This window comes from Rhyacophila brunnea, unplaced genomic scaffold, assembly GCF_057557595.1.
Source record: "Rhyacophila brunnea isolate RB1 unplaced genomic scaffold, BYU_Rbru_1.0 scaffold_2, whole genome shotgun sequence".
In the NCBI taxonomy this organism is placed as follows: Eukaryota; Metazoa; Arthropoda; class Insecta; order Trichoptera; family Rhyacophilidae; genus Rhyacophila; species Rhyacophila brunnea.
Genome location: NW_028232859.1, coordinates 33,743,576 through 33,887,754, shown reverse-complemented (window position 1 = coordinate 33,887,754; position 144,179 = coordinate 33,743,576). Strand labels below are relative to the sequence as shown.

Here is a 144,179-nt window from a genome sequence, read left to right as displayed (position 1 = left end):
AGGCACCGCCAACCGAGCCCCGGGACAACTGGGCGCCGAGACAAGTGTGTGCAACACATGTGAATGAAATTGATCTACGTAACGGTTTAATACAGAAAGTAGACAAATACGTTTAATAGTAGTTGTAATATATTTTACGTTTGACATATTTTTATTATGCCTGGCGCTATTTATAAAAATAAAGGAACCTTTTCTTTTGCAATTTAAAGATAAACATATAACTAAATCATTATTTTCGTGCTTGTAGAACCAATCTTAAAATTGAATGTTTTCTAATGAAAATAATAATCTTTTAGCGTTTTCTCGGCATAATAAAATAAAAAGTGTATTCAAATACAATAAAAGCTATATTAAGATATTATGATATTACAAAAATATCAATAATCTAATTTAGCATAATACTTTGAAGTGTGAAGCATAATAATTCTCAATCCGACATACGTCCATTTCTTTGCATATTTCATTAATATGAACAGCCCGCAGTTATATCGGCGCTCTTTCAGCGTCGCTGAATCGTCTCCTCAAACACCATCCGAGGAGCGCAAGATTTTAAGTTTTTTAATGGACTCATTCCTGTGCAATAAACATGGGATCCAACAATCTTCTTAAATATTTTACTGTAGGTACTCAATACTCGTAATACTTAATTTTGTATGTTTTAAATTGGCCCTACACACCTATGTGGATTTGGGTCACCTCACAAAGACCAGATTTTTGTTTTACAAGAAATGTATGTTAGTCACCTGCTCAACCTATTGGGTCCAATCTCTGGGCCGAAACACTGATCGAAAAACAATATATGAATTATTGTTGTCAGACACGAGATTTGAACCCGGGGCACACAACATTATAAGTGTAATCGCTTGGCCATCATGTGCGTGTATTTGTATTATTATAATAAAAATAAATTTTCACACGAAAAACATATACAAATCTATTTGGGTATATGAGAAGTGGTATTTTTGTAAATGCTTCAAACATGACTGAATAAACTGTGCAAATATTATTAATGACAGTCCTTTATTTTTTTAATAGTTATACTACATACATAATATTCTATGTAATAATATGTAATTCTACTATATAAACGATATCTGAATAATTATGAATGTATATAATAACTTTACATAATATAAAGTTATACAACACACATTAAATTTGATATTAGCGAATTTTAGAGACGAAAAAAATGTAATTAACTACGTGAACACTATTAACATTTTATTTTTTCTAACTCAATTGGCTATAAATTAATAGTTTCTGAAAATTTTTAACGTCAGTATATGATGTATAATAAAACATGGATTTTTTTTTAAATTAGCGACTATTGAGTCTATGATACACACGCTGACACCTGACAAGCCTCGAATAAAATCCATTACGTCAAGGTACATTATTTTTCATCACATGCAGTGTTTATCAGGTGCGTAGGAACAATTATTATTGATTCCACTGAGAAGGTATTGTTAGAGATATAGCAATATAACCAAGCAAAAATTGTTATATATCAATCATTAATGATTTAAGTATATTATGCGTTTTCAAACTCATTAACGTAAACGAAATTGCGGAAGGTGAACAGCAACTTACTATTTATAGTGAGTTTATAATTAACTAACTTACGATATCTTAATGCATTTTCATGGGTTACTTACTCCTTTTGTGTAGTTAAGTACTTTGTTACTAAAAAATGACAAAAAATAAGAAAGCTTTCAAATCTTGAATTGATGATTGGCTAACTTAAGCTCCGAGAAGTTTTTTAGAATGAAATTATATAATATTACAAAATAACTTAAATATGTGTTTTATTTATTTATACTACTATATAATATGCCTATAACAGTTTTATAATTCAAAGCATTTTTGAAATCTATTACTTTCTAAACCTCAGATATATATTAAGGAAGAATCTTAAAAAAAACTATGAACCAAGTGAGGTTTGAATACACGCCTTTCGTTTGCTGGAAGAAAGTTTCAACTACTAAGATACCTACCCAAACAAAGTATAAAAAAATGTTATGGTCAGGGCGCATCACAAAACTATGAATTGAGACAGCTTAAATTGATTGATTGAAATGAACGAATGATTGATTAAAATGAACGAGATATGAAATCTTAAATTTTCATTTACTGCGATTAGGTCACCGCATTAATTTGAAGTTAATAAAATATAACTAAAACTATAAACGCAACACGAAATCTAGTGTCTTGTTGTAACTATAAAATAGCCTCGGGCAAAAGTATCATTCGTGCTAATATTTCTTAATATTTAATAATAACTAAAGATATTTTAAAATTCTGCAACAAAAGTCTAGTGAAGGCTAATAGTGTTCATTTTATTATTTTTATTCAAGACTTATGGTTACAGAAGATTTTTAAAATACAAAGCAATTTTTATTTAAATCTTGTTTAAATTGTAAATAGCTCAGAAATAGACCAATAAGAAAATAGCTTTGAGGAAACTTTAAACGGAGTGGGCTTGAAACAGACGGCAAGAGAAAGACACGAAACTCACCCGTTTTTAGGTTTTTACTATTAGTTAAATATGTTTCTAAAGTTTTTCCGAGTTATTTATTAGATGAAATAACATCCAAGATGGCGTCTCTCGTGATAAATACGGTGCTTTGTAGTCTTGTCAATCCTAGGAAGCGCTTAACAAGAATACATAATAAATCTTAGGGTCAGATCTACGCCACTGGTCTTTTGTGTATGTTTTGAGCACCACAACAAGGGCGGCGCTGTATTTTATTTTTATTTTTTTAAATTTAACTCGCGTCACTCCGAGTGAGAATACGTGTTGGGTGTGTTACTGTGTGACTGCGGTACATGATTTACTTCGCGCGGGAAGCGGATTCGTGTCACGTCCTCGCCAAACACGAATTGTATTAACTTTCCTCTACTTATGTATTTTTCTTTATTCGCGTCTTTTTTTACCTGTGCGAGCGGCGCCCCTTATTCGGAAATATTAGACGGTAGCGCTTTGAAATATGTCGTTTTTCCCTTAACAACTCGCACAAGCTTGAATTTAAGTGTATTGTTAGCTGTTATCGTTACTATTTCAAGTAGGTAATGAAAAAAAAATATAGAAATACTTTAAACAAGTTATTTACCAAATAATGTTATGGTGGATCTTGTAATACAGATATAAGTATATGAAGATTATAGAACCAATCAAAGTATATAATTGAAGTAACCATGGTCACTTTGAGCTTAAAAAATATTATAAGAAAGATGTTGTAAAGTACAGATCGTTTAATCTAAGATCATTTATGGTAACAATAATATTGCTAAAACATTTTTTTTAAATCCAACGTTAAAACATCCTGAAGCGACAGAATGGTATCATAAAAATGTTCTAAATAAATCGCTAAACTAGTAGAATTGGGCCAGTTACATCAATATAAATTATGGCCAGTGCTGTAATTGATTATAGAACTGAGGCCTCTAATTAGATAATATCGAATTATTAGTAGACTCTTATAAAGTAGATGGATGATATCAGATGAGCCGTCCGGAGGGGCTGACTAGATTTGGAAGACAGAAGACAGGATGCAATGAAGACAAATAGCATGTTTCCATCAGTAGATGACTGTTAGTTGTAGATTGGTTAAAGAAAAGGATATAATTATATAATACAAACTCATTTAATAAAGTAACTAACATAAATTTTATAATAAATAAACCGAAATTAGATAATAATATCGAAGTTAATATATTAATTATACGTTAAATTATCTATATATGACATAAAATTATGTAATAAGCAAGTGTTTTGAGTACTTTTTGGGTAGCAAAAGAATCAGACATTAATGGTATTTATTTTAGTGAAAGTTCCAGTTTACAATATTTTTTCAACGTGAGTAAGTATATTATATATTTTTCATGAATTATTACATCCACTTGTCTCCCTCATGGTATGATTTTCGTAGACGCTCTACGACGTGCGGATCCTGATGACCGGCGTAGAGGCTCTCAACCCCGCGGCATAGAGTCCCGCGGGGGTCCTACACATCTAACGCAAGCGATTGGATCTCTACAAGACAGAAACTTTCAATTTTTCAGTGTTAATGCTGCGGTTTAAATTTTCGGAAAGGGTAAAAATTGGCCAATTTAAAAATAATATAACAACCGAAATTTCATTTGTCTTTCTTGTTACACATTTTTAATATTTATTTGTCATTAATAATATTGTAGTGTAACGTATGTGGTCTTTATAATTATTATAAAAAACTGAAGAAGATTTGGCTCTCTCTCGGCTTATTGATTTTTATAGTAGAAGATGCAACAACGTATTAAAAGATCCATACTATTGATAACAGTTATGCCATTGAAAGTTTCATTCTTGCATTGCTATATTACCAAAATTAACAAAATCTACTCGAGTAAATACTGTCCAATATTATAAATGTAGTGATTTTATTTACTGGCATTATTGAAAATGTTATTTTCAAATCTGTAGTTTAATTATTCTAATGCCACTATTTTATAGAAATAGTCAGTCAATTAATTACTCATAGTTCATAGTAGGTATATTGTCATAGTGTAACAATAATCTCTGACACAGTGGCAAGAATAACATTTTATTGGGTCAACATAAGGGTTATCGTTTAATATTTTATTTAGATACCTAGTAAAATACAAGTTAAATACGTGTTCCAAATATGTTTATATTTTTTTAAGTTATTGGTTTTTCATTATTCTTTCTATATATGTCTCAATTTTTCTTCAAATATTCGTTATTATTTACAATATTTTATTGCAAGTTCTATATAGTAGATATTCCTTTGTACTATAAAGATTAAAATCATTAGATAGTTAATATTGTCTTGATTGTTATATTACAATGTAAAATAACACTATGTTGTAGTTGTCTTTCTACCAATCTGTCAAAATTGAACGGTAAGTTGGTCATATTATTAATGAAAACCATCATTCATATTCTACTATAGATTAAATTCAATACAATTTATAATTATCTTATTTAAGTAATTTAAAATATAAATTAATTTCTCTAATATTGGCGATTAAATTTAAATTGTTGCTATCGTTTAATGTTTGTGGAACGCGGTAGCATCTTTTGTATCCCTGCTTTAGAAGTCAGAATTGCGCGACATCACGTTTTACCTTCCCTTGTGATGTGAGACTTGATATTACTCTATCTCGAATAACGTTAAGGCAAATCCCATTTTTCACGAATCAAACGATCAAAGTTTGACTACAATCACTGACACCCCGAGCATGAATTGAATACAGGTACGAAATTATTTTTTTCGTTTTTCCATGAACTATCGAGAATTCCATTGAAATAGGAGAATAAAAAAACACTACATGCAAATATTTTAAGAAAAAAACTTATTTAATGCAAAAACATTTTTTTTAACATATCCACAAAACTATTCTTTAGTTAGAGGCGGTATCTGAAATCATAGATTGAGGATTTGATCTCGCTTCATGATAATCTTGTGTGTTTAATACAGTGCAAGAACCTAATATGTTGGTCGAATACATAACAATTTTTATCCATTAAGGGGGGACATGCTCGGTGTAGGTCAAAATGGACCTTTTATTGCATTTACAACCATGATCCTAGACATTCCTTAAACGTGGTAGATAATCTATTTATATAATTTTGAAGCCTTATTATCCTTTATATTTATTTTAAACATTTTATGACTTCATAAAGTATTTTTATTACATAAAATAGTATCCTTTTAAACCTCTCGCTCTAATGTTTTAGAATATAGTCATATTTCGGTACATGAATGTGCAGTGGTGTTAAGATTTTTTACATTTAATAATTTTTAAACGCGTTTATAAAACCATTAGTATAATTTATGACGAGATAATTTCAGTAAAATATTCACGATAAAAAATTATATTGATAATCTCTGTGATCCCAAATTTGACAAGAATTAGGCATTTTATTATTCAAAAAATCGCCAAAATAACACATTTGAAGATAATACTAAAGATACTAATTATAAGCTATGTTTTTGACCATTCAAGTTTGATAAACATCCTACGAATATTGATTGCTTTATAATAATTATTGACTTAAGAATAAGGTAGTGTTTTTTTGAAATACGCCATTTCTTTTGGCATTCCCCAGTGGTTAAGCTGCAACATACGGACGTAGCCATAAATTGACAAACTATAATTAAAGTACGTAAAAAATTTAACACCACTGCACATTCATGTACCAAAATATGACTATATTCTAAAACATTAGAGCGAGAGGTTTAAAAGAATACTATTTTATGTAATAAAAATACTTTATGCAGTCATCAAATGTTTAAAATAAATATAAAAGATAATAAGGCTTCAAAATTATATAAATAGATTATCTACAGCGTTTAAGGAATGTCCAGGATCATGGTTTGAAAATACAATAAAAACTCAATTTTGACCTACGCTGAGCATGTGGGCCGTTAATAGTTAATAAATCTTCTCTAGATGTCCATTTGTTCCATTTTTGTATGAACATACATAATATCTATAAAAAGTTTGAATATTGATATTGATAGACACGCTTTATTAGGTCAATTAAAGTGAATATTTTAAAATTGAAGCGTTTAATATACTAATTTACATAATATTAGATATTAAATTAACAAGACGATGATGGATAATTTATTTGTTATTTTAAACCCCAAAATACCAAGTTGATTTAAAGACAAAGATAATATTTAAAACAAATATATTTCGATAAAAGGGGCAAAGATTAATAGTATATTAGAATATTTATTCTAATGTTCTAATCTATAATTATTGTCATCATTGGTAATTATTCAGTACGTTGTAAACATAAATTTTAATACAATTAACATATTTTGAAACATTTAGTAGATATTATTATTAAAAAATGTTCATTTTTTGACAATATATACTTAAGTATTATTAATACTAGCTGCTAAAAATCAGAAACTGGAAAAGACGTGCGGAGGACCGTACCGGCTGGAGGATGGCGGTGGAGGAGGCCAGGGCTTGACTTGAGCTGTAGCGCCATCGAAGAAGAAGAAGAATTAGTTTTAATAAAATCAAAATAATTGTTCTTATACATATTGAGAAGAATATGAATAAGATCGATAAAACTAATAGATAATATTCATCGATTGCGACAAATGTATTTTTATTCGAAATATAAACCAGTGTGGAAAAACTATAATTTTTATGAACTGTTTACTAAAGTTTAGTCTCGATGAAAATATTATCATTTTATAATCGTATTTGTTTGAATTCAGAAAACTTTAATAAGGTTTTTTTCACTGGTACTTTTCCATTTGGTACTTTTATACTTTTTCCCAGATTTCAATAAAATGATGATTATGGAAGTTAAAGTTAGCCAATTTTAATATATAAATTTTATTCAAATAAACATCTTCAGTCAGTTTATTGTATTATTTATGATATGAATTTATAAATTTATTGTAGGCAATTATATGCAATAAATTTCATTTTAGAATGTTAAAATAATGTTTATCTTCCACATCCGCTTCTCAGTTATGGCATGTATAAAACACGCGATATCTTCAAAGATCACTATTAGTCACCAGTCTTATTACTTTTTTCGACATTATGCCAGTATATAGTAGTCGTGCTTATATATAATGTTATTTGGCGACCTTTAAGGACGTCCATCTTCACCTTGAATGTGAGAAATACTTCCACGAAAGGTCCACTCCCGTATCTCCTCCCTACTCATAATACCATTGCATATCGAATATCCACCGTGAGCACCTTCTTTTATATTATGAGCATGGCCCCCATATCCTGAAGCGGGCCCCCAGGCCAGGATCTTTGCCGAGCCCTCTACCTATCGCTAAGGTTAAAGGCAGTCTGACGCTCTACAGTAGCTTTTTCCAAATGGTGTTCGAGGTTAAATAAAATTCAGTGTATTTTTAGCGATTTTTTAACGCATCTAATTATGAAGTTGTCGAGTATCAACATACATCAACCAAAAATTGCATCGCACAATCATTTTTTTTAAGGTAATAACCTCGAAGTAAAATAGCGCCGCAGTCGACTTTTTTTACTATTATAGTAAATTTAAGATGTGTGTTGATCTCATTTATCTGTTTGTCCGGTCACGCCGGGCCCCCTCTGACTCCGGGCCCCTAGACTAGAGCTCTGTTAGCCCTACCCTTGTGGGGGGCATGATTATGAGTATAATATGCATTTTGTAAAATGCCATAAATCAGCACCATCAGAATGAAAGTAATGAAAATGCGGGATTTGTTTTTAACCGAATTAAACTGTTAGTCCTAGATATTGCACAACAAAATATGTATATATATATATATATATATATATATATATATATATATATATATCTCCAGCAATATCCATTCGTATGTTGTGATCGTAGTACGTAATAAATTTTATAATCATATCTATATATAATAAGTATTATTAAGTATATATTTAAGATTTTATAAAAATATTTTATAAGTAGGTACCTTACTATGTTTTCCTTTGTAGCACTATATACTTAAAATTGTAAAAACTATTTAATAATAATAAAAATATATTACAGTAACCGTTAAAAGGGTTAACCAAACTTCTTCGGTATAAAACTCTTTTAATTTTGTAAACTCAAGTATCGTAAAAGGGATCAAAATTTCAGAATTTATCTTTATATATTTAGATGGGGATCCGATACTAAATAGGCACCCTTTGCGAGCCAACCGGGTCGGAAACTTGCGAAGGAAAAGTACTCACACGCTCAAACATTATTGGAAAAGACGGCCCATAAACTATCAGGCTTGAAAACTTTTACATATTAAACTTTTGTATAAGAGAATTTTTGAATAAAGCCATCTCGCTCTTACATATTGTGCTACGCGCGACAAGAGAACAATGAAAAGTTGCAAGCCTGCGAAGAAAAAGGTAACTTTTAAATTATTTTATTACGTAAGAATGGAAGAAAAGTGCCGGCAAATTTTGTTTAGAATACAAGTTGCTGTTGCACATGTAATATTTTTAACAGAGTTTTTTTGCCAGTGCTGTGTATTTTTACACTGTCAATTTTTGAAAGACGAGATAGTTTACCCATATAAGTATACAAGAATAACACAAAATGTATTAAATAAAAATAAGAATAAACGATTAAAATCACTAGCATAATATCGTCGGTGTTTTGTAAAAAGGGCGAATCAACCATTTTGGCGAAATCGAGATTTTAATGAAAATACAATATGTACCCTACTAGCTTTGTTGTGTATAAACGGCGAATTTTTATCTCTACAGCAAAGTACTTAAAAACGATAATCGACTAAAATTAAATTAATTAAAATTACAAAATATAAAGCAAATTTGACTTATTAGGCCTTTTAAAATATTATATAATAATACCTATTATAATGATAGTATTCTTTCTATGCTTTATTATAAACTTGTTAGATATTTATAATCATCTACAGGTAAAAAACAAATAAATGTCAAAAGTTATAAATCCTCCTCCTGTAAAGTAGCATTTTGGTTAATTCGCCTTTTTTACAAAACACCGACGATATGCTCATGATTTTACATAATATTTTTAATAGAATCTTCAAATAACGATTAATTCAATGTATTTGAAATGTAAGAGAATCGTATCTAAATAATCTTTTTTTTTATATCCATTGCCAGTATCATATTGATATCCAACTATTCAGCTGAATAGTATTTAGCTTGTTTAGCAGTCTTTCAGGCACATTAATCCTAAATTATCTCTCTTCAATAAGTCACACTTAGCCTCTTCGAGCCTCTCTAAAAATTATCCGCCCATCACCTTCAGATATGTTCCTACCGGAGTCTCTTTATTAACCGTATGAATAACTATAGATCCATTGTTCAAAATGTTTAGCATCTACACAAACGCGCCAATTACGGGGTTTTTTAACCGATTCTAGTATTCTTAGAAAAAAAATATTTTTGAATATTTGAATAGTTTTTTTAAGCTTTGTTTTTTTATTAGGCTCCATATTTTATGCCAATAAGTAATAATTATAGTCTTTGGAGTCTCGTTATATATCCGGACGTTTGACCCGGAACAACTATTCAGTGCGAAGAACGACAAAATTTTCGTACCCTCAAATTTTGCTAAACATAAATTAATCCATAACTACCTTGTTATTCTTTCAAATATGAAAGTGAAAATTATTCGTTTCATTAAGTTTTTTTCTGAAAATAAATGGTATACTGACAAATTCTAATTAAATTTAAAGTTGTTCAGATGAAAATATTTATCCCAAGTGAAAATATTGTATTTTTTCTTTATGTGCCATTTATTTTATTAATTTTAGTTGTATATTAAAATATTTTAGCAGTTCTCATAGAATCTTTCTTTGATATCACAATCTAACCAATGCTTTTGACTTTTGACCCAATGTCCATTGAGCACATTTCTTATCAAGATAACTTAATAAATACATGATTTGCAAGCTAACTAGAGTACAATATATTTTTGGTTGACATTCAAACATTTTGTAAATGCTTCAAAACGTCTTAAGTACGCAGAACAGTAAATAAATATATTATCTAAAATTAATTAAATAGCAAGAACGTATTAGGATATAATTAATACACTATGTAACCTAAACTATTTCTTTTATTTAAGGAATAATTCACAAGATTTAAAAATGTAACATTATATTGAACATACATAATTTGGAATTATCGTATGCATATTATATATAATATACTCACTAGAAAAAATCTTATTTTGGAAAAAAAATACGACACCCGGAGGGAAAAACCTGCAACCGCTGATTTCGCGCCAGTGTGATTTCTCAATAATGAAGCTACGGGCACCCTACCTAATTACGACGATTTTAACTAGTAGTTATTATATGAAATTGCGTTACAATATTGGTTTACAATATCAGTTTTTCTATGTTAAATCAAGGTAGGTATCAATTAAATTCCTCATTACATTGGACGCTAAAGACCATAGTTATTAGTTACCTACACGAAATGCTTATCATTTTTTTCAAAAAATATTTTTTTTACCTTCCTTGGTTCTAAGGGTTACATGTAAGTTGTACGTATTCAGTTCACCGCAGGACACTTTTTCGTGCGTCGCAGTACGTGAAACATGAGTTCGTGTAAGATTTAATCAAATGACGAGTTCTTCGTTAAACATTTCACCGTGGAGTAAATTTGTACGTATGCTGCAACATGGGGAGATGTCTTTACTAGGTTAGGTTAAGTTATGGTTAATCTAATTGGAACAGTACTATTTGCAAAATATCACCGTATTTTTTTAAGATACGTACAAATGTATTACACTGTGAAATGTTCAACGAAGAACTCGTCATTTGATAAAATGTTATACAAACTCATATTTCACGTACTGCGGCGCACGAATAAGTATCCCACAATGCACTGCGTACGTACAACTTACATGTAACCCTTAGAACTAAGGTAGGTAAAAGAAATCTTTTTTGAAAAAAATGACAAGCATTTCGTGTAGGTAACTAATAACTACTAGTTAATTGCGTCGTAAATAGATAGGATGTCCGTAGCATAATTGGTAAAGTACATTATGGAAAATCTATTGAATGCAGTTTGAGTCACGGAGAGCGTCGTATTATATTCAAAAAAAAATCTAGTAGGAATATATCTGAGGTATTTTTAAATTAATAATGTTCAAGCAATACATTAATTTTAATTGATTTTTAATATTTAAATAAGCCGAGAGGTCAAAATTCTTTTGATTTGTTAGCTCGTAAAGTAGTTATGTGGAATTATTGTATTAAAAAATTGTCGCTCTCACCGTAGCATCTACGTCATAATAGGCAGCGCGTTTGGATGTTAACCCAAAACTTAGTAGGTCCAACTTAATCAAGAGGGTAATTTTCTTCAGTTTTTGTGTTAAATAATACCTATATAAAGACGTCTAATAAGATATATTTTCTACAATCTATGTCTGGCTATTTATGCAAAAAAAGGTGATGAAAACAGAGATATTTTGAGCCCATCGATCAAAGAATCTATCATAATAGTTTTTTTGTAAAACATCAGCTACACTCACTCTACAGACAAATCTTCACTATCACGCAAAACTTTTAAGAAGAAAAAAATACTTTTTGTACTTATTAGGGCATTTTTATCTCAGTGAGGCTTTGGCAAAAATAATATATAGGTGCATGTGCTAAACTTGCTATAAATGTATCATGTTATTAACCTTTTCAGCGTCACTTATACGTTTAAAAACGCCTCTGCATCGAATCAAGTTTTACTTCTACTTATTTGAAACTACCAATATTTTATAATAACTACATCACATATTCAAGTTGAAGTCACGTTTACACGGTTCACGTTTGACGATCATCGCGGAAAACACATTCATCATTCATCCTCGAACCATTTAAAGTGATCATCCGGAATCCAAATCGAATAAAGTTAAACATGTTCTACTTTTCGATCATTGCGGATGATTGCAAAAGTGGCGCGCGTGCACACCACGCTTTGCCCATGCCACGCATGTGTAATGCCCCCTTGACTACTGTCATCATATTATTTACATAAGTACGTAAATTGTCATTCTGAATTGAAAACAAACCGGTTGCATAAATACTCTCATGATATTACGTCGCATTACCCATGGTTTTATCCACCAACGACTCATTTTCCTATTCCTACTTCTCTCTATGAAATTTTTGCATTCATACAACAAATATTCACTAATTGTTTGAATTCCAGCCTACACTGTTATTTCAGTTGGCGCCATTTTGAAATGATTTGAGTATTACACTTTCGTTGACACGTGTAAACAAGCAGTATGCAATTCCCTACGGATGATCATCCGCGATGATAATGTGTAAACTCGCCATTATCTTTTAATATATCCACTGTAAACCTGGATATAAAAATATTAAGCTATTCTATCATGTAAAATGAAGATTATTAAATGGTTTATCATTATTCACTTTTGAATAAATACAAGTTGATGATAAATATTAATTAAACTGTTTCTCTTTGATAGGATCGCACTAAAAAGTTTTAAATTATAAAGTTCAATTGAAAAACTAATAAGTATCTCAGTATAGCAAAAATATTATTTAAAAATGTTTTTTTACTATAAAAAATAAATAAATGAACATAAATAAAGTTAATATTAAATTTATAGTCTTGATTAATAAATTGAAAATATACAACAACACAATATGATTTTTTGTGTATTCGAAACCACGACCCAAAAATTTGGAGATTGTCGTCCGTTTTTCGTATCAATAGTCTTTTAATATAACATGTGCTCTATCATGCAGCATAAATGACACTTCATCTTGTGTTACCTTATAATATGTATACGGAATAAAAAAAATGTAAACTTAATAAAAAGTATTTATGAAATTATTAATGTACATTATAATAATTATTACATCATAGTCTTATCTAGAAAATAAAATTAAGTAAAATGTCAGGTTTCTGTGCAACTAATATAATATTGTGTAAACTGTGGAATGAAGCAGTGTGCTACGGTTCTATTTTAAACTTCGTATTAAAACAGTCCCAAGTGAATATCTGAAAAGATATTATTTGCAAATGAATTTTCCGGAGGGTTCGCTTCTTAGATTCTTGGACCGCCAAGAGATGGCAGATAAGTACAGTGGCTGGTTACTTCGTAGTCTTTATATAATAATATGATAGGTAGATATAAAATACAAGTTTACTCTCCTTTGATAATCTTAGCTTGCGAGATAAATTTGAAGCTAGCGAGAGGAGAATATATTTGTATAGTACAATATATGAATGAATTTATTAACAGTATTATATGATTTATGACAGATTATATTTATTTGTTATTATTTATAACTTATCAAAAATAAATTTAAAATAAAAAATAGTACTTCAATTAAATATCTTACAAAACTATTTTATGTTTACAAAAAATTAGGCAAACTTAGCACGGGTAGATGTATAATTTATATTTTATTGTATCTCCCACCCCTTATCTTGTTGAATCTGGATGTAGCCAGGTTATTATTTATCTGCTCTCATAAGCTTGTAACCGTCTTCATGTCATGAATAGAGACGATTTTCGTTTGTCGATAACAATATTGCAACCAGATATTAAAAAACTTATTGGCATGCATCAGTTCAGGGACTATACTAAAAATGACTTTTTTATATATTTAATGAATGAAAAATAAAAATATTGTTTTAATTTTTAACTATAAGGTACATTTTTTATGTTTTTTCCCTAATAACTATGGTGGGTATTTACTTAAAAAATATTAGACTGAAAATAGGGCCAAAGGCCAAAAAATCTTGAGATACACTGGTCCATATACATATAATATTTATATGAGAAATTTGTTTCCTAAAATTATTCTTGTATTGATAAATTGATAAGATGAACTTTTAATATCTTCAATAAAATTCTATAAGTGATTAAAACGTCCCTCGATATGTTTATCGAAGGCTTTTATTTTTAATCTAAAAGCAGAAAATGCAAGAAATGGAGATGGCCAGTGAAATCCTTATAAACATTTATTTGAGATAAAGGGCGCATAGGTCTCGAAAGAGCAGACTCGTGGGGTAGTTAAAGCAAACATAGAAAGACTAAAAGATTTATTTGTATGGCTTATCTATTTCCATTATCCAGCACTTTGGCTTAAGTCAAAGATAGAATTTTATTCAACATAAAAATTATTATTCTGATGAATATATTTAAGGTATAATGAGAATAATAGTAAAATTAAATCAATATTGAAATTTTATATGAAACCTTTAACATTTTTCAATTTTTTTGTCCATACTTTTAAATAGATACTGTGAATAAGGATACAAATATAATGTATAAGCTTACTAATCTAGGATATTTTAAATAGGAAAGCAAGCAGTAAGACGATTGCAAAAATAGTGTACTTGATTTCAAATACACGTCAAAATGTTGACACACTACTAGATGAAAGACTCTTCTAGCTCCAATGAACCAAAATATTGTTTATTTTGAGATATTTAGAGATTTTTTTCTTCTATAAAAAGCTGAGACACCATATACGGGACCCAACACATATCTTGCTACTGAGTAACCTACATAGGTACCCCTAGCAATGATAATATCTTTACTATATTATAGTATGTATCTTACAGTATCAAAGACACCTAACTAACTGAATATGTATTACTTATCTTAATAAATAAATTACCTAAGTACTTAACGAAATAATAATAATGAAAGTATAGTAGTGGAGATTATTATATACATTTATTATATTGCAAATCACCATAATAATAGGTACTTATGACATCTATTTATAAGTAATATTTTAACAAACAGTATTTCTGGGTGTAATTTCAAAAAATATATAAAATAGGGTAAGAAAATAGGCTTGATGGCAAAAATAATGCTAGTATTTATCAAAATAAAAAAATGGCCAAAAAAATGCTAACTTGACAACGCTGATAATAATATAATAGTTATAGCGCTATATAATATATATATTTAATAACACCAATACAACTTTGTTTTAAAATACGTCGGTGATAATTCTACTTTAGTTATACAGTATTGATAGCACATTTACTATAAAATTCTTAATCCATGTACTTTTATTCCACATCAGTCAGTTGAAAATTTATTGTCTACGTGGACATAACAAAAATTCGAATAATCAAAAAAAATATATATCTATATGCAATCAATCACTAGTATCAAGTGGTGATTTTGCTTATATTTTATAAAGTTTGATGATCGCAAAACAAGTAGGTGCATTTTTTTTCAACGCGGTAACACGCATAAGTAAAAGCACTACCATTTAAATGTACACATTCAATACAGTGGCGATGTTTGTCTGTATACGTCAAATCAGAATAATATATAAATCATATTATGACAATAATTTTGTAATATTTTTGAATCGATTTAGTTAATAAATAAAATGATATAAATAATTGGTGCATTCTAAAGAACATAAAAAAAATAATGCCATCGGCTTTTACTGTAGATGTATTTTTTTTATTTACCGTAAACCAACCGTATTGAATTAAATTTGCTTTGCAGTCGACTTTTGAGTTTGAAAGGAAAATAATCCTTACCAAAAATACGTAAAATATAAATTACTTTTGATTTTAGAATGTAGAAATATTTTTAACGTAGGTACAATGTTTTTTATCGAAAACACATAAAAAATTAATCTTTAATTTTTTTGACGAAGACATCTGAAACCATAAACGGTCGGTATTTCGCCATTTTGGAATAGAGCTAAAAGACCGAGTCGAGTAAAGTTTAAGAGGGGAAAGAAAACAAAATAATTAGTTTGATAACAATAAAAAAGCTTTAGCCAACTTTGAAAATAAAATTACTTCTGAACCATATTATTTTTTTACTCTAATAACTTAATTTCGTATTTTTTTATGAAACATATATTTTATACTATTTATTACGTTAAATTCTCTAGGCAGTTTTTATACTGTGAACAAAAAAATGGCTGTTACTTCAAAAGATTTTATGTTTATATTGGCCTGATTTCGCTTATTTCAATACAAATTACCAAAACACTGAATTCACTCATCGTAACGGAACGCTAATAATACATTCGCAGTAAATTTCGACTTGCAGAGACGGCAGGATACCAGAACCGTTAGCGAACAATGACATTTTGAGAGAGCAAAAACTCACAATAAATAAAACCCAATTCAATTGTTAAGTTAATACCTTGCTCGATTGTAGAGAACAAACTACATTGTTTCCTGTTCACTTATCGGCCGGCACGCAATTGACCTCCGACTGTATCATTGTGCCGGTTGTATGTGACTCTTCGACCCTAACGGCATCCGGGACGGCTTCCACAGCCTTCCGATCTACCCACCCCCAGATTCAGTGGCTTGCTGTGAATAACGATATTAGACATACCTACTACTTATAAAAAAACAAAATTCTTTCTATATATTGAACTAAATTTATAAAGAATTTTAAAGGTTTAAATGAAATATATATGTATTCATTGAGAATATAATAATATATTCTCATTCTCATATTATTTACGATGTTCTCTTCTTCCAAAATCACTGCATCTAAAACCGTGTCTTCTATTGTTTGCATGCAGAAAAATCTTGACATAAAATATATTTTTTAAATTAATATATTTTTTTACAATATTGACTGCTTAATCTTCAAACCGGCTAACTCCATTTGGGTAAATTGTTAAGGAAGAAGAAAAAACCTAATATTTTAACTATCGAGCGGAATTTAAAAATTACAAATAAGCCACACTATGAATTGTTACACTATTTTAGCTTCCCTTTAAAAAAATATAAAAAGAGCGGAGTTATTCCATTTATTATATTTATAATTTATTTATAAATTTAAGAATTTTAAATTTGAAATTTTGTGTGAGCATAATATAAAATATGTTTTATAGCAAAATTCCATCAAAATCTCATGTTAGGTCAAAAGTACAGTTAGCTGGTTTGCAGATGAAGCAGTTGATATGTATTATTTTAGTGGTTTGCTGTGCTAAGAACACTTATAATTATTTTAAAACCTAAATCTCAAATCACACATACAATTACAATTTTAGAAAAAGTTAAATAAAAAAATAATGATAACCAAAAAAAAAACATCATTATAAATAAGATTTGATGTCGATGATAATGACAATGACAATATACTGACATTCGGAAAGACGGAAGTCAAACGAATACCAGTTTGACATAGTACAATACGAAGAAAGGGATAGTGTCGAGTTGTCGAGACTCTGGGCATCCTAAACTGATGACAAGCTGATCTCGACTAATCTGGATAAAGGCAAATGCTGGAGGAAGCCAATAGCCACAAGTGAGTTACAACAAAAATCTTGGACTGACCCGTGACGTCGGTTAGTAATTAAAGTATTACCTACTTTGATTTAAAATACAAAAGCCGATCGCCAATAGTAGCTCAATTTAGAAAACGCTCCAGACAGCATTAAAGGCTACTAGTTAAAATTTGTCGCAATTGAGTATGATGCCTTTAGCATAGTGGTCTATGTGCATGGGCGCGATACCCGAGAGATGCAGGTTCGATTCCTGCGGGCTGTCTTACTTTTTTCAAAAAGATTTTTTCTATTGGTTATATTATATTTTCTCAGAAGTATTTTCAAATTTAATATCTACTGAGACAGGGTGCGTTAAGTATATAAATCCAGGACATGGACTTATGGTGTTATGTTTTCTCATTATTCATTGTTACTACGTCTCCGATACGAGTTGGTAGAATTGCTAAATTTTAACCCCCCACATCTCTATATATATAAAAATCTCGTGTCACGATGTTTGTGGTCAAACTCCTCCGAAATGGCTCGACCGATTTTTATGAATTTTTTTACGTATATTTTTTCGGTATGAGAATAGGTCAACAAGTATATTTCATACCGCTAGGTGATTAGGGTATCTCTATCCAGAAAATTTTTCTTTTATTTTTTTGACAATTTTTTTTTTGTATTTTTTTTATTATTTGGCATAAAAAAATACTTATAACCCCAAATTTTCACCCTCCTACCCCCACCCTCCCATTTTTTAATCGCGATTTTATTATTTTTGTATGAACAAATTTAACCGTCGTTCGTATTTCAAACAGAACGAAATTATTTATGTTGTTGAATGACAGATGGCGCTACGTCCGAGAAGAATTCAAGAGAAGCGTCGCGTTATTTTGACATTTCATTCGACATATCACAACGCAGTGCGTGCAAAATTTTGTACGATTTAAGACGAATTTAAAACGAATAAAGCAACAAACATGCAAAATAGTAGAGCAGAAAGAACAGACGAACAAATCCAACAAGATAACAAAAACGTGCGTGTAAGCATGTCGCAATTGCGTACATCTCAATCACAAGAGACACGAGCTGAACAAAATCAACAACGACAATTGGAACGGAGCCAAGCGCGCCGGTTTGTAGTTAACACACGCACAGCAAATGACCGACAACGCCAACAAGTACATCGAACATTTACATCGCTTCGTTCCTTCGTCTCGCATTCGAGTACGAGCCAGATTTGAATATTCCGCTCATCCAAAAGTGCTGATTGGTGCTATGGACAAAGAATGTCGCCATTGTCATGCGCTCAAATTCAAACATGAGTCAGCCGGGATGTGTTGCGCATCAGGAAAAGTGCAACTACCAGAAATTCAGATACCACTAGAACCATTGAACGGCTTGCTCATCGGCACGGTTCCAGATTCAAACCTGTTTCTGAAGTCCATTCGCACATTCAATTCATGCTTCCAAATGACTTCGTCCGGAGCAACAGAAATAGTTCACAATACTGCGGCAAATGGTCAACAATTCCATTCTACGTTAAAAATCAAAGGTCAAGTATACCACAAAGTAGGCTCATTGCTGCCAATGCCAAACGAACCACATATATTTTTACAAATCTACTTCATGGGCGCGGCGGTGAGGACATCAATCATGTGGATGCACGTTGCGGCTACAATAGCCTCGATTCGCCTAATGCCAGGCGCATCGTCGGCGAACTGGACGCCCTGTTGAATGAGCACAATGAATTATTGAAATTCTTCAAAGCACACATGCACGAATTGCAAAGTGACAATCACGCTATTGTCATCAATCCTGATAAAACACCAGCTGGAGAGCACGTACGTCGATTAAATGCGACTGTTGTTGACGACATTGCTGGAATCATGGTTGGCGACCGCACATCGACGCGAGAAATCGTGATTCGAAGAAGAAACAATAATCTGGAGTTCATCGCTGACACACACCGTTCATACGACGCTCTCCAATATCCGCTAATTTTCTGGAAGGGACAAGACGGATATTGCATAAATAGTAAACAACGAGATCCTGTCACAGGTAATTCATTCATTATGAACATCATTACTCATTTTGAATTGAGAAAATGAATGGTTGATGGTTTTTTGTTTTTATCGGCGGTCATCGTCTACAGCGCTCTATTCCTCTTTCTGTCATAGATCCCATCCCCACACACTTACGATACATTCGTTATTTTTTATTTAACAACCAAAATATTCACTAGAAATAATTTATATGGCAGAACAACGTTTGCCGGGTCAGCTAGTCTCTATATATATAAAAATCTCGTGTCACGATGTTTGTGGTCGAACTCCTCCGAAATGGCTCGACCGATTTTTATGAATTTTTTAATGTATATTTTTTAGGTATGAGAATAGGTCAACAAGTATATTTCATACCGCTATGTGATTAGGGTATCTCTATCCAGAAAAAAATTTTCTTTTATTTTTTTGAAAATTTCTTTTTATATTTTTTTTATTATTTTGCATTAAAAAATACCTATAACCCCAAATTTTCACCCTCCTATCCCCACCCTCCCATTTTTTAATCGCGATTTTATTATTTTTGTATGAACAAATTTAACCGTCGTTCGTATTTCAAACAGAACGAAATTATTTATGTTGTTGAATAACAGCTGATAGCGCTACGTCCGAGAAGAATTCAAGAGAAGCGTCGCGTCATTTTGACACTTCATTCGGCATATCACAACGCAGTGCGTGCAAAATTTTGTACGTTTTATTTTAATTTATCTATTTTTATGTGCGTGTATTACAGTGCACAATGCCAGCAAGACGCAAGGGGGGCCATTTGGGCCGTCGAACGAATAAAGCAACAAACATGTGAAATAGTAGAGCAGAAAGAACAGACGAACAAATCCAACAAGATAACAAAAACGTGCGTGTAAGCATGTCGCAATTGCGTGCATCCCAATCACAAGAGGCACGAGCTGAACGAAATCAACAACGACAAATGGAACGGAGCCAAGCGCGCCGGTTCGTAGTTAACACACGCAGAGCAAATGACCGACAACGCCAACAAGTACATGGAACATTTACATCCGCTTCGTTTCTTCGTCTCGCATTCGAGTACGAGCCAGATATTGAATATTCCGCTCATCCGAAAGTGCTATGGACAAAAAATGTCCCCATTGTCATGCGCTCAAATTCAAACATGAGTCAGCCGGGATGTGTTGCGCATCAGGAAAAGTGCAACTACCAGAAATTGAGATACCACCAGAACCATTGAACGGCTTGCTCATCGGCAAGGTTCCAGATTCAAACCTGTTCCTGAAGTCCATTCGCACATTCAATTCATGCTTCCAAATGACTTCGTTCGGAGCAACAGAAATAGTTCACAATACTGCGGCAAATGGTCAACAATTCCATTCTACGTTCAAAATCAAAGGCCAAGTATACCACAAAGTAGGCTCATGTAGGCGCATATTGCAAAGTGACAATCACGCTATTGTCATCAATCCTGATAAAACACCAGCTGGAGAGCACGTGCGTCGATTCAATGCGCCTGTTGTTGACGACATTGCTGGAATCATGGTTGGCGACCGCACATCGACGCGAGAAATCGTGATTCGAAGAAGAAACAATAATCTGGAGTTCATCGCTGATACACACCGTTCATACGACGCTCTACAATATCCGCTAATTTTCTGGAAGGGACAAGACGGATATTGCATAAACATTAAACAACGAGATCCTGTCACAGGTCATTCATTCATTATGAACATCATTACTCATTTTGAATTGAGAAAATGAATGGTTGATGTTTTTTTGTTTTTATTGGCGGTCATCGTCTACAGCGCTCTATTCCTCTTTCTGTCATATATCCCATGCCCACACACTTACGATACATTTGTTATTTTTTATTTAACAACCAAAATATTCACTAGAAATAATTTATATGGCAGAACAACGTTTGCCGGATCAGCTAGTATATATATAAGATATACCATGTATATATCATAGATAGGTATATAAATACTGAACTAAAAACCTACAATATGTGATTATGTGGTATTGTTATACTAATTTTCAATTACTATCTTTCTTCGGTTAATCGATGTCTTCTTTTTAATAATATTATATATTTGCTATATTAGTATATTTGAAGTATTTTTTATGTAATATTTATTACCCACATATATGTTTTTATTATTTTTACACTGCCTATGAATAATTTAAGAGGCTCTATTTTTGGCTGAGTAGAATGCACGCCATAGTTCCGAGAAGCTCCTTTCCGCCCCGTTGAAGCAGCCTAACCCAACCCCTGACCCTCGGCCTCAAGGGATACGGCATTTAAATGTCGACATACATTCAAACTCAACACAATAATATACTGACGTTACAAACCTGTCAAATTTAAACGAACTCACTCACTTTTTTAATTACTGTCAGATAAAAATTTTAAACAAAAATAATATGGAAGATGTCTTTTCTCATTATTATGCGAATTACACTCGACAAATTGCTATCAAAACTTATAGATAAATTACAATTCATCACAATAAAAGCCTCAAAAACATACCGATAGAATCATCCTAAAAAAATCTTTGACTGATTGGGATCCGAACACTCGTGTTTCGCTTGACAATGCTATCTGCGAGTATTTGCAAATTACATAATATCCATGATAATGAATAATGCTACATTCATAAATACTATGTATATTCAGGCTATAGTAAAACATAATAAATTTTTATTCAAATTAGTACTTACTCTTATTACATTGATTACCAATAAAAGCGTAATAGCCATTTTAGGTATGATTACTGAGAGTTTGAATTATGTACACTCAATGAAAAATTCTACATTTATATTCTATTTATAAATATTCAGTTATATTATATTTTCATTTAATTAATTTTCATTCAAAATTAATTTACAATATAATTTTATATTACTTTCTGATAGATAAGCGTTACTATCTTCAAAAATAGACCCGAATATATCAAATATTTAATGCCTATTAATAATAATTATGTGCCTATTGAAAAAATAACAATTCAAGACAGATTAATATTTGTAAATTTTTAACTATTTTACATTGTAATAATTATTATATAATCGTAGAAATAAGGAAATATAGTCGTTAAATGCCCTTCATTATTGGAAAATCATAATTATTTGTCCATCTCTACTTTATTTTTATTCTTTTTCTTCTACTTATGGTGTTGCTTATATCACAGGTTAAACTTCATTTATCTTCATTTTGTTTATTTTTTAAGACTGAATCAATACCAGGTTTTAAAGAAGTTTTTCAGTTACTGACTATATCTCTTTCGAAAATCATTTTCTAAACTTGGCACGTATAGTTTTCTTAGGATGCTCCCGAGGTATATTCTCAATTTTCTTGTCTACTATTTTAAGATCTGATTATATATCTTATATTTCTGTAACTGTAATACTACGGTATATCCACGCTTTAGAAGCGTTGTTTTTTTCATTTGTATCCTTTTGACCGTGCATATTTTCAAACCATTTGTAGCATCTCTATTTTTTTTTTATTTTAATTTACAAAATGAGCTTTCTAGTGCAGAACATAATTTTCACTTTCAAAAAGGTGTAAAAATGAGAAAAACTTGGATAGTATAAATATTTCGAATGTAAACCGGTATTACTAAAATAGGAGATAACTAATACAAAAATTGATGTGGGAAAAATATAAACTTACTAAAATACTAAATACTAAAAAAACTGGTATGAAATAAACTCAAAAAAGACAATTAAAAAATATTAAAAGGGTGTAAAAATTAATGGTAGGTGGATAAATAGTCTTCGTTAAACCGACAACCTTCAATATGAATTGTAAATAGCATAAAAAGGATATAATATGACCATAGTATAAATCTGCAATAAATCATTTTTATGGTCATCGGCAAACAAAATGTCGGAAATATCTAACTGCACATTGAGAACGTATTTGTAAAGAGGAAGATCTTTTGTTACCATCATATTATCGATTGTTTAGAGCATTTAAAATATTTCCATTTAAGGGAGAGGCTTCTACTTACCAGAGGCACCTAGTGGAAAAATACGAAGCTTGCAATTTGAGACATTTTTTTGATAACTTACAATTTCAACTGTAGTAATTAATAAATATGTATCGAAAACACATGTAACATTAAAAAGTCAAAGATAAACTTACAATAAATTGTAAAAAATGTGTTGTTACATATTTACTTACACAGTTACGTTATTATTACAATATATTTTATTTTCATATTTATTATTAAAATTTAGTTTATAAAGTTTTCAATTTTTTCTCTTACAGATTTTTCAATAATTCATAGTTTTAATATTTTAAAAAACATCGATTTTTATAAAAATATAAATGTGAATAACCTGAAATCCTTTAAAGCCCTAACCTTGTGATCAAGATCTGGATTGAAATTCCAAGAATAACTTTTGAAAAAATGAAATATTTCTTCTAAAATCTATATACTTTAATAGGGGTACTTTTTATCACCCACAAATTGTATGTACTATATATTGAAATGTATTTCCTACTATGCCTTTTATATCATTTCATCATACGGGTGAATAAATCAATCGCATGACAAAAAATATACATACTCAAATAATAGTTAACATTATACAGTGCATAATTACGTTTTTTGTACGTGAATCTTCATTATGTAAATCTTCGTAATATACCCAGATGCAAATATGTATGTACCTACGTTCTGACTGTGGGAGGTAAATTGTTGTATGTAGTGTCAGTGTGTTGTCCATTGTTTACAATTTCCGTCACGCTGTAGTAGAATAATTTATGCGAGAGATATCCAACCAATCGATCGCCTTCAGGAGATGTTAAATCTAATATTTAACATTTTCTCTAGCTACATACTAAAACGATAATATAATATATTTTTACAACTCTTATACAAATAATACTAAGCTTTAAATTACCACTGGTTATTTTTATTGGTCTCTAATATAATATTATGGTATTGTTTATATTATATCGATACATGATATTAATTATAGTATAACACAATATCAGGTGTACATTCTATATAATTTATTAATACTCAGAATTGGTTTTGTTTATTTCAATAGGACTGATATAAACAAGTATTATTTTATTATCAGTAATCATTATTCTTTCCAATAATATTACTCGTATTTAATATTTTTTTATTTTCATTTTTTTTTAAATAGGTACACATTACGCATTTATTTTAAATACATGTTGGTACCTACGATATGTATTACACAATAATATGGCTTTTATATGACCCCATCTTTTATTATTTATAATAATTACTATTATTGTATTTAAACTCACGAATAAAATATGGTTTATTAATTTATAATCTTTATTGTGTTAGCAAAATACTTGTCTTCTTAAATAATTGCTATATAACTACATATGGTGAATGAAAAATTTACATGAATCTTGGCTCATAATTATCTATTTAATATTATAATTAACAATGATATAGACATTTATTGTCAATTAAAATAATAGCATATATTCGTCATTGAGTTTTATTATGAGTGGGTGTGTTATACTATTTTTTATAGCCACAAAGATATTTCCATTATAATAATTGTTAAACTGAGTTTTATTTAATTTTTCTGATCTAAAAATAACAATAAGGTATCCGTTATACAAAAAATCCAATGTGTTACGCGACACATACTAAATCAACAACGCCCGATGTATATTGTAGTGACGCTTTGTGATAGATTGCTAGTCCCACATACGCAAGACGAGTTTTTCCGACACGTACCGTAATATCCGACCGCACATTTGGTATATAAGCCGCCACAAACATATAGAATCAAAGACGAAAAACCATTCACCAAACAAAACTGCTAAGACAGCTTCCGAGGTAGGCGTGTCTGGGAATTCTCTAGCTCCGCCTACCGAGCCGATATTAGACTCGGAACTATTCGGAAAACTTCGACCAACATCGGATAAGGCTTTGCTTTGGAAAACTCTTGCAAAATCATCAGTTGCATGCGGGCATATGCCGAGAAGTGTGAGAGCGCTCGCTGTTTTTTGCTCGTAGACCCTCTACGGACGATCGTAGCACAAACCGGATAAACTTTTAATAGATTCAACGAGTAATTTACATCTGTAATCTAATCAAGTAATTATTTATTCAATTAAATAATAAATTTTCAAATGTGATGTCGAAGTTATATTACAAAGTTATGAAGTTATAAACACTTTTCAACTACTTTTCCAAAAAGTTTCATAATTTTTTTTATGGTTCAATAAAAAAAACTTTATTTTGTTGGTGTTATATAAATAAAAACATCATTCTGAAATCTATAACATTTAGTGACAATATATAAATATGTGAACATCACTCATAGTTTAACAAGCAACATATTTATTACCACAAATGAAGGTAAGGAAAATACAAAATCGATAAGATATTTTTATTTATTTATTCTATACATAATTAATTCCTATATTACTCAACATATGTTATAAGTAGGTAGGTAAAATACTCAATTAATTCTATTGAAAACGGATAACATTTTTACATTTATTTTGTTTTAATAATCATATATGAAACACATTTACGTATTATAAACAAACACAGATATGCATTTTTATAGCAAAACAATTGGAATATAATATGTCTAAATATTATGTGAATAGTAGGTAGGTATAATTAAAATATTTGAATGAAATATATTTTTTCGATTAGGTACTACCTAAGATTTTTTTATCTAATTTAAATATTTAATTCGGAAAAGCCTATTTCATTTTTAAAGTAATATATAAATAAATAAAAACTAAATCTTTCGTGATTGGCACTTTATTTGATATATAATATTTTTTTTAAATACCTAAAATATACTTAAAAAAACAGAGTAAGGAATAAAGTATATATATTTTGATAAATATAAATGAAATTTTATAATTTAATGAATCATTATTTATTTTAATTGAAATAGGTATTGTTTTCATGATCAATTTGATTTCTAAATTAAAAAATATATGTGTATTCCTAATCAAAAGTCATTGTATTGTATTGTCATTTTTTTTTTAATTTAAACAAAAAAAATACATCGATTTTTGGAAAATCTGACTTTTCTTCCATTTAATCGATAAAAACATTCTTTTACCAGCATTAACTATTTTTTTCAAATAATAAAGACTTATAGTATATTCTTCTAATAATAAAATTCTTTTTTTGAATTATTTAAAAACTAGCGAAATAGTTATCTCAATAAATAATTTTTTCGCAATTTAAATTTTATTTGTATATAATTTACACTTAAATTATAATATTATATTCTACTATAATCATTAAAAATACATACAAATAAACCATGTAAAACTTAAACGCTATTTTGAATTCCGCCGGGTAGGTATTACATTTAAAAAAATGTATATCCACAATCAATTTAATTGTGTCAACTGTCTATTATTGGTGTAACGTACCAAAAATTAAAATAGACTAAAATAAACAGTACTTAATTCACGTGATTTAATTATAATCAAGATCAGTTTTGCCGGCTCGGAAAAAAAATATTTGCAACTTAATATTTCAAAGAAAATAAAAATAAACCAAAATAATATCGGTACAGTTCGGTTATGAGGAATACAGCGGAAAACGCATTTTGAAAATACCCGATATACTGGATTATTTGTTCGTTTGGGTTAGTTTAGCTTCGGTTAGGTTGGGTTAGGTTAGGTTAGGTTAGGTTAGATTAGGTTAGGTTTGGTTAGGTTAACCTAACAAATAATCCAGTATATCGGCTATTTTCAAAATGCGTTTGCTGCTGTATTCCTCATAACCGAACTGTACCTTGTTGTAAAGAATATAAATATTATCAATATAACGTAAGTTATAATTATTTTCAAAAACCTAGTATGGCACTTAAATGAAAATAAAAATACATTTTAATTACCATTTATTAAAAATTTAGTTCATATTTTTTAAGAATTAATCAACGATTTTTAAAGTGACTTAATAAGAAACTTACGTATATGAGGTATGCAGTTTTTTATGTTAACTGTTAAATTTGCCAATTAACCTTTACAAAAAAAGCAGTAAAACTTTACGGTTGATTTTTTTGATTTATGATAACATAGATAATTTATAAAAAAGTGTGGGCTTCTAAAATTTTCGGTTTTATATTAAAATTATTATGATCAACCATTCAAAACTTTTCGATTCATGATAATGTAAAAATTGATATAAAAGAGATAATGTGTGGACCTTTTCAAAAAAATGCCTTTCCTAAACGATAAAAAATATAACATGATATTGGAAAAGGTTCTAACCCCATAACTCAAATAAGTAGGAAAATGGTCGTTTATGGGAGAAAATGTCTTTTCACAAGATTTTTATGGTAAAATGAAGCTTAAAATTTTAAATCGTTATGGCTTTGGTTATCAAAATTTGTATTCATGGAAGAATGCGAAATATTTTAAATGCATTTTCCAACGCTAAAATAGTTACGTATTTTAGAATAAATGTGTAAGAAACGGATTAAAGAATTAAAAATGATCACATTTCGATGGGATATTTTCGAATACTTACAAGACCACGATTCCCAGGGGATAAGAGAGAAAAATTTCTATCGGATATACCTAATTTGTTTTTATTTAAAAACGATAGTTATTCAAGTAGAACATTATTAATAGCTCCAGTTTTATTTCATTACAATATTGTTTGTGGAATATTTTTTTGCTTGTTTGCTTTTATATAATATCCTGAACTCGATGATCAAAACTAATGTTGCAGTTTTAACTTATAAAAACCTCACCTATATTGCTATATCAACATCGTCGATGAACGCAATCTCTACTTGTTGAAATAATTGTTAAAATGTCAATTGACAAGACGTTATTCATACTCAAATAGTTTATTCAACTTAACATAAAATAGATCAATGGATTATTTACTAGGCAATTTTATTTCACCGAATATGTCATTTATATTTTATCAATGTTGACTGTATCTAACTGATAATTTTTTTATACTAACCAATTATATGTTAGAGTCTAGTATAAATATGATAATGGCAACGTGAAAACAACCTCAGATTCAAAATTAATTCTAAGTCCCTCGATTAGTCTCACATCAAGTACATGGCTTGAAATAGTGGTCGGTTTTCATAATGGTCGCATTAAAATGATAACTTTTTTATGTCTGTCAAAATGGAGTCGCTCATATTATTACCGCGCTTCAAGTTTTATTAGGAAGGTGAAGGGGATGGTGGATGAGGCTCGCCACCTACCCGTGTAATGGTTTTCATGATAACCCCGCGTTAGTTAATAGTCGCGACTGGGAAACAGTTGAAAATAATTAACGGCCTCCCGCACACGTCGTAAATCCACTGGTGTTATCTCTCGCCATCTATGCACGGACTATTATATAAACACACAAATACACGCGCAATGCACGTATCATCCATGAAAACTGAACGCTTACTGTTTATCTGTAGTAACGAATCAATTTATTATAAGTGCAAAACTGATATTTTTCATTTAAATTGTTTGAGGTCCGAAACACAACTGCAATTGTAAATTTTGTAAAACTGGATTAATGAAACAAAAAATCTCATAAAACTATACCCACCATCATCATATCATTATTTAGATCAAAAACCGCAAATCTGTATTATAATCCATCAGGTGTTATAAAAAAATACGGCAAACCTTTTCATGTTATTTGTTAGCTATAACGTAATAAATTTTCCTTCATGAAACTACATTACATACACTTCAAAATGTACGCTATTAAAAAAAATATATAAAACTCGCGCCGGTACTAATAAATTTAAAAAATAGAAAATAAAAAAATAGCACAATATAATAATTAGGATTAGGACTAATAAATATACAAATTTCTTTTATTACCTACGTATTGATGATTTATTATTGTTAAACTTTAAGTCGTCGTAAATATAAATATAAATGAAATTTTAAAAAATATACCTATAATATATAAAAATTGTTAATTTTAAGTTATATCATACAAAAATACAAAACTTCTTTACTTTTAATCATTCAATTTGCTAATTGTTTTTTTGATATTAAGTGTCACTATTCTTTAATATTATATTATATTCAAATGATACAGAAAATCAACACTAAATTCCTGCTTTTAGTCTTTGGTATGTTAAATTTAAGATTAAAATGAAAATAACAAATGTAAAAAGATTTTTTCAGCAAAAATTGGATTCATTCAAAAGCCTGCAGGTTCCCCACGCCTAGATTTTGTATTATTTCGTATGACTTTAAAATCTTGATTTTAAACATTTAAAAGCTCTATGCATATCACCCATACAACATCTCTACAACTAACAGCTCTCTGCATATGCATACAACAGCTAGTAAAGATTAAAATTATATACTAAATAAAATAAAATACATCAAAATAATCATCTATAAACAATAGCATACGTTATCTATGTATGAAACAGTTTCATATAATATATTATATACTTACTAAATGTTTGATAATATTGAGTGAAAAAATCCCGATCGCTAAAACCGACGGCTGTGAAATACCGTTATAAGTTATTTACTGTGAAATATTATTAAAATATTCCATTAGTTCTGAATATACCCAACAAAAGTAGGTATAGTCTAATACTGCACATCTTCTGTGGGAAGTCATAGACTTATAAAGTGTGCATAGCGTTGTTTGTATTTAGCATACTAATTAAAACATTAGGAGAATTAAAACTTATATTTTAGGAAGCTTAAATAAAAATGTCTGATTAAATTATTTGGTATATTATGCTATCTATTCAAAATATAGCCAAGAAATTTAATTAAATAAATTTTAGAGAATCAATCAATACCTACATAATTGACATTATAAGTGAATAGTATTATTAATATTTTGTGTCATTATTTATTTGTTAAATTATTTAATCATTCAATCATTATTAATTTGTTATTTTATGTATATATTTATGTAGTAGCAAAATGTTTGTGGCCTTTGTCGGTTTTACAATGAAGTCTTGTGATCGGTCATCTTTTGTATTCTGTATTTTGACGCTTGCATGCATAAATACACATACATTTAAACTTGATAGTATATATTTATGTAAATACAATACATACACATATACATGTTGAATAGAGTAATTTTCTCAGAAACTTCTAAAATAAAATTTTGTAGTGTCTCGGAAATAATAGCTTCTCGGTAAAATTTAATTCCATCACTAATTTTTATTCTCAAATGCCTGACATGTCTAATAATACACATAAAAAATGTTAGTCCTGTAAAGGCTAACAGTAATTAATTCGAATAAATTAGTATTTTAAACTGGATATAAGCTATCTAATACTGCTTCTTATGGAGGTTAATGTGGTTTTTGGCTGTTTTGTGGTTACTTTATTACTGAAAAAGGCTTAATATTGTTAAAATAATAATATATTACTATTAATAACAAATCTCTAAATAATTAATAACATTTTAATAAAATTTAGCATGCTCGCTTGACATGCAAAAAATGATAGCAAATGCTACAGTTGTTTATTTCAAATCTCCTCTGTTATCGATTTTTAAATAGAAATAATGTACTTCAAAATTGGAATATCAGACGTGGTAAAAAAATATACAAACATATAAAATAAAATGTTAATCTGATAAGTATATCAAAGTGGCGCTTATTTTTTTAATATGTTGGAGTTTTTTCGATTCCTGTATCATACATACTGCATATAAGATGTTTAAATATTATATTCGGTCATTTGGCATCTAGTGATAGGTTTTATTACACATATCAAATAACCATATAAACGTGTTAATCGTATTTTTCTTCAACAATATAATACATTATATTATGTACATTTCCGATTTTTTTAAATGTAGTTGACAGTCTAATTTGTGTATGTTGTTTATTTGGATAATTTTAGGTTTACCTGTAGAATTCGTTCTAATATAATTCTTTAAGTGATATTATGAAACGGTTTTACATAGTGGTAATAAAAAACAATGATGTTTAGGACGTTTAGGTGTCATGTAAGAAATAAAATAAAATTACCCTAATAGATGACGCTGCCCTTAAACAACTGAGTCTAATAAAGACTGCTCTTACAAATTTAAAAGATTTTTTGTATTTATTATAATATAATTAAGTGTTTTTTACAATATGTAGGTATGTTCAATAATTAGAATGGTACATTCTTAAATCTTGCTAATTATTCGTTGAATAAAAGAAATAGTTAATTAAAAATTATTCGCAAGTTCGAGTAAGTTACATCATAAAAATATTGGAGAGATCCGTAACGTCGGTTAGTAATTAAAGTAGTAGGTACCTACTTTGATTTAATAAACAAAAATTGATTGCCAATAGTAGCTTGATTTGGAAAAGCGCTGATGAGCAGGTATTAAGGGCCAATAGTTAAAATTTGTCGTAATTAGTAAGTCACCTTGTAGCATAGTGGACAATGCGCAAGGGGCGTAAACTCAAGAGATGCAGGTTCAATTCTTGCAGGGTGTCTTACTTTTTGTTTAAATGTCTATTGGTTACAATATAATTTCTCAGAAGTATTTTTCAAAATTATTTATGTTCAAATTTTTAAAATTTTGAATTTTAAAAAATTCTGGCTATATATGTATTGCATTTTTACACTTTTATTCTGTCGAGCCATCTACTATTGTCTGAAAAAATAAAATATTGTTAAAATATATTTAATATAGTGTAGATAGTAAAAAATAACTCTGCCTACAGTATAATAAGTGTGATTGTTGCAAATTGTTCTCAGATATTTTTGATCTAGTCTGCAATATAATATATACATGACCATCTATTCAGTCCATAACAATGCATACAACGCTATAAAATTCTTTTTCAACTAACATGACAAAGTCACAATATAACAGTTCAATAAATACAGAATACAGAAACATTATGAGTTAGGCATTCTGTCGATCTAGTCTAATCAAGTCAACCAATTTTCTTCATTTCTAATTTATCTTTTTATCACTACAGTGTACGGTTATTGCATCAGTCCATGCAGTATGTATTCAATCAGAGAAGTGAGGCATTAAGATCACATCACATACATAGCGGGTGTAAATAAAATAACATAATATTAAACTCGTTATTACAATATTTTCCCATGCGTACCCCAGTAAATACATGTTGCAACAGTGCTCACTGTAAAACAAAATTTAATTGGGACATCATTTTTTATTATATTACTAATACTATCGACCGAAGGTCCTTGATGCTATTCGGATTTAAATTCTAATGGATTTAAGGTTTGTACTATTCCATTTGCGTCGTTTTTTGCGACCCGAGTTTTGTACAGGTAAATACACACTGACAATGAATACAATTTATTCATTCTAACTTATATAATAAATTAATACAATAAAGTAGGTAAAACATCACACATCTATTAAGTCAACTTTTATTTTTGCGATCGGGGTTTCGTCTTTCGGCATCTTCGGGCATCCACCAAGAGCAAATACATATTGATATAATAGAGCAAATATATATTGATATAAATAATTTTCGTTTAAATAACTAATTAATAAAATAATATAACTTGAAAACTTTATTACCAAGTGAATAAACAAATATAAAAACTAGTGTGTGAAAATTTAAGTATCTGAAAATAATGTAGTTTTTATATTAGACACATAATGTAATACACTCAGTAGCCATTGAAATTTCATTTCAATCACAATATCGCAAACAAATATTTAAATTGAATATTACAAAATTAAAACAATTTAAATTCAAATTCAAATACCGCGAAGTACCCTCAGTCGGTAGAGTTATTTTTAGCATTTTGTGCTTTAGTACCGATTAGTTTGAAATATGTCTTTCAAAAGTTGGGCTTATAGACAGAAATAAACGTCAACATCAAAATCAAAAATAGTAGGATTATAGAAATAGTAGAATAAAGTATAATATCGAGGGTATACTTGCAGAACGCATTAAGTGAGTTTTTGCTGTTTTTCTGTTTTAAATGCCAAAATTCTTAGAATTTTACGCTCTACGTTCTGGTAAAACGCACTTAGTCATAGGATATACTGGTAAGAAAATAGAAACTGCATTAAGTCATATTGTTATTTTTTTATACTGACAGAAAGCATTATATGACCTATAATGCGTTCTGTGTGTACAAAATACAGGATTTGTAACATGGCATATGCATTAAGTATGACATAATGCATTCTGTCAGTACAAATTTTGTCAATTGATTTCACTATAGGGCATAGCCCATACCTTTGCAATTTTAATTCATCTGTCTTTAGTGATTAGTGAAACAATACATTGAACCATTTGAAGAATTTATTAGAATGGCTTCGTCTCAAAGAGCAAAACATAATATATTAAAGATGTGTTGGAGTTGTTCTTATGATCGCAAAAAAGATTACATTCTAAAAAATGTTGAGATTAAAATTCCCGTTGATAGAAAACCAAGGAATGAAAAAAGGAAATCCAGACAAAACTAAAGAGTTATTTCTTTTTCAAGAGTGGACAAAAAGTCAGAGTGTGAAAATTTTTTTTAGAGTACTTTACACATTTTAAATAGATCAGTAATTCACGCATTTAAAGGACAAGAAGACGTGGGAGTACAGTTTACGTTACACGATCGTAGAGGTAAACATCCCCCTATTCACAAAACAAGCAATGAGAATTTAATCCATATAAAGTCTCACATAGAATCCTTCCCGTTTATGGAGAGTCACTACACGAGAAAGGACATATATATATATATATAAGGTAATATTTAGACAGTAAATTAACAATTTGCAAAATGTATAGCCTGTGTAAAGACTATTGCACAGAAAAAGGCGTATTACCAGTGACACAGATAACCTATCGTAGAGTGTTCGTTTTTCAAACCAAAAAAGGACCAGTGCACATTTTGTAATAAATACAAAGTAAGTTGGCCCGAAGACAACATCATAATGGAAGAGGATTTTCAGAGTCATTTGAATAGGAAAAATGAATGTCATTCTGAAATAGAAAAGGATAAGGATATGTCCAATAATGATTCCTTATTCATGACTGTAACATACGATCTTCAGAGTGTGTTACATATACCATCCACAGAGGTTTCACTGCTCTATTATAAAAGAAAATTAAATATGTTTAACTTAACTATTTACGAAGGTCCAATGCCGAATAAAGGATTTTGTTTGGCTTGGACCGAAATAAATGGAAAGCAAGGGAGTTGCAAAATAGGAAGTTGTCTCATGTGGTATCTCAAGCAGCTTCCATCGAGTGTAACTGAAATATCTTTCTTCTCCGATACATGCGGAGGCCATAATAGAAATTTGCAAGTATCTGCTCTTTTCTTGAATCTATGGAATGCGATTCTATGCATAGTGCCATAGAAAACAGGCAAAAGTTTGCGTCGATTTATTGTGCCAATGACTGGTTAAATGATGTTTGAATGTCTCGTTTCATTTCGAAAAAGAAACCATACAAAGCAAGCGAGCTAAAATATACTGACTTTTATAACCTCAAATTTTTATCGAATCAGTTAGGTAATAAAAAATAAAAACTTGGCGTAAATTGGCTAAAAATGAAATGTCTTAAATATAAAAAGGAAAAACCATTTACCATTCAATATAAATATGATTTTAGTGATGTGTACGAAACAATAAACGTTTTAAAAATTAGAAATGCTTCGCGTATCAACCAAATTTGTTTTGTAGAAATCGAAAACATTCCACAATTATAATATAAAAATCCATTAAAAATAAGTTGTGCCAAAAAAAAGGATTTGTGTGAAAAAAGTGTAATACCGGACATTTTTCATTGGTGGTTTCAATAGTTATCTGCCGAGAATAACAGCCATCCAGACTTACTTCCGGAGCCCGATATAAATGATTCCAATGCCGAAAACGATGCATAATAATCAACATTTTTTTTTTAAATATTAATACTGATACTAATCTAATTGTTTTCATGTATGGGTGTAAAGTGCAAGGAAATGCAAATAATGTCAATCAGAATTAAGACTAGTCGTAATATGTGACATACTATCTAATCTGCATACCCTTCAGAGAAATGTTATTGTAGTTTACAGTGAATAAATTAATTTCAAAAAAATCTGTTTAAAAATTATTGTGATTTATTATTATTTTCATTGTATTTTTTCTATATTTTTCTAATTTTAAATAAACAATGTTTAACATAAATGATATTATTTTCATTCAAAGTATTATTTTAATTTATATTATACCAATCTAATCATTGCATTGTTATCATTTATCTAATAATACGTCGAAGTTAGCGAATAGTTACTGACAGAATGCATTATGTCAGCGGTCACATTACAATTACATTTTTAAAAAAATATCCATACAACTTATCAACATCAAATCTTTTGTTTTGTATGCCAAAAAGGTTATTCTTTATAATGTAGAAAAAAAAATATATAAATCATAAAACATTCTACGCGGGAGAAAGCTTTGAAAAAAAATTTTAGGTCTTAATGCGATTATCTCAGAACTTGTTTTAATGACTTAATGCGTTCTGTCAGTATACCCTCGATATTATCATACATTTTTTTTTATATTAACTATAAAGCTTTTTAAAATATTTTTAGTAAAGTGAGTTGCAAAGAAGTTTTTCTAATAAGCAAATCGGTAGTAATATTTTTTGATATAAAACAAATTGTTCGCCAAAAACAAAAGTGAAAGCATATGCCAATTACAGCAATAACATAAGTATTTTGATTTTTGCCGATATTTTGAAAAAAAATCATTTAATTTTTTATTCTAAAAAATATTGAATTGTCTTATAATGTTATGATTACCAATCCAATAGTAATTATTTACATTTTCACAAATGTTTTAAATATTGAATGTTATATGGATCCATCAAAAACTTATAAATATGGAAATTTGAAAATAACAATATTTCATTATAAATTAGGATTTTTTGATTTTAACCAATAATTACTAGTTCTTCCTTTTATCGAAGTGTTCAATCGCAATATAAAATGTTAAACGTCCAGAATGACTGGAAACGATAGCCTCAAGCTTTTGTTGGCAGGTATCTGTCGCAGACGGGCGCCTGGAAGTTAGCAGTAAAACTTTTTGACGAGTAACAGCTACCATTAACAAGTTGCTAGCTACATGTGTTGCTAGGAGATGCTAGATGATGTTAGCTGTACTCTTGAATTCGCTATTCCTGCTGAGAACTAGAGCTGCTAATAAAACTTGACAGACGGAGGTAGAGTGCTCTCAGCAACTATCAAATTTGAAACCAGATGTATTTCGTTGTGAACATACACCGCGAAGCTTTCGATTCAATAATGTCCGCAGTGTATTCAGGAATTTAGTTTGCTCGTTGTATACAGAGAAAATATTAATACTTTATCTAAAGACGTTCTTCAATAAGTTATATAGTTATTGATGCTTTTATAGGAAAAGGATAAATATAACTTAAATAATCACAATAACCTGCTCTTTTCATGTTAATCTGTATTTGGCAACAGCAATATTCCTTGCTCTCTATCACGATGTAAACACGTAACTGTTGTAGTCACTTGTTGTAGTCAAAATCATTATCGAGTAATGGTAGCATAATTAGTGTATTCTTAATAATGTTACTGTGACATCTTGGTGAAAAGACATTGTATTAATTTAAATAATACAGAATATAATATATTACTTATTCAACTTTAATTGGAGTTTGCATTAAATATTTATGAAGTATGATAATATAATTAATGTACCTATATTATTCAAAAATAATTATACACTCACTTGGCTAAAATAGTATAAAATACTTGCTTCAAATATTTAGTAGGGTATAATAATACTAGAACATGCAATTCAGTATAACAAACTTTCATATTGAGGTTTAGTAATTGAATAGAAAGTTGTGTTGGTTTTACGTTTGCAAAATTCCAACGATTACAACATTTCAACCAACTGTTACATTGGTGTACTTAATACATATATATTATGTTTAAATTAAATGCTGTACACATAATAATTTAACCAGTATTGATAATAAATAACATTTTGTTGTGCGACTGTCTTTCTTTAGAAACGTAATTAATTTTCTAAAAAGTTTATTTTGCATCCATAGTAAAACAGAAATATTTGCTTGTATTAAATTATTTCATCAAATTCTTCATAACATTTACATACCGACTTGTTTTATGAATATTTTATATGTATTTAATTCCAGGATATTCATTTTTGGGTATTCGTCGAATTTTTTTCCTTCTTTATTCCTTTTTCCTAAACTCTTCTGGTTCATTCCTGAAGCCATTTTTCCAAAAGATTTTTGTGTTGGGTATATGAAAGCAAACGTTGCTCTAAGTATCTATATCCAAAATGTTAAGATAATACGTAGGTAACGGTGCTCAGAGTAAAAAGAGGGTGTTAATAATATACAGTGTCAGTTGCGATGGCCAGAGATACCAAAATAGGGTATCCGATTTTGAAATACCGGATCCTTTGACATATTGCCATTTTAATCGACTATTTTAATATTATAATAAATTCTCGTAAAAATCTGTTAATTATCTTTAGTTTTCTGTTATGGAATCGAATTGCGATGAAGATATAGAATTATTCTGTTGTTTCCTTTTTTGATAATATATTTGGGAATGCATTAAGTCTAACCGTTTTCATGATCAGTTTGAAGTCAACTGCTATATAAATACCTCAGTTTGTTTAATAAATGTGTCACTCATTTCCATGAAACTTATCTATCGTATTGATTATGCTTCAACTATATATAATAAAAATATGTCTAAGTTTTGGACGTTTTTACTTCATGGGTATCATTAAACTAAATGACAAATTTTGTCCATATATTTTGTATTCTTTAACCTGTGTATCTTAGCCACTTCCATTTTCAATAAAATTAAATTATATACGTTGGCTCTATTGCTAAAATATATGTTACTTACATTTTTCAATCAAATTTAAATTTTAGAAAGACATTAAAAATTTATAACTAATAATTGCTTATGAATTTACATAATATAACAAAGGTCTTATCGATTATACATAACCTTCTAGCTTTTTTAAAAAATATATTCATAATAAAAAAAGAGTGTGAAAAAATCGACTTATTTTACGTAAGCTCCGTGTTTGTTTACATTTAACTTCCCATTACCAAGAAGCTGTTGTAAAACACTCAAGTAATCTAAAAAGACAGTCTTATATACGTACCGACTCCTATAATCTTGTAAAACAATGTAGAGTTTTACTATGGGAAACAATAAATTATGTGAGATTGTATCTAAACAGCAGCGTACAGCGCGTTAGTTACCAATTACATGGCTAGGTTTTCCTTTTTCTGTGATTTATAAGAAATAAAAGAAATCGACGATTAAATGAAGAATACTCGAGCTTGTTTCGAAATTTAGTTAAAAGAGACTTTTTAATAAAAACCACAAACAATTTATTTTTACTCAATGGCATTTATTAGTGGTAATTATTTTAATGTATATGTATAAATAAATATATCACGCACTTCGTTGCCGAGCGAGTAATAAATGTCGTCCTATAATGTCGTGGATCCCGTATTCAAATCCTGGTCTTTCAAAAATCACGTTGAACGAGTGGCTAAAATTCGTTTATCGTGAAAATAAAAATCTTTTAATATAATAAATGATCCTCTTAAAATATATGTACCTTTATAAGTAATTATATAAAATCTATTGAAAATAATTATATAATTTTTAAAAATCTCACTAGAAAATAATTTTGAATTGAGTAGGATTTTAACTGTCATCTATCACTGTCCGGGTGAATGCCAAAATGAAAATTATGAATTTAAAGAGGAATATGAATTATTTTATGCTATATCTATATGATTTTTGTTTTGGTGGATATCAAGTCAGCTTGATCAAATGGACTCGTATGTGGACAGATCCCGAAAAATAGTTTTGTTCATTGAATCAGTGGGCAGTTCCTGAAAGACGTGTTCAGTGATATAATGAACGTGTCCACATGTGCATTCTGGCCCATATTATATCACACAAAAATCATGTAGCTTACCCGCGAAGTCCCTATAGCCGGTCAGGAATTAGTCTTAATTATCTCAACTGAAGCCTGCAGGACACTTTTCGAGAAAAAATACAAACACTATTGTTGTGAATGCCACCTTGTCTGTCATGTCTCGAGTACTGTCTAGTAAGCTAACGTGCTCGCAGTCTGCTTGTACGGTATTTACTTCCTCGGATTTCGCAATGGGCGACAAATAGATGTTCCTATTAGTAGTGTTGACCAACGTTCCTTATAATTTTTCTATTATGTGTGCAGATCGTCAACACATCTAAGCAGTGTCACTAGTCACCCCCCCCCCACCCACAAACACACACTTACAATTTTTCATTAAAACTTAAAAATTAAGGTATTTAAAAAATTCGTAATTAACGTACAAAATTAGCATTATTTTCACAAAATGATATATCCGTACTTTCATCAACAATTAATGTATGAAACCGAGACTTCCGTAATTTGTCAAAAAACTCTTTTTTAATGACTGAATTAATGCATTCGACAAATTCGAACGCATAATTTTTTACTTCGCCAGCTTTCGGCGTAGTGTACTTTTTGGCTTAAATGCATTTTTAAAAAATACAACCTCCACTCAATCCACTTCTTTCCAGTCGTGAATTCTCCTTACATATTTGCTGCGGAGCATATATATGATGCATTTGACCCAATCATCTGTTTCCGAATGTACAAATATATCACCAATTATTTCTTTTTGCGAATGCATTGAAGATGGCATTCCTGTTTCGACAATTTCAAAGAGCCATTCCAATTTAAATTAATCGCCTGGTTTTTTCTTAATGATCACATTTGAAAGATCACATCCACTCCTTTTTGACACTTTTAGGTGATAAGTTTTCTACAATAATTATTTCTATATTAATAATGTTCACTTGAATTGTTTGTTACGTTCACTGAACACACCTGTAGACTGGCAAATAAAACTTTCGTTTACAATATTTTTGTGTGAGGATTGTGCGGGGGATGAAAACATGTGTGCGGATAAATTTTGGAAGGTGTGCGTGCTTATTCAGTTTGACCCACTCGCGTATTCTATCCAATACGTCTGTATCTATGCGCTTGTAGACCGTTCACAAGGAAGAGCACATTATCGGCACCATCGGGCTCCTCTTTCACATCTTTTGGGCATTGAGGTTGCTAGTTGATTTTCCATTAAATGTAAATAATGTCATGGCATAATACACGCTTCTATCTCGCACCAGATTTGGCAGCCTAACAATGCTTCTGTTAAGCGTGCTTTTTACTGATGCTACGACTATTCCGATTAAGACGCCTACTAAGCGGTGTACGTATGTTTAACTCTAATCATACAAACTCTAGAGATACGCACTTTTAGTGCCGCCGACAAGATCGCTAGCTTCATAGTAGTTATGGTTACTGGGGATTCAATGCCTGCCTCGGTAAGAATCAAGAAAACATCAAACATGGCCATGGATGGGAAAGGGATATGACCCATGCAAAATAACTCTTATATTAACTATGTATATAATACGCTAATGTAGATCTTTCTCATTTTGCCAAGAAAAGGCAAGATGCTTTATGATTACATCAAGTTAATGATTATTAGGATGATTTATAGATAGTTTCAGATGTTAGCCAAATATATTTATGTTATTTTAGTGGGTAGTGAGAAAAATCTAGGAATAAACCATTTGATTTATAAAATTTACATTTGAGTTTGTATATTTTGCAATAATAACAAACATAGTAGAAATAAGAATACTGAAAACCAAATAATATAAAAGTATACTTTCATCTCCGAAGGGTGAGGGGTAGTTCGGTTGTACCTCGCTGATAATCAAATCAAATTTATTTATTACAACGTTTTTATTAGCTCGTGTTCTTGTATGTCTAGTGGTTGTTTGTCCAGTACATATCTTGCAATTGATTTGTAACTAACTTTCAGACTAGCTAGACATTTGAAACTTTTAGAATATATCAGAACACGATGCCAATGCATTCTTTTAATACTTTTAGCCATCTTTAAGCAGAATTGAATTCATTTTCAGTTAATTCTGTTTTGTATGGAAATTTATTTCAGAAAAATCCGTAAAAAGTAAAAGACTATTATTGGTTGCTAAGGGGGTGGTCCTATTAACTAAATTATTAATATATACGTGCGTTACTATGGAAATCAAAATGAAATGTCAAAATGACATTTCAGTATTCTGTATTTGTTTGTTTGCTTTTTTATTTACTTCATATTATCAAGTACAAGTTTGAGCATAATAATTCAACAGAAAATTTAAAAACGTTGTATATAAAAAGTTCTTTTTATCTTGTAATTATTTGACATATAATGAACATAACAAATTATAAATTCAAAGCGTTCACGACATAACATAAAATAAGTGTTAACAACGAGTTAATAATAAGTACTGGCTGATATCGTATGATGGCTTCTTCTTCAGTGACATATTTAATAACAACGGGTATGTAGAGAGAACGGTTTTTTTTTATTTTTCAAGATACATACTTAAGGTACAGGCTACTGCGCATGCAATAATCAACATTTACATAATTGCAATTTTACAGAAACCCGCCAGGAAGCAGTATACGTGCTGAAAGGCTGAAAACCAAATGAATTCTCGATCTGGATAGATCAAAACTTAGAGAAAAAAATTAAACACTTAGAGTTTATGAGAATCTATAATATCGTCTCTATATTATAACTGCTGTCTGGGATTGCCTCATCTTTTCTCACTATGGGTTCACAACTCTCGGGTTACATCCTCTTTTACTCCGTGTAGCGGGTCTTCTACCTTCCGGTTGGCTTCATGCCATTTCTCCATCAACTGAAGAATTATTTGCTATGCGGTATAATTATTCTAAAATCTACAACTAAACATAACATATTTATTATAAAATCTTTATACTATTATACTGATCATATTACTGATCGAAATATGTTGAAGGCTGATAATTAAAAGTGATGATTTAAGCTGATGCTTGCTTTAAATTAATAACCAATCATTTGGTTTTTATTGACTTCAAAATCACTGCTCGGTTTTCTGCTGATAGACTTTATAAATTATAAAATATAACTTATAATGATCAGGTTTGCTTCTAGATTTAATGTATGAAAAAATGCGAGAATTTATAAATATATTGTTAGTAAATAATGCCTAAACGATTCTAATAAACTTTTATGTAAAACATTGTCAAAGGGTGACTATAAAAGTATCTTATGAACTATAAATTGCTGCTTCGTTGTCAACCCTGGTCATATTTCTATGAGTCATCCCGATAATATTCACCGGCTCTTTATGGTTCTATAAAGTTTAATCCTTAGGGGATGACATCTTTTAGTGGTGTTAATACCTATACAAGTGTAATGCAAATAGTAAAAAAAATACATAGATCATAAAAAATATCTACGTCCGTACGTAGTGCAATAATCAGTAATTGATTAACAATAATTATAATAATATAATGAAGAAATTATGTAAAAAATAATATATTTTATAAATTAAAAATCGATTATGTTAATATAATGTGAAAATTGTCGGCTCATTCGATTAAAGAATAAGCGATATGGTTTTTGGAAATTATAACAAGATGAAACTCATAATCCCAGGGGATGTGAAAAAAAGGGAAAAGTTCAACTCGTGGCTATAGTTATATTAAGAGACTGTAATATTATCTTAAGCGCGAACCAAGTAAAATTGCGGTAATGTTCATCATTTTCTGTCTCTGTTGTTTTCATTCATGATTCTCATCCTGTCTCTATCTTTTTTACCAGTGGCATACAAAGAAGTTATGGCATAACTCTAAATAATGTTTTACCAGACACTTTACCAAATATCCTGAATAGTATAGTAAAGATGTATACAATATCTAAAAATTAACTATTTGCCAGCAATCATTACAGTAAACTATAAAACTAGCAAACTATAGTTTTGGTGCTGAATATTGGCCGAAATAAAGTTAAATAAGCTATATTTTATCCAGTTTATATATCGCACATCCAGTAAAATACTGTTAGAAGTTTGAAAGAGTTGTTATGGAGTAAGCTGTATGGTTGGATTAACCTTTTCGTATTTTATTAAAATATTTAAGTATGTATGTCAAACTGAAATCACCTTACAATCGTTAATAAAAGATTTTTGTCAATAAGTTACGCCCCCAAGACCTAATTATCTACCTATATACTAAAATACAATATTTCGTAAATATAAGTAAGTACTAATTTATACATTCAAACCCACACCAGTATTTACAGAGAAAATTTTAAATAATTGATGCTTGAAATAGCTCTCCTACCTATTGGAATTTTTAATTTACTACAGTATTTTACTGGGAGTGAGATAATATTTAAAATCATTTTTGCTTCTTTCCTGCTTCATCTGAAAATACGTTCATCAAACGACTGACTACTAACCGTTGTAAAAAATGTGGCGCAGTTATTTTACGTCATGGTGTTTATATAACATTCATTCTTTTGCGGCCTTTACTAAATTCGCCAGAGCGTACGGGGGGCGGGACACTCTCGACTCCCCTTGCGACTCTTCAAATTAAAGTCACTCTGATAGTTGCCATATAAATTAACATCATGCATTCGCACTTTGGTGCAAGGTTGCATCACCAGTCCCGTGCGGCTCTGCTCGCGACAAAATGAGGGCTTAAATTCTTTGATCTGGCACACGTAAGGGTTATGTTAGCCGGCCGCGTATGACGTGGCTGCATATACATAACGGGAGCGGAGGTGGGAATTTTATACACCATACCATTCATTCATTCAGCAGACTTGAGAGTGCGTCTATTGTTTGGGTACCGCATCAGTTGAAGTATGGCCTTATGGTGGAGAGGGTACAGAAGAAATTTTTGAGACTTCTTTACTTGAGGTTATATGGATACTACCCGTGGCTTTATCCAACTGACTTTCTCTCAGGCATGCTTACATACTTCAGTCTGCAATTTAGAAGAAATCTTTATTTAGCTACGTATTTTTTTCGACTTATACGAGGTATAAATGAGAACTCTGCCATTCTGGGCAGTATTGACCTGTATGTCCCTGATAACTATCTTATAAATAGAGACCATCAGTTGTTTATTCTCCAAAGGTGCAGAACCAACCTGCAACTGGTAATGCCAATTCGAGTGCTTAAAGTTAAACAACGTTATCTACAAAAAAAGTGTTGTTTTTTTTTGAGATAACGTTATTTGACATTGCCGGCTACATAATAGTCAAACAACGTTATGTTAATCTTTTCTAATTTCTTCTTAAATTGATAGTAAAGTTTAACGCTAACTACATAAAGTTACCCTTGTTTCCATATTTTTTTTAAACTATTCCTATAAATTTTAACATCATCGTAAGCAAGATAAATGTACAATACATAAAATATATAAAATATGAACATTAGGTTTTAAATAAACATTTCCCTTGTTGAGTTACAAGAATCTAAAATAACGATTTTTGGCTGTACTGTAAAGTTGCACTTTTGTAGATAGTGTTGTTTGACATTAAGTCCTCGAATTGGGAGAGCGATAACTATGTTCAACGAAATTGCTTTGGGTGTTGATATATTCCACCTACGTGAGAATGAGTTTAGGTGGACGTTGTTTTATAAATTCTTAAAATAGAGTCTGCTTAACTCATCCGGTGTACTTCCTTGTACCTATATAATTTATCTACTGATTTATCTCTTTTTTTATGTAATACTGTTTTATATATCTTTGTTTCTAAATGTCATATTGTGAACGCCTTAAACTTATAATTTTATTGTCCACAATATGTTAAAAAATAAATAGATTGAAAATTGAAATAAATTGAAATATGTTTTGTATCATATCCAAAAAACAATAAATTTATTTTTAGGTACCATGCAGACCCGAGAAGTGCTGCTAACATCATTATATATTTCAATTTATATAAAGGTATTTAGTTAATCTTGATAGTGGTTCCTTGAAACTGGTTATTAACTTAATTAAGTTAATATTAAATGAAAGATTTCTTATGTGCATAAAATTAAATACCCACCTAGTTTAAGTTTAATGAATAATAATATAAATAAATAAATTACAAAAATTCCCCACTACTGTGTACCTACAGGGTATGGGTAAGAACTGAGTATTAATATACTACGCAGCCTCTTTTTGACATAATTTGTGGCTCATCAAGTGCATTATTTGTTTTTATAACTGAATTGTTCTGAGGATGACTGTATAGTCAGAAATAGCTATGAACATCACTAGAATATTTAAGAATTTAAAAAGCTTTGTTTTAAAACCTTAAAATTTCAAATAAAACTTATGGTTTGTCGGCAATTTTAGAAACTATTTTAATATTTAATTATTGTGTAAATAACGTCGTTCTCAATATTGAAATTTATGCATATATTTACTGCATAAAACAGAAGGTAAATTTCCTGAGTGAAATCATATTTTGTTCACGAAATATAATTCAATTATTGGTAAAATTCAATTTGATACGCCAATGATATTCACCCTTTCTTTATCCACTTAGCATTCAGCTTTTATTGTCGTCAATTAAATGTTATATCCTTTATCTCGTTGTTTGAAGCTTCGCAGTGTTTTCAGTTTCAGTTGCGATTCGGTCGAGTTTTATTCTTTTTTAAACCCTTTTCGGTATTTATTGCCCGAAGGTTCAATTGGCTGCCATATCACCACACGACGATAATCGATAAAAATGAGAATATATCGATAAACCCATTTTGTTAGACATGGAACATGTATTTTCAATTAGCTATCTGTTTATATAAATATAAGCTGTATGCCGAACGATATTGATATGTATTATTTTTTACTATCTGCATATTTATATTTATATATTTAAATGTCCTGTTCATTGTCTATCATTTCAAAATTTTAGATATTTATAATCTAGTTTTATAGTACACTCAACTTGGAGTTTCTATGTGTTATTATCTGTCTCTGTTAAATTGTCTATATATTTATTTATTTCAAATGTTAGAAGTTATATATTAATTTATTTTCAATTGATGTATGAAATACTATTTTTTTAATTAAAAATATCTTATTATCGTAACACAACAGAATGAGTGACTGTTTCATTTTATGAAATATTCATATTATATAATAATTCACGTAGGTTTGTACCAAATTTCTTTTTAGAAATTTTTAGATAGTATATTATATAATGGAAGATTGTAAACTATTAAAACTCCTCTATTATAGTTGATTCAAACTAATTATATTGTTATTCCATCATAACTATAATTTATTGAATTAATAATAATAAGTTTATAAAGTTTAGACATACGTCTATGTAAATTTAAATGAATTTTTGAACTCGTATATCTTATAAATTTAGTTGTTTATTGTTCAATAAATAATTGTGCCTTTTAAAAAGTGCGAGTATAAATTTATCTGTATTATTGTATATTCTATATCGGTTGACAATGTCTCTTTGAAGCAGCAAAAATCAGTCCTGTTGTGGAATTAGTACTATAATGTTTTATTTTGTATAATTATATGCACACCGTTAAATAATAGTCATTGAATTAGAAAGTGTGTATATATATTCATTACTTCCTCTGATATATGCTAATTGAAAACATTGTATATTTCAATATCGAAGTCTAATGTCATATTTACTCACATAACATGGCATAACTATTCAAAGGGACGCTATCCCTGGCAAGTGAGACCAAAATAAGTATCTCAAAACGGAAAAGCAATGTCACATTAATTATCAAGCCTCGATTAAAGCAACGTTGAAGCAAAAGCTTTTGGTTAAATTAAAAAGCGTAGAAGGATTTTGTGTTTCCAGTTTCATGATTTTAATTTATCTTAATGTGCATTTTAGAAAATAAATGTATATTATTATAAAATGGAATGAGATTTTGTAAATTATTGTACATAGTCGTTGCAATGAAGGCTAACGTGATAATGATATTTTTGTAATGTGTGAATTTTTTTATTACCGATTTATTGTTTAAACTTGGTCGTAAAATCCTTCACTAAACAAAGCATTTTTTATAAAAATTAGTTAGCGATGAATTCAAATTGTATTCAAAATTTATATTAATACACTGTTATGGTTTAATTATAGGACTAATTAAAAATTACATACAATAAAAATATAATGTATAAATGAGTATCAAATAAAAATTGATTAACAATGATTTGAAATATATTAACTACGTAAATTTTTATATTATTAGCCACAATAATAAAATATAGCTTAATTTTCTGATACACAATTTTTGAAACCTAGAAAGAAGTTGGCTAGAATGAGATTCAAACTCATATCCTTTACTATCCGGGTAAGTCCCACTCCTTCACGGTCTAACTATTTTTACGTCTTGGAAGTTAAAATAAAAATAAATATCTATAACGTCTTTGACCGCATTCTGAATGGACTTTCGTATACATATTCTGCAAGATGCAGTATAATTTGTGATTCGTCTACATGACAATAGTATACACAAAAATTCACGGTGTCGTGACTCCCACCCTTCCCTCCATAATTTGGTACTTGATAAAAACCGCACACGTATCTCGGATTTTTCTGCATAATATAACAGACGCAGTTTTTTACTTATATAATTTCATAAGTTTTATTAATGCATAAAAAATATTATAATATATAACATGAACAGTGCAACATGATAAAGAGAAGATTTATTTTAATATGTCTATTATTTGGTCTAATTGAGCACATATTATGTCCTTCGTGATGTAGAATTATCTTTATGACGATATATTTTATTAAAATAATTGATAATGCTTTTAGTCGTTTATTGAGGCATATACTATTATATTGAAGATAACACATTACAGACATATGACATAAACTAATATTAGTTATTGAAAAACTGAAAATATAAAACTACGCTTAAGCTCAAATTGTAACTGTGTATCAAATACTAAAGGTTTAATATCATATTATATCATTACCAATTAGTATTCACAGATAAAAAGCAAAACGTCTTAAGTGATTTAAAAGAAATAGTAATTTAATCCGGAGTAAATGGAAAAGGTTCCACTAAAATCATTTAAAAATATATCTTTCCAAATTATTTTAGTCACAATCATTTTCAATTCAACCGTGAATTTATTCATTCCTACATTCAAATATCTGATATTATGTAGCTCGATTTTGTAACAAGATATTTCAATCAATATTTTTTTTTAAATATAGGTACCTACTACATATTCTTTTTTAATAACAAAAACATTTTTATTCATAATAAAAATGTCTTAGTGGGATTCAAAATGACATTTTTCACTTTCAGAGTGAGCACTGAGCAATATCTTTTTTTTATGGATATGTTTCTAAAGTTTAAGTGTTAAGTTTAAGTGTTTTTAATATAAATTATTTTCCAATATTAACTCTTGTATTATATTCAGTATGAAATTAAAAATAACGTCATAAAGAATAAAGTAATTATCTTTTCACAAGTGAATGCATAATTATTATTATAAGACATCTGCTTTCACATTGAAGTGCATTCACGAATACGGTTCATATATTCATAGATTTTTCGAAAGAACAATAAAAGTCATTATTATTGTGTTTATCACAGATGTGCAATAAAGAAAGCTTGCAAGTTAGAATAATCACTCGCAGGGTGTTTTATTTTTATCCGTTTATTAATTATCCGTTCCGGGGCCGTTGTGTTCCGGACGCGTCTATTCCGGAAACAGATACTATCTCGAAGCGAACTGGCTTTGTGGGGCTGCGAGTTAAAGGGTGTCTTAACTCTTTAAACTCCAAATATTTAAAGGCTTCAATGAAATGGATTAGTATATATTTTAAATTTATATTCCAGCTATAGCATGAACGTATACTACAAAATAACATATATTAAAAATGTCTACAATAACAAATTATAATACATACAATAAATAAAAAATATTAAATACAACGTGATTAAAAAAATGTACAAAAATGTATATCGAGCAAGTTAGTTATCCTAAAAATAAAGAAAGGCAGCGATCACTTAAACGAAACAAGGATGATATTAATATCCAAAATAATTTAGTTGAACACAGTTATCTCTTGAAATAAATGTAAAAATTGACAAATTAGTTTAATAAATTAGGTTAAGAAACAACTGATAATGTTGATATCCTAGATTGTAATCAAGGGCACACATTGATACTAGCAAAACTTGATCGACTCAAATCTCCTTTTTTGACTTTTTTGTTTTAAGAACTTAAGTGAGTTCTGACGCCACTCGTCAACCTAGAATTAATACATAACGCATTATGAGTAAAAATTGCGTAATTCTCATTTATACCACATATAAATCATAAAATTAAGTAGGTATGATAAATAAAAATCTCTTAAAAAAATTTTAATATTGTAATAAGAATTGCCAGTGATAGATAAAAACAATAACATTATCCTTACAATCTCAATTTAAAAAGTTTCAAATATTTTCTGTTCCATCCTCTCCATCACAAGCCTGTACTTCAACTGGAACGGGCCTCGACCAATTGACCGACTGCATTTTTGTTTTAACGAGAAGAAATGGATTTTAGTCATTTGTTCAAGCTATTAAGCCTACGCTCTGGATGTAATCACGCATTGAAAAACAACATGTAAAATTTCCTGACACAGGATTTGAGACCCACGACATTGAAAACTGACACGCTATCGTTTGGCCATCGTCAGCGTATGCCTACCTAATTAATATTATTAATCAAATAAAATGGCGAACAATATAATTTTACAAATTTTGAAGGTACATATTAAAATTAAATTAATATTGGTGTTAGATAAAATATTTTTGTTTCTATTTATTACCCCACGAACAATACGAGATAATATAAAATATTTAAGAAAAATTATTCTGTCAAATTGTATAAAACAATTATTATATAAGTACGTTTCTGTATTTAATAATATTATAAATAGATCATTGACAACTATGGAATAAACTCAGAATCAACTGAAGGGAAATCTTCAGTAAATATATCGTGCTTTGCGTGTTAGAAGTGCTTAACAAAAGGACTTACTTGATCACCACCTAACACCACTTTAAAAGCGAAGACCAAGTTAATTCCGGCGGCTCATTTTACTCAGTGTCTTCAAATAACACTACCATGGAAACAGATCAAGAACACACAACTGAAATTTTCAATATTAATCCAAATTAAAGCCAAGCAGATAGTAAAAAATATTATTCTGCAATTTTTCTATTTTTGCTCTACTTTTAATTTATAACAATTGACCAAAACTTTTTTGGTGTATTTCAACATCTTCAAAACCAATGAAATTAGTTTGTTAAAAATAAAAATTGGGAAACCGAAATAATGTATTGTTATTTATCTACTTACTAAATATGGTCTACCCATGAAATAACAGTAAAGAAAACCAATTGCTTCATAAAATTAATATACTTACATGGTAGTCTTTTTAATTATATTTTAGATATACATGAAAAATATACCATTATCAATCCAAAGAAGAGAATATCGGACTCAAGTGAGTGAATAAATCGCAATAAATTTTGTTCGAGAATTGATGATCTTCTTTCTATTCTCTCATCATTTTAGACAAATGTTCTGGACCAAAATACAAAGAATACATTTTGAAAAAATAATCCATATTTCAAGATTAAGATCAAAAAGCGCTAACCTCTGTTTTACTGCAAGCAAGATTTTAAATACGAATATACTTATTAAATTATGTGCGTTAGTATTCATTAAATCTGTTACGTGATAAAATTTTTAATGGCAGATAATGACGTTGATATTATGAGTGCATTTGATATCAAATCTTTCAAGTGAAGTCTTTAACTAATTGAAAAGTTTTCTTTTGAGACTGTGCATAAAAAGGGTATTCGGTAATTAATTTTGAGGTTTAGGTACATTAGCTCAAATAATTCTAAAGAAGCTTAAATAAATTCAAAACATAATTGTATTATTACTTTAAAAATTAGTTGATTTGTATTTAGCTTCAAAAAGTTGAAATCATTATAAAAATATCATGACTCAAAACATCAAACAAATTTATATCTACGTCAAATAATCAAAAGTCAGGCAATATTAACTTCAAAATTGTATATGATCTCAAAATCCAAATTCGATTCATCGCATTTTGAAATTGGAACAAACAGCGCCACTTAAATTCGGTAAATATTGACAATTTTATTATTTCTCTTTGGTCTAGATTGAACAGTTTGGGTGCCGCAAAAATCCATACAATGAAGAACATTTCAATGAAATTGGACTGCAATATTTAATAAAAACAATCATCGATCACTATTAACTTATATAACTAATTTTAATCTCTTAATTCCGTGAAGATATAATTCAGGCACCCCGGTTCATGGATCAATGGGCCGGTCCACCTGACGAGTGAGTATGCTAGCGTAATACGCTACATTGTACCTCAACAGTAGTGATTTTTCTGCTCTTCCAAAGGTAATTTTCAAATATAAAGTGGTACATGCAGACAACCAGACTAACTCCAAATCATTTTACTTCTGAGTTCTTAATCGGAAATGTTGCCTGACGTATTAGACATTTTTACTTGGTTGTATGGTGAATTTCAGAATGCTAATCACATCCTATGGAAGTAATTATATAGGACAGGTGTAAGGAAAATGCTTTTTAATTTAGTCCGACTATCAGATAGACCAATTGGCCATTGGACTTGGTATCTACGAAGGATAATTTCTCAACAAAGTTTCCGGTATTTTACGGCGAACAAACGGGTATTTTTCTTATCGTTGCCTGGCCGTAATGGATTAAATCAGAAACGGAGTTGGATACTACACTCTAGTGCGCGATTCTTAATATTTGTGCATAAGTGGCTCCTTAAAAACTCTCAGCACAAATTTTAAGGATAGATACATAAGATTTATTGCACCATGGAAATTGTCCAAATAATGGGTGTAGTGACGTGGCGGGTAGTTGGAAAAAAACAAGTGTCTTTTTAAGCAGATTTACTCACACAAGATATTTTCGTGTGTATCATAAATTAAAAAAAAACATAGGGTCATCAGCAGTCAGACAGAATATTGGTATTTGTTGAATGAGTGCTACATCCACGTGTAATTGAAAAAAATCTTGCGACTTGACATAAAGCACTAGTTTAAACATAGTTTAAAAATTTGGCCAGTTTCAGATTGGGTTATAATATGATTTATATGAATATGTTATTAATTTGACTTATTTTAGATTATGAAAAGTTAATAAGAAAGTAATATGTTACAATATTTAACTATATAACGTAAAACCATATAGCAACCAAGAAGCTTCCATTGACTTATTATAAACAAGACATTTACTATGGGAAAACATTTTTTTTTTAAAACCTCATAAAAATGCCTATTAGAAAAAAACTAAAAAAAAAAAAATTCACCAAGTGGGATTCCGACTTCCATCTTTCACTGTCTAGATGAGTGCTTTTATTCATAAAGTCATCCATCCATCTATGACTCATACGAATCAATTCTTATGATCCATAATCTGAGGTGATTTAAAATTCTGCCTATGGAAAGGCAATCAACTTTATAAAAAAATTATGGTATATTATGTTACTAACTATGTGGTGTCCGCCATCTGGGGCGGGCAAAAATATTGTATTTCTTTATTTACTGCAATCAGACGTGGTCGATGGTCTGTGGGGTTTTATTTAACACATTTTTTACTATTGCTTTAAACCAACTTTAAATATAATTCAGATGTTTGTTATTTAAATTTTAATTTAAACCTGTAACCACGATTACTTATAATGCATGCTTTTTAAAATAGCGTTTTCTAAATCTTGCATTATTAAAGTATAAAAACATAATCTATATTAGTTGGACAGACCACTTTAACACCAGATAATACTTTTTAAGAAATCTATATCATTCGCGTGTTAAAAATCGTCCCATACACTTTGGTATTGCCCTCCAGTGGGGAGTCTGGGGAGAAACGAGACGCGATACTTTTATTTAAATTGTCCACCAGGGGGTGCTCACATCAAACAACTTTCAACGTGAATATTCACGGGAATGTAGCATGGCTGATGGTTTTTCTACAACTCTGAAGCCGGCCAGACAATGTACGTGCGTGCGAATTTGTCGATATTTTTAGATAACACGTTATTTGAACGATACGGTTACTTTAGCACACAATATGAAGTATGGATTATATATATATATATATATATATATTATGTATGTACAAGGGTTAGAAACTTTTTATATATCCAAATAATATAGTAAATTTAAGTGGTTACGAATATTATTTTTTTCTTCCAGATTGAAAAGAGTATTTGAGTACCTTGATACCAAAGTGGGACATAAGCCATTTACAAAATTTTACAGGAGACTCACAAACATGTGTGAAAAGTGTCCGTTTTTCATATAACATTCCAACTTCAAACTTAAAATCTCTATGAAAACTACCGTTTTTGATACTTTTGGTAGCTTTTTTGAAGAACATCACTTGCACTACCATAATCAATTAAACATGAATTTAGTGAGAGGTGGCGTTTGTCCCACTTTGATACCAAGGTACTCATTTATTTTTAGTTACAATTCGGGTAAACTAACATTAATGTTATTTAAGTATTAATATTTTGACCTGATATCTATCGTTACTTATATAATATTATTATCAAGAATTTATTTATTTTCTAGAAAAATAAGAATAATAATGTTTAAATTTTTTTTATAATTTAATTTATACTCCTAATATAATATATTGCATTAAAAACATATATTTATTTAAAAATAAATGTGCATATTCTAGGATGAAATCAATAATAATCGCTATATTCGCTATGCCATTTGCCTTTGCTGAATAATTTTTCTAAAAACACATACTTAGTCGGTTTTGAAGGATCAACGTCGGACGATATTCAAATTTATACATTTATAATGCGTGTTATTATTTTGTCGTTGATGTCATCTCAAATTGAATAATGTTCACCTTTATCAAATTACACATTCGACAGTATATAAACAATCTAAAATTGGTAAATGCGTATAATGTTACTCATTTAATTATAAGAGCAAAGCTATTGCAAATATTTGCGTCTGAAAAGAAAACGTAATTTAAAAACAGCTTCATTTGCCCCCCTCCTACTCTATTTTTCCCGTGCGAGTATGGAGAAACGTGCCTTCATTGCTTCCAAAGCACTGAAAGGCCACGAACAGATATCAAATGAAAAAAACGCTCCGGTAAAAAGATGAACCCACCGAAAATCGTATTCTAACAATTCGTACTTCTTATCAATTTATATATTATAGTGTTATTAATGAGAATACTTTTTCAAAAAAAAATATTTTTCTCTCTTTTGAATTTGTATTGTTTTGTTTTGATATCTTTCCTGTCTACTATATCTTCCAGTATTTTTTAACCCACCAATGTAACTTTTATATTGATTTATTTTGATATTCATATTTTTGCACCCATTATTAATTAATTAAAACTATTATTAAAATTAGGTATTTTTCATATCAGCACAAGATTTGACTCTCTCCATGACAATATTTCACCAAATTGTTTTCTATCTGTAAAACTTTTTAGGCTTTAGGCCATATGTAGAGTACATGTCTTATCGTGTGTCGTGAGAATGGTTAACATTGACTTTTCATAGAAAGTCTGTTAATATAACCTTCACACTGTGAATACTCCAATTAGAATTGAAAATGACAATACTTATATACAATATAATATTATATGTACAAGAGTTCAGCATACATAATTTAAAGTATAGAAATAAATATTCAATATAATATAATAATACATTTATTTTGTACACGTGCATATTTTAGATTTACTTGCACCAATAAATGCGTATTTTAAATAATCACGATAATAATCGTTTACATGTATTAGTCCTGAATGTCTCGCCAATCTTATTCTTCAAGAGTAAGCGAGACACAAAGTTATCATTGTATGGTACTATTTTCCAGGTCGTAAAAATCGGTTAACCTCAAAATGAGTCCCAACGCGTTGTAGTTAATTTTTTTACAAAGAAGTTCGCTACTATCGTTCCACTGTGTTAGCACAGATATTGCACGGACCAATTGTCGCGAGAAAATTCAGAAGCTTCTGAACACAATCTTGCAATTTTCACGATTATACGTGTGTACACATGCATTTTTTTTGTTATAGCCGTGATAATACGTAATGTCAGCAGTAAATCCATACACGTGTAAACAGGGTATTAATAACAGAATTTCGACTACAAAAAATATTATTGTAGTATATTAATTTCCCGTTGCCATGACTGTTGATCGCTTTACAGAAACATGATCATTATATTCTGTCACATACTTTTCACTGAGGCTGAGTATGGCTTCGTGAGTATTCTTCAGAAATTGTATACGTTTTGCCCAGTACCTCGTCTTTACTTATGCTGTAGTCATATTCAGGTGTATAATCTTTAGAGCAAGGTGATGGTATTCCCAGGCTAGTAACAAGTGACGGCTCCGACTCGGTCATCCAATTGATGGCTGCTTCCGAAACTTAATTTACGAATATTCTATGTTTTTCATGTCAAATATATCTGGGACACGTAAATTATAATGTAAAATACATTTTATCCGCATACAGAAGACAAAATCAATGATAAGTCACATACAGTCAAGTTGGTAAATGACAATATAATATATTTTACATTTATGTTAATGTTCATATATTATCAACTTATTGTTAGTAGGAATGGTTGTAAATCATCAACTCAGTCCATTAATTACTCACATTCAATCAAACACATGTTGAAAAAAGAATATGCATTTTAGGAATGCAACTCACGGTTTCAGAGGTAGGTACTCTAACAAGTAGGTTATCGTAGATTAGACTGGTTAACATTTTTTAAATCTAATTTTTGGATGATAACAATACCACAAAAAGTATTCACTCGAAAGTATTTGCAAACTTTTAACTATTTTCCTAATCAATATAAATTCGTGGTATCGTGGAAAATCCAATGTGTTTTGTATAAAGAATTATTATTCAGTTATTATCAGTAGGTATAATATAATAACATAATAATTATTAATTACGGAGGTAACTTGTGAGTGACGACCAAAAATGAGAGAGAGCGAGACCACTCTGAGCGTATTCGTATGAGGCTTTCTATATGTAAAAAAGAGACACCAAAGCGTGCATGCCCATAAAGGTTTTCCACATTGAAACAGACGTAGTAAAATAAATATAACGTGCAGACTTGCTCTGCGGTATTTCACAGAAGGAATTTTATATCAAAAAGAGATACCAACCGAATGGATGTGCTCCCAATGATAGAAACATGGAAAAAATTTACATGGAAACGCCAACGAAAACACAAATTACTTACTAGGTACCCACCTAATTATTTTTAAATGTAGGCCAAGTAAAATCTTATTTTTCTCGTCAAATTAAATGCTTCTGTTCGCAAAAATTAATTAAATGGAGCTATGAGTCCAAATAATAAACATATTTGCACGATTTATATAAGTAGATATTTTCTATTACCTTTTTAATGGTTTCATTAGAAAAAAATCGGGGTGTATACTTATGTACGCGCGTTAGAAGTTATACTTCTTTGATATTTTTTCAAAACATTAATTCACACGATAGATTACATATTATTAGGCAATAGTTCACAAGTAACAATATTCTTGAATTTATAACTAATGTAATATCTATTTATGAACCTTTGTTGGTCTAGTATATAAAGCGGCCATTTTTGTATAAATATAACGAAGTGGTTCACGAGTTTGAACCTACGACTATTCAATAAGTACATGTTGTTTTTTTTCAGTGTGTATTTAATCCAGACAATACCCCAGTGGGTAAGGCGAATGGCCTACAACTATTCTTGTAAAAATTTCTTAACACACCCCCCCTTTATGGAGAACCCATATGCTCTGGAAGAATTGAATACTTATACAAATTTATATACTTCTTTATGGAAAATTAGATTCATTGATTCACAAAATGAATTTTCATAAAACAAATAAGCACCCTATGAATATTGCAATTGTGAAACAATAAAATTTCGAAATGTATTCGTAAACATTTTTTCCCATACTGTATTCATTTCGCAACTTCAACTGCAGGAAATTTCATTTCAACCCAAACATGCCATGAATTTAAACCGTATTATGCAAATAGTGAATATCATTATGAACCTTGTATTTTTATTGCAGATATGGTAACATAGCCCAGCCGCCTAGTGGAGAAGAGGGAGTGAGATTGGGTTCAATGGTGCCGGAGTCGACTGATGAGCTGTGAGTCATGGTTTTGCCGAGCGGTGCGGGACACCTGCTATGGACCAGGCTACTAGTATTTGCCATTCTCGCCATGAAATTTGTTGGTAAGCAATTAAATTATCTACAATCATAGATTAGTCCACTTCTGAATGAAGACTCTCCAAGCTGTTTTATTCCAGTTTTCATTTATGTACCCATATATTAACAGTATTGTCAATCTAGCGGTCTTTAGGTCTACATGTAGATGTTTCCTGCATCTTGGGTACCACTTTATTTAAATTTCTTCTTTCTTCTTTTACTATTACTTGTTTCAATAAATTTAATAGGACTTTGAGAAAAAAAATATTACCAGTAGTTGAAATGGTAACAAAAAATTAACGTTCTCTATGTTGGCGGTATTGAATGCATTATTAAAAAAAAAAAAAACAATGGCAGCCTGTCTTGGTGTCATTGGTTACTTGCATATTATTTTTAATTTTATGGGATCGATAATTATTAAAATAATGGTGTTTTGTTTTCTACCTACAAAATACCTTTTGAAACTTCAAGGAAGTGGCGTATATTTGGTTGACTGTGGAGCTTATCCAATAATTTATTACCCGATATAAATATCATACATATTTATGGAAAATAGATATGACATATACACATTTTGCTGGGTATCTTATAGAAAATAGATATATGCACCCAGAAGAAATAGTTTTCAAAATTCTTTCTATATACTTAATAGTTCAGTCTCTTTGGAATTCATACTCTTGTATTTCATAAATCTTTTCATATACCTATTATATTATTTTTCTTATTTTCTTTATGTTAATAAAACATTTTGTTAAAATCTTTTTCTAATTATCTGACTCATAATATGCGTAATATTTTATATCATAGTATACGCTTTATTATTATAATATTATAAGCGATTACATAATAATGGGTCATTTTAAACTGGAAAAACTTAGTAATATAAATTTCAAATGTGTGGGTAGACTAATGATTTTAAACTGCTGTGCCATGAACGATTAAGAAGTGTGCCGTAATATTTTCTTGCATTTCTTTCATAAATCATAAAAAATCTAATAAAGTAATATTTTGCAACACTTTTGAATTAATATTTTTAAAAAATGTGCCTACGCGATTATTTTTTAAATTTTTGGTTATTATTTATTATTTTTTGTCTACTGTGTTGAAATTAAGTATTTTGTGAAAAATTATTCTATATATCATTTGGCAACATTATCTATCCTGTGATTGCCGCCGTATATGCTATATATCATAGTGGTTGAACGATCTCAAAACATCACAATGAATAGTATTTCAGCCGTATATTATAACACTAAATCAAAAGAAGTAGCCAGTTATGCTTCAAATACACTCTATGGCGATCGGTCATATATATGTCGAAAAACCCGTTTCTTATGTTGGCGTCCTGTGTCACAGGGTGTCACAGAGTGTAAATACGATGTCATAGCTGTCATACAATATGTATTTATAAATATCGGAATGGCATAGATTTGATCATAGACACTAAAACGCTCTTAGCATATATGTGCCCGATCGTCATATAGTCTATTTGAACCTTCATATTAAACCAGAGTTTATAGTGGCCACCTTTTAATGTACAAAACATCATTTTTCTACGGCTACTAATTCACTACCCTATAAACTTTGCGGAATCGCCAATTAATGATCTACTCAAATGAAATATAGTATGTAACCTGTTATTCAAATTACTTTGATCTGGTTATTACTTTAAGTAAAAGTGCAACATTAACTTAAGATATAAGCAGCTGATAATATTAAATTGCGTTATCCCAAAAGTGTTCTGTTTAGACATATGACAGTGATTGGACACTGGCTCTAGTACAAAACTATTTTTAGTGTACTGCAAAACTATAATAATTTGAATTTATGCAAGCATTTGAAAAATGCTAGCAATCACTACTGTAGACAGTTTAAGCAAATAACACTGGTGTCACATGAAATAATAATTGTATTAAAAATCATTGAAACCCGAAAATCAATATATTTTGGTACATATTTATTTTATTTGGTACAAGTTAAACTATTCATGGCCAGTGTTACCGATAGCGTGAAACTTTAATCACAGCTTTGGGCTTAAATATTATATATTTTAAATTCTTCCAAAACAATACAGCTTTCAGACATGCTATTACATAATTTGCATTTTCAAACAAGACTTTGCATACAATTTTAACGGTGGTATTTTTGACTTGCATTCCAACAATACAAATATAAAAATGTTTTCATTCGTGCTTGAACTAATTGAAACTTTCATAAGTTGAATGTGCCTGAACCGTAAAGACTGATGTAATTGACATTATATTAAAATCATCACTTAAAGTTTAGTTTTTTAAAAGTGGCATTATATTATTAGGATATTTTTAGTGTATTGAATTAACTACAAGATAAATAATATTTCAGTTATTGACGGTCATTGTTGAAATTTTAACATAATAATATGTGACGGCAGACTTGGTAAAATAATTGAAATTATAAATATATATCATCATCATCAATCAACAGCAGCCTGATTCAATCCACTGCTGGATGAAGACCTCTTCAACTTCTCTCCACTCTTCTTGGATTTTTTTACTTCACTGTCGCGTAGTTTTGCCTAACCTTAATATTTTGTCAATACAGTATGCATTGGGTATCGTTTCGATCATATTATATTTCTCTGGCACCAATGGACTCTCGCGTTCGTCCAGTGGCTATTTTGTATACAAGCTATGTGTCCAACCCATTTCTAGTTTAGGGTTTTAGAAAATTTAGTTATGTCGGATACTCTTGTCATCGACTAATGATGATAATGATATTCATACAGTTATTGAGGTAACTAAGATTTTTTTTTAAAGCAATTGGATATTTTTGTTTAGCAATTCATTATAAATAACCTAAATTAACTTGGACACAAAATTTGTATAATTTACTTTTTCAATAGGCAATAATATATATCCATACCTGGGAGCCAGTATATTTATAATCTAAAAATAATGTTTTCGTCAAAACATATATTAAGATTTTCTTGTACTTAAAATTTACCGATTTATAGTTTTAAGAATTTCTGATTAATCTTATGAATATTCTTAAGAAAGTAAATTGTTTCTAAATATATCATATTGTATGTACAATGTCGTCACCATTAAACTTATTTTCGACAAAATTGGACTTGGGACACACTGACTCGGAAGTACAGATACCGCTTCCATATTCAAATGATCAGTGTTTGTGATAACTTTATTCCACGTAATCTTTTGATGACATTTTTAGAAGAATCATCGTATATTAAAGTTACTTAAGTCATATAACAGTCTCCATCTGGAAGCAGTGATTAAAAATACGTATATAATTTATTATTCAAAGTGAATTTTTCAATTGAAATGTCTTCATTTTTAAGATTTTCCTCTGGAAAAAAAATGTTTTGAAAAATTACCCGTCGACGTGGAAGATTCATTTTATTTCAAATTTTCCTAATGAAAAGAAACCAACAAAAATAACGAAGCCAAAGATAGCATTCATTGAAGATAAGGCAGTTAGATTAACAGAGAAACATCAGATTACAGGTATTAATTACGAACCAACGGCTGGCGATGTTGAAAAAGTGATCTTACAACAGCTTTGCGAAAGACAAGAAAGTAAGTTGGAAGGGTGGGGGGATGTGATAAAGCTTTAACCTTTTGTATGCCCGTTGTATTTATATAAAGGTAAAATAAATAATAATTTCTTGTTCCCTGTAAAATATGCTATTTTTATATAACCGCGTCTAGAACTAAGATAGGAACATTACAAAACAAATTTAATACATATTATTTTGTTAATAGTAATGTCAAGCCAAATTCACATAAGTTAATAAATTATTTATTAGGTAGGTATTATTATAATTTATTTTACACGTTCTTATAGCTGGTCGTTCATCAAGGTGAACTATTAGAAATTGACAATACCTACCTATCTTAATATTTATGTATATAATTTTTGGAAACACAATATCAAAAAAAAAAAAAACAATACGGTGGTAGGTGAGTTTTTTACTCACATCCATCGAATTGAGGCCAATAAACTTTACCAATTAAGTCACCTGTACCCCACGTAATTACGACAAAATTAACTAAAAGTCATGCAACTGAAACGCTTCTCAAATTGCATTGACGACCGGCTATGTAATTTGAATCAAAGCATCAATATTATTCTAATTTATTGCCAACATTTGGAACTCTACAATTATAAGTCTTTCCAAACATTCGCTTGCTAATAATTCAATAACCATTTTTTTTATCTAACTAAATATTCACATGATAATGTAACATTTTTATTGAGCCGTATATAAATCGGAGTCCGACAGATGCGGGTTCGAGTTCTGCGCAGCACCATATTCCTATCAAGATTTTTTCTAATAAGTATACTTCTAAGATGTTTCCAAATTATACATGTTCAATAAAGGATGTAAGTTTCTCAATTCTTGCGAATTATTTGTTGAATAAAAAATTGTTTATTGTCTTCATTATCTTCATATTCATCATAATTTGATATTAGTTTAGTTGATCATATAAAAAATATATTAATATAATAGGAAAAAACATTCACTTTACCGTTAAACTGATTCCATTTTGTTTTAAGTTAGCCTCATAATCAAATATCATGAATAAAACCTTATTTTATATTAATTATAGATGGAACCAAAACAAATGAAAATTAAGCAAAAAATGTATTCTAATTTTCATACATACTGAATTATTGGTTTACATTTAAGAGTTTAGTTTCATATAAAATTAATGGAACTCAATCATGATCATCTGGAATTTTTCAAAGTGATTTTTATATGGGAACCATATAATGCAATAATTTGTAAGACGATTCACTCATAACATAATTAAATATCATAAATCTGTATGTATACCGTATACTCTCTAAGTTATTTTTTAATAAAATACTTAAGTAATTAGTTTTTTTTTTGCGTGCACCTAGTCTGATGCTTTTGATTGCAGATCGATGGTTAGAACGAATTAAAATTTCTGAACAGTGTTTTATAAAAACACTATAGGCATTCTATTAAAGTAGAAATAAGAAGCTTTTCAGCTATTATATTGATGAATTTACTACTTTGATACACGTTCGTGGTAAGAAGCTATAAAATCGTTCATTCATAAAAATATACATCGACGAAATCAGACATATATCTATAATTTTGCCTAACTCAATCAAATTTTAGATGTCTTGTCAAGGTGTACCTTTAGTTTTCCATTTTATGTAGTGCACCATTACTAAGACTAATATATTTTCCTGATGTGATAATTGTATAATAATTAATGTAGTCATAGAGTATAAAATTATTTTGAGAGATTTCATACACTTACCTTATTATTATATTAGTATATTATATTTTACGACCCATTTTACTTTACTGTCTTTGGTTAATATCTAAATATTGTTATATACGTATATATATGACCACCTCATGGCACTTTATCATCGATAATAGACTAATATTACTTTTAATGGAACATATTTTAACATATAACGTTATGTTCTATTTATAGAAAATGTAAGTATATTTTTGTATGATTTTTCGCTTTGCAAAGGTTAATGAAACATCGAAGGAACAACTTTGACTTTCGTCGGTGAGTAGGGCGATGCGAACTTCTTTGCCCTGATAAACATGGCCGATTATAATTTTACGAGCAACGCTCTTTCACGATATGCACACAATAAACTTTTTTTGTTTACAAATGTCGTTTTGCTGACAAAGAAATGCCTCACTGAAAGGATATCGTGATGCCCGCAAGACGTCAAAAATATATTTTTTTAAATATATTTTTTACAATCTCAGCGATAAAACAAATTTTCGTATCAGCATAATTATAAAATAAATAAAATATCTAGGACAAAATACAATAAGCATGAATATTTTTTATATCATAATATAAAATATCGAAAAATAATTGCTTGAATTTTGTTATAATTATGATTAAAATATTAATTTATGTTTCCAAGGGATAGATTATTCAATTATATTAAAAAAAATTTCAAATTCGATTTTAAAATCAAAGTGGATATATTTTATAAAAATATTAAACATGTATATATAGTTAGTGATATTTGAGTGTATTTTTTTTACTATAAGTATCCGATCCTGATGATCATACGGGCCTACACAAAATGGAGATTTGTATTAACAGATTTATTTTTGTTTTTACAAAACTAGCTACATATTTAACCTATTAGGTCCATAATCTGACTCCAAACAAACATTAAAAAATAATTTATGTATTTGCCATACCCAGGATTTAAAATTCAAATCCAATAATGTACGAATTTACTTACCTACGTAATATTAGACATTTTTTTTACTTATATAATGCGCCACTAAACAAATTAAAAGTACAAAGTGCCTATACATTTTTTATGTGAATGATGAAGTAAAATTAAGAAAACAAAAATAATAATAATTAAAAATACTAAATAATAACAAAATAGCATACCTACCCAATACAGGGAAAGTCAATGCGTAAGCAACAGAAAAATTCAATTAATAAAAATGGTTACAAACTTAACTCCTCGAATAAGTATAAAGAATTTTAAAATTATAAAAGAGTTTTATAGTGTTTTATACAACATGTTCTATTATGCAAAGTTGACCTTCTCCATATTTATTTAATCAAAATACGACTATAAACGCACTTGTAGATTGCTTTTATGACACTAAAAAAGGTTAACGTGTTACACAAACTATTTTCCATTGTATTGATTATATGTTTAATCTTTTCACGCATCGTTCGGGCCTAATAATTCCTTTGGATAGTAAGTAGGTGAGGTTGAAACTAAAAGTCATGAAAAGGTCTCTCCTTATTGTTTCGAGGGAGGGCTAAACTGGGTGGCCTGGGGGTTGATTTCTGGGGGCTAAATCGCTTCTTCTATGCTATAAATCATTGTCCCGCGCGCCAATACACACGGCTTCTCCTAATAATAATATGTCAACAGTTTGTAAGCCATCAAAGGGAGCCTATTTATCAGTCGGGACCTTTGTAATGAGAAAGCGCTTTAGGGCAATCAGCGATGCTACAACTACCTTAGTCATTTATTTCTGACCAATAAATGTTTCCAGATGTTATCTTTTTCAGTGGCTATCACCAACTAGATAAAATTTCTAAATTATAATATTTAAACATAAATGAGAAATTCTAATACAGAAGTCTAGAATAATTGCAATTATGGCTAGGATTTTATATTTTTATAGGATACCTTTTTTATACGATATTTTTTTATTTTATACCTAACTTTGGCACTTTGATTAAAAAATCTTAGCCTACGTTATACACATTATATAACAAATAACATACATATCAATTAATTTTAAAGTATTGTTACTGTCTTTAAATTTGATTATGAATTAATTTGATGCGTGAATGCCACGTAATGCCTATATAACAAAGTTTTAACCCTTAACTAAATCGACAATAATTTTTTCATATATTTGTAATCTTTTTGTCCAGCAATAAAATTAATTACCGTAATAAAGAGTTACTGCATAAAACTGATTTAATGAACAGCAAAAATGCATATACTTTTCCATTTATATTAATGTATACAATAATGAAACCTCACATTTCTTTTACCTAAATATTTAATGAATACTCTATTAAAGATAATTTTAATTTGAAATTGGAAGTAAAAAAGTTTGTAATGTATTGTCTATTAAGTATATTATGTATTTATATTAACAATTCAATAAGTTATGAATCATTTTCTACCGAGTGTCGATCTTAGCCACCTTCCAAATACCTGTCTGAAAAAATCTAACGATGTCACGCCTATCAAAGAGTTTATAGAGCTAACGCAGCCACTATTCAAGTAAATACAATAATTATGAACCACTAGCTAAAGTACCCGGCTTCGCACAGGGTCGCTTCGTGGTTATATTTATCTTAGATATTTGAAAAATAATAAAAGGTAATTATTTTTTTAATATTAAAATATCTGTGTAATACAATATGGCAATATGAAAATAATTCTAATATGAGTAAAGGTCAAACATAAGAACACTAAATTAAAATCGAATCCAAAATATGAAAACGTTATTAATGTTATTAATATGTAGTAAAAAAAAATTCAAAATTGGATGGAACAAACAAACAACAAACTTTGTATTTTATATAATAATAATTTAGAAACCTTCGCAGGTGTGCGCACAACAACTGACAAAAGTTTCATCGCAATCGGATGAATGGTATAGGAACGCATACGAATAGTAGAAGAAGATGATTTTCTAAATCAGAAATCTTTGTGGGCATGCGCATGACAACTCACCAAAGTTTCATTGCAATCGGATTAATGGTATAGGAACGCATACAAATAGAAGAATAAGAAGATGGTTGTACTAATTCAAAAACCTTCGCGGGCGTGCGCACAACAACTGGTCAAAATTTCATCACAATCGGATGAATGGCATAAGAACGCATACAAATAGAAGAAGAAAAAGATGATTGTACTAATTCAGAAACCTTTGCGGGCAAGGGCACAACACTTGATCAAAATGTCATTGCAATCGGATGAATGGTATAGGAACGCATAAGAATAGAAGTAGAAGATGATTTTCTAATTCAGAAATCTTCGTGGGCATGCGCACGACAACTCACCAAAGTTTCATTGCAATCAGATGAATGGTGTAAGTACGCATTCGAATAGAAGAAGAAGATGATGGTTTTACTAATTCAGAAACCTTCGCAGGCGTGCGCACGACAACTCGCCAAAGTTTCATTGCAATCGGATGAATGGTATAGGAACGCATACGAATAGAAGAAGATGGTTGTACTAATTCAGAAAACCTTCGCGGGCTTGCGCACAACAGCTGGTCAAATTTTCATCGCAATTGGATGAATGGTATAAGAACGCATACGAATAAAAGAATATAGAATGAAGAAGAAGAAGAAGATGATGATTTTTCTAATTCAGAAACCTTCATGGGCGTACATACAACCACTTACCAAAATTTAATTGCAATCGGATGAATGGTATAGGAACCATATGAATAAAAGAAAATAGAATGAAGAAGAAGAAGAAGATGATGATTTTTCTAATTCAGAAACCTTTATGGGTGTGCATACAACCACTTACCAAAATTTCATTGCAATCGGATGAATGGTATAGGAACGCATACGGGACAGACACACAGACAGACAGACATACAGACAGACAGACAGACAGACATTCATTTTTATATATTAGTATAGCCTATACTCTTCCCGCAAGTGCAAGCAATAAGTTTACAAAGTTTTATCGCAATCGGATGAACGGTATGGCTGCGCATTAAATACGAACAAACAAACACACAAACACACAAATATTAATTTTTATATATTAGATATATATATACACACTAGTATTTTTCTGAGGTATTTCAAATGATGTATGTCTTATATATTCTTATCTTATGCGACAACCATACCTTTGACCATCCCACCCGAAAAAGATAGACTATCCGCATGCGAGGAGAACCTAGCCTCTGAGGGTCTCCAATATTGGGTTAAGTCACCAAAGCATCTCCTATCTGGAGCCAGTCTCCTTACATAAAAAACCCTAAACATACTGAAAACCATGGTAGAGTGCACTCGAGACAACATGGTGAAGTGGGAGTTCTACGATGACCAAACCTGCAAGTGGGGTGAAATGCAAAGCATGGAGCACCTTTTTTATGCAAGGCTTGCCCAGTAAGCTGCAATTTCGACGAGATCTTACAAGCCGTGGAAAATGGTGTTGCCTTCACCGACTTCTAGAGAGACACATTGTAGCTATTGAAGACCCAACACGACGAAGAAGTCAGAGTTTTCTAAATCTTTTAATTATGTATTTAATTCAATAACTATATTTTAATATAAACACTTGTCTAGTATGTAAATATGGATCGTTTAACATTACTCTAACATATTTTAGAGAAACTAAATACCTAGTATTATATTTTTAAATAGCACAGAAACATTCATATTTAAAAAATATTTTACTGAGAAACTGCAACCAACAATATGCGTTACCAATTAAGCCACCGGTATAATACTAATTACGTTGAAATTAACAATCACGCATCCGAAATATTACCTCACTTCTTTTACACAATATAACATAATAAGTTACTGAAGTGTCCCAAATTATGTATGTGCAATTAATAAAGAATGCTACATTCTTAAATTTTGTCCAAGTATTATTTATTCGATTAGTAAAAAATAGTTTAAAATTATTTACTATTGATGATTGAAGTTTGTTAATCGCTGTTAAAAATAATACAAAAAAATCTGATAGAGCGGGTAATGATGCTTGTAAAACGAAAATTCTTAAAAGAAAAACTTCAATTATCGTGGAAATGAATTTTCTCCCCACCTTAAAAATACACGCCTCATCTGATACTTTATACATTTTTTACATCCGCTTCCCCATATTATGTTGTTTTGATGTTTATTGATAATACGCCGAAAACTTACAATAGACTTAATCGAAAAAGCTCAAATTGAAATCAAATCCATTTACTCAAATATTTGATACTTATATTGACGTGTATTCATAATAGTTTTTTTAACCGAAAACGTATGTAAGCTACTTTTTCGAACCAGAACATTATTTTTAAATCATACAGTATTATTTGCATTGCATATCAGGTTTGTATTCTCCCTGGCATAGGATTCAAAATTTTTATAGAGATTGAATTCAATAAAATGATGAAAAGTACACACATAATAAATTATGTTTTAGTTTCAGAAAACTTTGTCAAAAATAAAAGTACTTCTTGTAATTACATTATTTATAAAATATACTGTGCAAAATATGTTTTAATAATTATTGTCTATATTCTTCACATAATAGCTCATTCTATAAATAAATCTTTTAATATAGTAATTTGCAACACAATATTAATAAATTATATCCAAGTGATAAAATTGGTAATTCGTGAGTATTTATTTATGTTTTTGTCAAATAAAAGTAGTTGATAAAAAGTTACAATGAATAATATTAAAAATGTTTATTCTCTATGTTCTCTAAAAAAATGTCGTTTTGTTAGAGCACTAAATAAAGTTTTATCTGTTTCCGTAATGATTAAAATAAAGCATATACTACCGTGTAGCATACATACTTAGTTGATAAAAAAGTTCATTTGTACAATTAACCCCTTGTGTACTCAAAAATAACAATTGTAAATGTGTATTACAGCTATGCAATATACAAACGGACGTTATCTAAATACATTCTCTTCAAATATATGTAAAACACGCAAACTAAGTGAATCTAATAATTATTAATAGAAAGTCAGCAAACTGTGTGCTCTTTAAAGGATTACGTCCGCATTCATAGGTTGATGTTAACGTAACTTGCCATTCGGTACATGCTAATATCTTTAAATATATGAACCTGCTTCATATTATCAAAGCCTATTTTATCCAAGGGGAAAATTTTATTTTTTATATTAATTTTATATTAACATTCATGAGATGAATAGGAAGTATAAATATTATGAAAAATGCTTTCTCATCAACCAACATTGAAAAAGTTTAAACAATTATAACCAAACATGAATTTGTTTATATTATTATAATATTATAAAAAGGTTTATATTATTTTAATGACAGTACACATTTGTTCATTTGTATGAATAATAAAAACGCTTCTCAAAAGAAAAAACACATTTGGTAAATTATATGTGTACGTATAAATATATAAACATATTATACATTAGATAAGTACATAAGTGACTGTTATCAATGAAACAATTTCTTTTCAACATGTATTATGTACTTGTACTATTTTTTATCTGAATGTAGTATTTGTTATTTTAATATAAATGATTTGGAATACTTCAGAGATATGCATGTTACTTACAAAAATATTATTTTGGACAAAAAAAATAACAAATGCAAGTTTGTAAAACTAAACTTTGGAGAGATCCTCCCGCCATCCAGGGGTCAATGTAAGCAGATTTGTTTTCTGGATACCTTGATTCAAAATCACATTATAAGATGGTCGCATATATTAACAATATATCAGTCGCATAGCTGTTGGTTAATTTCGTCGTAATTATATATGGTAATTATGCTTAATTGTTAAACCACATTGGGCGGAATACAATGAATGCGTGTTTGTGTCTAGCTACAATACCATACCATACCAATACATTTTTTTAACTGGTATATTTTTGAGATGTTGCAAATCATGTGTAATGTTTATTTTATGCATATATATTTTATATAAGTGAGAGGAATTGTTTTTTCTATATCAAGAATTTAGTTAAGTATATAACCGTATTTTTTTTCACAGTGGCAATAATAGTGTATCTAAAAAATAATTTTAAACAGTAGGTACTTATCGGCCGTAACTAAGATTGAATCATCTACTTGACACGCCTATCTAGCCACAAATATAAAAATCTTTTTTTATCGTACCAAAGGCATAACTATTGGAATAACTGAATGAAGTAACAATTGGTGCTAAAAATATAATTATTGTATTGTATAATTTCATAATAATACATATAAAATACACAATCAAATTTGTTCGTGCTTAAGAAATACGAAAATATTCAATATATTCTTAGATTAGTAGAAATTAAATACTTACCTGTAGTTTAAGTAGTTGATTGCATCTCGTTATAATTAATTACTTACGCCATCTTAATTCTACAACCAAGAAACTCACTTTATTCTAATAATGTATTTATCACGTATAGCACCTGTGCACTGCATGGATTTACTTGCACCAATAGTGTGTATTTTAAACTATCGTGATAATAACTGTTTACACGTAAAAGTGCTGACTGTCTCGCCAATCTCACTCTTAAACAGTAAGCGAGACGCGATTTTATCATTTTATGATACTATTTGACAGGTCGTGAAAACCGGTTAACCTTAAAATAAGTCTCTGCGCGGTGTAGTTGGTTTTTTTTACCGGAAGGTTTGCCACTATCGTTCTACTGCACAGGTGCAGATATTGCACAGTCCAATTGTCGCGTGAAAATTAAGAAGCTTCTTAAATTGCTTTTTAAATCCATGCATGCAATCTTGCAATTTGCAAGATTATACGTATTTACATGTGCATTTTTTTTATGCCCGCGATAATGCGTACTATAAGCAGTAAATCTATGCACGTCATGTAAACGGGGTATTCGTATTCAACATAACTTGGTGTTCCCATTAAATGGTGATACGTATCAATTTATCAATAATAGTGGCTACACACACACTATGTTTAATTTTAATTTTAATTGTTGACAATACTATGTGGTATCATCATCAGCCGGGGTCAATCCACTGCTGGATGAAGGCCTCCCCAAGCATCTTCTAACTCTCTCGATCCTGTGTCGTACGCTGCCACGTATTTCCGCCGAACTTTACCAGTTCGTCAATCCAGCGGCTTTTAGGGCGACCCTGTGGCCATTTTGTGCCCCTTGGGTACCACTGGATGACGGCATTTGTCCAGCGGCCGTCTTTTCGGTGAGCAATGTGCCCCGCCCATCTCCATTTCAGCAGTCTATTACATCGCGTACTCCTTTTTGCTTCCATTCGCTTCTCTTACGGTCCTTTCGCGTGATGCCCAACATACACATCTCCATGCCTCGCGACCCTGCAATTATCTGTATTAATGGCACCCAACTCGAGCAAGTCAGCAGCTACGTCTATCTCGGACAGCAGGTGTCCATAGACGGAAGCATGCACGATGAAATTGCTCGAAGAACAAAGCTGGGATGGAGTGCTTTCGGACGTCTGAATAGTATCTTCAAGAGTGACCTACCATTGTGTCTTAAGCGTAGGGTGTTCGACCAATGTGTTCTACCCGTGCTCGCGAATGGCTGCGAGACGTGGACTTTCAACACGAGAGATTTCCAAAGGCTAATAGTCACACTACGTGGTATATTGATAGTAAAATAAATGTGTTTGACATTTTTTTAGTAAATATCAAGAAATAAACACATTTCTTAAATTATCATGAATTGCTACAGAGTCAACGTGAATCTCTTGAAAATATTGATTTATTCTATTTTTGAGCATACTGCTGATTCTGATAGATTACTTTTAGTAATTTCTACAGAAAATGCAATCTGTATATAATACACATTAAAAAACGTTCACATAAGCCTAACAAACAAGATGTGTTCATCACCCTGGCTTATTTCTACAAATATGTATCTACCCTTACCTACTGACTTTACCTCCACTACTTTGAATTATCAAGTTATTGTTTAATTTTTGACATTTCTAACATAAGTAAATTTTCCGCCCACGATGGCCGAGCAGCTTACACGTTGGCTTATAATGTCGTCGAACCAGGTTCATATCCTGGTTGTGACAAATACACATATTGTCATTAAATGTATGTTTGGAGTCAGGTATGGGCCTAATTGTTGAGCAAGTGGCTAACATCCGTTTCTCGTAAAAATAAAATATGTTAATGCAAACTTTGTTAATGATCGGATATGGTCAAAAACAAAAAAAAAATACCATTATGAAGTGACATGAAACTTAACTCAGTCCATAATATGCATTGTATTATATTAAAAATTCAATGTTGTAACAGTGTCAAAAATTTTCTCACTGTAGTACCGTGGTAAAGGTATTTACGTACATATTAATAACTCACCTATCATGAACTGTCTATATTCCACATTGTTCTATAATCGCAAGGCGCAACAAAATTAATCAGCGTACTTTTGTGCCACTCCGTGCAACCTCAAAAAGCTCCACGGTATCTTTTCTAGCGTGCACAAAATTTTCCCAACACTCCCAGTGAAGCTTTCATATTTTTATGGCAGTAATTTTCAAATTAAGGTAATCTGTACATTTAAAATATAATTGATGTTTATTATTTAAAAGACATAAATTACTTACACGATTATCAATATTTAAATATTCTCAATGTGCTGTTTTCTTTCACATCATATAAATTTATAACATTATATAATCTGCATTCTGCACTCGTGTATATCTTAGCGACCTTATATTTGTATACGTAATACTTTAAAGTGCCACGCATACGATGGAGTGATAATATTACAAAAGATGCCAACCAGATACTAAAAATCAGGAACTGGAAAAGACGTGCGGAGGACCGTTCCGGCTGGAGGACAGCGGTAGAGGAGGCCAGGGCTCGACTTGAGCTGTAGCGCCATCAAAGAAGAAGAAGAATACTTTAAAGTTACTACAATGGTAATGTTACTATTATCTAATTATATGGTGACAATAAAAAATATAAATAAACAAAACATTTTAATCAAAAAGAAAAAGATGTTACAAAATAAAATCACAAAAACAAAACAACACAATAATCTTCCTACGTTACAACAATATAAATATATACTAACTTATGAGTGTAGTGTTCTTAATTTACTGTTACCATCGTATCTATTCTATACACAAGACTGCTATTGGCCGCTATCGGTGGCTATCGAGGGTAGTTTATCAAAGTTTGACAAACCCTACAAAAACAATGAATAATGATGCAAGCAAAAGTCACTGATATTATGATGAAATGGGGTGCACATATCGCTCAGCGAGTCACTGGACAAATTTAATGCAGGCATTTGACCCTCTAACTTGCTGGTTTGATCAAGAAAAGTGGAGGGAGCATTGGAAGTCTTCACCTACCAGTGGATTGACCCTTGCTGGTATTATGATAAAAATAATACTTAACTGGGTTTTCAATGAATACAGTGATAGTACTATCATATTAATAGTTATACAATGCTGCATTATATTATTTACAACACCAATATTTCATTTTCAAAAAAAAATAATATTGATTTTGGATGCAACAATAATAAGTAATTATTTTACTTTTAAATATTTTAGTAACTGCACCATACTTATTTCAATATTTTGATTTAATATTCTTAATGAATTACAAACCCTAAAACTAACACAAAAATAAGTTATTTTTTAATAAAAACATATTTGAAACTATTATAAACTAGCTTGAGAAACACAAGCTCACACCCATCCTTATCCGTTTGCTTTGACTCACATTCTAAACAGCCAGCCATCCCAGTGTCCAACTCCCCTTTTCTCAACTGAGTTTCAGCGCCCACTTATATCCCATTCTACCCCCATCGAACTACCCTGCTCCCTAGTTCGACACATTCTTATCTTAAATTGAAATTCCCGCTCCACTCACCCTACTGCTTAAGTGTCTGCAAGGGAAGGAAAGGCATCGCAAACGGGATGGGACAATTCGACGCTGCCGATTCAACACTGCAATCGTCATGTGTGGATGCGTGAGAAAATACTGACGCTATGTAAAGTTGTGAGAACACTTTATGTACTTTTAACCGCCATCACTGGATATTTTTCTTTAAAAAAACCTTCAAATACATATTGTTTCCCAAACATTTTTCTTCATAAATGACATGTCAAAAGCACAGATTTCACAAACTTAGTTCATTTTTTATTCAGTATCATAAATAAAATGGATATTAAGCACATTTGTGTATAATAACGTACCTACTTTACGTTCATTCTTTTTAAATATTTATATTTTCAAATATGGTAACATCCTTAAAAATATATTACATTAGTAGTGATGACTGAATGATTACTTGACCGAAAATTGACAGTCGAGAAAATTATTATTAGAATATTTTTTTAATATATCTCCATATATCAGTTCAAATTTTGGCTTTCCTCCAAATACGTTTCTCAATAACTTTTTTATGAAAAATACTTATTAGCCAAATTCTTAAACTATTAGGTTTTCGCTATGGATACAAACACTAATTAAAAAACAACATGCGAAACATCAAAAACGCAAAGTTCGAAACCCACGATCCTCGTCTTTCATTTTTGTAAAGCATTTCACAGTTTTTCAATAAAATGTTTGTCTCAGTCATGATTATATTTTTTTAAATACTTTTTTTATAATAAGTAGATTAATCTTATTAAAATACGGTGGTCTTGCACTTTATGCATGGGATATCAAACAATGTCCACAAAACTAATTTTTTTGGTAAACATTCTATCGATCAGAAATGTTTACTAATAGATTCTTCATGGAAAATTTCGAAATATAATAATGTAAAAAAAACATGGGTGTTGTAATTCTATTTTTCGAGATAATAAAACATAAACATCGCATAGCTACGTGCCATCATTTAGCAGGGATGGTGTACTAAAGGTGGCAAGTGGGGAAAGCACCTAATATTATGATATGAGGTTGACCGCCAAAAGTTATTAGGGGGCGGAGCCCCACTAGTAAAATATAAACTAAGTATATTTTCTTGTGATTTGTTTTTTGTTTTTAATATTGAATAATTAAAATGTGATAATATATTTCCTAGCGTGATTTAAACACCAATGGGGGTTTTAATTTTATGATTTCACATAAGAAGACGCGATGAAACTTTTGAATATTTCTATGGCAATATTTATGTCCTCTCGGTGTGTTTTCCGTGCCGAATCTGTGGGGGCAAAATGTCACCAACTCATCTCAAAGTGTTTAATGCTGCTCCCCTCCATAACAATGCTGAATAGTGTGTTATTAAAACTAAATTACGTAGAACACTTTTATATTAACTTTAATTTAGGATACATAGGGCAACGACTTAGTATAAAATGTACATGCCTGAGATTTCTGAGATTTTTATGATTACAATCCCTCTGAATTTATCCGGACTCCTTCATTATTAAATTTAAAAGTAAATATAATATTAATATTTTTAGTCTAGTTATAAAAAACGCTGAAAGATACCTTTAAAAGAATAAATTGTGTTAATGTTCAAATTCCAAATTTTATTTTATTATATAAATCATTACGCTATACTAGTCGTCATCAAATCACGGCTTGTAAGTTGCATGCAGCTCTTTATGTACGCGCGTGCTGTAAATAACTATTGATTATAATAAGAAAATAACCATATTTTTTTATTAAAATATTACAAAAGATTTTTCAAACAAAATTGTAATTATTTTTTATTATGTAAAAATCACGTTTTCGTTAAATGAAATAAATATAGAACGGCTAATATACGATACACAGCTTTTGAAAAAATCGTTTTTACCTACTGGTAGTTTGCAGGTATGTACAAATAGATTGACGACATCTACTGCAATATAAAAAAAATATTACTCAATTGAATTACAATTAGATAAATATTATTTGATGTTATCTTGTCACTATATTTTTTTATGTTTCTTTATTAAACACCACAATAGGTCCTGAAACCCAATTACAACGGTAAAACTCCCAAGTGTGAATAATTCACATATTAACTTTTATAAATTTAATGTGACCTCACTGAGGTCGAACTCGTAGCCCTGGGTTTGCTCAGCGCCATACGCACTGGACTACCAGAGCCGCCTATATAGGTAGGTACTAAATTAGTTTGAAAAAGTAGTAAGGTAAATGATTATTTTCTTTGAGCTCAGCACATTTAGCCTAACTAACTAACTCAATATATTAATTGTATTTAACTTGTTTGTCTAACTCTTCAAAACAATTATTTTTGGCATTTAGCACTTCGTTAAAAAATTGTTTTCTTCAATCAATTTTATTTGATTCGCCCTGATGTTGGTTTAAAAAATGACGTAATACTCTCAGATGATTATTATTTTTCCTTTTGAAAATATTGGCAATTTTTTTTTATATATCCTAAAACATACTTACTATAATATCTTAGGCATCTTTGGTAGATTCTCTGGCATCTGTGTGTCTAGTGTTTTGACAGTTTCTTTATATATTCATTCGAGCATGTTGTTTGTCCGACCATGTTTACATTTTAAAAAAACTTATGTATGGACGGTTATTTTGTTTTGTTTTCCAAAATTACAATTTTCTGGCTATATAAACATTCTTCATACCATATTTTTAAAACTGAGAGCGCTTTCTTCAACCGACCTCCAAACACAAATTAAACAACATAAATAACTGAAACTTAACATTTTGTCGTTTTATGAATAATACAAAATATCGAATAGTGATAATCTCATATTATATCAATAACGGTAGCATGAATATGTCATATTATAATTATACATTACTAACCAAATTACTATTATAACATGAATAGTAATAACAAAATGATTACTTATGAGTATAGTAAAAAAAATCTCGTTCATCAAAAAAATTTTTTTTAGCTGAATGGTTAAGTTTAATGTTAATGAGTTATTTTATTTTAACTAAACCATGCGATAAATATGTAATATTTACGGTTCTAATTATATCATGATTAACACATATGTATAATTTTATAAATAATAATGCGAAGTGATTTTTCTATTATGCATAAATATATACAACAGATATGCTGTAAAATAATACTGTTTATAAATTGCGTGATAAAAGTTTCAATCATTTTCAAAACAGTATTTTAAAAGTTATTTATGAACAAAACAACGCCAAGGGAATATTTTATAACGGTGGTGCAAACGAGTAATAAAACCATTAAAACAATCATAACGCTCGAATGAATAAGTTAAACAACTGTTTAAAAACCATAACTGCGACCGCACCCCAAAAATTCGCGCAAGATTTTCGCGTACACAAATTTACAAGTGTATAATAATGTAGCGCCGCGACGCCATCCAACGGCGCGCTATTAAACTGCGGGGAGTGACGCCGCATAGCGCAACGAAATTTCACCCTTTCCCGCTAAGCCGATTAACCGTTAAGTCCCTGGTACTATTCTCTTCTCGTCTTCTTCCCTTGACGAGAGAGCCCCCTTACCGCAATCTTGCCCCCCGCTAAAGGCTTCGAGGAAAACCGTAAAGACGATTGACACCGAAGCGTGAAATAGCCATCTAAATGATTCTGTTGAAAAGGTTGTATTGCGGTATCTTAATGAATGAATGCCTCTTTTTCAATTTGTTTTCAATCAAAATTGTATTATATTGCTATATAAATTCATTTCATTGACATTCAGGCTTTATTGGAGGATTTGCCCTTTTTGTTATTGATGTATTTTTAATGGAACATTCTCTTTTTCTAATATACGAAACGAATAACGATTTTGAAACCAATGTTTCTTTTTTATTGATGGTATTAAATTTAATATTTCAGAAGTATTTATAATATTATCAAACACTTATTATACAACATTTTAACAATTTTTACAACAGCATCTTTTGACAATAGATTTTCAGTGTACAGTCAAGATTTTTGAATGAAAGGAGGTATAGTATTATAAATATATTTTGATCAAGCCAGACGCCTTCCTTAAATCATGTTAGTAGATAATCAACTAGATTTAATTATACAGTTGGTTTCCTATATACGTAACTTAATTTAAAACTTTGGATATCGCAGTTATTAGAATTAGTTAATAGATGGATCGAAAACTTAAAGCATAAGTGTACGTCCTGAGTAGCACCGTTCGGCGCAGCGTTGAGCGTTTTGCGTAACTCAAACGTATAACCGTGTGTGAAAATGTTCATAGACAATGTCTTTTTTTGGTTATACATTTATACCGTTATACGTTTGAGTTGCTCAAAACGCTCAACGCTGCGCCCAACGCTGGCACTGAGGCCTCACACTTAGAGTACAATCAGTATAATATGTGAGTTCGAATCTTTCCTAATCTGTTTCCGAAGTTTTTCAAAAATACATATTTTTAACATAAATACATGCTCACAAAACATGTATTTCTTTTAAACATATGTCAACTCTGTGTAAATCAATGTATTCATAGTATCATTGATGTTTTTTTTTAATCTAGGCATCTGAATTTAAAAATATAATATTATAATTATACGGTTTTTTTTATTATTTATATATATTTTTTATCAAATACCTAATTATTATTATTTTATAAATATACAATTTTGTATTCCAATGTTTTTTAATTAAATCTACCTGGAAACGTCATAGATGATGCGAATTTATATGCTATCTAAAAATAATATTTCAAACGGCATTATAAAAACATTTATCATAACGGTATTGCCTTCCAGCAAAATTGCTAATTCACCATCTCTTCACAAATATTTTTAAAAACCTTTTGGAAGAGGTTAACATTCCCAACGAGAAACTATAACGGAATTCAAGCAACTCTCACGTCTTTCCCTTACACTCAACGTCTTCCGAAAAGTATTTCCTTCTTTATGATACGAAGGGTGGAGTAAGAGATAATACCTTATAGTATTATAACTAATTATTGTTTAATTGCTTCAATCATATTATATTATACTATAGGACTATCCAAGAAGGATTGTTATTTTTATTTTATTTTTGCATTATAACTACCTATGTATTGAAAATTATGTTTAATTGTTTTGTCAGATAAATATAATATTATACAAATCCCATTAATCAAAGAAGATAAAAAAACATTATTCTTCATGCAATTCTTACATTATACATTTTTAAACTAGGCACTTCAAAATATACTAATACTAAATAACTTAAACTCTCTGTGTAATTATTATAATGCAAAATATGCGAATACACAACTAGTGTATATTTTCTATGTCATCGAATAGAAAAAAATAAGACACATTACAATGGATACTTTATTGTGAATAATTACAGAAAAACCTCAATAATAAACTATAAATCAGTCCAAAATGATGTTATGGTAATGCCATTTTAATCCAGTCTATGGTTGTTGGATCGAATATCTATCTACAAATTTTATCCAGCTGCAGAAGTCAATCATGCAATCCTTAGAATAAAAAAAACGACTATTCCGGTCTCTACTCCAAAAAAAAACTTACTAATAGTTTAATAGTTTTATATATTATTATCAACATTATCTGTTAATCAATAAAACAATTCCCATAATGAAAAAAATAATGTAGTAAAACGGCGGACCCTATTTATATTTCTTAACTCCACAACGCATTTACGGCATATTAATAAAATAATTCAACAAATATAATAAATATAATATAGGAAAATATTACATATCGGAAAACTCCACCCTTTTGATCAGTGATCTCACAAATCCAGTGATACATACAATAGTCTAGGTGAGACGAACAAAAGTGATGGCGTCTCGCAAACAAGACGTGTATTTCCGGGAGTCTGCCTCATTTTAAATTCACCTCACATTCCCGATTGATTTCCGTTATCGCCCTAAAACGTGACCATTCCCAGTTGATTATCAGCCTTAGAGCAGTATAAATATTTCAGGAAGTAACTCTTTGCCCTGAATATACGTGGCTACTGTAGGCGGTGAGATAGTTTATAATCAGAATATTCATCACATGATTTTATAACTTGATTTTGATGTTGATAAGAAAGGAAAGTTTCATATGAAAAATATTCAATGTTTAATTAATTAAAAATATAAACATATATTTAAAAAAAAATGAATAGAAGAGAATTTTCATTAATGGAAAATATCTTTACAAATTGCGCTACGCAGACAACATTATTATGTTTACAAAATAGGTACCCGAAAAACTGCAGGTTATTATAATGCAGGAACCTGCAAATGAGAGCTATAAAGTAAGTTTAAATAAAAATGTCTTTTAAAAAATGATATTAAACTGCTTGATCCGTAAGGGTTATGTACTTTATAGACGGATTATATATCACAGAATTTTTTGCGGAACCAAACTACTCAAAAATAATCTTCCACGATGATTAATTTATTCACCCAGTGTGTTTTTTAAAACATAAACCCGTAATATAAAAGTTATCCAAAAATTAACGGCACATCATGGGATAGGAAGATACACGTTAGGAATAAAGCAGAAATTTAAAAAAAATCTGTGCATACAGAGGTACCTAGATAAGAGTACGCGATGCGATAACAATGTCGCAGGTCAAATGGATAACTGCTGGATTAACTCACCCATGTACACAAGGGTCACTAAACTACTGCTGGATCGCCATAGTATTTCTGGATGAATAAACTCACTGGTAAAGAATTAGGACTCGACAATAATGGAAGGAGATAGAATTAACTCCAGCTGATTATGATGATCATTAAATGTGTGGCTGCCATATTTTCATATGTTGGAAATTTTTTTAGAATTGGGTACCGTCAAATAAGGTTATTCCGCCTACTCAGTGTAATTCTGTCTGGTGAAACCTTTTTTGTTTAAGTAACTACCACATATTTTAATAGTATAATGGATCAAATATTTGTTAATAATCTTTTACTTAATATGTTAATTTTATTGATTTTTTTTTAACATATTGCTATTTTGCATTAGTATCAAATTATTTGACTTTGTGAATGTTTTTAAAAATATTTAATTGTAAAAACTTTGTCACTTAGTCATATTGTACATTTTAAACATCTATAAATTTACCTCAGTTACTACAAAACTTGACTTTTGTAAATGGTGTGTGCATATTATGCAGTTCCGTCAACTGTCGAAAAATCATCATTTATCAACCAGAAATACAAAAGGTACGATATTGATATTTTTATTCTCCATTTCATTATATGTTAGCAATTAGAAAACATAGCTATATTTAAATAAATTGAACCTTAAAGACTTCAAATACGCCAGACGGACTTGTACCGAAGAGTGACGTGAAGTTTTGGGATTATTCCGCCTGGGGAAGGGTCGTCAAAACACTTTTTAACAGTATTATTTTTTAATATCAATAAATACAATAAATTGCTTATTATTTATTAGTGGAACGCCAAAATAGGTATTACAACATGATTATTATTATTTGTCTGTTAATGAAGCAATTTAATAGAAGCATGGTGAAATTGATATTAGTGTCTTATAAAATTGTGTAAAAAGTACTAAAATATAAAAATACACATAAACATAATAATTGTATTGGTATCTATTTTGTCATTAGATGTAAGAGGCTTCATTAAATCAGTTTTTGTATTTAGTTACAAAGATACTTTTTTGTCATATTTCTTTAAAAAAAAAATCATAAAAAACAATAGTTTCATACATTATATTCCTACCTAAATAATATGCACGTTAATTTGTTAGAACATAGTTTATGTAAAAAAATAATTAATTATATTTTTTGCACAACCCTAAGTTCAATCTACAAAATGTATGCACGTCTCAGTGAAACAAGGTGATTCCGCCTAGAAAATTTTGACAATGCAAAAACACATAAAAAAGAAGAATGTAGATGGGTTATGGTATTTAATATGTTTGCAGCATGTGTTATGAGTATTATTCTACTACATTGCTGTTCCCTCGTAACAGTGATAATGACTTAGACGGATTTTTTTAAAGTGGGCGGAATAACCCCAAGACAATGTAATTACGCCTATATATTTGTATCAGTAAAATCAATGTATTAGAATGTAGATAAATAATATGAACTATTTTTAATATTTGCAGATAAGTACATATAACCCTAAAAACCACATAACAATGGATACGTATACAAAAAAAATCAGAAAACACAAATTAACAACACGCCGTAGAAAAACTAGGCGGAATAACCCCGTTTGACGGTACTCTAGAAATAGATCCAATTTCAATGATTTTTTATGGTTATTCGTTTCTTCAGTTGTAACATGACAAACATTTGTAATTCATCACAAATTCAATAGTTAATTATAATAAACATAAATATTATTAAAGCATATCAAATAAATCAATGCAATCATAAATTTTCCTACCTAAAAAAAATATCGATATTTTCTTCAGCAGAACGGGAGAATCTTTGGAATATATTTCATACACAAATAATAATGATTGGAACTACCCTTGGTGCAGTGCAAAATATATGAGTACTACAGTGATACATGGGGTAAAACCACTTACCAGGTTTAGATGGTCCATAAATACACAGGGGTGCTGAATAGTAATTATATTGATAATTATACATTTTCAGCATTTGTATTGAAGACAATTTCACTTCATTTTCATTATGACTTAACAATGAGTCTTTTATTTATTTGTGAATTTTGTCGAAATGGATCGATCGAAATGGATGGAGTCGATCATGGGTTACTCCTCTTAAAATGTAAATTGATAGTATTTCCTGTTTATAATAACTATGGTAAGTGTACACAATCAATAAAACATTTTTCCATCGATTCAGGATTAATCGCATTTGGCATACCCAACAATGAATCTTCGTAAAATTTATTATAACAAACGAAATTTAATTCGCGTTCATTATCTGGACTCTAGTTGTGATTGAACTTTTTTATTCGAACAAAAATTATTGACATATTTTTTTGTTGATAGTGATTAATTTAATTGATTGTTTTAACTATTTTTACCGTTAACGCATTCACTGTTGACCAGATAATTACTAATTACCACATTTAAATATCATGTGATTTATATTTAATGGCCAACTAATGCAAACGCGCCAGTCGCGGTGGCAGCACTAAATGAGATAATACTTGGCGGAATGTCATGTCTAGGGAATCCAATCTCGAGCCAAAATTTTTTATCCCAGGATTTCGAGATTACAATTTGATCAAAAAATGCCAATCCCGGGACCAGTTCCAGGATTCCGGGATTGGCATTTTTTCCATTGTTAATATCAAATTTTTAAATTTACAAATTACATTAATAAAATCGGTCAAAAATAAATCCAGTATAATTTATACTATTAAAGACATTTATTGTTAATATTGTGTACGTTCAATCTTGGAAATACATAAGTTTAATGGAGTAAATAATATTGTAATATAAATAATATTGTGAATTTAATATGATATTGCTGTTTCTGATAGTAAAGACTTAAAGAATGGGTTAGCGAGATGTATGAGATCATGGTGGAATTACTTTGTTAATAGTGCGAAGCATTGTTTTTTACCAATCTTTCTCATTTATATTAATTTATGTGAAAAAATAAAATGAATCAGCAACTTACACATGGGTATAAATATCAAACTTCATTAAAACTCAGTTTATTTCTAATTTAGTTATTTGTTATTAAAAGTATTTTTTCTGTTATATTTTCGTTTTTATTTTATTTTACATAAAAATTGATAAAAAATCAATCCCGAAAGTTTCGGGATTATGTTTATCAATCCCGGGATTCATATGTATCGAAAATAGCTTGGGATCCCAAGATTGGAATCCCTAGTCATGTCCAATTGGTAATGTCCGTTCGGACGAAACCAGTATGGATGAATTTTAATAATTGTGGAATATGCACTTTCCACAATTATTAATTAAAAACGTTGACAATATAATCTTCAGTTTAAAAAAGAAGTAAATGATAATACAGTATGTAGTGTTTTTTAATAACACCAACTTACCAATATACAATTTGAATAAAATAAATCTTAATACTAAACATTAAAACTGGCGAATAACCAAAGCTTAGATCATATTTTAATAAGCAATATTAATACAATGAAAATGTCATCTTCCATCAAAAACAAATTAGGATAACAAGTGGTGAACATGGTTCGATGGAAAATTGACCATCATAAACAATTTATTGACATCAGACAAAAAAAGTTATATTTAATTCTATAATTTCTTTAAGATCCAACATTTCACTTTATGTTTGATGCATTATTTACGAACGGTTTAACTAATTGATTTTAAACCAAAATTATTCCAAATAGTTTAATCCGCAGTATTATTGCGGTAAAATAAATTGACCAATAGACAATGTTTATGTATAGTTTTAAGTAAGTAATATATTTTTTAATATGCCTATGAACCTGTCTAAGCATGCAATTTTCTGCAATGGTCAATTACCGGCATTTTATATATGTACAAAAAATATAATTAATGCATTATAAAATTTTTAAATAGGTTGGTAGATTTATATAAAACAAGTGTACCAATAACCAAGGAATTATAAATTGCCATTATCGTTTCTAAGAATACGAATAGAATACGAATCCAAGAAGGATTGTTATTTTTATTTTATTTTTGCATTATAACTACCTATGTATTGAAAATTATGTTTAATTGTTTTGTCAGATAAATATAATATTATACAAATCCCATTAATCAAAGAAGATAAAAAAACATTATTCTTCATGCAATTCTTACATTATACATTTTTAAACTAGGCACTTCAAAATATACTAATACTAAATAACTTAAACTCTCTGTGTAATTATTATAATGCAAAATATGCGAATACACAACTAGTGTATATTTTCTATGTCATCGAATAGAAAAAAATAAGACACATTACAATGGATACTTTATTGTGAATAATTACAGAAAAACCTCAATAATAAACTATAAATCAGTCCAAAATGATGTTATGGTAATGCCATTTTAATCCAGTCTATGGTTGTTGGATCGAATATCTATCTACAAATTTTATCCAGCTGCAGAAGTCAATCATGCAATCCTTAGAATAAAAAAAACGACTATTCCGGTCTCTACTCCAAAAAAAAACTTACTAATAGTTTAATAGTTTTATATATTATTATCAACATTATCTGTTAATCAATAAAACAATTCCCATAATGAAAAAAATAATGTAGTAAAACGGCGGACCCTATTTATATTTCTTAACTCCACAACGCATTTACGGCATATTAATAAAATAATTCAACAAATATAATAAATATAATATAGGAAAATATTACATATCGGAAAACTCCACCCTTTTGATCAGTGATCTCACAAATCCAGTGATACATACAATAGTCTAGGTGAGACGAACAAAAGTGATGGCGTCTCGCAAACAAGACGTGTATTTCCGGGAGTCTGCCTCATTTTAAATTCACCTCACATTCCCGATTGATTTCCGTTATCGCCCTAAAACGTGACCATTCCCAGTTGATTATCAGCCTTAGAGCAGTATAAATATTTCAGGAAGTAACTCTTTGCCCTGAATATACGTGGCTACTGTAGGCGGTGAGATAGTTTATAATCAGAATATTCATCACATGATTTTATAACTTGATTTTGATGTTGATAAGAAAGGAAAGTTTCATATGAAAAATATTCAATGTTTAATTAATTAAAAATATAAACATATATTTAAAAAAAAATGAATAGAAGAGAATTTCCAGAACGGGAGAATCTTTGGAATATATTTCATACACAAATAATAATGATTGGAACTACCCTTGGTGCAGTGCAAAATATATGAGTACTACAGTGATACATGGGGTAAAACCACTTACCAGGTTTAGATGGTCCATAAATACACAGGGGTGCTGAATAGTAATTATATTGATAATTATACATTTTCAGCATTTGTATTGAAGACAATTTCACTTCATTTTCATTATGACTTAACAATGAGTCTTTTATTTATTTGTGAATTTTGTCGAAATGGATCGATCGAAATGGATGGAGTCGATCATGGGTTACTCCTCTTAAAATGTAAATTGATAGTATTTCCTGTTTATAATAACTATGGTAAGTGTACACAATCAATAAAACATTTTTCCATCGATTCAGGATTAATCGCATTTGGCATACCCAACAATGAATCTTCGTAAAATTTATTATAACAAACGAAATTTAATTCGCGTTCATTATCTGGACTCTAGTTGTGATTGAACTTTTTTATTCGAACAAAAATTATTGACATATTTTTTTGTTGATAGTGATTAATTTAATTGATTGTTTTAACTATTTTTACCGTTAACGCATTCACTGTTGACCAGATAATTACTAATTACCACATTTAAATATCATGTGATTTATATTTAATGGCCAACTAATGCAAACGCGCCAGTCGCGGTGGCAGCACTAAATGAGATAATACTTGGCGGAATGTCATGTCTAGGGAATCCAATCTCGAGCCAAAATTTTTTATCCCAGGATTTCGAGATTACAATTTGATCAAAAAATGCCAATCCCGGGACCAGTTCCAGGATTCCGGGATTGGCATTTTTTCCATTGTTAATATCAAATTTTTAAATTTACAAATTACATTAATAAAATCGGTCAAAAATAAATCCAGTATAATTTATACTATTAAAGACATTTATTGTTAATATTGTGTACGTTCAATCTTGGAAATACATAAGTTTAATGGAGTAAATAATATTGTAATATAAATAATATTGTGAATTTAATATGATATTGCTGTTTCTGATAGTAAAGACTTAAAGAATGGGTTAGCGAGATGTATGAGATCATGGTGGAATTACTTTGTTAATAGTGCGAAGCATTGTTTTTTACCAATCTTTCTCATTTATATTAATTTATGTGAAAAAATAAAATGAATCAGCAACTTACACATGGGTATAAATATCAAACTTCATTAAAACTCAGTTTATTTCTAATTTAGTTATTTGTTATTAAAAGTATTTTTTCTGTTATATTTTCGTTTTTATTTTATTTTACATAAAAATTGATAAAAAATCAATCCCGAAAGTTTCGGGATTATGTTTATCAATCCCGGGATTCATATGTATCGAAAATAGCTTGGGATCCCAAGATTGGAATCCCTAGTCATGTCCAATTGGTAATGTCCGTTCGGACGAAACCAGTATGGATGAATTTTAATAATTGTGGAATATGCACTTTCCACAATTATTAATTAAAAACGTTGACAATATAATCTTCAGTTTAAAAAAGAAGTAAATGATAATACAGTATGTAGTGTTTTTTAATAACACCAACTTACCAATATACAATTTGAATAAAATAAATCTTAATACTAAACATTAAAACTGGCGAATAACCAAAGCTTAGATCATATTTTAATAAGCAATATTAATACAATGAAAATGTCATCTTCCATCAAAAACAAATTAGGATAACAAGTGGTGAACATGGTTCGATGGAAAATTGACCATCATAAACAATTTATTGACATCAGACAAAAAAAGTTATATTTAATTCTATAATTTCTTTAAGATCCAACATTTCACTTTATGTTTGATGCATTATTTACGAACGGTTTAACTAATTGATTTTAAACCAAAATTATTCCAAATAGTTTAATCCGCAGTATTATTGCGGTAAAATAAATTGACCAATAGACAATGTTTATGTATAGTTTTAAGTAAGTAATATATTTTTTAATATGCCTATGAACCTGTCTAAGCATGCAATTTTCTGCAATGGTCAATTACCGGCATTTTATATATGTACAAAAAATATAATTAATGCATTATAAAATTTTTAAATAGGTTGGTAGATTTATATAAAACAAGTGTACCAATAACCAAGGAATTATAAATTGCCATTATCGTTTCTAAGAATACCACATGAATTTCTACAAGCTGGAGATTAGATTATAAATTAATATATATCTAGAAATAATGTTTGTTTGCTACCCATTGCTAAATAAATTTGTTAACGTTTTCCTTTGAATAAAAAATACTAGAAAAACACAACGTCATTTTTTCGAATCCCGCACCCATAACTTAAGAGACGGGCACTTTTTCACAACTACACCGTAAATGTATGGTGAATATTTTTAATTTTCTTTTCCAAGAATATAATATAATATTAAATTTATGTAGAATGTTCCGAGGAATATTACATTTTACAAAATTGGCTTACATATTATGAACCTATTTTCAATATTTCATAACATGCTTTTATACTTTGATAAAATATCTTATCAGTTTCTAGGAAAACTCCGTAATTACGATTGGATGCTCCAAGCAACGATTTCGTTCAAGCAGAAGTGTTAAACTTTAAATGACATTTTTTTTAAATACAAAATATTTCTTTCAATGATGGAGATGCATCATCTGTAGCAGTGGCGAAGACTCCATATTAGGCGATTATTTAAAGTCAACATTTTTATGAAAAATATTTTTAATTGCATATTGACATATTAATAATATACCTAATCACTTGCTTATTTTATATTCTATAAAAATAATTTAATTTTCCAAAGATATATGTATATGTAAGAATATATTATACAAATTACAAAACAATTTCCAATAGTTAAAAAAAATATACCACAGCGCGCGGTCTGTGTAATGTAATGTAAATATTGGATTAAATAATGTCAAGAAATTCTGATATTTTTTCGTATGAACTTTACGTCACGTAATCTCAGTCAGTCTATCAAATTATATGAAATATGGTAGGCTCATATCACAGAGCCTAAAACCTTCATGCATAATATTGTTGTCACGACTACCACTTTGTCCAAAATAATTAATAATTAGATAAGTAAAAAAAATATATGGCATTATATGGCGTTTAATCGCATATTAATAAATATATATTTTTTTTAAATAAAAATAAATTTTGTCCAATAATTTTTGATGTGAACTTATCGCTCAATTTTATGTCGTCAGTGAGTTTTTGAAGTTTCATTGAATTAGTGTGTATCTAGTCATTAGTAGCAATATTCTATTCTTATTTTTTATCCTAAGCATACCTGACAAGTGTGCTCTTTTTCTCAAATCTCCACAGCCTCTTTTCAAAAGCCGCCCTTTGCTTTTGATCTGTAGTTAGTTATTAATAATAGTTTACCAATTACTCGTATTTTGATAATCGCTCGGCAAAATCTTTATTTTTGTTCGCTTGTAAAAATTAGATCTTGTATTGTTGAATAGTACATTAGTACCTATGCGTTTATATTATTAAGTTGTAAAGGCTTATTTTATACCCATTTGGGGTACAATAAAGCACTAGCAATATATATAGGTACATGTAAAAATAACATTTTTTCCTTGTACGAAAAGAAGAACAGTTATTTTTTTAATGGTATAGTTTTAAGTAAAAAACAACTTTATACATATACCAATAAACGTATACTTTTCAAAAAATATAATATATAAATATAAGTAATAACTGTTTATGATATTGTTTCATTATTTTTCAATATAATTTTCAATCGCCTCTTTAATTAACATAAATAAAAACGTAAATATAACTCAATGTATTTTTAATATACAAATGTATCGTAAAAAAAACTTTAAATTGTATTATTTTATGAGGCGGTTTAACACAAAAGGTTTAAAACACCTGATTTAAAGAACTTCTGACTTCTTAAACTATTTTAAGTGGATTTTGCGTAGGACCGCTAGGAATTTTGAATGAAAGAGCGTGATACAGGAAATTTCTATGAACGTAAGCCGATACTAACTTATACCACTGCATATTTTCCATTTTCAAAATGCAATATACTGTTTATACAAAAAACAAAAATATTTAAATATACCTCCATACTACCCAATTAATAAATAAAATATATTTATTTTTTATCGAAATTCCACTACTTTATTTTTATTCCTTTCAAAAATTATATTCTACGATAATGTAATACATAATAATTAATATGAATAAAGTGTTTATTATCACAAAAGTTTACTTTAAATTAACTTGTAAATATAATAATAATAATAATAATAGAACAGCATAATTTATTTTTTCTGAAATAGGTATTGAAGATTTTTAAGAAAATTACATTACAATTCTTTTTTTTAAACCAGTAGTAATATGTAATGTCAACATAAACTTTGCAAATTGAAGTAAGGTTTATAGGTACTTATACTGCTATATAATAATATATGCTTTAATTTTTATTAAATTACTATAATTACATAATATAATATAATTATAAGAATATATTTTATAAGTTAAATTGATTTATTTGTCAATGATGAGTGGAATTTCAATTATGCTAATATTCTAGATAACTCAAATTTACAAATAAAATTTTATTATACATACGTAGACTAAATTATTATTCCATACTGAATCCTGTAAAACGCAAACTTGAAGGGAGTAAATAATATATTTTCAATTGCAATAGACATCGATATACGTCATCTCTTTGCACGGCTTCGTAAAGTTTTCTACACGAGTTTAGTAATTCATATTATATTTATAAATTTCAAAGATTCTTCGTATTGAATAAAAAAAACCCCATTATTTTATTAAATATTTTTTTTATCAAACCAGCTTACTATTTCTCCATAATAGTGTATTCTACATAGGTATAATGCAATTCTTTGGAATAAAATTCATTATTACAACTTCTTACAACAACAACTTAAGCATGGACCTGCGCAGAAGCACACGTCCTTTAGTGCGCATAGTGCAGGGATGGATAATTAGTACATCCCTGACCTAAGGCATTTTAACGTCGGTACGTGTTCATGAAAAGTCTGTTTTTATACGATTTAATCGTATATTTATAGTTTTACAATGACAACTTTACTAAAAATACGAATTAAAAGACAGCATTTGTAAATTATAAAAAATATGATTAGTTCATCGATATATTTAATATGTATACCGTTCACTTTTACTTATTTAGTCATAATTTGTGTTCTCCTAATTATTTAATTAATAAATACCTGCAGCAATATAATCATTTTTCAACGATTTATTTCCTTTCAAACTTAATAATTACCCAGTATTGATTAAACTATCATAATAATAATTAATAGGTAAAATTATTTGAATTTATTTTTATATTGTTAATTATCCAATAATAATTGGACTACCAAGAATAGGAGTTTTATACATTGAAAACCTATTATCGCCGAATTTTTTCTCAAAAAATGACAACACATAATCTTAATCGCCGAGATCTTGTTGTGGACAGTGGCTGAATAACAACAATAACTATTCATATTGAAAGTAGCTTTGACTATTTGCTACGTGTAATACGGACTGTTCCCTTCTAAGATGCTCCCGTCCTGGTCGAAAATAGCCGAACCCAACTAAACATCAAAACGTTACGTTTATCTTGTCGGACTATATCTTATATTATAATACATAATCCGAGTGGTTTATCTACTTTAATGTGAATCTTTATTGTAATTACTGGCGACTGAGCAATCAACTCTTTGCCATACTTTGATCACGCATGCATATAACTATGACGTATTCTTCAAACAGTTAGTACACCTTTTTCAGTTTTAAATAATAATGATCAGCCATCATAAGGCCATTACCATTGTAGATACGGTACATTGATACAATTGAAAACTTATATTATATTATTATTATATTTTTAACCGATTTTTCAGTTTCACATAAAATCAGAAAGTAAATAACTCAAATGAGAAGCCAGTATGTAGTTTGCAGTATGTAAATGTAAATAAAGTGTGTGGTATCTGATGTAAAATAACGGCAGTTATTATAATATGCATTCCTATTATTGCTAACGATTAAGGGGGGACGTGCGCCGCGAAGGTCAAAATGGAGGTTTTATGCTATTTTCAAAGCATGATCCTGGACATTCTTTAAGCGTTGTAGATAATCTATTTATATAATTTTGAATCCTTATTATCCTTTATATTTATTTTAAACATTTTTGATGACTGCATAAAGTATTTTTATTACATAAAATTGTATTCTTTTAAACCTCTCAATCTAATGTTTTAGAATATAGTTTTATTTAATTTTACCCAAATTTTACAAGAATTAGGCATTTTATTATTCAAAAATGGGCAAGATTTACACATTTAAAAATAATTCTAAAGGTACTGATTATAAGCTATATCTTTCACCATACAAATGTGATAAACATTTTACGAATAATGTTTGCTTTATAATAATTATTGACCTAAGAATAAGGTTGTATTTTTTTCAAATACGCCATTTCTATTGGCATTTCCCAGTGGTTAAACTACAACATACGGCCGTAGCCATAAATTGACAAACGATAAGCGAAGTAGGGAGTAAGATCATGGTAACGCGCATGTTTTAACATGTACCGTTTTAAAAAAAAAATGTCGGATAGGTACATGTTCAAACACGCGCGTTAACATGATCTTACCCCCTACTTCATTTGTTTTAAATACTGGTTATAGTCACAAGCAGTATTACATTACTAATATAATCTTTCATGTTTAATTTGGACAAGAACATATTTTTCTCTCAAAACTCTCGATACCCATTGAGGAAAAACCCTGTAAAAACTGTAATTCTATATTAAGACCTCTGCTTTATCTTACATAGTAATTTGAGATCTTCCAAAACCAATTTTATGTAATTTTTGACCTTTTTTGGAATTACTCCAGAGGATGGCTTTCCATTGCGTGGATTATTTTTTCAGGCATTTGGATTTATCCTAAATTACCCATTTTATACCCACTGCATAATATACCCACTGCATATTACAGAGTACAAAAAATCTAATATCACTTTAAACATTAGTTTTGGTCTACAATATTAGAGAGCAGCTGATTGTATATCATTTCGAGATATAGGTTGGCTGGATATTTTATTTTTCTCTATTCATATAATATTAAGTGTATTATGTTTCTAAAAAATATATTTATACATTCTACTAGTTATAAATATAGTAATATAAATATGTATATATGATTTAGTCAAATTTATAATTACCTACGTTATTTAAATCATAATATTTTGAAATACACTATAGGTACCAAACTATAAAAAATATAAAAATATTTTCATCAAATAGGACTTACATAAACCTACAACTAACATTCCGGGTGATGTGTTTTACCATTTAATCTAATAATTCACTTACTAATTACACCAAAATTGAGTAATATGATGGAACTAATTAGTTACCCGCTGATGAATTGTGACTATATAACATAATATTATATACTATATAAAGCCGCAGTATCACAATATATATATATATATATTATATTCAATTATATAACGATTTATATAACGTAAAATCGATAGATAATATCTTGGAATGTGTTTCTGGAAGCATTTAAATAAAAATAAATAAATAAGCTGAACATATTATAATGATAATGTGAGACTAGTAAACAACTGTGATATATGTCAGATAATATAAGTACGTATAAATAAAATAGTTTTATCGTATCTACTATAAAACCACTTTTAGGAGTTAGAAGGTTTGCACGATCGTAACGGCACAGCTCGGGCCATTAGCACTGTGGCTTGTAGCAAGTGTATGTGACACGATGTCAATGCAACCGATCGTAAGTGGCTTGCAAACTGTAAGCTGAAGATCTCCTTCAAATCAATTGGAACTACTAGTATATCGATATGTTATATTATGTTGTACTCAATATCGTGAACTGAATAAAATATTACGGCAAAGCATTTAATATGTAGGTACAAAATTTCATATCGTCGGTGTTTTGTAAAAAGGGCGAATTAACCAAAATGCTACTTTACAGGAGGAGGATTTTTAACTTTTGACATGTATTTGTTTTTTACCTGTAGATGATTATAAATATCTAACAAGTTTATAATTAAGCTTAGAAAGAATACTGTCATTATAATAAGTATTATTATATGATATTTTCAAAGGCCTAATATGTCACATTTGCTTTTTATTTCGTAATTTTAATTAATTTAATTTTAGTCGATTATCGTTTTTAACCTGTGGAGATAAAAATTCGCCATTTTTACACAACAAAGCTAGTGGGGTACATATTGTATTTTCATTAAAATCTCAATTTTGCCAAAATGGTTGATTCGCCCTTTTTACAAAACACCGACGATATTATGTGCCGAAAAAAATATTTATTATTTTTATTTAAAGCGTTTTAAATGGTTTTCAAATGTAACTAAGAGTCTTTTCCTAGACTGAAACCGTATGCTGCTTAGAACCTTGCGCCATACTAAATACTAAACTAAAATATATTTTCACCAAGTTTGTAAGTGTATGGTATAAATAAACGGATACGATCAAATGCTTATAATATTTATTTTTTTACACCATGTCCGATCCTGATAGGATCATAATATTATGGGCCTCCACAGAGTGGAGGTTTGTATAGGCAGATTTTGTTTTTTACGAGAAATGGATGTCAGCCACTCGCTCAACCTATTAGGTCCGTACCCTGACACACACAAATTGAAAAACAATATGTGTACTTGTCAGATCCAGGATTCGAATCTGGGACCCACGGCTTTATAGTCCAACGCTTAAGCCGCGCGGCCACCGTGGGTGTCAATATACTTATGCTTATAATATATTTCCATGAACAGAAATCATAAGTTTATGGCACACGGTTCTAAGCCGCATAAAGTCGTTTCAGTCTATGGATGGACTCTAAATGTGAATTTGAATACTAAACAATACATATAAATCAGTAAGACTTTGAAATATATTAATATTATGTACGTGTACATTAAAAATCTTACTAACTTAAAAAATGCACTTTAGGATTTTTGTAATGAATTGAGTCAAAGTGAAAATTGGGAATTAATGTATGAATTATCCTAATATAGTTTTGGGTTATCACTGCATGCTCTTCTTCCTTCTTTCTTCGATATTTTAGACTGATTACATAGATCATTCTTTAAAAAAAAAATGAAAATGGCCTCATCTCCTGAAAATAAACTCTGCTACTAGCCTAAAACGTCGAGAAAAGAAGGATGAAGGAAGAGTATGCGGTGATTTCCCAAAACTTTATTACCAAAGCAAACAACCGTAAGAGTATCAGACACTACAGCTGAAAGTTCCGTACTTGTTATTTTCGGCACAATTGGATAATTTCTTTCATAATAGCTTTCAGTTACAAACTTATGTTTTTAAACCTGTTTGGTTAAAAACTACCCCAGTCTAGGTAGTCCGACCCTCTCTTTCCCTTCCAGTCATTGGGATATGGCCTGCACGACGGCCTCGCCCTACTTACACATACAAGACAATAAAGAAATCACTATACAACAATTAATATAGCTCGTGATGGTTTCTTAATAGTTATGAGCCATTTTTGTTGCATATTATTATGTCTCCGAAGACCATTCTTAATAAATTTCCTTTCATAGGTTTTCAGCAACCTCTCATATTTTTTCGATAAATCTCAGGACTCCGAACCCGTCACATGGAATTTATGTATGTCACATTTCACCATATCACAGTTCATCGTGAGCTATCTTACCTAAAATAAATGGCAGTGTAGTATTAAGATCAAAAAAATATTGCAGACTGTATTGTTCCAATTTTATCAGATTCAATAATAATAATACTAATTTAACTAAATAACGATGTCACTATTATCAAATATTTGATAGGCATGACTTAATAATTATGAGCACTTACCAGAATTTTATATAAATTATACGATGTGATTGTATTTTTAATTTACTTATCTAACACTCTGTGTTTCCCTAGTATTCCGGTGGTATTGTATATTTTGTAAGTATTTCATTTAAAAATTAATTTGATATAAATACTATACGGCCATCTATTTATAATACAAAATATCACGGTGATAAATGTGTACGTTTAAATTTCGGAACACGGTAAGATCCATATATGAATATGGACTAACGGGCCTCATGATAATCTTTTTAGACAAATTGACTCCTTTAAAATTCAAGTAGTGTTGAAGTTCTTAAAAAAATAACACTGAAACAATATACACCGGTACTTTTATTTGTATTTGTATTTTAAAGGAAGTAAAGAGAAGAGGAAGCATTGTGAATTTTGTACATGAGTGGTATTTTCCATAGATTGCAGACTCTTGAACAGGAATATTTAAAAGATTTCTCGCCTTTTGGAAAGTGTCGTACTTCGGCATTACGCCGCATGAGTAACGTTGTTACTTATACAATATATGGTTTATTTGATATAATTAATGTTATTATATTTTTCAATAATACTTAAGTACTATTAAAATGTTTTTACCGATAACTCGCATCACCCTGAAATCTACCGTTTGGATGGTGTACACCCCATTATCCCCACTTGACACGCACTCAGGCAAACCTAGTATAAGTTTAATTTTATTCAAAAGATTCAAATATGAAGTTCGCGTTACTTGTGTAGAATATATAAATAACACTTTCTTTGTTTGAATTGGGTATTGACGTAAGTAAAGGTATATATACAGTTTCCGTTTCCAATGACTAGCTGATTGTTTGAATAATAATATGTATTATTGATATGGATAATTTAAATTGTTATAGCACTGGGTTTCGAGCCGGACTTCCTGTACCCACTGGAGAACGTGACGATAGCCCAAGGCCGCGACGCTACCTTCACTTGCGTGGTGAACAACCTCGGTGGATACAGGGTGAGTGGCGAGTCCGCCACAGCCAGGGTGTGTATCCTATTCAATTCTTTACAAGTACCCGCCTGCCTAAAACCCCTTGCACCATTCGGTTTCTCTATCTCACACTCTGTCTCTGTGATTCTCACTTCCGTTCACCACTGAACTCTATCTATCTGTCTGTCTATGCATCCACTCTCTTCTTTTAGAGCACAGAGCACTTAGGAAATATATCACGAAATCAACTGGTATTTACTGTATGTACTTTCTAGTGACAGCATTTTCTTTTAGTTATGTCTTTGGAAGTAAAAAATAATTTACATGTATGTGCAACTTGTTATAATTAATTCATAACTCTATTATATGCGTTGTGGTAAATATTATTAGATACCTACCATTAACAAAATATTACATATTACCATTTATATATAGAGTAATTTGTCATAATTTAAAACTACTAGAAGCAGATCCAAAACCATCAAAGTATTTGGCTATTATTTATGATACCAGCAAAGTATTTAGATTCTTAATATTTTTGAATAAGGTATTTATTTTGTAAAGAATCAAAATAACTACAACAAATGAAAGTTTAATTTAAAAATAGACTTAGTTGTAAATGTTACGAATTCTTGGAGTATTCCTTATAAGTCTAGAAGTTGAAAGCAAGGCTAAAAGTCAATAATAATTTTACTCACTTCAAAAAATATAAAATCAACAAAACGAATTTGGTCAATTTTTGTTAATAGTGTTTCCTTTATTAATTATTCTACCGTTGGTAATGACCGTATTATTAAGAGTTGTTTGTCGTTTTTTCTATAAATACTAAAATAGGTACTTAAGTCTTTGTTGCCTATAATAAATAGGTAAAGGTTAAATAATTATCCATGCTTTTATGATCGCCATCATACAGAAATAATTTATTTTTAATATTTTTCCATAAAAAATATCTTTCACCCCCCATAATATTATTCTATTATATAAAATGGATTCAAATAATTAACCCTTTTAAAATATGCACAATAGCAACATATAATTAATTACCATTCTATCAAAATAATTTGTCATGCTAGATCTAGAAAGTATTGCAGTAATACTCTCAGCACTTTTTCTTTATTTTTTTTCGAAACACGTTTTAAAGTTTTTTTCTTAACTTTAAGACTGTTTCATCACCTAAACTTTCACTATACTGCCTCACTATCCACTGTCTTTCTTGAAAATGCACTTTAGAGAAAGCTTCCTTCTTAGATCACACTGAATTACCATCTGAAAATATTGAATGTATGTTTTTCTTGGGTATTTTGGCAATTTTAATTAAATAATTAAATGGGATATCAATATATTACTTCTTATATTGTAATTTTCTAATAACAGAATATTTAAAAAAAATATATTTAACTTTTTTAAGTTTATTTTCTCGTCTGTATTTTGTTATTCAAATATAATCATTTACAATTTGTTTGTAACACTTGTTTTTAAAAGATATTATTTTACCTTAATAAAATTTAATTTATAAATTGTTGCTTAATTAAAAATGTTCAATTACTACCACGAAAATCATACATTATTGCACTTAAGCTTGTCAGATTATAAACACCATTGCACATTGTATGATAATACCACCAACACCTGCTTGAGTAAAATAAGACAAACACATTAGCACCTGTAATATAAAATTGATTTAGTGGCACAAAATAATTCCTACTACACCAACCATATTCTGTACAAATGATCCAGCCAATGAAACTTTAAATCTACCCATATTTTTTAACAAATCCACTTACAAAACGCTCCAAAAATAACGTATTGTAAACGACTTATAGTAAAAATATGAAAATTTATGGTATATTTTTATTATTGTTTTACTATAATTGCTTTTTTTACGAAAAACACACCTAACTGATGATGAGAGAAACGTTTTGGTCTACCTTTATCCATTAACTTCCCGTTCAAATTATCCAATTTCATCAATGATTATTGTCCGTAATTCTTCCAAATTCCATGTCATAGCTTTCCTTATCCTTTGGAAAGTGAAATCCATATCCTTTGCACGAAAATGCTACAAAACGCACCAAGTTGCACTTGAAGAGTTGGCACCCTAAATCTATCTCTTTCTAGCACCCGCACCTTTATGCACACACTGGTTTGCGATGACACTGGTATGAATATATCTATATAACCTTTCACGTGTTGCTGTCTTATAATATTAATTAATATTAAACATCCAAACAAATAATTCAAAATGGAACTATACTTTGTAAAAGTTAATTTATTGAGTGACAATAATAATATACATCAATTAACTGTGTTTTATATTTTTATCCAATGATCCGTAGATGCATTTTGTTATTTACAATAATAACATATAAAATTTATTCATATTATTTACCCCGAAGTTAATAAATCTTTTTTATTAGTTTGAATTAAGTCACATACGTCAAGAAAATAGCCAGACTTGTTAATTAAATTTGGAAATGTTTAAAAGAATACATAAAAAAATATGTATATTCAAATTACATTATATATTTTTACTAGATACCTATAAATATTTTTTTAATTTATATACTTACAATTATTTGTTTGGATCGTTTTTATGATAATGGTTCATTTGTCAAATATTTTCGGTAATGTTTTTTGAATGAGCCCTAACCATTAATTATATTTGGTAATGCAAATAGTCACAGGTTGTTTTCTTGAGCACATACGTATTATATTAGTTTCACCTAGTTTTAAGTTTTGTTATAACAATTAATAATATAATGATCTCTATATTTGTATTTTCCATGTAAATATATAAGGTGTTTCTATTATAAGGCATTAGTAGGTAACTTTCCACAGTTTAACATTTTGAGTGAAAAGTTTTAGTATATCATAATATGTTTGATTGAATATTCTCACATATTTACAAATGAGAAGATAATAATAATATTGCTGATATCTAATATGAATATATCACTATTACTTTTTATTTAAATTAACATACAATTAAGTATCTTTAAACTAATAATATATTTTATAAGTAGATATAAGTACTTACTTACATTAATATAAAAATTCTATTTTTTTAAATTAATATACTTAAAAATATAAGAAAATCTTTTATATACTTACAATAAATTTGGCAATATAAAATTAATTTAATTTCGGTAATATCCTCGCACAAATCTTTAAATACCTATTATCGTTGTATGGACGAAGTAGAAAATTTCATGTTATGCAGCAAAGGATTTGTTGTAGGTTTTGGTATATGTAATAAATAATTTGAATACCAACTAGAAACTTAAGTTTTATTGCAGACAGATGGATTAAGGTGAGTTTTAGTATGTAAAGATACTGACATTTTATAGTTTCTCAAGATTATTATGTTCAATACCCCTTTTACATTTTGTCTAGCCAGCCAAGACGAATCAAGATTTTTATGTCATATATTATTTACATATCTGTGCTTTATTATTTAAATGTATTGCAAAATGGTCTATCTAAAGCATGTCTGATTTTGAAAACATCTACACATACTTCGACCCCGTACACCTGGATCCCGATTGACGGAGCAGGTAGCTTGGATCAAGGCTGATACGAAGGCCATCCTAGCAATCCACGAACACGTGATAACGAACAACGCCAGGTTGTCTGTTACGCACAACGATTACAACACGTGGACGTTGAACATTCGAGGAGTGAAGAGAGAAGACCGCGGACAGTACATGTGTCAAGTAAATACTGACCCTATGAAAATGCAGGTAAGAAAAAAATGGTACTTATCCCTATTTTTCGAACGACAGCGAAGTGCTACTAATAAAATTTAGTGGCTAAATTACGAAGTATTATTATGTATAATTTAAGACAAGTTACTGAAAAATTACATTTACAATTATTTAAAACATATTGTAATCAATATAATATTGTACCTACTTACTTTATAACATTTATAAGAAAAATATATACCTAAGTCAAAAAAAAATTAATTACCTATTATACGAAAAACTATGCTTTCATGAGAATAATATTTCTACTTATACATAAAAATATGCAATAAAAGCCGAAAAGCATAATCGAATTGTCATTATATACTTAACAGTTTTTTTTGTGTTTCAAGCGTTTCTTTTAATTTTAACGATATTCATTATTTAATTTATCATTTTTAGATTCATATAGTTTAATCAAAACAATAATTGTATTATTAAATGAATTTTAGTTTGAAATGGCATAATATATTATATTTGGTAATTATATCACTAATGGAATTCTACTTTGCCTAAGCATGGAAATAAATAATTGTTTCTAATCACATTGAAATGAAATTATACTTATAAAATGTATTATAATGTGTTTGTTAAAATATTTTTAGTCAGTTAAGTAAACGAAAATAATCTATTTTATTGATCAACATTAAAATTGCATTTAATTTTATATGCCTATAACAATAAATATTATATCCGCCTCTAAATCTGTGGGTTACGGGTTAAATTTTGCGTTCGGCAAAGATATTTTAAAATGCGTATTTCACCTAAACCAAGGACCTAATAGGTTTATAGAGTGTCTAACAAGATATTCTTGATAAAATGTTCTATTAAAGATAGCATTTTCTCTATGGAGACTTATCTTTAATAAAAATATCCATTATCCTTCTTTAAAAAATGATAATTTAGCTTAATATAAAATAGCAACAAATTAAATTTATAAGCATACCTACCTACACGGTGAAAAATAAATACGTAATTTGATTTAATAAATAACAAGCAAATATTAGTTTTTTTTTGTATTACTGATGATGTTTTATTAAAAAAATATATTTTATAATTTATTCATTTATTAATAGTATCTAATCATTTCAATATGACAGAATTGATGTCACAAATATTCATGGTCATTTTCAGTATTATGTTAAGTTAACATAGTTACTTACACGTATCTATGTACACTATTATATAATGGAAATTATGTTTAGTAATTAACAGTTAATTATAAATATATTATTACATATATCATTCAAATTAGTCGTAGCCTTAAACTCTGTGTGTGCTTCACAGACTGCATTTCTCGAAGTAGTTATACCACCTGATATAATATACGAAGAAACGTCTGGAGATATGATGGTTCCTGAAGGTGGATCAGCCAAGTTAGTATGTAAAGCTCGAGGACACCCAAAGCCGAAAGTTGTCTGGAGGAGAGAGGATGGCGGAGAAATTATAGCCAGAGGAGGACCACAAGGAAAGACGAGAGGTATTTATTTAATATTTCTATACAACCTTATTATGTTCATCGACTTTTGAACCTTTTATTTTTAAACATTTTAACTTTTTTGAAGTTATACTTCTTTTGGCGCATTTGGGAAAACAGGTCAGAGTGTATTTTTGGCGTGTGACGAAGTTGCGCGCGCCGATGCAACACGTTTGGCGTGTGACAGAAGTTGCGCGCGCCGATGCAACGCATAATTTATTATTATGATAATATTCATTTCGGTCTCAGGGGTGCATGCGCATAGTGTCATTTAGTTAGTCGTTCAATTCAACCAAGTAAACAGCACGTGTGAACATAACCAATATTGTGTCATAATACTCGTAAATATATGTTTATAAACAAATCTCTGGAGACTAACATTCTACACTGTTAATTTATATTCATAAAACTTTATTTATATTGGAGTGTATATTTTTTTTTAATTGTAAAGATTGTGTATCATGATATGAAGCTATATTTATGTAAGTATTATTTATGAATACAATTATACATCAATAAATAAATAAATTCTGTGAATGTTGAGTTGGTAAATAATTCAAAAAATATATTAAAATTTGATTTTTTATTAATTTATCATGGGCACTTCTGGATCGATTATAACCGCTGTATGGCAAAGATGACTTTTGCTTCAATACAATAATTAAATTACAATTATCATGTGCTATATGAGATACGGATGAATCGCGGACGTTTTCATCAACCTAATCCACTGTAATATTAATAGACTCAGGTAATGGCTTATTTAGTTTTATTACGCCAAAGAATTATAACTTCTAACACGCGTACATAAGTACACACACCGATTTTTGCAATAATATACTTATACCTGTATATCTATATGCACACTTTTGTTTAATGCATGCTTATATTAAAATATTAACTTCAGTTATTTTAAAATCATATACGTTAAAAATTACGTTTAAAACGTTAAAATCATATGGTTATACGACTGATTCAAGTTAAGTGGTCGTAATATAAATATTTATTTTAAAAGACCAAAAAGATAAATAATACGTAATATTTTTTTATCTAAAATATAATTTCCATCATAAGATACTATTAATTTCATTTCAATATAACTTTATGATTCGCTTATCATAATAATAAATCCAAAGAAACGATATCTTTCAAATATGGACAGTATAAGAGAATTTCTAAGCCCAACTCTTGAATTTTTTTAAACGAATTTTTTGCAGTCACACTGAATAATACGCACATTATCGTAATTATGATATATCACTTATTCGCTTTGCCAACCCTTTTTAAAGATATCTGCACTGTAGACCATGAAAATGCAAGCTTCCGTGATAATTATTTTATGGGTATCTAATTTAATTAGCGATTTCAGAATTTTGTCATAGAATTTTGAGTCATCCTGATTTTGGAACACCTAGTTTAACTAGGTAAAAATATGTTTCCGTTATTTTTCTTGATCCAAAATAATACGGATATCACTCGAGGAAATTTCGTAAACAAGGCGGTTATCTACAGTACAATATTGGAGATTCTAGTCGGATTCATTTAGAATCGATTAAGACATTGCCATTGCAGTATGACATATTAAAAAAAATATGTGGTGGTTAATACTACTTAACGACACTAGAGGCGCTAGTTTCGCAATGTTACTTTTCATTTTCAAAATCATTCTCAATAATTAATTGTCGTACTCTATCTCGCTTTAAAATAGGTAACATCGTCATGAGTGACCGTGGTAAAAAAAATGCTTGACGGTTTACATCCCAGGATAATTATTAACTATTTGAACACGATACAGAAAATGTATCACTATTTTGATTGATTTTGGAATTAAGTGACGCATTAGAAGAAATCTAGTCGTGTACTTTGTTATGGGATAACCACAAAAAATGAAAAATTTTACTAAAAATAAAACTAACTAATAGTAATACAAAAAAAAATCTAACGAAAATGTTTTTAACAAAATCTTAAGTGGCTGCCTGAAACAATGGTATAACATCATTGGTCTGAAATATAACACAACATTGGTCATATTACTATCACAGATAATATTTTAGTTTTAAATGACTAATTTATGAAATATTTTTCTTTTAATATATGATAATATTATGTTTTACCTATTTTCATATAAGAAATTCTTAAAATAGAGGGTGTGGCTTTGAAGCTCTTTCCAAGGAGCCTTGAAGTATTTCGGTACCTAAATATTTGAAGAAATGTAATCATCATTACTAAGAAATATAATTACAAATCATTTTTAAACAAAAAAATAACGATTATAACATTTGTATGTTGTGATGTGTTTCACAATGTATAGTTTCTATTGTTTTTGTATAATGTTTATACAAAAAAGTCGGATAGTTTAATCAATGTTATTTTTAGTTTTCATCTTGAGTAAAAGCAGTTACAAAAGATGTGTAAAGATTAATATTAGCTGGCGAAACTAAAATACACATTTAAACAACATGCTAATTATATCGAATGGCCAATTAATTAGTGTACAACAGGTGGTCCGTCCGCATAGAAAAAAAATCGTTGAGAACATATTATGAGAAATATTTGAGAACCACTACTGTTTTCACTATAATACATTACCACATGCTCTACAATATAACTTTTATTTAATTATATGCAGGTTGCATCCGATTTTTAATGAGTTGAAGATAGTTTGTGGTATTTGAAAAGATATCGAGGATATAGGAGAATCAATTTCTTTAAAATTCTTTCGATCGACTGGCAAGACTGTTGCTCGATTATAGGCGGGGAGACAAGAAAGACGATTAATTTCTTAGAAAGGATTCTTCTAACACGTTTCAAGCGACAGGCTGCGAACGACGAATTCCACTTCCCGCGTAATCCTGCAGGATTAAAGCCGGGAATAATTAACTGCGGAGCGTCGCGATCCCCACTCCAGTATCACAAAGACTGCGGTAACTTCATCCCAAACTTTCCGATCGACGGGCTGACACCGAGAGAAAGGATGATTAAACACGCCTCTCGTACGTTTCTCTGAACCGACCCCCTTGTTTCTCTCCTCTCCTTGCTGTAAAGTCAATCAACAAAATTTATTCGCTCTCGGGCCGCACGCCACTGCCACTTCAAATGAATTTATCAATTAATTCAACATTTCCTCCACAAGGCATTGTCTCTTGCTAACGTTTCGGCCGGGAAAGTGCGCCCAAGCAAAAGGATTACTCTTGGCCAGTGGCGTCCAACATTGTTACTATTTGATATTACATCATATGCATGTCCGTACCTACATGACTGAGAAGTGATATTCATCAAATTATGAACAATATGAATTATCTTTGTTAATAAAAATATAGTTTATTTATGATAAACATAAAAGCTTCGCACTTCTCGTCACAAAAAAAATCCAATGACTCAAAATTTCACATTTTTTTTTCAAAATTAATATAATATTTAAAAGTTATTTACTTATACAGTAAAGATATTATAACAAATTAATTGGCAAACAATGAGCCTTTTAGTTAATAATATTTTAGATACAACCACACTGTAAAAATCCATTATTTTTAATAGAATCTGATTTCAATATTTTCATACGAGCAATAAAAACACTGTTTAGAAAGTACGCAAAATGACCTATGACCTAAAATAATTCAAAAACACTCAAAAATATTTTTTTCATTGATAAAATTAAACAAGAAAATATATTCTATATAAAAAATAAAGCAAGGAAAAAATGCCTAGAAAGGGAAACGAGCCAAAATTACGAAACTTATAAAGAAAAGAGAAAAACTGCAACAAAGCTCTGTCGAGAGAAAAAGCGAATGATGCTCAAGAGAATACTCCAAGACATGGAATGTCAAAGAAGAAGCAATGATCCCAAAAAATTTTACAAGACTCTTCGAAATCTAACGAAATCTTATCAACCCAGATTAAACTCCTGTAAGGATAGTGAAGGACAAATGCTGATCGAAAAGGAGGACATTATGGAAAGATGGAAAGGCTATTTCATACCATTTATAATCAGGCTTATAGTAATGGTCATGAGGAAACGGAAGAAGTATTGTACCACACTGCTGAGGAATTTATTGATGAGCCTACTCTGCCTGAAGTAAGAAAAGCATTAAGAACGCTGAAAAACAATAAAGCACCTGGAACCGACAGGATAACAGCCGAGCTGATAAAGAGTGGTGGCCCAACACTGGAAGCAAATATGCACAAGATAATTCTCAATATTTGGAGAAGAAATTCCACCTGAGGAATGGAAGATGGGTATAATCGTGCCTTTTCTGAAAAAGGGAGACAAAACAATGTGCGATAACTACAGAGGGATCACAATTCCAAACACAGCTTATAAAGTTTTCTCATCTGTACTGTATAGCAGGTTAATGATCTACACACTGACGGATACTCAAGCAGTTGTCACTGTGCAAAATGAGCAAACTGAAAGCTTCAAAATCGAATCGAAGGTGTGAGGCAAGGGGATGCGCTATCCACTATGGTATTTAATCTTGTGGTGGAATACATAGCTCGTGAAACCAACATAAGAGGATGGGTAGATAACAGTACAACGCAGATGTGCGCTTATGCTGACGACATAGTAATTACAAGCAGATCCAAACAGAGGATGATCGACCATAATGGCGCTATGAAAATGAAAGCAGAAAACGCTGGGCTGCAAATAAACCAGTCAAAAACTAAATATATGGTCAGCACACGCGATCAGGTACCGCTGCAGAATATAGACATAGGACAGCATGCATATGAAGGGGTGGACAAGTTCACGTATCTCGAATCCAGCCTAAATACCCAAAATAAGACAGCAGAGGAGATAAAAATCCGCCTTATTTCCGGAAATAAATGCTGGCATGCCTGCAAGCGACTGGTGGGGTCGAAAATTCTTGGCCGAAGAAGTAAACTTCTAATTTTTTAAACAATTATAAGGCCAGTGGCCACTTATGACTGTGAGACTTGTTGCTTAACTCAAAACGATGAAAACAAATTAGCTGTCTGAGCGCAAAATACTCCGCAAAATCTTTGGACCCACGTTGGAAAATGGGAACTACAGAATAAAAATGAACCACGAGTTGAAAGAGCTGATTGAACAGCAAACAATCATAAGATACTGTAAGTCTCAACGACTTCGATGGGCGGGATATGTGGAGAGAATGCCTGAAGTTAGAGCGCCGAGGATCATGACAAAGTGGCTACCCCAACGGAAGAGACCCAAAGGCCGTCCAAGAAGGAGATGGGCTGACGCTGTAGAATTGGACTGGCTTCATATAGGAAGACCCGGTAACTGGAGAAGTGTGGCGAGAAACAGGAGTGAGTCGAGAGCGGTTGTGGAGGAGGCCAAATCCCACCCCGGGATGTAGCGCCGTGGAAGAAGAAGAATGAATATAAATATTTTTGATTCGTTTCGATATATTTTTTTTAAATAATTTGTACGTCATACTAAATGAATAATAATTATACGTATGAGTAACGAAATTTTAAGACTAATTTTTTATAGAAATAAATACTAAATATACAGAAGAGTTATAAATAAATTATCTTAATTCTCTGAAATATTCTTATAAAATAAAGCCTAGAAAAAAGTTGGACCGTGTGACATCTGTACGCATGTCCACTGCAAATCCACTCATGCACTGTCCTGGTGAGTGCTCTTATAATAAAAGCTACCAATCATGAAAATTAATACTAATAACTACACGTTAATGTACGATAATGGTGTTTCAAAATATTTATTTTCTTAACATTTTTTTTTTTAATTTATTGTAATTATTTTTTTTAAGAAATGTTTTTATAATATTTACTTAAAACTCGTTTAGTGCTAACACCGCGACTGGCGCGTTTGGAGTACTTGGCCATTAAATATTATTAACATGTTATTTTAATGTGGTAATTAAAATGTAAATAAAAGTTCAGCAGTGATTACAAGTGTATTTTACAAGAAGCACATACATATTTAACAAAACTATATTATGAAAACAATAAAATAATATAATTTATCAAAAACCGGTTGTACCTCAAAATTATCATACTTAATAGTAATATAAAAGAGTTTATTTTTATGCGTGTTTTACATTATTGACTGAAAGTTACTAGTATTGTTTATTTTGTGACTTCAATTTTATTAATGAGCAACAGTTTACTTTTGACACTTACCAAAATCGCTCTTCCCCTCAACTTAAATCAGAAACGGGTAACTCTTAGGGTTAATGTAAAATTAAAACAGCTACTTAAAAATTCAACCTTCCATTAAAAGTAACTTTTAAAATAGACAAGCACTCTTGCCTCTTTTTGATGTTATTTAATTCTCGTGGCGAAGCAGATTCCCTCATCTTATTTGTTTCAAAAAAAGTAAAATAAACACGTTTCGCAGTTTTTTCACAAAGAAATACAATTTAAAAACGCAGAGTCTGATAAACATTTCACCCAGACTATTTTTAAATGTTTTTATAAAATATTATTTTAAATAAACTGTTATTTTAGAAAACCCACGTTCGTTACTTTTCAGTTTTCCCAAACCATCCACTCTTATATGAAACGGAGGCAAAATAAACGTATACTTAAAGTTCTCTGTTTATTATATAAATACATATTTAACTTTATTTTTAAATATTTACAATGGTGATCTCTTACCAAAATATTTTCCATATCTCTCCATTATTTTTCTTTTTTTATATAAAATCCGAAAGTCAGAAGAGATTTTTTTATATTTTTAATGAAATTATTATTTATTTTCTAAAACAATAAAATTGTGGTATTATTATATTATATTATAATAATTAATGTTATGTGCTTGTGTTAGTTTATTTTGTATTTATTTACTTTTAGTACCATCAATAGAAGGTGAAATGCTCTCGCTTACGAAGGTCACAAGGTCTGAGATGGGAGCCTACTTATGTATAGCGGCCAATGGAGTGCCACCTTCAGTCAGCAAACGTATGATGCTGCATGTGCATTGTAAGTTATTGATTTATAAGTTCATGTTTACCTATTTAAACCATAAGTAGACAACACATAAAAGATAGAATAAACTCAAAAAATAATCACTTAAATATTATTTAAAGTATTAGAATCTTTCGGTCAGATCTGTTGAGTTTTATCTGCACACCGTTTGCTTTGGTAAGTAATAGTAATAATACAAATCTATGAATATATTTTAGTTATACTATAATTTTGTGTTTTGAAATAATTCTAAATAACGTCACTATTTATTTAGTCTTAAATAAATTCAAAACTTATTTCACGACTTTATAATATTACCAATCAATTCATTTTTGTAAAAAAATATGTTATATTTTTGACATGGTTACATAATATGAGTAGATGATACATATTATTATTATGTAGATGATATTTGATATAAAAAATGATAATATTCATAAAGATGTACAATTATCCACTACATTAATAAACGCGGTATGTATACAAAAAATATGATCAAAATTAAACACAAACTATCTAAGTAAATTCATTATGAATGTGTAACTGTATACTATAACTTCCAAAGCTCACTAGAATTATGTGAAAAAAATCAACAAAGCAAAAATTACCTACAAAAACCAGACAATTAAAATGATACCAATAAATCATAATTTATTTTTCTTATAAGCATTATAATAAGGAGTATATCAACTATAGAATGGGTATGTTGTTCAAATTTAAAAAAATATTTATTAAGATGAAAAAGGGCAAAATCAAACAGCTACCACATATAATGAATGTCAGGCATGTGATCGACACCTCAAGTACTGCTCTTTGTTACCCATAAGATCAAACACAAATAACACTACCGTAACAATTTGTTCAAGTTTGTTGAAATATGTTATCAACAATCTTCGTAATATGAAAAGAGTAAAATTGGTTGCAAAAGCCTAAATGTAAACTTGGTTGAAGATTTAAATATTTTCTTTAAAAAACCCAATAATAAAATTGATTACCTGCTAATTAAAGTAAATTTTACAATATTGAAAATAAAATTTTATAATTTTCAATGTAAAACACTCCCAGTATTTTACCTACAAAATCAAACTGTCAATATACAGATGCGATAACGTCGGTCTCACAAAACTTTTCTAATTTGCGTCCTCATTACCGTGTCAATTAAATTGTGAAAAGCCAGATAAGGAAATTCCTTATCGTCTGACAAATCACAAGATCGGTAATGGAATTAAATAAATAGGAAAAGTTTATTTTCACTTGTCAGAATGGGACTCTTTTGAATTTAATTATTGCGGAGGAATTTTTGAAATTAAAAAATGTCTGATATGCTTGCCGGTGCTCACGCAATTTCATTATTGCAGAAAGTTTCAATCATTTCAACAATTATAATTATCATTTTTTGTTCTATAATCCTATGTTAAATTATTTTCTACTATCTTCCACGAAATTTTATGTTATCTTTATGATGAACACATTCCACTTTTAATCGACTAAAACAACAAAAAAAGTCCTCTACTATTCTTGCTATTCCATCAACTAAGCGACCTTTATCACACCGTGTACACGTTTATTCCTATTTTACATTGGTTTAGTATATGTTATAGTGTAACTTTCCATGGTATGTTAAGTTACTCCAGGATTTCTATCTGTGGTCCATATTTCAAATGCATTTTCCAGGACTAGTAGCACGCATTGGTTGAATACTAGATACTTAACGAACAATGAAATATTACTTTTGAAGATAATAAAATACCCGAATGCACTTCATGCCACTTTGGTTCTCTGAACAGTCTAGTATCTGGAATAGTGTTTTAACTACACTAATACACCAACTTTGCAGATATTTAAAAAAAATGCAATCCATCTGTTTATCTAGATTTTTTAGTTTTACGTCTTTGAGGCTATTTGAGTAAATTATTTTTAATGAAAAACCATTATTATGTAAACGTATATAAATTCAATTTTAAATAAAAAAAATATTTACATTTTTACATTACATTTTTCTAAATACATATATGTATATATTTAGGTACAAAACACGCATTCATACATAATAATATGGTCAGCCGTAATAAAAATAAAATCAATCGTTTCCTTATCGAGCCATAATATTATTTTTATGTGCTGATATAAATTGCAGAGTGCATTTTCTAAAACTATGGTTTATTTCAGTTCACCCTCTTACCCAAGTTCCGAACCAGTTGGTCGGAGCGCCACCCGGAACTGACGTCACACTGCAGTGCCACGTTGAAGCTTCCCCAAAAGCCATCAACTACTGGACCAGAGAGTCTGGTAAGCTAATATCATTTTACGATATTTATAAGTAGCTTTGGCATAAAACATTTTGAAAATATTCACTTTATTTTTAGTTAAATTTAATAATGGTTTTTCTTTTTAGATGTAAAACCGTAATGTTCCAAATAAATGCTTTTATAATAGGCTTTTCGTAAATAAATAGTGTTATAAAGTAAGACTTTAGAATCTTCAATAATTGTATTTTATTCAATACTTGTATTTTATTATTGCAAGCAACAGTTACTTATTATAATATTACATTGAGAATTACATAAAAAATAATAAATAATAGAGAAACTAATTAATATAGAGAGAAATTAATTAATATAGAGAAACAATAATAATAATAAAATAGTAAAAGAAATAGTGACAATAGGTATAAAGTGAAATTTTATAAATATTAGAAATAAAGTAAACCAATAAAATAATTATTATAAAACTATTGATATAAGTACTTGGTTTCTCCAACTATATAAACTACCTTATCCAGTCCCCTGGATATTTCAAGAGTACCTAACATAGCGACATCATTACCTCTTCAAATTTATTGCTTATTTGCTGTCTCAGGAACTCAGTTGAGCTGCACTCACCTGTTTTATCAGTCAAATCGACTATAACTAAAGTTATAGTCAACCGTCTTGAGGATGGATTTGTTTTGCAACGTAATTATCGTTAATTATGTTTCGTACCATTATAATGAAGTTCTATCACGTAAAGGCCAATTCAATTAATTAGTTAATTAATTAATTAGTCTGAATTAATTCACTGCTAAACTAAGATCTCTCCAAGCTGATTATATTTATCTTAGTCGTATTAATTACGCTGCTATATTGCGCAATCGGCATTTGTCGGCTAGCGAGTCACCTAACCATCAACAGCTGGCTTCAATTCTCTAAAGCTGATATACAATTAATTTGGTTTTAAATACGATGAATCTAAAGAAAGATACTAGTTTTTACAAATAATTGCGGCATGGTAGCGGGCTTTTAATTTAAAATTGTGTGAAATAAAAATAACACAATTAAAAAAACTTACTAATACAATTACTAGAATCGGTTTCGTTATGTTGTTTATATTCGTAAACTGCAAACAGTAGAGAGTAATACATTTTAAATAATTAAAAATGTAGCATGTGATACTATTAACGCTCATTTATAAAAAATATTTTATATATATTTAAAATACATTACATTTTAAAACCTACCCAGGTTGGGCCTAGATTTACCTTGCATAGAGGCCAAAAAGCAGTAAATGATTTACGAGACGTATTTCGCTTATTCTACATTTAGTTGGAACGTTCCGGACGCTGATTTCGACTTTAAATTTGCACCCACCAGTTTGTGTTACCTTTGGTGCTTTACTTTCAACAAATTCACCATACATTATGTATTTTTTTATCTTTAAAGCTTAGAATTTAATTTAATTTTGGCTGATAACTATTTGACAGATTTTCTTATGGTTTTTTATTCATCAATTTTTGTAAACCCTTAAAATATTTTTAATTGCAATTAATACAAAACCATATAAAATAATTCCACTCATTCCTTCAACTATATTCAACAGATTGTATACTCGTTTGACATTTTTTATTCTTTATCCGTTTACACTTTCAATACGCAATACTTTCTAGAACTATAATTACTTTAATTAAAATTGGTATCGATACTTCTTGATGTGTGTTTCAATTATATGTATAACTAAGGCTGATGATTAAATTTAAATTTGCATTACAGATTTATTTGCTGCAAATATCACTATCTTGAGACTTATTTGTGAGATTTATCTCTGCGTTTGCATTAACATTTTTATATGCAATTAACCATCGTTATGTAGATTATTCAGGTGAATACTCAAAAATAAATTCAAATAACAGTAGGTCAATATCTCGTTTATTTACAAGTAATTACAATGATCGCAATGTTACCAATACATATAATATTTTTTCTAGTTACAAATTCAACATAATATATCTTTAAAATTACCCCCCTTTCATCTATCAAAAATAAATTGATAAATAAGTCCATTGATACACGGTACAAAAAATCAGTTTATTTTGACGGATCAAGTTCACTAAAACATGAATGCAAGTATACGCCAGTCATTGATGCGAGTGCTGTACAGTCCGCAGTACACATTCACGTAAATAATTCAATTTATGAAACTTATCCCGGTGCATTGCTGCACAAATTGCATTTGTATCCGTTTGAAGCGTATAGTGCAATCACGTTATTTGCCTTTTTAAAACACATAATTTATTTAAGGTCACCATTGGTCACGTAGTCTTAATAATCCTTTTTTATAGGTTGGTTTATATTTTTTTAAAGTCGAATCATAGCAATATTATGACAAGCATGCTTATTTCAACAAAACGATATATAACCATATATATATATATATATATATTTGTATTATATATATTTGTATTATATCATTTTTTACAATGTTTGTATTGATAAACATAACCACGAGTTAGTTACGTTGCGTAGAAATTAAATTATTCAGTCGTATAAATTATAAATATAACACACAAAATCAGTCTCGCAACCCTTAGTTCTAACTTAATGTAAGGTATGAATTTTACGATAATATATAATACGTATCCAAGTATATACGATGCTGGTATATAATTTACTCCACGAATCAACATGAATTGTCAATTCTTACTTAATTTCACCTACGATTACCTATCTGATCTACAACAGGAAAAAAATAGCATGTTATTTATTTTAATGTATAATATTCAGTTAATGATTCCAATACAGTAAGTGAATTGCTAACAACAACAACCCCCCGTAATTTTATGCTAGTAATATATTATTAGTTTTACATATGCCATGTTATAAATGGTGTTAAAAAATATTTGAAAATACTTTAGTTTACCTGCAGAGGCAACTGCAGAATTTGAGTATAGTATGCTAAAAGTTCTAGGTCACCCCGATGAAATCTATCCCGCAGGAAATCTATCAGAAAAGCACACAGTGCTAACAATATTTTCTGTTTTCGAAGGATCGTTTATCTTCCTGGATCTAAGCACAAATGTCTGTCACTCAATTTTTTACATTACTTTTTTTTTAATTTCACCGAAAAAAGTTTATTCTATGATTTCTATAACGTGACTGGTCATTCTATTTTTTTTAATTATACTGCAATAATATGTATGAAACGTGAAAGTACTTATATCTATTGATAATTTCAATATTTTAGTCATTTGAGTGTATAAATTACCAAGTGATACTCTGGTTTTCTTAGCGTTTTTATTGTACATTAATTTTCCATAAGAAACTTTTAAATGAAAGAAGTTACTAAATTCAAACGTTGACACATTTTCAGATATTTCAGTTATCTTATTTTAAGGAATTATTTCTTAGGTAGTAAGTAAACATTATTATATTATCATTATGTTAGATTAGATAATTATTTATTGCACTAAGTCGACGATTTGCCTTAAGTCTGATTAGGCATAGTATTCGTCATAATATCATAAATAAAACTCGTCAAGTACAATAGTAGGAAGATTTAGTACGACGTACACTATTTTAACTGTATGTTTCAATTGATATCATGGTAATTTCAATACTGTGCATATGATAGAATAAGAGTTAATATGCTTAACTCTCAGCGAATAGTACAAAAGCTCCAATCAATTGTATCTAATACAGTACACCGCAGTGTTTCATCGTCGATTTCCCAAGCCACTTGCGAGGACAAAACCCATCCCCGCCCGGCAGACAATTCCGCCTACCCTTGGGGGAGAAGGGCGGGTCGCGCTCTCCGCTCCGGAAATATGCAAATAATAATTACGAATCCGCCCTTCGTGGACTGTTGAAACGGACCGCGTATATTTGATATGTCGCCCCCGAACCGCTCTGCCATGGCGTAGTAGTCCCGTGAATCGCTTAAATTTGCATACCATCCATTTATCACATAAATGTCAAATGGAATAACACTTACTGCATTCACTTATTCTGCGGGACAGGGTTTTTATTAGTACACACTCAATAAAGCTGTGCTTCGTTGAACCGTTCACAAATAATTATTCGGAATGCTTAATTTCTTGGCTATGATGATACTTAAACGATTAAACAGTAAAATAAATCCTGTAGCCGTCGTTATCATATTTTTACAACTTAACTTTTCACAACAGATTTTAATGCACTTAAAGTACGATGCAGAATCATCTGGATAATCTTGATAATAATATACACCATCTAGAATTGCTAATTTTTCTCAACTTAGTTCGGCGTATCTTGAACGTTTTTTAAATGGTCTGATTCTGGAACACTGCCTATTTCCCGTAGATTTACTACTTTAATTTGACGAATTATTATAATATATGGATACTGTAGGCGACACAAACTAAGTTGCCAATATTAGCTTCTTAAAGATAGGCGCGTATCTTAAGACTTACGCACCGAAATATTGTTTTTCATCGAGATATTAGTATATTTTGTAATGCTGCAGAAATTAAAATAACTAAAAATGACACAACTTAAATAAACAAATTTATATGTTTATATATATAAATTATTTATTTCTACAAGTATCTACTCCATCATTTGATTACTGCAACATTTTTTTAACGAAACAAAAACAATAAATTTGATTTATTAATTTATACTAATCATTAAAATAAAATATAATTATTATATCAATTCACTCACCCGGGATCAATCCACTGCTGAATGAATACATCATCCAGATAAAATCTTCTCAGCACCATATTTGGTCCATAGCATTTCATCAGCATGACGACTTTCACCACATTTCGTATTCTTGTATATTTGTTATTCTTTGGTTTCTTTTATGGTCTTTCTGTGTTATGCCAAACATGTACATTTTTATACCATGTTATATTCTTAATATTTGGGTTCCTGTTATTAAGAATTACTCGCATATTTCAGTCCAATAATTTGCTTAATACATTATTTCTGATGAACAACCTTAAATATTTATTATTTTTAAATTATAGTTTTAGTAATTCAATGGCAATGAAAATATAAATATTGATCCATTCATTCATAGACTTACGTAGTTTTAGTTGTATAGAAGTTTGCCATTTAGATCACGATAGACTTATATTAATTTAATCATAACAAGCACAATTCTAATTACGTTTTAATTACCACATTTAAATAACACGTTAATTATATCTAACGGCCAACGACTCAAAACGCGCCAGTCACGGTGTTAGCACTAAATGAGTTAAAAAATTTTAGAACATTAATGTAAAACAAAATATAAATCTGGTAAATACACTTCAAATTTTTTCATTATAAAATCTAACATTATAATATTGTAAGTATATTATTATGCTTCTGCTTGTTTTTTTTGCATAAGATTTGTAAATATTCGATATTTTTTATTTTAAAATACCGTTATAATTTAAACAAAAAATATTTATTCTGCATGGAATTTTGTCAATTTCATGAAACAGTTAATTCTTCACTGCTATTATAGCTTTCCAGTGACGTTAAAACACTTAGCGGAAATTTATACTCTGTGGCTTCACGCATACACTCCCGAGAGCTGTAAAGCCGCACACAGCTGAATACGCTTAATGTAAACTGAGTGCTAGCATATTTTTATAAAACCTTTTTTAGAATATAAAAGTATAATTTATGTCGATTTAATTAAAACTGAATATAAAAAAAATATTAGTGGTTAAAAAATATAATATATCTTTCTCAGTATTTAATGTTTAGTGTTTTAACGTAACAAAGTAGCAGCGTGAAAAATAAGCTATTGCGTAGCGATCAACCTAGTTAAAGTTTTGCCATCCCAAAATTATCTACACATGAGTGCAATTATCAGGATATTTTGAGCAAACTTAAATTCACACTGTTTTCGTATATGATGATTACACAATATAAAAGAAAACACATTTTATTTTCACAATTGAAAAATAATGTAATGTTACCATTATATATTTTTTAGAATATTGAAATGTCAACGTCCCAAAGTCGTCGTAGCTTTAAAAAATATTAATATCTACAAGTATCAATGACATTATTAATGGACAACGCACTCAATACAGTAGCTAGCAAGTAAATTCGCGCAGTCGCATGTACCTATAGGCAGACGTCACGCAATTTCCATTATGCGATATCACGCATCGGGAATTTATAGCAATATGTCCTTTATTTCAATGGCGTTAGAGCAGTGTTTCTAATGTCAATTTTCATTTGAGCGAACCCGTTCGAACCGAACCATTCGACAAACCCAACAAAAAGCATCAAGAATTTATAGCAATATCACCTTTATTGTAATGGCGTTAGAACAGATTATGCCATTCGGCAGACCCGACAATAAAATGAGTGTCATTTTCTTTTCCAGATGATTCGTCCATATTAATGTCATTGACAAGTATCAATAATTGTGAGCATATATAAAGCTTTGCCAAATATTGAGTATAACTCTTACTTACGAAACAAAATTTAAAAAAAAAAACTAATAACTTTGAAAGCTCTAGAAACATTTGCTTCGTCAAAAAAATGTTAAAATGAATAATACATACTATTTGGCTGATAGTATTTGTTGGAAACTGAATTTAAATCGAGGAAAGTTTTGTCCCCCTTCTATATGATTCGCACTCTGTGTTTTACATTTTCATATCTTCCAGCTTTGAATAAACTACCTATGGTAGTGATATCAACTGATAAAGACAAAACTTTGTTATTATTTAATTACTTTACTAAAAAAATAAACAATAATAATAAATCAGTTGATAATGTCAGTTAGAGCGGAGAAAATCAGTCTTGATCATTAATGAAGTATACAAATTAAGTAGTTTACCTTGGGTTTTATTTTAATTAATATAATTAAAGACGTTTATTATTTATTTAAACAAATATGTAAAGCTAAGTTTTATAATAAAATTAGTTACAAATAATATTTAAGTAGGCTATGAATGGTTAACAAATAATAATAAGTTGGCTAAGTATATCTTTTTACTATGTTTATTCGGTATACACTAAAATAATTATTTTTAATTTAATTTAATTTTAATTAACTTATTCCATTGCGTTAGTAAATATTAATAATGTAATACAAATAGAAATACATATTAATAGTTATAAATTAGGTACCAAATAAAATGGCATTCTTACACTGAAAGATAAGCATATATAATTAATGACAGCTTTAAGAAAGCTTTCATATTTTAATTAAACATCATCATTTTTATTGGTAAGTACAATTCTACCAATATAAATAAATCGTATCATCAATTATATTGGATATACAAAAACGTCGCTTGATCTACATATAGGTATGTCATAACACCATCCAATTGATGAATTAATCCAATAAAACTAGCTATTAGATTACGCCCTTCCATTTCTAATCGTAAGCCAGATCTTGTGAGTGGTTGTTCGGTGCATTACTGGAGTAATGCAACGTTACACAAAGCCTAATGGAGAGGTTCTGCAAATAGCAGGTAGCTTTAACAGATTCTTAAACATACAGATAATTCGTCAACAAATCAATAAATTTAATAAATATACTTAAGTATATATAAAATATTGCTTACCTTTCCATAATATTTTCTTAATTGGTTAAAGAATGTATGTGTTTTTCTGCATTCAATATTATATTGTAATTGTCTATTACATAATATAGATCATAAAGGTAAATCATTGAATACAAATTACTACTTTTATTTCTAAGCATATGGTAATAATTATAGCCTCAACTTAATATTAAACTAATTAATTAATAATTAATTTATTAATTTAATTAATTATTAATTAATTAAATTAATTCTACGCGGAACGGATGTTCGACATTTTATTTATTCTTGTTTGAACGTACACAAAAAAATCAAGTAATATTATGGCATATGAGGGGCACTCTACTAACTTCGCAAACATAGCGTATATATACCAAATGGTACACCTTTTTGGTAACTTTAAATAAGCAGCCAAGATTTATTTATACGTGTTTTTTAAAATAACCTAATATTCAACCCTACTTTTATCTGTAATCAATATCTAATGTATTTATTAATGAAAATGATTTTTTTTGCACATTAAGGTTACCTCAGTTGAGGCATGGTCTACAAAGATCGTGGCTAGGCGATGCGCGGATTGCGGCTTGCGGGTGCAAATGACGAATGCCGAACGAAATATAATTTGTCATATAAATCCAACATGCGTATATTTAATGTTCTGTTTATTGTTCTGTGCATATATGACGGGTGGTGGTGGGCACTTTAACGTATGTTCTATTAGTTACAAAGGCCAACACTCAAGAGGTCACGGGTCTCCCCTCGGACGCATACCGCCATGTTAAACTGAGCCACAGGGCAGGCCCCAGAATCGGGAAATATCACATGGTAATATCGGTCCCGGCAAAGTTGAGGGAAGCGCTCATCAATGACGGGGGCATATATATGGGATGGGACCAACCAAAAACTTTTGTGGCGTCGTCAAGTGCACAAGGTGTCACTTATACGGCCACATGGCAAAGAATTGTTCGGCGAGAAGCGCCACATGCGGCCATTGCACCGAGGAAGGACACGATAGGGCTGAATGCCCTAACATCAAGACCCCCGGAAAGTGCCCGGCCTGCGCCAGGCACAAGAAGCCGCACCAACATGCAGCAATCGACCCTGATTGCCAAGCGCGCAAGTACGCAATGGCACAGGAGCGTAACCGAACGGATTATTCGATTTAATGATTCGGTTCGGTAAGTTAAATGCGGGCAAAGGGAGGGCTACAACGGCGGAGCTCATCAAGACGGTTCGGGAAATGGACATCGATTTGGTCCTGGTGCAGGAGCCTTAATCCTACGGCCCCAACCTGGGTTTCAGTGGGGGTCGGGTGATGTACCAGGGCCTGGGGTCCATGGCCTGCATCTTCGTTGCGAATCCTACCTTAGTGGTGCTACACCTTGCCCACCTATCGAGCAAACTCTTTGCAGTAGCGGAGGTCTCTGATCGATTGGGGAACTCCATCGTGGTGGTCTCTTCCTACTTTAAATTCAGCGTAAACATCCTGAAATGCGTCGAGCAGCTCGATAAAATTCTGGTTGCATGCCGCGGCAAACAGATTATAGTATGCGCCACTCGAGGAACTCGTGGCATCTCACGACGTGACGGTGCTGAATTACTCTAATAGTCCAGCCACATCCTCCACCAACAATGGGGAATCTCACATTGATGTCACTTTGATATCCACTGGTTCTGCCGGACGCGTCATGAACTGGACTGTCCATATGGACGCGTCAACAAGTGAAAATTGTCTGATCACGTTCGCCTACAGGACCGAGAGGGGCCACGCGTCTTTCGCTCCACTTGTGAGCAAGTCACTGCCGAGGCGTTTCAGGACCAAGGGAACCGACTGGATACATTTTGACCGCGAGTTTGCTGAGGGTCTGGACAGGATGGCCTCGCGCCCTCCGCCAAAGGACATGCACGCTGCGGCTGAGGACCTCACGAATCTCATGATTGAAAAAGCGGAGGGCACTATCGGAAGGACGACCCCGAGACCATTGAAGTTAAAGTCCCTCCACCAAACCCGCCCCGTACCACCCTCGGTTTTAATCGAGAGTATCACGGGACCCGTCAATTGGTGATGTCAAGCATCTAAGAATTGGCCTGGGAGTGTCCTGGGAGAAGATGCCCAAGACTTAGATTGCTACGCTCAAAGTGAGCTCTGACTGAGTTTACTGAGTTTACTCTAATGCAAAGTGCCAGGGAGAGAAAAAGCACATGGAAATTACTAAAAATAAAATGAACCTACTTGCTTATTAAATTAAAGAACGAAGCTAATCATACAGGCAGCAAAATTTATGTGAAGAGATCTTCACGCCCGTAGTAAGACGCCGCAAATTTTTTGAAAGCAAGATAATTGGCCTTAGTAGCAACCAGGTCGGACGGGCCGATGGATCCAACAGCTGGTTGGACCAACCTGAGTATTTCCTCCCGTTTGAAGCACATACTCAGATACTCCCATAGGATGTAGTTGGCATCCTGTATTTCCCCTCCGCATGGACATGTCGGATGGCTTGCAAGTCCAAGCTCAAAGAGCTTGCCAGCGAATCCACCATGACCAGTCACAAATTTACTGGTGTAATGGTCTGGAGTCAAATATTTGGTTATCTCCATTCGCCACTGTATGTCTGGAAAAAACGTATATTTGTGCCGGCCCCTGGTCGATTCGTCCCACTTTGGCTGCCAGGTCTTAATGGCCGCATCGAGCGACATGAGTCTAATTCTGCGCCTCAATAATGCTACTCCTTCGCCAGCTAGCCGAGGGGGGGGAGGACAAGGTGAAAATCACCAACGTCGGCCTCCTCGCTCTTGAGGAGCAATATTGAAGCGCCGCTGACCTGAATGTGCAGGTCAAGTGGGAGAATGCCGGCCAAGACCAGGAGCGCGTCACTTGAGGTAGTACGGTAGGCCTTGGTAATGGACAGAAGTGCGATGCGCTGTCCTCTTAAAAGAGAGATTCTAAGTTTGAAACTTTTGGGAATGCGCGGGTACCAAGCACTGACGGCATAGGCCGCGATTCCTATAAAAATAGCGCCGTAAGCGATCTTGAGCGCCCTTACTTTTAAACCCCATCCTTCACCAGCCATGCGGCCGATCCTCTGGAAGGCCACCCCAGCCTTGTGGACTTGAGTTTCGGCATGGTGTAGGAAATTTAACATTGTGTCCATTTTGACGCCTAGATAGGTGACGATCTTCGACACTTTCACTCTCGTGTCACCGAATCGGACTGTGGGTAGTCTCGAACAGCTAAGTCGTCTCGGTCCTTTGAGGACAATGGCTTTTGTCTTGGAAGGTGCGAATGATAGTCTAGTTAATCTACCCCAAGCCTCAATTGATGCTAAGGCTTCGCCAACGGTGCTCTCAGTCTTCGCCCTGCTGTCGGCCTCGACCAGCAGCAGCGCATCGTCTGCGTAGGCAATGACAGTACAGTCGGTTGGAAGCGGAATTCTAAGGAGATCGTCGAAGAGTACGTTCCAGAGAAGGGGCCCGAAGACTGAGCCCTGGGGACATCCCATGCTAGTGTTCCTCTCTATTATGGTTGATCCAACTCGAAACTCGATCGATCTATTGGTGAAGTAACTTTGAATTGACGCGAACAAATTTCCTGGTAGTCTCTTCAACCGGAGTTTTTGAAGTATAAGAGGCCAGGACGCACTATCAAACGCACCTGCAATGACCAAAAAAACTCCTAGGATGTATTTACGGCGAGAATTTTCAGCAATGGCAATCACGTTCCTTAGGGCGTCGACTGTTGAGTTGCCTCTTCTGAATCAAAATTGCTTATCGGAAAGCGGCGAGTGTGTCTTCAGGTGGGCTTCAATCCTGTGGCACAGTAGCTTCTCCAGCACTTTACCCAGAGCGTGCAAGAGTGTTAGAGGGCGGTAGGCTTTAGGGCTAGATGGTTCTCGGCTGCCAGCTTTGGGGATTACCTTAAATAAGCCCCTCTTCCAGCAGTCGGGGAACGTGCCGCTTCTAATGCAGTCACTGAAGAGGGCTGTAATCTCTGGCGCGGCGATGGCCCATGTGCATTTGACAAGTAGATTGTCAATGCAGTCCGGGCCCGGGGCCTTGCCAGCAATCAACGTGCGTATGATGTGGTTGATCTCCTGTTCGGAAGGCAACGATGAGTGATTTGTGTCGATGGGAAGAGAAGCCTCAAAGCGGGTCATACTCATGGCGTCGTCATCCCTGGATTCATCATCCAGTGGGATGAGAGCCTCGAGAAGGACCGCAGCCGTTTCAGACTCAGTACTGGTGAATCCGCCACCCGATTTCTCGATGCCGCACAAGAGGCTCGTCGGTTTGAGTCCCAGCCTCAGTGCACGGTATGGAGGACCCCAGGGGTCCGAACCTCCCTTAATGGTGACAAAGTTACGCCAGTAGTCTTTCTTGGCTTTCATTATTGTATTCCATTCGGGTGGATTTGGCCATGGTTGCAAGGGGATCGATGGAGGCAGGTGGTTGCTTGCGCAGGCGTGCACGTTGATGGGCCTTGCGTGCTTTTCTGAAAAGGTCACGCAGGTGCGAAACATGCTGCATCCACCACGGCGACTGGCTTAGTGACTTGGGCTTGCAGCGTCCGAGTGTAGTTTCGGCTGATCCGATGATGTCTTCAGTCAGTCGTGAGGCGGCCGAGTGTAGGTCCGGACGTGAGACCGCCGGACCTTGCACCCTGGTGGAAACCGAGACTAACAAGACTGAGAGACGCGATGAGGAGGGCCAGAAGGGCCTTAAGGTAGCATGAAGATCGCTAGAGGGGCCGCCGCAGGCGGACCATCCGCTTGCGGTTACCTACAGGACCACTAGACTCAAGTTCAAAAAGGCAATCAGTAAGGCTAAGAAGATGCATTGAAGGGAATTCGTCACTGAAATGGGTTGCAATAATCCGTGGAGCCCCCCCTTCTGCGTGATGAAGCTAAGCTCACGGCCCGGAAAAGTCATGTTGGCGGTACGGCGTCCTGACGAATTGTTCACCAATAGCTCTGAAGAGTCCGCAACAGTCCTGTTGGATGCTCTTATCCTGCAGGACAACGAGTCGCTCGACATTGACAACGACTGATTTCAACAGCTCCGCGTCTATGCGCTGCTCACCTTAAACACTCCGCGATCCGCAGCCACTACCATGTCCGAACTAGGGATCCTGCTTTCCAGCCTCCCGGCCGGTAAAGCCCCGGGGCTTGACTGCATATATAACGCGCTAGCAAGAAGGGCGTGGTCTCTTGCCTCACACTAGATCACGCAACTCTACAAAGAATGCATAAGTAGTGGCATATTCCCCGACTGCTGGAAGAAGGGTCACCTCACGGTGATCCCCAAAGCCGACAGTCGCTCTTCTTGTGACCCAAAAGCGTATAAACCGATTACGCTCCTTCCCGTCTTCGGGAAAATATTGGATAGATTGATAAACAGCAGTATTGAGTCCCACCTGTCGGAAAACTGTCCAATCTAGCAAAGACAATTTGGGTTTAGACCCGGAAAGTCCACCGAGGATGCGATTTGCTTTGTGATAGATTGTGTAGAGAGCTCTGGCAAGAACCTCGTTGCCGAGATTTTTCTCGACATCACGGGCGCGTTTGATACTGCGTGGTGGCCCTTGGTTCTGGCAAAGCTTTGGCTGAGACAGATCCCCGGGGACCTCTTTGCCTTGGTTCAAAGCTACTTCAGCAATAAGGAGATAACTTACGATTCCGGCCACAGCCTGATTCACAGGAGGACCACCATGGGGTGTCCCCAGGGCTCCGTCCTGGGACTCTTTTTGTGGAACATACTGTTTGACGACGTTCTATCCCTGCCACTGCCTCCGGGCTGCACGTTCGTTGCGTACGCCAACGACTTGCTCCTGCTTGTTGGGGCGACGAGCCGACCGGCACTTGAGCGTACAGCCACGGACGCCTTGGGCAGAATCTTCAATTGAGGGTTGCTGAACAAGCTGACCTATGCCCCGACCAATACGGAAGCTGTCCTTGTCAGAGGTAGTTCTCGGGTCAACATAACTCGACGGCCGCCCACGATTCATTTTGGCCAGACCTCAGTGCGTTTCTCCGAAAGGGTTACGTATCTGGGAGTAATTCTTGATGACAAGCTGTTTTTTGTTCACCACGCCAAGACGGCCGTCTCTAAGGCCAATTCGACCTATCAGAGAATGGCCCAAATGGCGGGCAGCAATTGGGGATTTAAGCCTAGAGCCCTTAAGGTTGCATACTGCGCAATTTTCATGGGAATTGCCGGTTACGCCTCCAGCATTAGGCATTCCCGAGTAAACTCCTTAACTCTCGTGAGACGCGCACTACTAAGTAGGCTGCAACTTGCGCTGATCTCGCTTACCAAAGCCTACCGCACAACTTCTACTGACGCGCTTGCCGTACTCGCAGGGGTGCTATCCCTTGATCTGCACGTCCAAGTCAGAGGATCGATCACCCTCCTCTTGAGGGGGATCAGCACAACACTCACCGGTGTCCATCTGACACCACCGCAGAGATCCGAGGACGTTCCTTACAGGAAGACTGTAAGTGACATTGTGTACAAGACCGCATTTGTGGCATGGCAGGCGAGGTGGACCGCCTCCCCCAAGGGGCGGCACACTTACTGTTTTTTTCCAGACGTATTCTGCAGGCACCAAACTAGAAGACTCCAACCTTCGCACTGGATTAGCCAGTTCCTCACCGGCCATGGCAACTTCGCCGCCAGACTCCACGAGTTTGGCTTGATAGTAGATGGGCCGGGTTGTACCTGCGGGCATGACCACCAAGATGTTGAACACATCCTCTGAGATTGCCCGCTTATGGAACTCGAACGAGCGGAGCTGTTTGCCAGGGTCCGTCCTCACACGGGCCCAATTGGTCATGGAGATCTGATAGCAACCGAGGCCAACTTTGCGGCATTCGAGAAATGTGCAGCGTCTTATGGGGAGCGGAATAATCCCGACTCTTCTGTAGACTCATCCATTTCAATTCGTGACACTCAGTATGCGGGTACACAAAGCGCTTAACGTCAGCGGACAGCAGAGCCAGTCCAAAAAACCAAAAATTTTCTTTCTTAACTTTCTTCTTTAAGCACTACGGTGCATGGTTGCAGCATCAGTCCCGTGCGGCTCCGTCTCGGGACGGAATGAGCACTTAAAATCACTTCTTTCTGACACGTTTAAAGCGTCATAGAAAGCGGCCGTGCATATCCACGGATGTGCATATATGAGGGGTGGTGGTGGGCACTTTAACGTATGTTCTATTAGTAACAATAATAATATATTCATTGACATGCTTTCTTTTTCAAGTAAATAGGTAACGTTTTTAGTCATCTTTACACGATTTAAGAATTAATACCCCCGTCGCCATCACGAAACAAATTGACGTATTGACACCTCAACGTTTGCTCTCCGAATGACAGCGAGTCCAAAATTTCGTCGCGCCTATAGTTGACAATTAATTGCCGTTTCACTGATGTATCGTCTTAAACATTAATTCGATATACAATACTTCAAAAATAATAATGTAATTTATAAAATTTGTGGGTAAATTGTCGGAATATGAATTTAGTAAGAGTAAGCCATGGCATAAAATGAAATCCCGTGTATTCTGTAATGTTAATAGGCAAATACTTTAGTGGCTTAATAAATCATATTCTCTAGTGAAATTCAACAAATTAAAAATATGATTTTAATATCCTATAAGTATAAGTATCTAAATTAAAAACTTTTATATTTACTTTATTTTTAAGCACTTGTACAAAATGACTTAAATATACATATTTAATTATTATTGATTTACCTACCCACAGTGCATTATTTTTCATGTTCCATACGCTAATCAAATAAAACTATATGAATTAACCTAGAAATATTATTCAATTAGTATGCATTCTTCCTATTGATGCAAGATTTACAATTATGCATAAACTATTGCATAAGAAGTGTTTGTTAGGTATATATTTATAATTTTAATAGATAGATTATATAATTTAAATATATATCCAAATTTAAATAAAGCGAATAAAAACAAAGAGGCCTAGAATAAATAAAATATTGTCCAAATGAGTATGTTTTTCAGCTATCTACCTACTTCTAATTTTATATACATTTTCACACTCTCCGTGCTTTGATAAAGCTTTTCGTGGATGCCATTTTTCAAATGTTGGATACGTATTAAATCAAATTATCGCGAATAAAATAATTGAAAAATATATCAAAGCAATTGTTAAAATCTCGTTCCGTTTTTTGTAATTCAATAAATTTTCCGGCCCTTAGGAAAGTAAGAGGCCATTAGGTTCATATAGGTACTAGCGTGTAATGTCACCTGAATATGACACATGCGAATCGTTTGCAGAGAATTTATGTAAAAAAGGGGACAAAAAACAGGCAACGGCCGAGAGGGGCACAATACCACTTTCAATAGAACCTTACCATATTTCGAATATAAATAATACCAGAAGCATCACTAGACCACCTACGATATCGTTTACATTTATATATAACTCGAAAATATTATACATTTATTTAATACGTGTGAAGGACGAGTTTTAAAGTCATATTATTCTAGATGACAGTTTTATGTACTGTTCAACTGAGAGGTGATATTATCTATTGAGCTAATACTATTATTATCAGGTACATATTATGCAAACATTCAGCAAGACTTTCTTTTGAAATATAATTGATTATACATACTTTTATGCCATACAGTGAGCATTTAAAAATCTAATAAATAATTTTACTCATAAAAATATGTAAATAGGTTTGAACTAGAATACAATATATTAATTTGAAAGACTTGAGACAGTCACAATAACATTTCAAATTAAATAGTCACAAGCAATGCGGTTACTTTTACAACTTACTATATAACTCAAACTATATCCATTACTAGATAATTATAAAATAGAACTACGTCTTTATCGTCTATATGTATGTCTCTTTCATTACAAAATATATTATAATACTACAAAGAATAGATATTAATTTTCATAATCTACAAATTCTTCAAATTATTATAATACATATTAAATAAAGTAAACCTGTGAAATAGCAGCTAGGTTCACATCACGTAATGTATAGCTCTCAAAATATAATTATTTCTTTGAATTCTTATTTCGTTTTCCGGTAACTGTTTTTTTTTACATAATATCTGTTTTTGTAGGAGCCGTATATTTTTTATTTATTGCAAAGGCATAGGTATACTATGTGTGTACATACAATCGGCTGCGCTTGCTAGTGGAAAAATGAAAGAAAATAATATCTAATGGAATTTGTATGTCGTATACGCGAATATCGAATGCTTTATTTATTTTGCATATTTTACCAATAAACCGAAAACGTTATGAAATATTTTCTAAATGAATTTTATGGTGGTATGCATCTTTATTTTTTTACAAAATCATTTTCCGCAGGTATGTCATTCTATGAAACTTCAATTCTTCATCATATTTCCAATATCTTTAAAACCGAAAAATGTAATTATTTTTCAATCTTCAATATATTATATATATTACAAAAAAATGTGTGTTATTTATATTTACCATAATAATATGTACACACAATGTTAAAATTGTATATGAAGTAAAAATTAAAATAAATTGCCATTTATGCACATTCATCCAAATTTCAAACATTCACCCTGCTTCCAAATACACAATATATATCTATATTTTTTAAATAATACTCTCATCCAAAGGTACTTGGTGGAATTTTAATTTTAATTCTAATTGATTTGAGTTTTGTGCTATTACATTTGAGTCAACTCAATTACAAAACAACACATTAATTAAAAACAATCCACTCACCGTTGGTAAGATAATATAAATTTCATTTTTCGGACCATATTATTCAGGTTTGATTCTCGTATCTATTCGTATTAAAGGAAAATAGTAAAAACCACATAACAAGTAAAAAATCATAAGTAATTATATACGTTCTCTCTGAAAATAGGTTCTTTTAACAAAATTTTCTTCATAATATCTATATAAACTGGTATAAACTATGATTGTTTAAAAAAAATACGTCATGATTATAACATAACAAGATGAACTTAATCAAATTTATTTATTAGAAAGAATAGCTTTTCTGTATTCATATTTGTAAAAATTGAAATAGGTGTCATCATATTAAAGTTAACATTTGTTTAAAAGTATGAAATAAACTTATGATAGAGAAAAAGAAAGAACTACATCTAAAATAGTTTAATCGCGAATGGTTTTGAATATTATTGGATTTACTTCTAGTAGTTTCAAACATTTTTGTATTTCATTTTGTAACAATAAAAAGACACAGATAGGGTCTTCTTTTTAATTTAAATAATTTTTAAAAGTATATTATATAATATATAACCACTGAAAAAATGACAATGATTTTGATTTTCCACTTCACACAATAATATATTATTTAAACAAAATTAATGCTAAAAAGAGCTGATTCATAACATTGCGTGGATGCTTCGAATACCAGTGCCGGACATTTTAAAATTATAAAATGAAAAAAATACTTCCATTGCTGCAGAGCTCACGTGTTTCCGCCCCTTCTCTCTGCAACCCCAAACCCAAAGCCTTTGTTGTGCCACGAGGTTTTCACAGTTCAAATTAAAGTATGCCCGGTACACTCCACAACAGTAATTGCCAACAATTTTCATAACATTACAGTGACTCCTTTCGTTTCAAAATTTTTCGTTATAATAACATAATATTTGGTTCAGACGTGCAACTTTTTCTCACTGATTATTATGTACTCTATATTTATTATTATAAAATTTCTTATGTACAAATTTAATTCGGATCTGCAAACAATATGATTTACTTACTTTATTCACTCCGTCACGCTTCAGCATCGGAGCATAAAATCAAGCAGAAGGCCATACTATTTCCCTATCCCACCTTTACTTTTATCATCTTTTGAAATTTAAAACCTGAAATTCGCAAATCATTGAATTATATTTATAATTTTATTTATCCAAGATTTTGTGGATACGTAGATTGTCATAACTCCTTGGGCCCTAATAATATGCCGCAACTCACAGCCATATAAGACAACAGGTGGTATTTACGCATTAATATTTGGTCTTTAATAATTTAGCAATGAACCCTATCTAACTCTATATTTAGTAAATGCAGACACCAACACATTCATGAGGATTCAAAGTTTACCTGAAAGACTACAATAGTTGGCAATCGTGTGCTCTATCTTTTACTTTTCATTGGTATTTGACGCATCTAGATAAAGCCCCATACGTTTCGAGTTGACAATCAGCCTCTTCATGAAGATCTCCAATCGTTCAATTGTTAAGTCAATGATGACTGCGTTGTTTGCTTATCTATTAGAAATCACACAGTTATACAACGTTGTCCGAATCCAAATTTTATTAAATGCAAGAATGTTGAATTTTCTTCATTGTTGAATAGTCTTTTAATATTTTCCTATCTAATACTTGCAGCAGTGCAATTTTTATGTAAAAGAAACAATAAACAGTGTAGTCTTGTGAGTTTCTATAAAAATTAGAGATTCCAAAGGTTTTTTATGCCTCATATTTTTATAATATACTTAGGCTCTGTCTCTACAAAAGAATATTTCTTAGAGAATTTTTAGTTGAATGGGTAATTTTTGAATTATTTTATGTTTTTCGTAGTTTATACGTATATATATTAAAATTATTTATTTTCACTTTTAGTGAAATCATAGTAGTGAGTTATAATAAGCGTCTAACTAACCTGAAAAAAATACTAATACGTCATAATATAATATAATAATATTATTTTATTACTTTAGTACCGATACAACACGTTGCATTAAGTTAGGCTCAAAACCCAATGTGTTACAAATACAATAAACTAATATTATAAATGTATTTTGTTCAAATGAGTAATTCAGCTATGAACCATAATTTACTTTAATTTTCATTTCATATGCACTTATACATATGTTATAGGATTGAAATTCATGTATGCTTTGTAGAATTTATTTTTAAAATAGTTAAATAACTACATAAATAAAACTTGGTTGATATTTAATTTTTCTCGTCCAGTTTCGTGAGCAAAACAAGTTTGATATAAATGTGTTCAAATTATGTTCGCTATTTCTGAAGCGGATATAATTTGGCAAAGTTCTGTACCTATGTCCGAAGCTCTAAGCATGGAAAGCGCTCGCCTTTTTTAAATTTAATATCTAGCCACCACTGGCCGTTAAGGGGAGGTTACCCACTTTTCAGACATCGGACTAAATTGTTTTAAGCCAACTTGCAAAGGCTGCATTTTTTCCATTCCATGTGCGATGGGCCCGGCAATGAAACGGCCAATATTGAAATTTTGTTTTTGAAAAACAGAAAATAATACAGAGGATGACTTTTGGTATTTTTGTTTTGATGAATTTCTTATTTGATCATAACCGTACATAATCTTCACCCACTGCATTAATTAGTGGAAGATTTACCGCCTTTAGGAAACATTTAAAAAAAACTTTCAGTTTGGGAAATTGATAAGGTAAAAGTTATGTTAATATTTACCCTCCAAGATAGAGCATAAAAACTTACACTACATACAGGTGTCTATTCTAATTATCTCTCCTCAATATTTACTGTTTTTTTTCATGTAAGCAATAACTATTTATAATAGAAAAAACAATCAATTACAATCAATTACTTCGACCACTTATAAGACAATCAAAATGTTTACCGGTCTATGTCCATGTAAAAGTTTTCTAAATTCAAAGAAAATTGTGTAACGATAAATTATATAACACGTGTCAAACCTCAATTTTTAGTAACCTAAATAAAAAGTGTATAAAACGATAATTTTTGATGTTAATGAAAATATATTAATTGTAATATACTTACACAATTTTTTTGACTTACCTACCTTAGTTACATATTTTTATCATTTAAAATGTTATATTTAAATGTGAGGTTTTTCTTGGAGATATTATTTATTAGTGCAAAGCCACAGTCTTGTGTATTACGTATACTGAAATAACTTTTCATAAGCATATTAATATCGGTTTCATTCGATAAGATAGTTCAATTGAAATTTTTGAAAAGTTATTCATAATGTAGTTATTTTTTCTGTTAACCATAATAATTCAAATTTATGGCTTTGAATATTTTAATTCAATTTCTAAAATCCAATAGTGCAGACAGTGGAACATAAAATCTTTATGCGGCTTTCTCGCACAGACCTGATTCCCTCTGGTATGCAGGGCAATTTCAAAATTCACTTTATTTGTTGTTCGGCAAAATTCTTTGCAATTTTTCCTGCCCTCTGTTTATTTATTTACGTTTTAGTGGTTTTTACAGCAGACCTTTTTATGACTCGACTGCGTCAGATATCACTGGGTGCGAATAAAACGTGTTAGAAACACATGTTGAGGTTTCTTTGTTCATATCTTTTAGTGAAGCGTAAAGAACAATTTTCGGGGTCTTTGTGCATCTTTATCGTAAATTATTTTGTTATTTTGGGAGTTCAAGGTTCCCACGTCAGGCTTTACTGCAAAAAATAAGAATAAGTAACTTTCCATGCATATATAAAAAACAATACTTTATTTTAAAAAATATTTTAATTATGAAATTTATCATCAATAATGGAATTAGCTAAAAACAGTTGCATCATAATGATTGAAAAATATAAAAAATAATAAAATTGTAACTTCACCATTTAAAATATAGGAAGAAAAAATAGAATAAATGTTTATTTTGAATGTAGTAATATAAGAAAATCAAAACTATATAAAATAGACAGTAATATTGTATTAACATACATGTTTTATAAACCACATCATCTTTATATGCCTTGAGCTTGGGCGCTTTTCTTCTGTTAAGGTTTCACTTATCATATCACTCTCTTTGAATGATAACAATATGTAAAAGTCGATACTGTCTGTGCAAAATATTACGCTTACATATTATAATCTTTTAATTTTTGATAGCACCTTATATTTAAACATACCATCTTCAACTAGGTTCGATCTGTAACTGGACGAAAGCCTTATAGCTTATTCCATTTTCTCGCACCGTAGTTCTTTGCCGCCACCGACTTCCACCAATTTTTATCATACTATTTCTTCAGAGAGTTCATTTGGTGGAATTTAAGGCATACAAGTAGTCGGTTAGTGGTCATTGGAGTCCAATCGTTATGCACTCGCTCACTAATAATATGTCCAGTATATCTTCTATTGGCTTAATGAGTTCTCTCACAACATATTTTAATCTTGTCGGCTTCATTTACACTGGTTTTCTTTGTGGTCACTCCGAGTTATGATTATCACGTATGTTTTCTATATTATCTTACTATTCATTTTTGGTGCATTTTTTACATACATTCGTTAGCACTGGTAGTATACACGCTATTTGAATATTTAAGATTTTTAGATCATAAATGTTTTATGACGAATAAACTATTGTTTAAATATATAATTTTTCATAATAAAAAAAATAGTTTTGGCAAACATATTTACCGAAAGGAAAAGAAAGCAAAATAAATATACAGAGGCAATATACATAAATTGTTATAAATAAATGTAAATCCTATACGAGAAAAATTTATTTCAATTTTATTTAAGTACGTAAAAGTTGTGGATACAAAATAATTATTTTAATGATTTTTTTCATACATATTCAAAATTCTTGCAAAAGTTTTTTTTCGGTTGCACAAATTTATTTTACATGAAAAATCCTTGCCGTTTACAATGCGTATTTATGGCAGTAAACCCATATCCTATTACTCTTATATTAAACAAATAACTCGCATTCCTTTATGCGACGCAAATTTTGCAATTTAGAACGCTCTGTAAAATAATAATGTTTCAAAAAATATGTATTTTAATAAATAATAGCGGTGTTTTTGCTGTCTAGCATGATGAAAATAAAATGATAAAATTTTCATTAATATTATAATAAACATAAGTTTTTAAAATACTAACCTTTAACAAGCCCTAACCTTACATGTCGAAACATAATAAAATAATGAACAATAATAATCTCATAGAATTAATATGTATAACACTGATCATAGAATATGAATATGTATCATTTTGAAAAACCCTAGAAGTTTTAAATTTTGAACTCCCAGTATTCACTATTTGTGTGAGTACCTATCCATTAAGTCTAAGCTATCGATCTGTCTAAGTTTCATGTAAACTACGATTTTTGAGGTATTTTAAATTCCATCAAGGAAATGCTAACCATTTTTAATACGAAGATAAAATCTATGCAAATCCTTCGCCTAATTACTGAGGATAGTGATCACTAGGGAATCCAATCCCGAGCCAAAATTCTGATCCCGGGATTTCGGGATTACAATTTGACAATCCCGGGATCCCGGGACTGGTCCCGGGATTGGCATTTTTTTCCATTGTTAACATAAAATTTTTATATTTACAAATAACATTGATAAAATCGGTCAAAAATAAATCTAGTATAATTTATACTATTTCAGACATTTATTGTTAATATTGTATACGTTCAATCTTGGAAATACACAAGTTTAATGGAGTATAATATTGTAATAAAAATAATAATGTGAATTTAATATGAGATTGCTGTTTCTGATAGTAAAGACATAATGAATGGATTAGCGAGATTTAAAATAGTAAAGCAAATAATCATGGCGTACTTATGGCCTTTCCGCATCATAAATCTAATTAGTCAGCCAAATATGAAACTGCCGTAAAACGTATGATATCATGATAGAATTACTTTGTTAATAGTGCGAAGCATTGTTTTTTTCCAATCTTTCTCATTTTTAATAATTCATGTAAAAAAATAAAATGAATCGGCAACCTACACATGGGTATAAATCAAACTTCATTCAAACTCAGTTTATTTCTAATGTACTTAGTTATTTTTTATTAAAAGTATTTTTTCTGTTTTATTTTCGCATTTATTTTATTTTCCATCAAAATTGATAAAAAAAATCAATCCCGGGATTATGTTTATCAATCCCGGGATTCATAGGTATCGAAAACAGCTCGGGATCCCGGGATTCCGGAATTCGGGATCCCGGGATTGGAATTCCTAGTGATCACTGAAATTATAGGCGTTGTTAACAATCGTCTTTCATTTAGAGCGAACTTTTAGTGATGTTGTCGCTTCAATTGTAAAAACTCTGTACAGTGCAAAATGATTTAAGTATAGTTTAAACTACAGAATAGCTAACATTTTATTGGCTGGTAGTATTGACTAGGTATATTGTCTTTTAAATAAATTTTAAATGATGACCTTCTGTTTACGCTTAATATTTATTAAGAATAATTACGAATCAATTAATATTAATAATAATTAAATTAATAATATACAACATTCCAAAAATATAGCAATTATTACACATAAGTACATAATTATTTTAAAATATAAACGGAAATTGAGATAACATTTTAGCGCCTGTATACGTGCATGGATTTACTTGAATATCGCGATAATAACTGTTTACATATGAAAGTGCTGACTGTCTCTCCAATCTCATTCCTCAAGCGTAAGCGGAACGTTATTAGGGATTGCAATACCGGTTTTTAAAAACCGGTATCCCAGTATTTTTCAATACCAAAATACCAGTTTTAAAAATCGGACAATACCAACATAGTCGGTATTGAAAGTGGAAAAAAAAAGTGTATTAATAATTAACATAAAAGGTTTAACATGACAGTTTTTGTCGAGTTACGCGATGTCAGATTTACTTCCCTTTGTTGCCCCTGGAAACCAACAATGCCACGTGCTATAAAATATTAAAATTTTAAAAAGTTTATACATAATATATATAAGCTTTATTATTAGATACTTCTGCTTTTTTCATATATTTCAAAATACCGGTATTCAATAGGAAATACCGAAATACCGATATTAGTATTTTCATTCGGTATTGCAATAACTTCTAGACGCTATGTTGTCATCGTATGGTACTATTTGACATATTATTCAGACAGATTCGGACAGGTTCAGACAAGTTCGTTAATAATCGGAGACTACAAATAATATTCTGTGTGGTGAAGCTCGTATTTCTTCCGGAAGGTTCGCCATTATTTTTCCACTTCGCATGCGCAACGCCATGCAAGCACCAATTATTGCGTGGAAATTCAGAAGCTTCTGAGCTTTTTTGATACACACATGCAATCTTAAACTCGCACGATAATACGATTACACGTGCATTTTCTTATTATGGCCTCGATAATACGTATTGTCAGCAATAAATCCATGCACGTGTAAACGGAGTATTATTACCACTTTAATAAATAATAAAGGGTCAGTCAGCGGATCAGCAGAAAGGTTTTCTTCAAAATATTTTGGTACACATCTTTGCTTTTCTAGATATTATATTATTATTTTTCATCTATTTGTTGTCTCCTTAGGTGAGATGATAATCTCGAACGACAAGTACAAAATGAACGAGATAAGCAGCTCATACTACAGCGTGCAGATGCGACTAGTCATAAAGCGCATTCAAAAGCTCGATATGGGGGGCTACAAATGCATCTCTAAGAATTCGATAGGAGACTCTGAAGGAAATATAAGACTATATGGTGAGTACCCATATTTTCATACTTATTCAGTATTATTGTTATTGAAAACTAGCATAATTATATTTATTTACATTATGTTACCTATTTTATTGTATGTATTTTAAATATTGTTTGTCACAAGAAATTCCAATTTTGAAATCTTACATTACTTCTACTGCATACTCTGACAGAAGACTTTCAAAAGAAATGAATAAAGTATTTGTGGTCATTGCTCGCATATGAAGTGATGAATCTAATTTTTCTTAACTTACTTTACAGTAGATATTATATTTAACTTCTTGTATTATTTATATTTTACATGTAAGTAAGTAATATTAAATACACTACCAAATCACATTGAAATACAACATGTAAATTTGTCATACCCTGGATGCGAACCCAGGACTCACGCCATTATAAGCTGACGCGGTAACCGCTCGGCCATCGTCCTAAAAAATTGGTTTTCTCAATTAATATTATTGCTGAAAAACATTGGCGCTATCAACTTATTTTTTATTTACATAATATCATTATGTTTTCAGTGTGTCGTTTTCATAAATAAGTAATTGTCTAATATTAGTTAGGTACAATATTTATAAAAGGGTAAATTATTGTCATTTTTCTCATTAATGGAACATTTAGACTTCCACAGACAGATAGATCTTATATAAGATGTAGTTATTGGCCATTCGTATAATCTTTAGGTTCCTCACTATAGGTCGAATGACAGGTTATTTTTTCCAATTCCTAATTTGATCCCCCACCCATGTCGTCTGAGAAGAGCGATTTATGAACCACTAGTCTACTCTGGAGAGTAGGTATATAAATATAAATAGGAAATATATAAACATAAAATATTTTGGAAACTATAGTTATTTTTGTCTACCTAGTATTTGTACCTAAGTACCTACTTAACCAATAGTAGTGGTTAGGTTATTAAATTATTTAGTATGCCTTTTTTATTCGAAGCAATCATATTTTTCTCGAAAGCAGGCGCTAATGTTTCATTTTATGGAATCTGAAATCATTTCTTACAATATTCACTATATTATCTAATACCTATTGCTAAAATTTAATAATATCATTTTATTGGCATATTTTCTATAACAAAATTGAATTACATTATTGTACAATATTATTTTTATTTAATATAAAATTATTTCATTAGAGTTGGAATACTCAAATAAATTGAAATATTATTTAGTAATTCTATGTAGAATTGAAACAGTCGTGATACAAACTTTTGGGTTTGTTATTTTATAGACAACATTGACATTATCTATTACTTGCAATCTTACTGGTGAATTTCTCAATACAACTCCCCTTCAAAAAATTCTCATATTTTTTATTGTTTATGTTATTCTTTATGACATCCGAGAATTTTCATGTTTTTACGGCATAAAAACAGTGCGTTTTATGTTGCATGGCAGAACCGTATTTGTTTTTGATGTTAATGTCTTACAAGTAGCTATAACTACAGTTTTTGATGTCTTAATAATGTTTACGGCAAAAAAATAAAACTGACGTACGACGTACCTATACGCTATCAATATTAATATAATGCTTTCTAACGAAAAATATAAATAACTAGCTTTGTTAGAACTGTTTTCCACAAAAAGTATCGTGTTATGATTTTGTACTTGTGTATGTATAAGTATTTTTTGGTATACCTATTCCATTTTTAAATTTTGGTTGTTCAATATTCTGTTTAATATTTATATAATAAAAAGATTTTCAAATTGTTAAAAAGTTTTGATCTAAGAAGTTGAATTAAGTACGTATTCGGATTCTATATCACCTTTATTTCTAATATGAATTTTGTTTATTATTTTTTATAAATTTGCTACATACAAAAAAAAAACAATATATTATCTCTTTTATGTTATATGATAATACTATAGAGACAGAAAAATATAATACACTATACATTGAGGTATTCTCAATACTTTTTTGATTCCACTCCTGTTTTTTTTTAAGAATAATTAGTAAGTTTAAAATTATAATGTATATTCATAAGACCCAGTATGGGATCAACGTGTCTTTATAATAAAATTTACAATCATAAAATTTATGCTTTCGACCAAGGGTCTCAATGGATTTTTCATTTAAATTCTAATTGATTAAGTTTTATTCTATTCCATTTAAATAGTTTTTTGCGATCCGGATTTTGCTTTTCGGCATCTTCAGGTACTTACTATGTGCACTAGTCAATGGTAAATGTACAGTGATATTGAATGCAGTTAATTCTAGTTTATGATGGAATAGTATTAAACTTAAATTATTTTGAATTTACATCATTTTGTTTATCTTTAAATAGAAATGGACATTCCATTCCGTGTTAAGTCAGCACTAGACAGAGAAGACTTGGATTCCGAAGATTCATCTTCAGACCACACTTCTGAGACTGATAATGACCTTAACGGCTCTCAGGGATCTCTTCGTGAAACAGATAATAGAGCAGATTCCGTCAATTCAGTCAGCAAGAAGACATTCCTAGAATCCACCAGCAGCGCTAGTGTCAATTTTATGCACTTTAACAAATTACTGTCAAGTGAAAAGAACAATAATTACTTATCAGTATTTATATTGTCGATGTGTTTTTTTCAGACTGTATGTACTGGCATTGGATTTTTAAGTAATGGGTTCAACGAATATCGCGTATGGCTTTTCATATTTTGTTTTATATGTTTGGTTTACTAGAAATATATAAATCGTGAAACGAAAAGTAATAATATACCAAATAAATAAAATATATACGTACTATATACTTTTTGTAACAGCTTATGAATAATTTAGATAATATGTATTTACAATAACCAAAGATATATGATCTTTGAGAAATTTTCTTATTTAAAAAAAAACAAATTTGCCATAACCAATTATTAAATTATGTCTTTTTGTAATAACTTCATAAAATATGTTTTAAATAGAAAACCTATAGAAATTTTCATGAAAAAAATTACTTTTGATTTTTTTATTTTAGAAATATTGTACATATTATTAACATTGTATATACTTAGGTAACACAATAAACGTTTTACTATTATTATGAAACAAGTTGGAAAAATGCATTTAAAAACAAACATTAAAATAAAATTCATAAGCATACATATATTATATTATTAGGTCTGTATATTATACTAAACATTGTATATACTTACATGGTTGTTATATCAATGCAACCAAACTTTGGTTCCTTAATAAGATGAATAAAAATCATTTTTAATAACAATAAATTAAACGCATTTTTTCAAAATCATAATTATAATTTCAACGAAAATTTCAGAATCCAGACCAAACCTAATTCTTTGAACTGAAGGTCTTAAAACCCTCAACTAATAAATTAATGATTGAAATATTCAAAAGTTAGTATTAAATCTAATAGGTATATAAAACAATTATGAATATTTAATCAAAAGCTGTGCCAAACGTTGTAAATAAAATGTTATATTAAAATAATGAATAATATTATAATAGGTATTTGCTATCGATAAACGTAGATATTTCGATAAAGCTTAAGATTTTTCCTTAACTAAAGCATATTTTCAATTTCGTCTTGTTAATTTTTAAAGTTTTGTATGTGCCAAAATATAATTTGCTACTCAGACTATTTTTAATTTATTTATAAATGGTTAAAATCTATTGCGATTATTATGTTTCCAATTAATCTAACGATTTAGTTTCTAACTTACATAATTAATTATATGAGAATTTTTGATTTTGAAAAATGCGTGTTGCGGTATTAATATTGTGAGGATTTATGAATCGTTGCCTTAGATAATGTTTTAATTTCAAATGTAAAGATGCTATGAAGCACATTGTTAAATTTCGTAGATTTATTATCGTTTAATAAAAATAAATATTCCATAAAGGTCTAATCAATGTTTCATATTGCTTATTGTATTTATAAAAGGAAAAAAATAAAATATTCGTAAGTTTATACAATTGTATGTAAATAATACTGTACTAATAAACAAATAAAGTTTTAAAATACACTCACCCCAAACAAAATTTTCAAGAATTCAATTGTTAATCTGCCGTTTTTGTATTATTAAAAACCACAGTGAGAATTTTAAATACCTAGTTTACTTATCTTAAGGAATTTTAATTGTATTTTCGTTCAAAAATTTAGATCAGTTATGTTAATTTGTTATAAATGCATTGTTTTTTATTTATTTCAATCTTTTGTTATTATTATGTACTGCTCATAATCTCAATAAATGCATTGATGTTGAACTTATAAATGTGTTTATTTATTAGTGTTAACACTTATTCCCGTAATTTAATTATATTTGCAATAAACATCCTTTTTATTAGAAAAGTTATGACAAAAAACATATAAAATATAAGTATATTTTTTAAATGGCTATAAATATTATATATTTAGTGTTTAAGTATATTTATTTACCACTCAAAATAGTACACTATTTATTTTTTTCATATGGGCCTCTACGGAGAGGAGGTTTGTATTAACAGGTTTTGTTTTTACGAGAAATGGATATAAGCTACTTGTTCAATCTATTAGGTCCATACTCTAACTTATACACAAATTTAAAAACAATATGTGCACTTCCCAGACCCAGGATTTGAACCTGGGACTCACGACACTATAATAGCCCAATGCTTAAGCCGCGCGGCCATCGCTACACACTATGTACACTATATCGCATTATAACTTTACTTATAATATATACCAGTCTCCTATTGCAAGATTCTGAAATATCATTCGTCTTTTAGTTTGTTAACATTCTTTGAGAGATATTTAAGTAAATATTTCAAGTTAAATTCGATTCAGAAGCAGCATTGAATTTTTTAATAGGAAGTTTGTTTGGTTTGTGCAAGCATATTTTTCCGTAAAGTTGCAATATTTCTAAAGATAACCAGCAAGTCCTCTGCATGTGTGCAAGATACTTGCGGATACCAAACTTTGTAAAATACTAGCCAATTTATGCTAATTCCACTGGGAACAACCGACAACAAAAGGAAAAAGTCTGCAATGAAAATATAATCCTCTTTATATAGTTACCAAAGAAACCATTATACTTGTGACTTAATAAATCATGCCACATTTTTTACGAATTAATATTTTTAATGCAACGTTTTATTGTAAAGTGATTTACTGCAAAACTGAATCATTAAATGTGATGATAGTGTATGTATTTATAACTGCAGCAGAACAAATTATAACTATGAAATAATAGATATCGGTGCTAATTTTTTTATTGCAAACCTTTAATCAACTACCCAACGCTTCATTCATCAAAGGTGTTGTACGAGTATATTAACTACAATTAACAAATGATTAAATTCACTTATAATTAAAATTAACATGTAATTTAAAATGTCTTATTTTATTATTATAAATTACATATTATCAACCGAAGGTAATTGATGGAATTTGAATTAAAATTTTAATGGATTTAAGTTTTGTACTATTCCATTTAAAACGACTCAAATGGAATATTACAAAACTTAAATTCATTAGTATAAATTAATATACTTAAGTACGTCTTGTATTTCAATGCTCCACATATTATAATAATATACGATAATTAAGTTTATCGTTATAATAATTTTAATAATATTATCTGCAATAATTACCTGTAAAATAACATAGTACCTACCTAGAAAATGGCATAAAAGTAACAAACATAATAATTATAATAAATACGTAAATAAACTCCATTTTTCATTTTAGATATATCTAGCTATAGAATATAACATTAAAATGTTCCTTGTATTAGTAGTACCTTGAAATTGTGAGGAGGACTTATGTTGAAGAGTATTAATATGCAAACAAGTACACGAAAAGTCCGCAAGTGTCAAGATCAGGGCGCTTGACAATCTGAGAGAGGACGGCCGCGTCTCAACTTTGCACTCAGCAGGTACCTTCCTTAGCGGTTATTTCATACTACCTACTACGACTCGTTGAATATAATAATATTTCAGAAACATCAACCATATAAAAAAAAGAAGTTTATAAGTTTAACTAGGCATATCCTTATACATATCGATGTCTTGAGTAATATATTATTGCACTAATAATAATTTTAATAATTTAAAATATGAATACTTATGAATATAAAATATCCATGTAATTACTATCTATGTGAAGATTATACAAACTTGTTAAAATTAAAACAGTCCACCAATATAATATTAGAGAGAAGCATGTCACATTCAAATGTTGGTAAACCACAATACATCAATGGATACACTCAGGAAAAGTTCATTATCAAAAACTTGTACAGGTGTTCGCCGAGAAGGTTTATTACTTTAATTTTGTATAACTTCATGGAAAATGAAAACAAAATGGTTTAATGCTGATAAATGTTTTATTAAATGTTGACAATTATGTATGGAAGACAATGCCAGCTAAATGTCCGCCTCTGTTAACCCACAAATGTGAGCTCTTTTTACATCATTTTTCATCACCTTTTCACACATCTCTTTATATTAATTTAATCATGAATGTTTTGTTTAGGTTGCTAAAGTATTTCTGGTTTGTTGACATAAACCTTGTTTTTTAGATATCCTCACAAAAATAAGTCTGGGGCTGTTAAATCCGGTGACCGTGGAGGCCAATCGACACTACCACTAATTGAGAAAATTTGTATAGATTAGCTGTATGTGATATACGGCATCGCAAATGATCTTGTTGAAAAAACTCTTGTGTTAACTGAATATCAAATAGATACAAGTGCAAATATGTATGCATAATTTCCCACAAAAATATTATCGTAAGTCCAATTTCTTCAGCACGGTGTCGAATTGAGATTGATGATTTGTTTTGAACTCTTTCTAAGACAGCAGCAATGTTTTCAACTGATCCTCTCGTAAGTTACGGCCTAGGCTTGTACTTATCTGCTACAGAGCCTCTTTCTTTAAAATCATTCACTAACTAAACGATAAATAATAGGTTTTGATAGTACATTATTTCTACCTAAAATTTTACATAATTTTCTAGTCGTCACAATAACTGATGATTGATTTTGATAAAATGTTTTTACGATTAAAACACGTTGGTTTATCAGATATATTTCCACAATAAATTTGCCACGTCTATACTTCCTGATTTTCAAATAAGAACTGTCAAAATTCATTTTTACCAAAATGGCAACCAAATAAGGTAGTAAAGCTTTCCGGCGGACACCCTATACTTGGCAAACTCCAAAATATTTTTCTTTTACCTGGTTTGTATATCCTGCACTATATTTTCATTTTGGTTTTGGAGACTCAAATTGGTTCCATATCATTTAACATTGTCCAGCCACATTTTTTTCGAATATCTTATGATGAGTAAATAATTGAAAAAATATTTACGTTGGTTCAACTATCAATCAAATTAATCAAACAAGTTGATTTCGGCGTCATTTGAAGAATAAAAAGACCAGTTTATAGAATTTTAATTATTTATTCACACACATTTCAATTGAAAGCAGACGACTTTTGACTTTTGAAACTTAACCACTGAAACAAACTGAAAAATACCCAAAGTTTTCATGTGATGGGATACATATTTACATTACAATACGATACATTACAAAAGTATGGAGATGTAGCAGGAACATGGTGATTACATCTTCGAATTTAACAAAAAATGAGTGTATTTAATGATCACGCGAAACACAAATATACACAAAATGGCACAATCAGAAGTGTGTGCGCATACTCATCGATACGTATTTACATTGATCTTGCCTGAGGTGCTTTTGATTTTTATTTTTAATGTTAAGTTAATCATTATGGATTTTCATCACAAATCAACAGGATTTACTCCTCTGAGAATTTTCGTGAACTGCTTGTAAAGATTTTTAGATTTTCGGTTTCTTATATCTTTCTGCCACTGTATATTAAATATCTCGTATGTGGTAATTCCAAATAAAATCGATATAAAATAAATGCTATTTGAGAGCATCCAAAATCATGCACCGTAATTAATCCTATGTGAGCGTCCACCGCAATAGATCAGTGTTAAAATAATCTTATTTGAACACGGCATGTTTACACATGATTCAACGTATTCAATATGGTGCATATAGAATTAATCATATGTGATAAAAATATGGAAAAATCTAAGATTTTACCTTTTAATAATAAATATATTATAAAAAAATATGATTATCCAATTTTAATTTATGATGAGGATCTACAAAAATGTTAAAACATAGTAATATCATTTACGATTATTTTTCAAAACAGTTTTTTCGATTATCTCAGAATCTGACTCAAACCACATAGGAAGTA

General features: G+C 30.4%; 1 protein-coding gene across 1 annotated transcript; it reads left to right on the top strand.

Moving 5' to 3' along the window:
• The first annotated feature begins 25,738 nt into the window (after positions 1–25,738).
• LOC147072222 (lachesin-like) lies at positions 25,739–138,767 on the top strand. The gene is made up of 9 exons (XM_085946470.1): positions 25,739–26,127; positions 57,798–57,964; positions 96,476–96,609; positions 100,110–100,295; positions 101,586–101,778; positions 108,580–108,708; positions 110,863–110,982; positions 135,783–135,953; positions 138,250–138,767. Exons 2-9 carry the CDS (start codon positions 57,886–57,888, stop codon positions 138,630–138,632), a joined length of 1,395 nt encoding a protein of 464 aa, XP_085802596.1. The 5' UTR covers positions 25,739–26,127; positions 57,798–57,885; the 3' UTR covers positions 138,633–138,767.
• Positions 138,768–144,179: the final 5,412 nt, after the last annotated feature.

What these genes read in the sequence shown, in the direction of transcription:
- LOC147072222 (XM_085946470.1), top strand. Translation starts at nt 57,886, where the DNA reads ATGGTTTTGCCGAGCGGTGCGGGACACCTGCTATGGACCAGGCTACTA. An exon ending in GCGAGTCCGCCACAGCCAGG is followed by an intron (nt 96,610 to 100,109) that starts GTGTGTATCCTA and finishes TTGACGGAGCAG; the next exon opens with GTAGCTTGGATCAAGGCTGA. An exon ending in AGGAAATATAAGACTATATG is followed by an intron (nt 135,954 to 138,249) that starts GTGAGTACCCAT and finishes ATCTTTAAATAG; the next exon opens with AAATGGACATTCCATTCCGT.